The sequence below is a fragment of the Acanthopagrus latus genome, chromosome 4, assembly GCF_904848185.1.
Source record: "Acanthopagrus latus isolate v.2019 chromosome 4, fAcaLat1.1, whole genome shotgun sequence".
NCBI classification, from domain to species: domain Eukaryota; kingdom Metazoa; phylum Chordata; class Actinopteri; order Spariformes; family Sparidae; genus Acanthopagrus; species Acanthopagrus latus.
In genome coordinates, this window is record NC_051042.1 from 2,343,866 (window position 1) to 2,458,933 (window position 115,068).

At 41.5% G+C, this 115,068-nt stretch overlaps 8 protein-coding genes and 1 long non-coding RNA gene across 12 annotated transcripts; 4 read left to right on the plus strand and 5 right to left on the minus strand.

The window, feature by feature from the left end:
- Window positions 1-3,477: 3,477 nt before the first annotated feature.
- LOC119018153 (high choriolytic enzyme 1-like) lies at window positions 3,478-4,456 on the minus strand. The gene has a single exon (XM_037095607.1). The coding sequence runs from the start codon at window positions 4,285-4,287 to the stop codon at window positions 3,478-3,480; it is 810 nt and encodes a 269-aa protein (XP_036951502.1). The 5' UTR covers window positions 4,288-4,456.
- A 22,461-nt stretch (window positions 4,457-26,917) lies between these two features.
- Window positions 26,918-34,255, minus strand: LOC119018832 (COUP transcription factor 2-like). Of its 2 annotated transcripts, none has more exons than XM_037096833.1 (3): window positions 33,010-34,255; window positions 31,208-31,732; window positions 26,918-28,848 (listed from the first exon to the last, which is right to left on the minus strand). In XM_037096833.1, the coding sequence occupies exons 1-3, from the start codon at window positions 33,539-33,541 to the stop codon at window positions 28,574-28,576; spliced, it is 1,332 nt and encodes a 443-aa protein (XP_036952728.1). In that variant the 5' UTR covers window positions 33,542-34,255; the 3' UTR covers window positions 26,918-28,573. The 2 variants fall into 2 exon arrangements, with proteins under 2 accessions (XP_036952728.1, XP_036952729.1); XM_037096834.1 differs by having other exon boundaries at window positions 33,043-34,244.
- A 9,339-nt stretch (window positions 34,256-43,594) lies between these two features.
- LOC119018599 (solute carrier organic anion transporter family member 3A1-like) lies at window positions 43,595-75,092 on the minus strand. 2 transcript variants are annotated; one of them, XM_037096401.1, is made up of 10 exons: window positions 72,710-72,868; window positions 67,869-68,328; window positions 52,174-52,272; window positions 51,217-51,486; window positions 50,888-51,052; window positions 50,578-50,776; window positions 49,811-49,946; window positions 49,511-49,683; window positions 49,096-49,160; window positions 48,486-48,862 (listed from the first exon to the last, which is right to left on the minus strand). In XM_037096401.1, exons 1-10 carry the CDS (start codon window positions 72,866-72,868, stop codon window positions 48,486-48,488), a joined length of 2,103 nt encoding a protein of 700 aa, XP_036952296.1. The 2 variants fall into 2 exon arrangements, with proteins under 2 accessions (XP_036952295.1, XP_036952296.1); XM_037096400.1 differs by having other exon boundaries at window positions 43,595-48,862; window positions 50,578-51,052; window positions 72,710-75,092.
- Window positions 51,386-52,480, plus strand: LOC119018601. The gene is made up of 2 exons (XR_005074797.1): window positions 51,386-51,543; window positions 52,076-52,480. It is a non-coding gene; the product is annotated as an uncharacterized LOC119018601 (long non-coding RNA).
- A 3,117-nt stretch (window positions 75,093-78,209) lies between the features above and the next one.
- Window positions 78,210-79,499, plus strand: LOC119018600 (high choriolytic enzyme 1-like). The gene has a single exon (XM_037096402.1). It carries the CDS (start codon window positions 78,626-78,628, stop codon window positions 79,436-79,438), a length of 813 nt encoding a protein of 270 aa, XP_036952297.1. The 5' UTR covers window positions 78,210-78,625; the 3' UTR covers window positions 79,439-79,499.
- Window positions 79,500-83,516: 4,017 nt separating this feature from the next.
- On the plus strand, window positions 83,517-84,522 carry LOC119018142 (high choriolytic enzyme 1-like). Its single transcript, XM_037095595.1, has one exon. It carries the CDS (start codon window positions 83,713-83,715, stop codon window positions 84,520-84,522), a length of 810 nt encoding a protein of 269 aa, XP_036951490.1. The 5' UTR covers window positions 83,517-83,712.
- A 4,698-nt stretch (window positions 84,523-89,220) lies between these two features.
- si:zfos-1056e6.1 (uncharacterized protein LOC107988029 homolog) lies at window positions 89,221-95,443 on the plus strand. Of its 2 annotated transcripts, none has more exons than XM_037094208.1 (9): window positions 89,221-89,350; window positions 90,548-90,615; window positions 92,325-92,372; window positions 92,513-92,577; window positions 92,685-92,722; window positions 93,505-93,584; window positions 93,952-94,082; window positions 94,172-94,222; window positions 95,193-95,443. In XM_037094208.1, the coding sequence occupies exons 1-8, from the start codon at window positions 89,275-89,277 to the stop codon at window positions 94,197-94,199; spliced, it is 534 nt and encodes a 177-aa protein (XP_036950103.1). In that variant the 5' UTR covers window positions 89,221-89,274; the 3' UTR covers window positions 94,200-94,222; window positions 95,193-95,443. The 2 variants fall into 2 exon arrangements, with proteins under 2 accessions (XP_036950103.1, XP_036950102.1); XM_037094207.1 differs by having other exon boundaries at window positions 93,952-94,014.
- Window positions 90,751-91,780, minus strand: LOC119017506 (high choriolytic enzyme 1-like). Its single transcript, XM_037094206.1, has one exon. The coding sequence runs from the start codon at window positions 91,582-91,584 to the stop codon at window positions 90,781-90,783; it is 804 nt and encodes a 267-aa protein (XP_036950101.1). The 5' UTR covers window positions 91,585-91,780; the 3' UTR covers window positions 90,751-90,780.
- Window positions 95,444-106,677: 11,234 nt separating the features above from the next.
- Window positions 106,678-113,487, minus strand: LOC119017523 (putative gonadotropin-releasing hormone II receptor). The gene is made up of 4 exons (XM_037094226.1): window positions 112,874-113,487; window positions 111,307-111,903; window positions 108,950-109,154; window positions 106,678-108,559 (listed from the first exon to the last, which is right to left on the minus strand). Exons 2-4 carry the CDS (start codon window positions 111,853-111,855, stop codon window positions 108,045-108,047), a joined length of 1,269 nt encoding a protein of 422 aa, XP_036950121.1. The 5' UTR covers window positions 111,856-111,903; window positions 112,874-113,487; the 3' UTR covers window positions 106,678-108,044.
- Window positions 113,488-115,068: the final 1,581 nt, after the last annotated feature.

A 115,068-nucleotide genomic window follows, 5' to 3' on the forward strand; every position in this document is an offset into this window, starting at 1 on the left:
AAGTCAGAGCGCGTGGGCTCTCAGTCAGCAGCTTTTTAAATGAGAAATGAGTAAAATTAGAAGAAAACTGCTCTCATGAAATGCAATAAAAATCCCATCATTTTTGTATGAAATGCAGTGGAAGAATTTGAAGATTTAACTGATTAGATACTTAAGATGTCAGCATTGTCAGTCAAATAAACCAAACACCCTTTAACTGCTCAGTGCAACACACACATTACGTCCTCCACACACAGTGCTCCACCATATGGAATAATTGGATGATTTGTCTAATCGTCTTGAGGACCGAGGATGAGGAGAATGTGGCAGACAATGACCTGTATATCTCTTCATCTAGTTATAATGTTGACTTTGGTATCAATATTAATAACCTGCTGTCAAGGACACTGGAAGGACATCTCAATCTGACACTTATAGGAGAGCATGAATATGTATAGGCGGCAAGACCCTTCAAAATTACCAAGTAAAATCACGGTTCACACGTGGGGACTAATGTGATGTGGCACATGCATTCTGATGAGGCACAAATACAGCGGCTGATCGGTCTCAAAAGACTTGTTATAACTCAATATCGGACCTGAGACTGTTCAGCTGTGTGTGTGTGTGTGTGTGTGTGTGTGTGTGTGTGTGTGTGTGTGTGCAGACAGTGGTGCTGCAGAGGGTGTGAATGTCCATTATTAACCATCAACAGTTTGTATCAAGATATTAATAACTACAGACTGTTCGAGTGTGGAGATGGGATGGAGCGGTCTAACAGCCAACATAGTGTTTAACTGGTTCACAGTATAAAACATTACCAGTGAGAAAGTAAAGCAGGAAAGTGTTTTCACACTGACAGCACGCTCACTTTGTGTCTATTTCTATGGCACTTCACCTTCAAACTCCAGCTGCGGGGGGAAACTGTATGGACTCTGAACTCGAAGTATGATTATAAGCTGTATTTCATGGACAAAAGGTACAGAACATGTTAACCTTCACACTGAAATCTGATTGGTTCCAATCAAAACAATGTCAAGATCGCGTTGAGGAGCAGAGTTTTCAGTTTGCTTGCACAAGGATAGGATGCTATCTGTTCACGTCTTCCTGTTTCTAAACATCACCGCTCATCACAAGAGATGTTAATTATCAACAAATTGTTCAGTTAAGGAGAGTCATTATCATTACCATCAGGGCTGTTAACCTCTCACTAGAAACTGTGAAACTGCTAATGGGTCTAAATAAAGTAGGCTTTTTCGGACTGATGGGTGGAATGAGAGTGATTTTCTCCTCTGTCTGCAAGAATGGAGCCAAAAATTTCAGACTACTCCTATAAAGTGTTAGTCAACTAAATGTGTTGTCAACAGTCCTGCAGCACCAGCTTATCTGTGATCAACCTTTCTGTCCTGAGTTTTATTTTGGAGAATGTTGGACCTCTCACAATTGTTTTATCCTCATTCAACAATCATTTCTTTCACTAATGAGCTTGATTCTGGCCATGTGGACAGTTCACATGCCCCTCCACCACTCCCCATAGTGTTAACAATCCTTCAGGGAGTCTGGGTTCAGGTAAATCACAGGCGCAGTGTGTACGAGCTGGGCTGCTGCCCAGAGGCTGTGGGGCGACTGTGTTGTCCCGGAGCAAGCCAACATCAAAGCCCCTGATCCAGAAGAGCCCGAGGCCAAACCAGCCGACAGCTCTGACTGACAGGGGGGATGCAAAGTGATTTTTATTAGAGACCACCGCACTGGTATTAAGACGGGCCTTAGCTTGGTGTTTTGTTTTACTTTCTCTTTGAAACTTCAGCACTAGAGTGAAGAAAAAAATCTAAATATTTATTATTTTTATCTTAAAGGATAACTCGGGTACAAATATATTTTTTGGTTATTATAAACCTTCCAAAGTTGCCTGTGGCACTGTCTCAAAATAATTTACTGAAGCTGTCAATTATTGAGAGCTGGTCTGATCATTTCCAGCTGGGCTCTGTAGTTTGTGGAAAACATTACTCAAACAGGAGAAGACCTAAACACCTACAGTCACATTTATTTGGGAGTGTTTTTCCGGATAGACGCGTCTGGTCTTAAATGTCCAGTAATTCTGACGCAAACTTGTACAGATTAATTTAATAAACTAAATCCATAAAAATGGATACTGTAAGACATTTTTTCTGACCTGCTTTAGATTGGCTGAAGAAGTCGGCTGAAGACGCTGCAGCCATTAGGCAAATCTATCACTTTTTGCAAAATCACTTATGTATTATTTTTGGCTAATCATTTTAACCACATATCCATTGATTAGGCTTGCTTTTAATTTGTATTTCAACTTTCATTTATCTACCGTATTCTTTTGAACTAAGCATTTCTACCATTTATCACTAGTGTTTAGGGTTAGTTTTTTAATTTGAACCATTAATCATCACTTTAAGCAAATTATTCAACCAATGACTTTTAGCTGGCACTGCTTTTGCTTCTACCATTTATAAATAGTTTAGCTACATTATTTAACCATTTATCATCAGTTATCGATGACTTTTAGCTAAATATTTGCTACTATTTAGCCTGTTACTACTTTTAGCTAACTACCCTATTCTACCATTAATCTAGTCTGTGACTTTAAGCTATTACAACAATTTATCTCCACTTGTAGCTGACTAGTCAACGTTGATCATTGTTAGCTAGTTTAACCTTAATCTATCTAGCTGTTTAGGCTCTATTTCTGCGTGCTAGCTATTTCAACCATTTCGCCAGTGCTAGCTAACTGTTAACTTCTCTGCTTGCTGATAGTTTTCACACACTGCACTGCAGCGTGTGATGCTCAGGTGTAAACGCTGACACCACACTGTATGGGGATATATTTTTTTTATATCCAATTCTGATTTCTATTTTGTAAAATCAAATCACCTAGCACTGGGACGGTGTGTGCCTCTGTGGGACTGACTTAAAATAAACTACAGTGTCCATGTTCAAGGAACCTTCTACAACACTGCAGCTCAGTGATGTGTTTTATTAGTTTTTGAACAACAACAGAGATCTCAGATGGAAGAATGAGCTCACAGGGGTATTCTGAGATAATACAACTGAGGCAGGGCTCCGTTTGTTTCGCTGGGAGTTCTCCATTGTGCATGAAGCAAATTAAGATCTTCTGCATTGCTGCACTGTGCAACCGAAGAGCACGAGCACCTGAGACTTTCACTGACCGAGCGGGCTAACTCCTGGTTAAGACCCTCGCCAACTTGAATGGGAATATAATCACTTAATTGTACGGCTCTTCTAATTTCCAGATGTTAGTAACATATGGATAATTAACAAGTCTTCTATAAGAAGACACAGATACATAGATGTAACGCTTACATTTTTTATTACAGGCAGTATCAGTTTTCATCAGGTTTATACATATTCATTGACTTAATCTAACAGTATGTTTTGCTGTATGCATATATTAAAGAATAATGTAACAGACACTTGTTTTCCTAAATGAGAACTGGATCAGAAGCATGATTATCAGCATCCGTAGAGCAGGTTGATCCTCATGATGTCCCAGTAGGACATGCCCTGCCTCTGGCCGATCTGCACGTTGGCGTTGGGGATGGGGGTGATGGAGTCCCTGCCGTACTGGATGGAGAAGGCTGTTCTTCCATAGTGCATGATGGAGGAGTAGTCGTAGGGGGTGTTGAGGTTGTTGGTGTTCTTCTTGTAGAAGTTGTAGGCCATGTTGGGGTCGATGTTCTCCCAGTTGATCCTGACGTAGTAGTCGCGGTCGCTCCTGGTCTGTTCGTGCTGGAAGCCCAGAGCGTGGTTGATCTCGTGCTGGATGATGCCGTGGTAGAGGCAGCCCTGCCTGTTGAGAGAGAGCACCTGTCTGCCTCCAGTTCTGCCCAGAGCGGAGAAACATCCGCCTCTGTTCTCCACACTGATGTAGTCGTACTCGTTCTGACGGGGGACGAAGCGGATGCAGGTGCTGCTGTGGAAGGCCTTCATTCCTCTGTCGATCTTCTGCCTCTCAAAGCTGCTGAACTCAGCGCTCATGGTGAAGGGGATCATCACCAATCCGTTGGAAGCTTTCCTCCACAGGCAGCTCTGGGACCAGCACGTCATGGCGTTCCTGGTCTTGGGAGCCAGCAGGTCTCCTTCCAGCAGCATCTCATCGGTGGCGTTGTTGGAGGTCAGAATCCTGGTGGTGATGTCCATGGTGTCTGGGACTTCTTCTTCTTCTTCTTCTTCTACTTCTTCTTGGCCTCCTTCCTCCTGGAGAGGATGTGCCTGACAGAGGCCGAGCAGGAGCAGCAGCAGCAGGCTGGCAGAGGGAGTCATCTTCAGGGTCGGTCTGGAGGCTGTGGAGCTTCAGAGGAGAGCTGCTGTGGAGAGACTCTGTGAAGCTTGATGTGTGACTCACTTCAGTCCAGGCTCTTTATACTCTCCTCTACAGGTGTGTCTGCAGGAGGATTATGGGTTGGGGTCCTCACTGCTAGGCCTAAATAAACCTGTGAGGGGAGGACTCCACTGACAAACCTACTTTTTAAACATCTCTAATCCACCAGAGGCATCGCTGCCCATTTTGTGCTGTTTGTTAGCCACATTTCTCTTTAGATACACTAAACCTGGCTGGTTTCATTTTTCCAGCAACCTTTACCAAAAGACTATATGTTGAAATTAAATTTGTGTGACCCAAATACTGCTTCTTCACTCTCTGATGACCTGCGTAATTGAAATCCCCTGAGCGCCTTTTATGACAAGCTGTTAAAGTTGTAGCAAAGCTGCGTGTCCCTCTGTGAGGATGATAGACGGCCTTTTGAAACTCTTGCATATGTAGAGGATGTTAATAGGTTCCTGTGGGACGTGTTGCAGTGGTTGTGCCCGAGACGGCTCTCTAGTCAAAAAAATGAATACTAAATTGTATGAAACAGTCCAAGCTATTGTAGAGAACCATCATGGACCTTCAGAGGGTACGCCAGCAACATTAGCTTACTGATGCATGCAGGACATTTTTTTTTTGGGATGGGGGGGTTTCATGGAATTTAAATGAAATTGAAGAATTATTATTTTTTTGCAGTTTGATGAATGTTTCTACTTCTTCTCTCCTTCTCTTTATGACTTTCTTTGTTTACAAAGTCAAATAAATGTTTTTTTTGGGTTTTTTTTTTTTCAGCTCAGACTCATTCTGTAATGCATTTTAAAACACATTCACCTTTACTGGAATCAAACTATGAGCCTGGGATGTGATGTGCACTGTTGTCTGGTGAAAATATAGACTTTAATTTGTTCAATTTAATTATCACATATAAACCTACTACACCTCCCTTGAATCCTGGCCTCATATAAAGTGTAAAGATGAATTGTGAAAAGAATGTGTGTTTTCTCTCAAATGCCTCCCTCCCCCCCAATCTCATCAGCCACCGTGATTAAGGTTTGGCATTGGGGATTGTGCTGTCTTTTTGGAGAGATATTTCAGCTGCATTTCTGACACTCTGAAAGGAGAGGAAGATAAAGGAGGCGTCGGGGAAAAAACTCCTTCCCGTTGTGTGAGTCCTAGAGAGGGCCTTGAACCCTGCCATTCACGCCTTTCTCTCCATCAGCTGAGTCTAATTGCCAGAGAGGACAGGAGACCCCAGGCCCGATCGTTCCTTATCCTCTTTAGCGCTTTCAGGCGAGTGAAAGGCGAGCTTCTGCTTTTGATCTTTTCTCTGATTCGCTTTTTCTTCTCTGTCATCCCTACCATCCTCTCCTCAGGAGTGACACCAGCTCCTTTCACTGCCTGCCCCCGTCTCCATCTGCCCAAAATAATGACCAAGGCCCAGGCATTATTAAACAGAGGTGGAGAAGGGAGGTCAGCACTGGGAGAGGGAGAGGGAGGTCTGGATGGGGACTCCAAACTCGTCTAAGGAGGGGTGCCCCTATTCCAAATCTACTCCGTAGCCTCTCTGTGTTCTCCCAGATTCATCCCTTACAGTTTTCATGGCCTGAGCCTGGAGAAAGCCCATTCTTTAACAGGCCACGGACGTGAAGGCTCGTCCTTTCCCAGAGACGCTGCTACAATAAGACCCCAGGCTGCTTGAGACAATGGGGCCTGTGTGATCTCTCAGCCAGACTCAGGATGAGACGATGCCTTGCTTGCCAGTCCCATGGGAGGGTAGACCCAGTGGTCATTGTTGACAGCTAATGGACAGCATCTTTCCACTGGCAGGCCCCCCTGCAGACTGTGTCATTTTAGGTTGCTTAATAACAACACTCAGGCCGGACCGGCGGAGGAATTCTATCAAGAACAGCAGTTTGTTTGCAGATGAAAATCATTCCCCTCACAAATCTCAAAAGCTAACACTGGGGGGTGATTGGATGAATGCAGACGGCGAGCAAAGGCAGCATTCAGCGCGGGGAAATTCAATATAACTTATGAAAAGAGAAACTGGTCATATGTCTGAAAAGACCAGAATTAGAATCACTTCATTCAGCCGGAACAATAAAATTACAGGAATTTGTTTTTCTTAAGCCAGAGCTGAGGCGTCCTGACAGCAGAGAATAGAGCCATACATGCTGGTGTACAAGGTGCAGAACAATGAACGACATCGGGACGAAAAGACTTCGCACATCGCTCTCATCGCTCTACGATTACATGTTCAACACATATAGCAGTTGTAAATGCAGACCTTGTGTTTGGCGTGAGTCAGATCGGTGTTAGAGACGGCTGAACAGCTGCTGCTCCAGGCTCCCACAGGGATACGGTGCATGCTGTCCCACTGAATATATATTATGTAAAGATATATGGATATGTGTGTGTGTGTGTGTGTGTGTGTGTGTGTGTGTGTGTGTGTGACAGACACACAGACAGACAGAGATATATAGATTCACATTCGTACATTTCAGTATTTTTTGTATTTCAGTGCCTGTGCTCTCTAACAGCACAAGTGCAGTTTTACAGCTATTGAAGCCACAGTGAGGGACACAACAGTGTTGTGGACTGTGTTGTTGTCCTTGGTGGACCTTTCAGACTGTTCATCATTAACACTGAGGGGTGTGTGCTGAAAAGGACACATAACAAGAATGAAGGGCACAATATGTGGCATCGTTTCTATTTTATGTAGCCAAAATCCAAATAGAACAGAAAACAGCCTCACTCGTGCTGTATAAGCGGTGCTCAGGCTCCATGAATGTTTTCATCCTCTGCATGAAATCACAAGGCTCGCTCTTTGATTCAACACCGAGCAGAGAATCTGATCTGTAAACAGTTTTACATCTGCCCCTATATCTATTTCACTTTGGCACACTGGTGGTCTGAGGGTAAGCCGTATTGTCCAAATGCGTGCAAAACTCCCAAAAGTAATTCTCACAACTCCTCTTCTCTTGTTGAAGCCGCATTCAGCATCACATTTAACGCCAGCAGACCCTGAAAAACAGTTGTGTTCTGGCTCGTAAGGGTGGTCTGTGAAGATTTCTTGTGTGGAAAGTTGCTGTTTATATACACACTCACAGAAATCCTTCAGGCCTAACAGATGTGTTGGAAGAATCCCTTCCTCAAAACACATTTGTAAAGCCCTTTTTGTAAAATATCGAATTGCAAAATGTTTTCTTCTTCACAACCTTTGATTTGATTTTTTTTTACTGCTGCAAACTGTTGATCAGTGAAACGGTGTGAAACCAGTAGTAGGAACAGAGTGCTGCAGAGAGCACTGCCCTGGTTGGATTGTTGATTATTACTGAGAATAAACTCTTTGTCAAACACGAGTTTATGATACAAGTTTTGTGCAGCAACATAATCCTGACAGACGAACATCACTTTGAAGACTTTTTTAAAGAAAAAGAAGAATAGCAGTCATTGCAATCGTATGACTTCAGTGTCACCGCACAATATTACACTCAACTGGAAATGAATCAGTCTACAAGTTGTGAAGTTAGAGTTCGAAAAGTTAAAGACAGACTAGTGTGTAGGCGAGGGGCAACGTTCAACTCAGCCTCTGTAGTCGAGTTAGCAACCACCTTTGTTAAGACACATAAATGCTTCACAATCCAAACGTGGGGTCTGAACTGAAGTGTTTCATTTAGTAGGACAGAATGTGCTTCATCTTTAGTAAACCACAGACTTTATTATTACTCGTTATGATTACCAGGCTTTAGGACTCATTCCTGGCTCCCACATAGGCTTATATTAACAAAACAGGGACCCCTCAGAAAGACGTTACCCAGAGAATGCTGCTGATGGTCAAAAACTCCACAGGGTACCTTTAGCTTTCTGTTTGTATCATAATCCAATTTTCTTGAAAGAACAGGAGTTTAAAATTCTCCCAGAAACTGAAGCAGAGAGTACTATCCTGAGGTTCACTGCTGGGCTCATACTGATTACAGTCTTGCATTCTGATATTTAAAGGTCATTGATAACATTTTTATTGAGACAAATAAAATGATTAAAATACATCATGAGAGCTGGTAGAAAGGTGCAGAATAAAATTATTTCTTTACCCTAATGATTTTGTATCAATAATTTTAGAATGTTTGTCAGGTCCACAATGATGGTTTTGTTTTTCTCAGTGTAAGAAGTCTGACAGTTGGTTGTATATAATAATAGTAGCTAGTTAGCATTAGCAGTGTTAACATTGTTAGCTAGCTTTAGCAACAGTAGCAAATGTTAGCAGTGTTGGTGCACAGTGCAGTCTGGGAGGGCGGATGATTCAAACAGCAGTGTGGTTTGTGTATGCAATGAGAGGGTGAGATGGAATCTAAGATCTTTAACAGATTAAATGTTGCCATGTCCAACATCTTCAGTGTGCATGGTTTAGCATGCTAGCGTGCTAACATTTGACACTAGTCCTGACAATGGCACTAGATGAATAGTGAAGGATCAGCAGTGTAAGTAGTCTTTTTCCTGACTAGGGCCTGAATGTGTAAACCAAATTTCAGGACAATCCATCCAAAAAGTTGTTGAGACATTTCACTTTGGTCAGCTTCATGATGTATCACACTACACTTGATGATTTTTATTTTTTTGTGTGTGTGTCATGCAGGTAATATGCCAAACACTCGTGGGTTTACAAGATCTGGAAGTTGCAGCAGTCAAAAATTTAATTTCACTACAAAATGACTGATTATTTAAAAGTTTATCATAATCATCCAGTGAAAAGAAAGCAGCATACATGGAGGACATTTCAGTGAAGTACATTACTGACATCCTTTTGGACAGGGCAGCAAGACAAGGGGAATAAATGGAGCAATCAGAAAAATGAGCTGATCACTAAAGTAGGATTCATGTGGTTGGGACATGAATGTCTTTATAACGTTTAATGACAAACTATCCAATGGATGATGAGATATTTCAGATTGAGTGACAGGCCAATACGGCTATACTTGGAGCAGGGCCACGAGCTAAAAAGAAAAAATTCTCTAATAGTTTCTGTTCACAAGTGACAGTCGAATAAGAGATGAATTGGTGGTAATTTAGTTCTTTAATAATCCCTCTTTTGAAAATTCATTTTCTTAATGAGCATGATATGAGTTAAATGTCCCCGTCTGGATTTAAACACATCATAGCTACATAGTAGAAAACATGTTAGCTGACTAAAGCACTGGGATGCCCTGGAAATACCTCCTGGAAATGTCTCTGAGCTGAGAAAGAGAGACTTAGAGCAGGCTTATCTAAATTACTGTCAAGTGCTGGAAGCAGGAAAGTGTTTATTTTCATGTGCTGTCTGCTGGAGACGAAATACTTGTATTTTTTTTTTTTTTTCCCCGTATTGTCTGTGTTTTTGTTTCCCCCTCTTTTTTTCTTTTTTTGTGTAATGTGTAGCACTGAGCTTTCTCAAGCCAGAGTGTGATGGATCCTGGAGTGCAGGAGGAGGAGAGGAGCTGGAGGGAGGGAGGGAGGAAAAGGGCAGAGTGTTAGGTCAGCCTGATAGAGATGTCAGCACTGCTTCAGTAATCTTGTGACGCCTAAGAGAGCGGCAAAAAAAAAAAAAGAAAAAAAGAAAAAAAAAGAAGGGAGCAGGATGGCTGAAAGACCAGCGGCTTGGTGACAGCAGAAGCAGAGACCACCCCAACAACAGCAGCAGGGGATGCTGGGAGGGGAGGGAGGGCTGGGGAGGAGGAGGGAGGAGGGAGAGGGGGTGCAGCAGGAGGGGAAGGGGAGGTGGGTGTGTGAGGAGCGAAGCCGGAGGGGGAAGCTGATCTTCAGTTACACATTATAGCTGATAGTTAACCCTCCTCCTCACAGCAGCGTGTTAGAAAAGAGGGAGAGTGGTGAGCCAGTTATCAACGCAGTGGAGGATTTAAGCCTTGTCCACCTCATTTAACATCTCCAACAGGCTGCAGTTGTTTCTTGTAGTGTTCAATGCAATGTACCTAATGGGAAACGCCAGCGCACACACTGGTAGAGGCTCCATGGGAGATCCTTAAAAATAAGTGGACAGTGATGAAGCTTTCTTGTAGACCGCCTCTCCTGATTTTTAGACGTTCTGTCTATCTCTGTACTGAATTGAAACATGTTTTATTGTGCAGATACTTTACTACACATGCTTTAAACACTGCCTTCCTTTCTTTCCTCATATACACAAATCACTATGTTGTCATGTACACTAAACATTAAATCTACCATCAGACACAATGCCATGTTGAGTATCAGGCTGTGAAAGTGGAGCTTTTGGACTCCCCCGTTCTGTTGTAATGGGTGACCCAGTAATGAAATGTGATTCAGGTGGTAGATGGATATCTGCAGTGAAATATCTCTCCCCGCTCACTGGCTGCAGCCCAGACGTCGCCTTCTGCTCACTCCTGCTGTAAAGTGTGATTTGCCGTGTTTGGCCTTTTGTCTGGGACAATTATGTTCACCATTAACAAGCTTTCTTCTGTTATTGTTCATATCAATTAGAGGTGGACGGTAATTCGAGCTGATGGTGGAGACGGTGCTGAGAGATTCAGTGGTGAAATTCCGGGGGGGTATAGGGGGCGATTAATGCCACAGAGACTTTGGACACTGTTGACTCTTTGGATTTTATTCTTTTCCAGCTATTTTATGGCAGTATGTAGAGTGCAGCTTCCATTTGTCATTTGTCTCTGAGGTTGGACCGACTGCACCGACTGCATTGCTGCAACATAGAGGACATTGTCTCGCCTTGCAAAAGAGTAGACCCTGTCTTAACTTGTATTGCAGTGTGACACAGTGTTGAATAAGCTCCATTCTTGCAGGGTAACTTCGTAGCTTAAAGTTCACCCAAAAATAACATTTCAGTAATCATCTCCTCAGCCCCATCCCGATTTCAATTCAGGTGAAGTTTGGTAGTCCGTAAAACATTTCTGGATTTTAACAGCAAACAGCGTTGCAGCTAATCAACAATGTTGATCTAAACAGTAACACAGTATGATGACAATTTTATTATGTTCTCATAGAAACAGCTGTAGTATTTGGTAAAAACATAATATGCTATACCTCTGACTAATGCTCTTTGACAGAGACCTGATAACATAATAACATAAATAACATGTTTCTGGTTTTCACAACACAAAGCATTTTGCTTTTCCTTGTTTGTTCAGTTCTAGCGTTCTATTTATTTACTGTAAATACAAACTGAAATTTAACATTAACATTTTGTTGATAGAAGTACTTCTGCATATGGCCACACCAAGAGGATAGGAAGCCAGAGAGGCTTAATGCAGAGAGGCCATGGTGTAATCAAAGGCCACTCAGATGAGTGTGTCAGCATTTAAGATTTTTCAAGTGCCCTAATCCTAAATAGCAATTATATATTTTTTAAAATACGGTGCTAATTTCAATCTAAACACCCATTTGTGACTGCTGTAGTACCCCTGCTATGCCGTGGCATGAACAACATCTCATACGTGGGCAGCATTCCAGCACTAAAACCTGCTCCATCCTCTTTGTCTGAGCTGCAGAGAGGGCTGCAGGATGCCCGTCAGTGGCACGGCTCAGATAATGGCTTATTGATAGGAGAGGATGCTGGGTGTCCCGTGCATATTAGCATGACGCCAGCTGGTCGCAGTGCTGCTGTTTCACCTCCCAGAGCATGAACAGGGCGTCATTTTAGATCTCTGCTTATACATCTTTATCTTACCATGCTGTCACTGATCATTTTTATCACAGCATGTACTCATTTTATTTTTGTAACTATATTGCAGCCTAGGATGGTTTAATTTTGTAATGTGATGAATCAGGCACAGATACACTGATTCGTTGTTAGTGGTGGTTAAATGTAGGAAGTGTCGAGACAGCGAGCCTTTGGGGAGCGAAGGAGTAACAACTGGGTGTTTTGGCGGGAAAGAGAAATAAATGATGCTTCAATTATTTTGTAAATGTACTCGGGGGAACAACACAACAGACAAAAATTTCACAGTGTTATACTGTTTTACTTTGTTTATATTTGGCGGACCCTGCCACCTTTCTAGCCTCAAACAGTGTTCTGGGGACCTGATTTTCTCTGAGAACAGCTTGTTTATTCACTGATGGAGAAAAAAAAACAACATATTTCTGAGCTGGTATTATTAACTCATTAATATTGTTAATATCTACTTATTTACATCTCCAAAACTACATAGTGCCCCTTTAATGACATAGCTGTAATGTGGAATATTACTCTCTAATATGCTTGTTAACACTTTATAAAACCACCATTATTAAATGTAAAATGTATAGTTAATTAAAGCCTGGTTCATAGTTATTTCACTGTTATTTCACAAATAATGAAGTGTTTTATTCTTAATAAAATGTAAATCTTTATAAACATCAGTTACAACTTTATAATGGCCATCCAAATAATGTTTATTGATGAACTACATAGTATTTATTAGACATTTACAAAGATTTATAAACATAAATTTAACTATAAATGTCACATTTATTAATGCTGGTTATTATAATATGTTACTAATGGGTGACCAAATTGTGAGGTAAAGTGTACGATGGTGTTGGCATTGGATCTGGGACGCGTTGCAGTTTTGGAGTAACAGATAGAAACATCTGGTGTCCACTCTCATTAAAATCACAATCAATAATAAAGAACATATAACAAACATTGTAGTTCTGCTCATTAACAAACCACAGTCTTTCCCTGTAAGTCGTCCTTTTTGCCTCTTTCAGAACTGATTTGACTGTTTCTCCCAAACTTCAGTTGTGTTTCACAGCTCTGCATCCCACAGGTCCCCAGCATTTACATATAAACCTTGTATAATGTGATTCATTTGTCCTTGTCAGTTACATGTCCAGTTATATGTCACATTTTGTTCTGAGTCATCAATCAACCTACTTAAACTGGAAGGCAAAAAAAGAGCATCTCATCTAATCTGGCGAGAACATATGAAATATATTTTATAAAAGAATATAGTATGTCCAGTGAATAATCCTCCAGATTTTTAACTCTAAACTAACGTGTTATTATGATATTCTGTGTCTCTGTGTGCAGAGGAGACATCATGGGAACGTTTTACAGCCGGTCCCTCAGCAGCGCAGCCAGAATGTACAGACCTGCTCATCTGATGTCTGTAGACTCACAGCCTGTTGTGTGAGAGACTCATTTTATTATAATTGATCAAAAAACAAATATATAATTAAAGGTACACTGGTGCATCTGCAACAGACACAGTCATGTTTTATATTTATTTATTTACATGCATTTGTCTGTAGATTTTAAATATAGCCTATAGACGCGTTTCTCTTTTCTCTCTCACACAATAACACACAATGAGAAAACTAACAAAAGCAAACACTGATGCGAAGCAGTGGAGGGTTCCCACATGTTACCATGTTGACATCCTTGTACACGGAGATGAAAAACATTTCTAACAGGGCCAAAGAAATAATTCTGGCGTATGAAGGGAGCTTGGGAGAGGGGAGGGAAGGGGAGATGGTTGCTAGATTCCCAGCGTGTCCACATATGACAGTCCTTCGCCCAGGGCTGGCCGGCGCAGCGACATTGTGCGCCTGTCATAGCTGCCCTTCAACAGCAGATGAAGCTGTCAGCAGGACGATGACTTTATTCTGACAGCCGCTCCACCCTCTCTCTTCAGAGCGTCGCAAATAAATATGTTGGGTTTCAAAGCTGCCAAGGCAGACGTTGGACAGTGGGTCAGGGGGCCAAACGTGGAGCAAAAGCATTCCCTTCCCCTCGTAACCTGTTCTCAATGAGCCTGGTCACCTCGCCAGGGCACCCATTCAGCGTGAGCCATCCGAAGGGCCCCAGGGCCCCAGATCTCACACACTGCCTGCCGGGGGAGTTCTGTGATTCTCTCTCTCCCTCTGACAGCCATCACTCTCTCTCCCTCTCCCTCATTCTCTGTGCAGCACTGTGTTCGCCATGTTCGAGAGCCAAAAATATCTTCAGCAGAGAGAAACAGTGAGAACACCAAACAGTTCAAACCGTGTATGACAGAATGTGATTCAGTGAGATGAGGAAGAAATGACCTCTCCCCACTGACTCAGTGTGAAAAGAGATATTTATTCATGAAGTTTCTGTGGATGATGAAGTCAAAATTTCATCATCAGAGCAGCATGCAGGTGAAAGAAACAGCACCAGTTTGTATTTTGCTGTTTGAATGGAGCTGACAGACCATCTGCAGTGTGAGAGCTTCTCTTCCTTCTCCTCTCACCTCCTTTTTTTCTCTCTTGTGTAAGACTCAAAATCAGGACTCTCTTCTCACTCACTTCATCTTCATGTTGCAAATCCTAACAAATCCTAAAACAAAAGCGTGTCAGTGTCGATGAACTGTTAAATGACGGGTTTCACATATAATTACAGTTATTCATATGAAGCGATTCCAGTAATGAGCTGCAACTTTTTCACAGCCATGTTAGGATAAAAGTAATTAAAAAAAGTAAAATTAAACCAACGGCAATTAATCTATTAATTAATAAAATAATTGATTGAGCCATTACTGGAGCAATTCTGATGGTATGATATATGTAGGATGGCAAACTGAATATTAGTTTTGGACATTGGAAATATAATGAGCACGTTTCATTCATTTTGGTAATTTTGAAGACTAAAAGGTTAATCCCCCCAAAAATGTGGCAGATTAATAAACAATGGGGACGCCCAAACTTTTCCCCTTGGAGAGCCGAAACCAAAAGTCTTTGGTGGACCAAACACCCACTGTGTTATACAGAGGCCCTGAGAGATCACCATGACATGATCCATTTTTCTGTGATCTAAATCTTTTTTCTCTCTTGTGTTTATGATTTAAGAACTGTGTGAAAAAAACAGTAATTATGAAAAATAATTCATAATTAGGGATTTAAAGAGCATTTTTTTACGCCACAAAAAGCATACATGGCAACTCATATTAAAGTTTTCATTCTATTGATTATCTATTTTCATTTCCACAAGAAACATCTTGTGAGCCTAATCAAAATTTATGTTGGGGCAACTTTGGCCAGTGGACCCCATTTTGAGTCTTTATGAAGCAAATATTTAATCAGGTTCTCTGACAACATATTTCAGTCTTTTGGTCGACAGCTGAAATCAATCCAAATGACAATATCCAGCTATATTGGGCCAACCTTGTCATATTCTGTTTTTTAAGCTCATTTTTTTGTCTTCATTTATTACAGTTTTGTGTGTGTGTGTGTGTGTGTATTTAATGACATGTTGCATGTATTAGGCCATTTATACATTTTTTTATTTCTGTTTTTGAAAGGTTCAGTCCTTCATACGGCACAGAAGAAAAGAACAAGGTCTGTGAAGGTCTGACAAAAGGAGCGCTGGGTGGAAAAATGTATTTCTAAAAATCTAAATCCAGATTCTTGAAGCCATTAACTACTTTTTTTTTCTGACAATGATCACTAATTTGGGGGCATGTTTGCCTGATAACTGATAGCAACAACATTGTGTGGATTGTGTAAAAACATCTGTGACCCATATCTCACCCCGTGTCCTCTGATGCCCTGGAGGCTACAACCAGACAGGGAAGGGTTAATTAAAGCTTGTGTAAGCAATATTTCATTTTAACTTTAGTTTTCGGTATCCTACAGATGTTTGAGAGAACAAACAATTCTGGCTGTGAGATAAAGACAAATCCTGGGACCCACCAATTTAAGTACAGTGCATTTCACTTACTCTGTTATTATATAACAGATTACAGCCTCCCATTACATAACACATCCAAATGGAGGGACTCTCTTTGCACGCAACCAAATGCAAAACAGCTAGTTTTTGGATTAAGATTCACTTCCTCCATTTGTTTGACATTGCAGACGTTGTCGGGACTTTTTGTCAATAGTATTAATAAGTTGTATTTACATTTTAAGTATGCCTTTGTGCTAGCTAAAGATTAAAGTGAGACATAGCCACTCAGAGACTTCTTTAAACACTGTCTATCAATTCAATGTTTTAAGTTTGCAGACAACAACCCTGACCTCTATCTGCTTTTACAGTTGTTAAACCTAAAAGCATTTCACATGTCGTTTGCTTTATGTTAAATAAGATCACACACAGCACTCTAAATACCAAAATGATGTCTGTAAACCTATGTGATAACACTTCAGCTCAGTAACTAATGCCTGAGTTTGCACTCAGACAGATCTGGAGATGCAGAGTTTTCTGTTGATTTGCCTCCAAGGTTACATTCCCTCTTCAGGCTGCAATAAACAGGAATTTCCCCTAAAAATACACAAATAGGTCACTGCAGCAGCAGAGATGAGAGTGTACAGTCTGATTTCAGTATGGTCAGTAGTGGTGAACCCTCTCTACATGTCCAGGGATGACTTAAGATTTACTGGAGAAAACCAGAATCATGTAGGCAGGTTTGGCTTATACTCATTTGCTCTAAATTGTTTGTAAAGGGAGGAGCGTTTTGTCACATTTTACACTGCTTCTTATATTAAAAGGTATGCTGACAAACTTGGATAGACATGGAACTGTTTATGTGCTGATACCTTAAAGCTGCAGTGAAACTTTATAATGGCCATCGTCATGTCAACTAATTATGAAATAATGTATGACAATTATTATAAACAATTATAAAGTTGCAACTGATGTTTTATAATACTGTGTAAATGTTAAAAAATACTGTGTACTTCAGATATAAACAGTGTTTCAATGCTGATGAAAATGTACAGTTGCTTGATAAATGGTTTATAAAGCATTTCCTATTTGGTTACCAGTCAAAGAACTATCAACTTTAAATGTACATCATTAATGCTGGTTATTGTACATTGTTACCAAACATGCTACGAGGAACTTTCATTTATTTAACTGATTCTGTTGGATGCCGTGGACAAAGTCAGACTGAGTAAACTTTGTTTTAGTGCCTCGCAACCAGAGCAGCTTCTCAGTTCCTTCTCAGGACTCTGCCATACATATTTTCAATTTTTTTTTTTTATCGTGATTTATTATTACTGCAACCTGGAAAATTCGTAATCTAACCCAATGAATATTGTGATATTCATTATATAATATTGTATAATACAGTATATGAATAGTACATTTAAACTTTAGTTCTTTGTTACTTGACTGTTAACAATGAAATGCTTTACACGCCATTTATTAAGAAATCGTTTATTGTAGAGTTGCTAAACTGTTTTTGATCAAACTTTGTAAATGTTTAAAGGTCCCATATTATGAAAAATAATTTCTCTGGTCTAGCAACGAGGGTCAGCCTCGACACTGACCCTCGTAAAAGGATCAGTCCCAACCATACCGGACCCAGCAACTGCACCCGAGCCACCGACAAGTTTCGCCGCTGTTTGATAATATTTATAGTTGCCTAAGAGTCTGGTGAAGTCAGCTGGAAATCGGCTAACTAGTTAGCTCCGCTTCGGTCTGCTATGCAATGGCGTTTGAAGCGAGTTTAATGTTAAAATATGTGCAGTCTGGGGACAGAGGCGATATGAACAGTGTCCAAGGGTTTGGAGACTGAGTTGGAGACAAACACAGCCTTCGCTAGCTGTTAGCCATTAGCTACATGGTAGTAACTGTAACAACACATACAAACAAATTAACATTATTCAGACACACTAACCATTCTGAAACGTCCCTCTGCAGCCACAGAGTCTGTACTTCTTCAGGAGCCTCTCCTTCTGGGTCAGATTCTGGGTCAAACTGGTAGGGTTGAACAACAGCATCTTGGTGAGCCATAGCTATACGTCTACCATAAACATTAGCACATGCTACCGCTAGTGCAAGCGGCATCCTCTCCCAGAGAGGGGCTTGTAGTAGGCAAGTAGGCATTGACAGACGAAGCTCATTAGCATTTAAAGGTGCAGGCACAGAATCAGCCTGCTCTCAGTAGAGCTCACCTGAGTAACTTTTAGACAGCTGAAATTCAGGACCACAGATGAGTTTGGGGTGATACATATCGTATAAAGTGTTGTTGGACCTCTGACAGCTGTGTGAAATTGATGAAAAACAGTATAATATGGGACCTTTAATACACAATGTGTAGTTCATCTATAAGCATTATCTGGATAGGCATTACAAAGTGGTATTTATGTTTCTAAACCTAAACAGTCTAAACAATTACTCAATAAATAAATGAATGAATAAGGGAAATACCTGTCAACTAACACTGAATTAACTAAAAATGTAATATTTAGTAATGGTGGTTAGTATAGTGTCAGCAAAGCAGCTACCAGGAAGTCCAATTTGTTTTAATTTGTCAAAGAAATCTTTGTTTTAGTGGTGTAGCACCAGACTACAGAGCAGCTTCTCTCCTTCATCATCAACACTCTGCCATAAAAAGTAGTTTTAAGTAAGTCCCACAAAAGTAGAAAACTGATGGTGACAGGCATTAAGAATAACTGTGATATCTACATAGAAATAGCCATTCTTCTTGCTGATGGTCTGGTTTGCCTACAGGTCAAATATGGGCATTGACACTGTTTCTTAACAAGTTAAAAGATCCTGGTAGTACATTCAGTAGAAACATGCAATAGATTAATACAAACAGAGTGGTGATTGATAAAAAGTCTTGTATACATTTTAACAAACCTTGTTCATCTGGTCCGAACCTGAAAGCTTCTCCATTCCAGTGAGACTTTTCAGACACAATTAAGTGATGATAAAAATTGGGACGTATGACTCATGAAAATCTCGGGTGATTGATGCGCTGTGAGAATAAATAGCTGTGAATGACTTGCTGTGAAAGGTGCAATGTGCCATGATGTTTCATTTTTGACCATGCTGACTGCTTGTCAGGAAAAATGTATATCAGAGGGAAATGTCAAAATAGAACAGTGGGAAAGAGTGAGTCAGATTCACTGTTGTGTTGTGTCTATTGACTTTTTTTAAAAAAGCCTTTGACTGAGGTGTTGGAACTTTATCGTCAAGAAATTGTCTCTGTTTTTATTTAGTAAATTCAGGCTTGATCTGTTCTCTAAATGACCTGTGGCCTAAAGATCAATGTGTTTTCAGCTGGCTGCTTCGGGCTCCATGTGTCCCATCCCCCACCCCACATGTCTCCCAGGCATAGCTCAGAAAAAGAGAGCAAACTAACACAAACTGACTACTTTTACGTAACTCAAGTGGAACTTGAGGAATTTCCATGATTCCCTGATCCGCTGTGACCCAATATCCACCATCAGCAAGATAACAAACAAGTGGTAGTCATGAGATCAGGAGGTCAAAGGTCACAGCACATGAACAATATTCCTGTGACCCGTGAATGATCACTGATGATTAAGAAGTGCTAAGAAGGAAATCAAAGTCTTTCCGTCTTTGTTGAGAACAATGTTGCACAATAGGCAACGACAAACACACGGGGAACAAGTACACTAGAAATCTGCTGTGCTGTGATTGCCCACAGACGTCGACATGTATCATCGTCCCCTGTCAATGAGATGCTCATTTAATAGTTTCAACAATCCCCCCAGATATCTGAGGTTTATTCTTATAACATCAATTGACTTTCTGTCTTCCCAAGGTCCCTGAGACAAAAACAGAAAAGCACATAAAAGGACATCGTTTAACCAGGCTGATGGAATCTGTGTGAAAGACAGAGCTGGGGGGTTGGACAGCTTATTAATAACTGATACTATAAGATATTATAAGAGATGATAAGACATTATAAGATATGGGTGTGAGCTTTAAACAGTCATAGGAATCACATACAAAGGGTCAACATTTAGGACATCTCTGACTCGATGTGGAATTATTTAATCATTTCAAACATTAAGTTTTTCTTATGTTTTTTTCTTTATGAATTTTAACCACATACAGTTGAATTCAGTATACCACATAATGCTGAAGGACTGTATTAGATCCAGCAGTAATAAAGATGATTTCAGCCCTGAACCCTCTCACTCTGTCCAAATCATTATTCTCCCTGTGATTGAGGGATTATTATGTCTATATAGATATTATTTTACATATTATATGTATATCACACTGTTAGATTGTTGATACTGATGCATTAATCCACATGAAGCATTAAACTGATGTGGCTGGTCGAGGTGGAGCCTGTTGTAATCACTTTATTGCACATATAGATTTAGGTTAGTCTATAGGTTTCCAACACGGGGGTCGGGCCCCTTCAGAGAGTCCGGTGAAAGATCTAATCTTTATTGTGTTTTGCTTTTTTAAACCTAATTTTTAACATTGCATGAAACACAAGTAGTACTTGAGTAAAATAGTGAAAATGTATTACAAATTAAATGTACTCAAGTATCAAAACTGTGTGTAAAAGAAGAGTCTGCATATATTTAGTACGTGTTTATACTGTTTAGTTTGGGTCGATCAGTTATTGGCCCAATTATTGGATCTGATATTCAGCATTTTTCTGATTTTCTGAATCATTGCTTTTTCAGCCTGATTGCTTGCAAAATAAATAATTTTGAAAATGTGCTACTTTGGATTTGATGCAGCATGTAATCTGCTGAGAAACTAGTGAATGAGCAAATAAATGTAGTGGAGTAGAAGCATAAAATGGCAGAAAATGGAAGTACTCAATTAAAGTACCTCAAAATTGTAGTGAATTACAGTACTCGAGTAAATAGGTTCAATCACTGCTCACAGTGAAATGTGACAATGCACACACGCTCGCTGCAGCACCTTTCAGTGGAGTTTAGTGACGCCTCCTCAGACTGGAGGCCGCTGCTGCTCGAGTCACAAGCCTGAAGGAGTGGAAGAGTGTTTTTTTCTGTAACTCTTTCATTTGAAAATCAACTAGTAACTAAAGCCGTCAGACAAGAAGTGTAAGAAGTGTAATATCTCCATATCAGATAAGAGACAAGTATCTCAACATTGTGTAGAAGTTGAATACATGCGCCTGGTTTCTGAAAGTCTCACCAACAACTCATACAGTCATATTGATTATTCCAGAAACTTCTCTCCATGTTGAAGTGGTTCAGTTTGAAATCAGTGAGCTATCTGTGCTGACAGCTCTGATCACTCTAACACGTTGACGGTCTGACTGTTTCTTGGACATTTTGAGTGACTGACATTTGATGTGCTTCTTTGATATTTACTACACCCACAGAGACTCCAGTTGGCCTACTTGTGTCTGTGGACTGATCTGACTTCACCATCATGTCTGATTTAAATGTTGGCATGATTTTCTTCATCGCAGTATGATTTTCCCTTTTGCCCCAGTTGCCTTTTCATAAAATAAATAGATAAATCCCAAAAAAAAGAAAAAAGCTTTTCAAAACTTTTCAAAAAGGCAGATTTGCATCTTAATGGATCGTAGCAACAGCAGAGGCCCTCTTACCACTGTGCTTTTCAGAGTCACGTGCGCTGCTGAAACAAACAAACAAAAAATACTATTTCACATGTCAGATTAAAAGCTGTACCAGAAAGCTTGTTTCGATCGTGTTGTAAAAACAGATCACTGATAGCGTTGTATTAAAGGGGGATTAACATGACTTTCGCCCTGCTTTCTGTGCACAATAAAGCTTTAATCTAGGCTCTGACTGGGAGGCCGGGCTGCCGGAGCCGGAGCCAATGAGGTGCCTCGGCGTCTGTAGCATATCCCCGCCCATGGGTGTCTGCTATGGTGGTGGAGCGGCTGGGCCTGGCAGCAGAAGCAGTGACAGACGCGCCCCTGGGATTCCACCTGTCAGCCACAAATGCACTAATCGACAGGCCTCGTATATACTGAACTCTCTGTCACCTCTCTGTCAAATCTTCATCCTCTCATTCCACTGACAGATTCCCTCTGCCCACCCCCGCCTCCTTCTTATCCATCCCAAACTCCGCCCCTCCGCCCGCCTGCTTAAAACGCACCAACGTCAACCCGTCATGTCTGCTTCGACCAGGCCTGATTTATTCTCTCGTGCAAAAAAGGAATGAAATCGGTTTGTTTTTGCTTTCGGGAGTAATCCTAAGTCTTCTGTGCAGCTTCTTACCACTACTAAAACAAACCCCGCCCCCCTCCACCTCACTGCCTTTCAGCTTTAATGTGAGAGAGGTGGGCTTTAATGTTCTGTAGTAATTGGGTAGGAGAGGGAGAGACTGTTTGGTAGGAGGAGGAGGAGGAGGAGGAAGGGTCATGGTCAGGTTTCTCATGGAGGTTATTCTGCATCTGTCTCTTAGCAACCGCAGACCGCTCTTTGTACAGTCCTTGAGTTGATTGGTGCGTTTTTTCTCTCTCCCCTCCTTGGTTGCTGAAATGTTTTGCGAGGGGGCTCCTCGGCAGACAGGCAGGCTTCCTCCCACATTCACTGCTTTTAAGAATTTGTCTCCATGAGCATCAGATGGGCTCGCTGAGGCGTGGCACTGTGGCTGAGCCTGCCGTAGTGTTAAATGTGCATTACTCACAAAATGAGAGAAAACAAACAAACAAACAAAAAAAAACCACTAAAAATTGAATCTTGTTGGGGGGGCATTTGAAATGGATGTTCCTTTCACGACAACTGCTCTGCAGTTAACAGTCACCCTGAAGTTTTATAAAAATGACATTAAATCAAACGAGTTTGACGGCTTGAGGCTGCAGCTCGTCAGCCACAAGCATCTCACCGCCATCATATCCCCCGTCTCTTGAGCCGGTGTCAGGGAGAGGGCAGCCCTGGAGGTTAAAGGTGACGGAGAGGAGCCAGAGGAACCTCTTGATTCACACCGTCAGCTTGAAGACATCAGAGCCAGGAGCCGGAGTGGCGTGATGTCACTCAGACACAACGAAGAGGATTAAAAGGGCAATTTGGGGACAGGGAAGGAAGAGATATAAAGGAGGAAGAAAAGAGCTTGTCCTGAGAAAAGAAAATCCAGCCAGATAGCTTCACATGATAGATAGATAGATAGATAGATAGATAGATAGATAGATAGATAGATAGATAGATAGATAGATAGATAGATAGATAGATAGATAGATAGATAGATAGATAGATAGATAGATAGATAGATAGTATGGACTCAGGGATCATCAGGTGGAGCCACTGATCACCTGGTGAAGATTAAAGCAGACTTTTCTTTCATCTGATGAGGTTTCCATGTGAAACGTGTCCCAGATTGATTGCTTCTCAACAGACTCTCTCCGCACAGAAAAACGTGAAATTGGTTCTCAGATGTTTTAGCCTGCAGGTCCATTTAATGCCAGCTTCCAGACAGATGGAGCTTCATTCCAGCAGCGAGCGAGAGTTTAATTTCCCTGAATGTACAGTATAACGCCACACTGCGAATCAGCAAAGTCGTTTAGGGACATCAGAGCAACTGCACTTTTATTCATTTTGCACAATATTTAATGTGGTGCTTCTGTAAGCTGGTGTATGGAGTCTGGTGGTAGAAACCTCTTGGCAGAATAAGACTTGATGTATTTTTGAGAAAAGAGGATTTTGGTTGTTTTTAGCTTCAGACTCAGGTCTGATTAAAGGCGTTAAGTTAAGCCAATGTACAGAGTGTGTTATTGTGTGCAGCTATTCCCTGAATATACGCTCAAGCTCAGGACCGTGACACCTCGTAACCTTTACATTCATCACAAAAACATGTAAACACCTTGAAATTAAGGTCAGCAATCAAAGTAAAAAAAAATTAAAATAAAAATAAAAAAATAAATAGATAAATGTTAAGATATCCAAGATTGTATAAAACAAAATGTAAGACTATGACAGACACTGAAAAGAAGAAGAAATGTGTTTATAAAATAACTGGAAAGTAGAACTAGACTCTTGTGTTATCGGATGAGTGAATGAATATTTATTGTAATTTTTCACTGTGTTGTTGTTGTTCCCACTTCAACTAATGCTGCCTTGTTATCATCATTAATACACAACATTATGCTTTCCAACATGGTTAGTGACTATAACCTGCTGAATTATAGTTTCAATACGTTTCAGAACTTTTTTTTCCCCCACTCAGATGTAACTTTCACAGTAGAAACTTGAGACAAACTTGTTTTGAAAAAAAAAAAAAAAAAGGAATGAAATGGAGGAATGAAGCTGGTGGTGTAGAACAAGTCGCAGCTGCAGGTTTATTAAATAGACCCAAAGTTATCAGACATTAATGAGACTTTATTTCAGCCACTCAACAGTTTATTCAGGAGCGGTAGATTTTCTTTTCTTTTCTTTCTTTCTTTTTTTTTTTTTTAACTGTAATATAATATAAGGAGCAGCGCTGATTGTTGAAGCCTGCAGCGTTTCATGCCGTCAGACTTCCGTGACAGGCTTCATGTTAAAAAGCAGCAGTAACAGGACTCAGGAGAAATGAACCAACACTGCGGATCTTTTCTCAGTTATCGACTGCTTTAAAGAAAAAGTTCTGCTGCGAGAACAAACGCTGTTCAGGCTGCGTTTATTTATTTATTTATTTTTTATTTATTTTTTCCAGACATGTTTCGAGTGTGTTTGCGTCGTCGGGGGACAAAAAGGCACCGCCGAGATATTTATATGTCCTAAAAATCACAATTGCTTCAGTGGGCTTTACAATCTGTACACCGTCGATTCAAGGAAGGAAAGACTCCACGGAAAAAAAAAGAAAAAAAGAATATCTTACTGTGATAAAGTTTTGTGCGCAGAAGAAGAACATTTCTTTTATCTGCTGATGAGTAAAGCAGAGCCGCTTTCTGTTCCCCAGTAATTCTCCAACACAAACCTCTTTTTAGGACTAAATCTAAAATAATTTCTAAACATTAAAATTAAAATTAAAAGACACACAGTAAACACAGTGGTGCTGATATCAGATTTTTTGTGAACTCTCAGAGTGATAATTATCATTGAAACTGCTTCAACAGCTGCAGTCAGCAGTGACTTCACATCTCAGATGAAGTTCAGCAGCCGCGTCCCTCCAACACTGAGCGACTCAGCTCACATTGTTCTAATCATGGCTGATTTCTTATTTCACAACTCTGCTATAAACGCTCCAACTGAAAAAAGGTGAAATAATATTTATTTAAAAAAAAAAAAAAAAAAAAAAACACAAATAATAATGATAATAATAAAACAAACAAAATAAACAAAATAAAAAAAAAATTAAAAACCACGTGGCTCCGGTTTGGTCCCTGAATCAGTAACACTGAGGCACGTCTGACGTTGTTTCTGCTTCAATCCTAAAATATTTTACATTAAGAAAATAATAAATAAAACCGATAAATTTAATACGACTTGTTTTTCTTTTACCGCAATTTCACTGTTTTTAATAACTATCCAGAAGCTTCTACACCGTGACGCAAGGATCAAATAATTACACCTTATGTTTTAGTGACTTTCTCAAGTCTGATCTGCACCGTAAAACGAAATGCATTAAACCAACCCACAAAAAAATAAATAATAATAACAAAAAAAAAATACTGAAGGAAAAAAAATGATTTATTTAGTTTATCACTTTAAAAATCTGAGATAAGAGCTGCAGTCTATGGGTTGGATCCTGGTCATCACTTCATTCTAATATAGATGTATATTTAAAGAATGATCTGATTGGCTACAGGCTTCGCTCCCGGAAGCTGATTGGCTGAGTCCAGCCCAAGCTGTTAGACTGCTCCAGCTTCAGTCAGCAGCGGAGCCGCTCTCTCGTCTCTGAGTCCGACCAGTCTGACGTACAGACGGAGGCAGAAATAAAATCCATGGGAGCCACAGAGCTCTCAGGTGACTCTCTCAGCCCGGACTGATTCTCCTCCACTGCTCCATACTCCTTGGCGTGTTTCTTCTCTTCTGGACCTGTACGTGTGTGGGAAAATGCTCCATTGTTTTATGTTGGCCCTTTGGCCCAGAACACCCAGGGGCCGTCGAGCGCCCAGCTTCATCCTCCTCAGGGTAAACTGTTGTGACAGGGCACTCAGGGGCCCCTCATTAGCTCTCTGTCCACTAAGAAGCAAAGAAGCTGCTTTAATCCTCTCTGTCCTCCTCAATCTGGCAACACAGACACGATTATAATTCCATTTTCATGCGGCTCTCTTGTCTTGTGCGGAGTTAACCCACCTTTATGGATTAACAGAATCCTTGCTAGTTAAAAAAACAAAAAAAAACATGTTTGTTGGGAGATGCTAAGTTTATGTTAAGCAGTAATGTTTAAGTATTAGTTCAATTGGTTTAATTTAGGAGGAAACAGACATTTACGGCACTCTCTAACAGGGTTATTATTGATATTTGCATAACACCTTCCTAAGTTCCTACCTGTTTCTATGTATTGATCAATATGCAACAAATGAATTTGGTCCAATAATTGTGAGAAAAAAAAACCACAAAATCAGGACCTGCGCTTGCTTTATGATAACTAAACTAAAATAGCAGCAGTGTGTGTGTGTGTGTGCTCTTTTTATCAGCCATTTAAATGTGTTTTGGTTGGGTAACTTCCTGATCGAGCCCAGTGGAGCAGAACTGCAGGAGCAAAGTTACATGTGTTCCTGCTGCAGGTCTTCAAAAAAGCCAACTTTGAATAAATCTTGCCAGACAGACAACGGCTGTGTACAGGAAGCAATTAGTTTGATTAAAATGTCTGATTGGTGACAATATCAGAGTCCAGCAGGCTCCAGAGCAGCACACAGCTCTGCTCGCTCACACACACGTACATAAACACACACCTTTCTTCTCTTTTGCTCGGGAGTCATGAACAACATGGATTTGAAATGGCAAAATAAACCAAATACACTTTATTTATAAATCTTGAGTTATAATTTAATACGGTACCAATATGTTAACCAATATGCTTTCACAGTACATCAGAGTGGTTGTCAAAAAAGAAGTAAACACAAATACACACTCGTACACACACACACATACACCCAAACAGACGCATGCACGCAGACATACACACACACACACACACACACACACACTTTCAGTTCAGCAATACCCTGCAGTGGTCTATTGTGCCATTAAGCGGCCTGGGCTCATAAATGCATCAATTCTACTGAAATAGATTTGTTACTTGACCTGGGAGGTTGTGTACAGCTCATTTGTCCCATTAAGAATCTGTAGTTAGAGTTTACATCAGGCCCAGCGCTCTTAAAATCTCTCTGAGACGGTCAGTGGTAAAGACCTGGAAACATGGATCGGCAGTGTTTTGGTAATGCATTAATCCGGTAAAGTAATGTCATTACTTTTCCCCGTAACAAGTTACCAGTGAAAAGATTTTGACCCCCCTACATATAAAAAATATCAGGTTCACGTACAGCTACCTCACATTCAGCCTTCTCCTTAAACTTTAACCTTTTCATCATCTCTGTTTGGATGAGAAATAACATGAAAATGTAATTTCTGAGTGGCAAAATTCACAAATTTAAAGAGAAATGGACCTGATGCTCTGATCATTAACAAAAGGAAAAAAACTCTTTTAAAATGTTGTTTTCAGGTGAAAGAGCAGAAATGAGACATTAACAACGGGAAATAATTAAGTCTGCCAGGAAGTATTCCTAGAATATTTGTGTTAGAAAGTAATGATATTACCTATGAAAGGAGTAATGCATTACTTGGCGCAACTGAACCCTGATCATGAGAAGTGCATTTTCCAAACGTTTTTTTTTTTTGTGCTCTTTTTCTTCTCATTCGTTGTAAGTTGATAATGCAAATAGAATAAGAATCCAAAGTCAGTAAAACAGAGCATTAATCTCGCGATTCTGTCTGTACACAATTGAGCAGATAGGTTAAAGTCAGATAAAGTCGGGATTCAAACACCGGTATTAAATCTTTCTGAAATGTTCCTTTAGTCCAAAGTGCCATGTCTGGAAGGTAAGAAACAAAAACGAAAAACAAACAAAAAATAAAACAGGTCGACACGAGACAATCCCTGCAGTTTTTTTTTTCCACTGGCTGGGGCAAAAATACGAAAACATTAAAAAAAAAAAAAGGAGCCAGAACATAATTTACAAGCACGATAAATATACACACAGGGTCCAATAAATATTGTTTGTTATCCCAAAAACCATAGAAGGTGAGTGGTCACCACACGGCTAACAAATGTCCATCAGAACCAGTCGTTTCATCAAGTGAAATACTGTCTGTCTTTAAACAAGTCAAAAATTCTGCCAGCACCGTTGAATCATTAAATGTCAGACAAATGGTTTGTTTCTATCAGTGAGCTGCAGACGCACAGAGTCGCCGTGCAGAATACTGGGCTCAACAAAATGGCGGTCGGTTTAAGAATAATTGTAAAATGAGATCGAATGTTACACTGGATGTTCCTGTAATCATTTCAGTCCACTGGCAGTTTTTCCCTTGTTCCAAAGCAACAGAGATTTCACACCATTCTGAAATGACTTGATTGGACTGTGGGACCGTTTCCTGACCTTAGCAGCACCACTGTAGCTTCTCCCTCTACTGAATAGGCATGTAGGGCCAGTTGAAGCTGCTTCCGGACAGCAGCATGTCCCTGATCAGAGTTTCTATGGGGGTTTTCCCCACCAGCCGGACGAAGAAAAGCTGCTCTATGACAGAAGAGGAGACGGTGCGGAGGGAAGGCAAGCGCAGCAGCAGCTTCCCAAACCTGTTGGGCTGGTTGGGGTACTGGCTCCTCACGTACTCCTCCAGCGCACACTGGGACTTCTCCTGCAGACCCTCCACGTGGGCCACATCCGACAGACCACAAGCATCTGCAGGAGAGGCAGGAGGAGAGGAAGCGGTCAGGAAGCGGTGGTTTAACCAGGAAATCAACAGAACAAGGAATAGTTTAATACTGTGATCACACACAGCAGCATGCGGAGAACAACACAAATCAGTGGTTGGTTTCATGTTATAGGTGAGAAACCAGCAGAAACAAAACAATGATATATATTCACATATATGTAGCATTCACCCTACGGATATTCATCCAGTATTTTTAATTTTTTTTGCAATACTCCTATTCTTTCTATTCACTGCTTTTGCTTTGTTGCAGCACACAGAACCATTGACTTGCATACAGACTGGTTGTTATGATGTTGGTTATTAGTGATTGCAATATATACACACACATCTACACCACCCACATGTGCAGTTAAGTCCTCACCGTTATTTACTCTTTACCATTCTTAACTCATTTGTTTCTGACGTCCTCGCTCCCAGCTGTATTTCTACTTTTTGTATAAATACATTCTGAGCTCTGTTAAACTCGGGTCAGGTTCCTCTTTAACAGATCTGCTCTTTAAAGTTGTTGTTTCTTGCTCACTTACAATGATGCACTGCCTTCATCTCACTGATGAAGGCATTAAAGGACGACTTGAATTACCTTGTAATAAGCAGATCAGGGTGAGATAGTAACAGAAAATTAAAGCAGGTGCATATAACACCTCCGTGTCAGCAACATTTAACAAAATATCAGAATCGGTGCTGTGTTGAAAACATCACCACAGTCGCCCTGTAACTGAGATCTCATCAGTCTCACTGATCATAGATGGAGCTACTGTACTGATACGTATGTGCAGGGTGGCCACAGCTTTACCGCGAGGACCTTTACATACTGTATGTGTAGGTTTGCTCCACACAGCAGAGCTCTGTGTTTGCACTGTAGCGCTGCAGGCCGGATGAGAGCCGGGGTTAAAGAACGGTCTCTGTGTCCCAGTTTAAGGACACGTGTTCACGTGCTCGTAGGAACCAAAATAGACCTACATAGGAGACCGTATTTTTATTTTTCACTCTGCTGCCACTCATTCTTTTGATCCTGTGCACGATCCCGCCATCAGATGTCATTCAGACTGTTACTGAAAGGCTCTGAAATAAAGTGTGCAGCGAGGACCGACAGCATCCCTCCTCTCAGTGAAGGTGTTTGAAGAAAAGCCACATTCAATGGCAATTTAAAGACATTACAAAATAAATACACCAATATGCATTTCTTACTTTCAGTCATTTATGTTTAGAGAAATGGCATAAATCAGATTAAGAAATACATAAATTCGCCCTGTTTAATTATTCAAATCAATAATTTGATAATAAATACATGTTACATTTAAAGCCCATAAATTAACATAAATGCTTAAATATTTCAATACATTAAAAACGTATTTTTTTCAGTTAAGTGATGTCTATTTGGGACTTAAAATACAATAAAATAATAATAATAACAAAGTGCTCATGTTCTTTGTTTTTTATTTGTTTGCTGTATGATTTTCAGCTCCTCTGTGATTCCTGCACAGTGTTTTATATTTTAGGGGCTGCAGGGATTTAATGCAGTTTGTAAAACCACAAAAAGTCACTCACAGCCTTTTAAATGTTGCAATAATAATGAATTCCATAATACTGATAAGTCAGCTGTGCTCCTGCGGGCTGAGGAGATGCATGAGGTCATACAAGTTCATTTTAGGTCAGCAGAGGAGTTATATAAGCCACTTTCCTCTTCCATTTTTTTCTCTCTTTTTTTTTATAATGCGGATATCTTTGTTCACATTGAAATTCATAAAAAATATAAATGTTTCGCATCCGATTCGTTTCTTGCTTCTTCCGGTTTTTTTCCCTTATTTTTTATTTATTTTTAAACATTTTTTGGTTAAAGTAAAATGGAGAATGAACATATATGAACACTAACACTAGTTCTCCCGGCACAAAACCCCCTAACGTATTGATTTTTAAAGTAAATTTTAGGAGCGCGCATTTGACGAGAATACACTGTAAATATTTTTTTGAAACACTCGGTTTTCCTAGAAAACGACAAATATTAGTGAAAATATTTTTAGAGGTTTTAATCATCTCATTAATTCATAACTTTACCAAGCTTCATCGTTATTAACCAAATATTAGTTTTCTGAATAATAAAAATATATTTCGGTTTGATTTTCGGTCGTTTCCGTTTAAATATCATAATATTTAAAAATGTGAATGCTGTGAGTGTATTTCTCTTTTTATTTCAGCAGGTCACTGGTGTTTTTTTCTGCCATTATTTTCTACATCACACCACCGTCCACACCCTGAGCAGCTTCCTGCCTGCAGCACATCCAGCCGCCCGGGCTCCATGTGTGGGTGCAGAGGGCGACAGTCTACCTGTGGTGAACAGCACGATGGCCTTGATGCAGCTGTACTCCGCTGAGTCCACGTGCAGCACCTTCAGCTTCTCCACCTGCTCCTGGAAGACCCGGATGTGGTCCATGAAGGCCACCACCCGGTCCGCCGACATCGGGGACGCGTGGAGGCCGGCGGCGGCCAGCAGCGGGGCGACGTGGACGGGCATGGAGCACTGGGCGGCGTTCAGGACGAACAGTTCGCTCCAGGTGAGGCGGAGCAGCGCCACCTGGTCCGTCACCTGCAGGTCCGGGAAGAAGGGGATGTTCCGGGCCCACTCCACGGCGCTGAAGAGCATCCGGGCCGCCAGCTCACAGATGTTCTCAATGCCCATGATGTTGTTGTTCTGCAGGCACTGGGAGCCGAACCTGGAGGTCGGGTAGGGTTCGGCCCGCAGCAGCAGCGAGATGTATCCCGATAGGTAGGAGTGACACTGGAGAGGGTCCCCGTTCGTCAGAGCGAACTGGCCGTGGTAAGACTGCGTAGGAAGCCTTCCTCTCTGGACCGCTGCAACGGAGAACAGCACACATGTCAGACGGAGCGGTCCGCACACATGACCTGCAGAGAACAACTGCAACACGGAGGAGGCGGACGTGTGTTCCAGGCAGCACAGATGTGAATTAAAACAACTTCGCAGCTCACTCACACGCTCGTGTTTAAGCCCTCTGAGCTCATCTACGGCCGAGCAGCCCTCGGTGGACCGGCGCTGCAGACATGGACACGAATAACTGTTTTCGACAGCTCCTGGAAAGAAATGTCTCATTCGATCTATTTCTCGTCCCCGACCTGCAGATAATGGCGTGCGAGATTTTTATTTTATTTTTTTCATCTCGGCCGTGGCTCTCTGAGGGACCTTATCTGATTTATTTTTTATTATTCCAATCCAAGGCCAGCCCTGCGGTCTTTGTGCGCAGAACTCACGTCCTCTGCTGCCAGCGACGTCCTGTAACGTGACCCGTGAAGCCTTCCAGGCCTGCGGGCATTTTTAACCTCCTTATTTATTTATTTTTCAAATTTATTTATTTGCTGAAGGAATCTGTCTACAACTTTATTTACACTGGAACTCCTCGTATCGCTCTCAAGTGTCAGTGAGTTCGTTTGCCTGCAGTGACAGCAGGCTACAGAGGGCTAAGTTGGGCCTGTACGAGCAGCATGCATTATGAATATGAGCACACACACACACACACACACACACACACACACACACACACACACACACACACACAGAGTCAACAACATGAAACAGTCAAAACGCGACGCGCTTATAAGACACAGCTGCAACGAAAACACATCGAAATTAATCTGAAATGTCGCAAAAATAAATAAACGAGTGAATAATGAAAACAGAGTGGCAGCTGAGCGCGTGACATTAAAGGCAGCTCCAGGCTGTGTCGGTCACACAATGGCCGTGCAGACGGACTCACGGCGGCGGGAGCTCCATCATCAACATGCTACTGGATGCTAGCTGGAGCTCACTAATCTCTGTAGGCTGCACAGTAAAGACTGCAGGCAGCAGCAGCGGCTCTCCGACACTTATGAATAGAATATGAACATGCGGAGAAAATCTCTCAGTACAACATCACCGACCAGACAAAGGCAACACGGGCGGCCGTGTCCACACACACAAAAAAACAAAACAATAAACGCCGTCTATACAAAGCATGCACACAATGTTTAAGCTAGCCGTGCGTTCAGAGGAAACACGTCGCTGAGCGCAGAGCACAGTGTGAAACTGAACAATGTCCTCAGACCATGTGGTGCACCACAATATGATGGGATAATACCGATATCAACGACAGGAGGATGCCAGCGCGTACCTTCCCTCCTCATGCCGACTTTGAGGCATTTCTTGAGGCGACAGTACTGGCACTGGTTGCGGTGGTGCTGGTCTACCGGACAGTTCCTGTTGGCCCTGCAGGTGTAGGTCAGGTTCCTCCTGACGCTGCGTTTAAAGAAGCTCTTACATCCCTCACATGTGAACTGTCCGTAGTGCTTCCCGCTGGATTTATCCCCGCAAACGATGCACTCGATCTGCTGGCTCTGGTGTTTGTCCATGGACGAGGAAGAGGAGGAGGAAGAGGTGGTGTTGTTGTTATTGTTGGTGGCCGTGGACGCAGTGGTGGTGCTGGACGGATTGGGCGGCGGTGCGCCCTGAGGTGCCGCTGCCGCCGGGGGTATTTCCAGAGAGGGTGCCGGGTTCATGTGTCCCGTCAGCTCTCCGGGCAGAGACAGAGGCGCGACCTGGGACACCGGGGAGGAGAGGGTCCCCTGAGCGTCCCCGACCCCCTCCGTGTTTCTCCACGCCACCATAGCCATCTCGACCGTCTCCAAAAACTTTGCGCGCCCAACTTTCCTCTTTTTTTACGCGATAATTAACGCACACGAATTTTCTGCATGGAACACGGACAGAAATTCAGGGAAACTGCAGCATGTTTTCACAAAATTAAATAGAAGTTGACGCCTAAAAAACGAACAGCGCTCACAAAATATCGGTGATATAATTGTAACGCGCGACTTCACGAGTAAATAATGGGCAGTCACCCAGAAACAGCCTCGGCGCGGCGGAAATCCAAAAAGAAAGCTTCATTCAGAGCGAGATAAAGCACTGTAACATCCACAGTGACACACAACAAGATCCACGGAGGGAAGCAAACGTTATTCCAAAAAATCAAAAACAAAATGCACTCTGCTCCTTTCTGTCTTGTGTGTCCAGCTTTAAGCGCAGCGCCGTGCGAGAAGATCCTTCATCAGAGATGGAGTCGCCAGACCAGGCTTTCCAGACGCTCCCTGCTCTCCCGATCAGTCAGAAGTTACATTAAAAAGACAACGGAGAGGAGAGGGAGAGAGGGAGAGAGGGGGAGAGAGAGATGGATGATGATTTTGATGATGCTTCGGTCCGGGACGGCGGAGGAGAATGGTGCGTCCACACGTCACGGGCTGTGACTCGGTGACGTTCGTGTTTGGGGCGGGGCTAACGCGAGGAGAAGCTGGTCTGGGAGCAGCAGCATGGGGCTCCAGTCGGGTTTGTGTTGATACACACTGCTGAGTGTGGTGTGAGTCCTTACCGCCTCCTTCTCCTGATATTTACCAGTGGTCTACTCTCTCCCTGTGTGTGTGTGTGTGTGTGTGTGTGTGTGTGTGTGTGTGTGTGTGTGTGTGTTGCACTCTTGACTCTCATGTTTGCACTATTGTGTCAGACCCTTGTCTCTGTCTTATGCTCTGAAAAATAAGGAGATGATAAACTTGAGCTCACACTTCATTAGTCACAGAGGATGAGCGCAGCAGCAGCAGCATCAGATCCTCACTGCAGTAATTTGATGCCACCTAGTGTCATCAGTAAATTACACAGACTTACCTATCACTGGAGGACGCACTTGATTTACAAGAGATCCATCTGCCACATTTCTATTTCTAATGTGTTTATCTTCAACATGCGTGTTACTAAAAGAGTCCACTGGGCCTGTACAGACAGCAGGATCTCTGCCCCGCCCATCTCTATAGCAGTAATTCAACCCTGCCATTTTATTTGTGTAATTGGACTTTTTTTCACCCTCGTGTTTGTTTGTTTTTTTTAATTTTGTTTATATATATATATATATATATATATATATATATATATATATATATATATATATATATATATATATATATACACACACACACACGTTTTTTTTGATTCAAAGGATGCAAATAAAAAAATAAGATAAAATGAAAAATAAAACATTTGATGTAAAAAGTAAAACATTGCTTAGCAATTAAATATATTACTTTGATTTCACTTGATTTTTTTTTTACATTAACTTAATTACAATTTAACCAAAAAGGGAAACTGTATATTTGTGTTGCCCCCACTTTAGATAAAAATGTCCCTTCTCTTTGCTTTAATCGAAGGTTTTAATAATAACCACTTATATTTGACCCACATGTCAAACACAAAGGCAAAAAACAATCAGTGTTTTTCATATGCTCGTGTCATAAATAAATATTTAAAGATAAATTCTTAGAACCGAAAGGTTCTGTCACAGAGATAATGTTCAGTCAGAGTGGACTGATTCAGCACGCACACTTCATCCAGTTCAGATTTAATATGTGTGTATGTGTCCTAAAAGTTGTACAGCTAATATCATATAATATGTTGTTTTATAATATAGCTGCTGTAACACAGCTGCATTAAACCCAGTGCCAGTACTGAGAAATAATCTCCCTTTTGCATTTATAAGCTCATACATGTAAATACAGGACATCACTGAAGCATAACTGAAGGGTGGAGAAGACAGACCCCCAGATTAAATAAACTGGATGTCAATCACAATTTATTCATGTAGTTTTTGGAGAGTGACTCAAAAAATAAAGCTACAATAAAAACTACACCATATCTTTTTGTTCTATCATCTGTAAATTCTCAGATGATCATGTGACAGAGTAACTAATCATTCCTTTTAACTGGCACGTGTACTTGGTTGTACATACATACACAAACACAGTCTGAGTTTTAGAGTAAATGTATAGACGTGGTCAGATGCATGTGTTTATCTAAGTGGTATATATGGAAATATGTGTATGTATATTTATATATGTATGTGTATATATGTATATATAGGTGTAGATTTGTGTGTATGGACATGTATAGATAAAGAAATATAGAGATAATTAAATGTCATGTTTAAAAGTCTGTATGTGACCTACTAGAACTCATAACTCTCTTCTTTTAGTTTGTCTGCATCTATTTAACCTTTATTTTGATTTCTGTTTTATGTTGTGGGTTTGTTTGCTTTTTCTTATTTTTCTTTCTTTGTTTTGTTTAGAATATTGACTGAAGACTCACATTTCTCATAAAAAACCACAAAGTCATAGGTATAAAGCAGTCCATCTCCACAGAGTGTGCTGCTTTCCCTCCTTTCTGCACATGTGTCAGCTCTACTTCCTGTCCATTTTTTTGTATTCAAAGAGTAAATTATATCAATGTGCATGAGGGCTCTTTGCAGCAAGTCATAGCCATTTGAAATGTCTGCACGGCCCTTTCACCGTTGACTCATGCTCCTGGAGTCCTGAGGATGAGCGCGCCGTCACGTTCTTCCAGACGTCTTCCAGCTTTGCAGTCATTCAGCGACTGCTCACACACAAAACAAGCTCTGCTCTGCCTGCTATCAAAACACACGGCAGAAGTCCAAGACCAATCAACAGTGGAAGGTCGAGGCTAAAGTGTTTACTACACTGGACGGGGATGATGCATTCCTCCACACTTTAATGCTCTGAACTTCCCCCTCCCTGCTCTATCTAGTGGCAAGCCCAGTTAACATTAATCACAGATTTGGGAGTTTAAAGATGATAAATCCTCCTTGTTTTTGGTGATCTGGTGCCCTTTAAGACTTATCACACATGGAGCTGAAAGCGAGCTAATTGGAGACAAAGTGAGGGAGAGTGTGGCCAGGAGAGACCTGCTGTGTGTGCAGGACCACCTGGGTGTGTGAGGTTGTTTACAGCGCAGTGGGAGGCAGCGCTGACTTGCTGCTCAGAGACCTGCAGCAGTTTTTTCTTTGGCTTCACGGTGGCTAGGTAAACATATATCGTTGAATTATAGCGGCTCCCCTCTAAGCACTTAACCTCCTTTAACCACCATATGGTTATCTGTTAAACCCAGCAAGTGGCAATATTAGGACATATACAGTAGAAGTGCAGCAGGTCCTCTCTAGGTGAGAGAGATAACACACAAACAGGACGGTTGAAAAGCACCACATAGTGACGCCGCTGATGACAGTGACAGTACTCCAGGAAATATATATTTTAGAGCCAAAGTATTGCTCGTGTTTATAGAATTGTGTGCACTATGGTCTTCTAGGAAAAAGCAGTAGTATACTAGGCATTCAGAGTAAATGGATGTAATCTTATTATGCTAATGAGATCAATGGTCATGATCTAAAAGTATACTGCAGCCTCTCTCAAGTCTTCCAGCAGATACTTCCTGTAGTGCTTTGGCACAGCTTCTGTGAGCCTGCAGATCCAGGAATGTCACGAGCCAAAACCCGTACAGGAAACACACGCTTGTGTGGGAAAATCAAACATCAGTACATGGAATACAAACCAAACATAACACATCTAAGGTACACGTACGCAACCTATGGCTCACAACCCTTGAAAACAGGTTGAGAAACCAAAGAACCTACTGGGTCATAATAATAACTGGCTATTTAAAAGTGATGATAACTCAGCAAAGTTCAATTGTGACATAAACAGTCGCCTGTCATCTATAAAGTCTTTGGTAGTGACACTACAGGAAGTTCAGGGCAGAGTTATGGTTTAAAATACTTTCCTTATACTTTCCCAAAATAAACACCAGTGACAATAAACGTTTGACATTAAATTGGGAGGATCAACCTAACAGTATAAATTAAAATCTACTAAATAATTATTTCCAGTTAATGTTTCCTCAAACTACTGATAATTTCATACTTGTTCTTGTTATTGAGGGCAAATGATCAAGCTGCTTTCCTTGAATACTGAATTTTGTGATACTTGGATTATGTTACCTACTATATTTTTAACAGGTAATTAGTGACTGTATTGACATTTGTTTTCAAAGTAACCTGACCAAACTTGGCTGGAACATATCTCTGGTTCAGCAGAAATGTGCTTTGCCAACATATATTGTGCATGATATAATAATAATATGAGGTGCAGTCATGTGGAAACACTTGTGTGTGTTGACTTTGGCAATACTGCTGCAATAAAGATCAGGTGTGCTGAGAGTATAGTGATATTAAATAGTTACTTGTAACATTTAAAATGAAGAATTACAATAATCTGTGTATGTGTTGTCTGTTGTGATAGAAGAACGTCACCAGACAGTCAACAGAGCACGTAGATTATCGCTTGTTGTTAGCCTTGCCCACCATTGACACAAAGCTGGAACCTCTTAGGCTGCTTAGCAGGGTCAAATCGTGGGCAGAGAGCAGCAATAACTTGTCAGTTAGATTAGTGCACCTTAGCCATAGCTTCACCTGTGACCGCTGCCCTGCCTTTCACCTTTCATTAAACCCAGACTGCTGACCTCTGACTCCTTCAGGGCTGCTGCAGCCTTCACCATGAGGTAAATTTCATGCTTGAGAGACACATTGTGCTACATGTCAGTGTGCGATGATAATGCACCACCAACGGTCTTCCCAGTTGTGAGCGGAGCCATCCTGGCAACGTGAAGGGATCCTCATTAGGACTTGTACCAAGCCCTACTTAACCTTTGACCTCCCTCAGACGAAAACTCATTATCTGGCCAAGATTAACCCACATAGCTGCGTAAATGATCAAAATGCATACAGCTGAATTAGTATACAGTCAAATAAGCCTGATCTTCTGACCACTGTTGCTGCCCTCTGATACACCATCAGCACTTCACATTTTTTAACATCTGCACGTTGTTCTGTAGTGCATGATTATAATAAGTGCCATTTCAATCTGGGGAAGTATGTTGATTGCATTTATAAATACTAACTTATCTACTTATCTAATCTTACAAAAATCTGTTTTTCCCTTTTAAACAGCATTAATGTGCTCTATGAAGCTTCTGTGTTGTTCTGGAAGACACTCATTTGTTTATGTTAGCGGACTGCATTTCTAAACTAACGGTCGCTACTGTCGCTCTCTGCTAGCACAGCGGAGAGGAGCGAAGCATTCATGCATAAAGTCACATTCTTTAGACTGTCACAGAGAATTGGACTTGCATCCTTCACAAAGAAATCGACACTTAAACAAATCATCCACTTGCTTGTACAGGCGACCAAGAGGGACAGAGAAGGTCTTGTTTTTCACATCAAGCTATAATTCGCTCACATATGGCCAATAAAACAACAGGATAATATGTGTAAATCACCACAAGTTGTCAGAGGGGGAGAAACGGCTTCCTTGTGTCTCTTTTCATCATCTCTTTTTCCCCTTTGAATAGATTTTTAAGGGCATTTACTAAACTGAAACAATACATAAAATGTACCTTTTTGTTAAAAAAAACTAAATTGATTTTTTTGTTATACCTAATAAAATTTTCTTAGCTTATTGCTCCAAACTCTACCTTTCTGACTCTTTCCTGTTATTTTTGATGGCATAAACTTCACCTGGAATCATGTAACCGTAGAAACTGAATGCCGTGCAGTCAGTGCAGGTTCATATCCTCATTCACATTACCTGTCCCACTCATAGGTTACACCTTACATAGTAGTTACTATATCTGTAGTCACGCCACAGAATGGTCTGGGGTTATAATTATCAGCCGCACAGACTTTACTGATGATCATGGAAAGATCCTCCATTTCGCTACCCAGGGCTTCACTTTGTGTTTTCAACATCTGTGATTAGGTAATGAATTAGCAGATCCTGAGGTTAGAGTAGATAATTATGGGAAAACACATTCATAATGATGCATCAAAATTAATTCCATCTCATTTCCTAGTTTGTTAGAAGCTACTTTTTAGCATTTTTAAAAAATAATCGTCTTAACTGGAACAAAAGTGGTCATTTCAAAAAGGTGGGGGTAAGTCCTGGGCGTCAATGACACTTATGTAGGTGACAATAAAGAATAGAATTGAGCATCTATGGTAGTTTAGACAGAAAAAGGCGCAATTACCAATCCGTCTGCCTCTTCTGCAGCACAGACAGCAGCATGGATTTATCGATGCACAGCACAGTTAGGCCACTGACATTCAGAGCCGTGGTCGCGCCACAGATTTTTAACTCACACAAACATCATTCAGATGAAGGATCAATGAGTCAGGCAGATTAAACTGACATATTCAGCTAAACAACCCCTCTGCCCCTGCACTCTCTCTGCTAAACAGAAAGAATAAAGAGGGAGATGCATTTTGGTCATTTTGGGTAAACTGCACCGCCTCTCAAATCACCTTCTGATTATAGATGTTTCACATTACGTTTACAATTATCATATTAACTGTTATCTGCTGTAGAACTCAAATTACACTACTAGCTACCATTAGCATGCAAGCTTATATTACTATAGATGTGGATGAAGTGTCACCATAACTAAGTAGTTTATTAGCTTAGCTTAATATTGTAGCTAAGATAAAACAATGGATGATAAAAATTACAAATGCTGCTAACATTAAATCATATAATTTAAAATACCACTTAAAAATTATGAAGATATCATATTCATTAAAAAAAAAAACAAATATATATCTTCATCGCATATTATTGTGTCATTTTTGAGCCGCCTATTGAAGGTTCATTGACATGTGCATCGAAGGGTTAATGGGGTGTGAGAACAACTGCTACGTGTCATTTAGTCAAGCGGGTTTTCTTTCTTGAAACTTCCCAAGTGCGACTGTGAGGAGGGAAAGGTTTTGGTGCTCCAGGGGAAGTTTCCTTGTCCTTGATCCGTTGGTCTGTGGCCACTGCAGGAAGGTGATGCTGGGCTGCTGTGATGTACTGGGTGTTACATTGGTTCAGACGGCTGTGTGAAGGCCAGGAGGGACACAGAGGGTTGTGGGCTTGTGTGTGAATGACACAGAAACTCAAAAACTCAAGTCTTTCTCGGTGCTTTCCAAGGTCAGGCTGCACAAATGACTGTAATTCAGAGAGACTGTCCCTTTGTATCTGTCTGCGTTCAGGTAACAGTTACAGTTAGTCAGATTGCACGTGTACACCTTTAAAACAGGCATTACATGTGTGAGGCGGGAGATAATGTAATGGTTTTAATTTGGCATTTAAATGATGACATTTTACAGCCACTTTTCTCAGCACCAGCCTGTCAGCACTGAGTGTCTTGTACATTTTTGCAGGCAGAAGCACAACAAAGACGCTCCCTCACACTTTTCCACCACAGGACCAAATGTCATTCAAAGCAGAGACACGTCTTTTGTCCTTCACAGTGGCACACTTCCTCAGACCGGGAACACTGTCCGGTATTTTGATTGATCATGTATTTGTATCTATTCATAGAGGCCAGATTCATCATTCCAATTTGTCAAGTTGCTGGTGTGCTGAGCTAATTATGTGCAGGAGAGGCAGGAAAAAAAAGAGGACAACCTCCTGTTTAGACTCATCTGAGGCTTCCCCACCTCACCTCGTCTCCAAACGAGCACCAAAAGCTTCACTGGGCTGCGGGAGCTGCTTGGCACCATGGGTAATTAGTGTGATGAATGCTTTAGCAGAACAAATAGTGGCAGTCTCCTGTCTCGCTCATCGTGTGGCTGTGCTGTCGCAGCTCAGGGGCTGCGGTCTCATCAGGGTAATGGATGATTCTGCAACAGGACGATCCCTCAACCAACAGCGCCTCTGCTGAGCGGGAAGCACACAGTTTTACAGTTTTTACTGTTTTCAGCCTGAAACAGTGCTGAGGGCATCCATGCTGCTTATGCATGTTAAGTGGATTTTTGGAAGGTCACTAACAACCATTAACAATTAAGTCTCCAAAAGATCAACGAAATACATTAAAATAAATAAATAAATAAATAAATAAATAAACATTATCAAAAGTATGTTTGTGTGGTTATTTCCCCGACATGGCCTCTCAGGATATGCAAACATGTTCATACTAATCCTCAGTGGGATTCCTCTCCATGCCCGGGTTGTGGAGCCGTCCGCCGCTGAAATGATGGATCACATTATTAGATTAGAGGAGAGCCACGACAACCAGCAACTGGATTTGCAATTCACAGCCTCTTTTGTATATGGACCTCTTCTGCATGAACAGGGATAATTGGGCCGAGTCAGAGACTGTTTTTTCTCTTTAACAATGCGGGGAACCTTGTAATAAATCAGGTCAGCTGTCGGAGCCACGTCACAAGACAAGGCATTAGTCAAATATGCAGAGGGTTTTGCATACAATGTGAAGAGGAATACATCATCATTTATTTGAAGTCCAGTTATCCTAATTTCTCCAGCACATGAAGGACATATGGTGATTTAGTCTTGTGCGTAAAACCTGAGGGCAGAGGCGGCCGTGGAGGCCTGGCTCTCGGTGCTGTCATTTCAGTACCAGCTAATAGCCCGCGCTTATTCTGTGCCTTGACTTTTCAACCCGCTGTGACAGTGAATAATATGCGGCACATAAGGCTGATTCCAAGTCATGTCATCCATGTAGCGGAAGCTGAATAGGTTGACTGCCGCAGACAGGTAATCCATAGCTATATCAGTGGAAGAAACACAATTTCAGTGAGATGTTTCGATAGCAGGCAGACCCGCAGCCAGCAGAGCGTGAAAGACGGGCGAGGTCGTGGAAAGGTTATTTCTGGGTCCAGAAGGTGAGACTTTGGGGACGCGGACACGTCAGTCCGCCAGAGTCCTCGGGTCAATGTGAAGACAAGTGGAAGACACATTTCTCTGTCAGCACGCAGAGAGCCCGCACGGGTTCAGGCTTTTGTCGTGAAGTCCCAAGTCATTGAGTCAATAGCCAAGGAACATGACACAACCTCTCACAGTCACTCGGCATCAAGCGGAACAGGGAATGGCATGCTTTCCATTTCACTGCACCGTGGCCCCGGCAAGACCTCGTCTGCACTCGAGAAACAGGAGCGCTCTCCGCTCCGGCTCTCGCATAAAAGCACCGCCGCGACCTGCCCCGGACGCGCACATCGCTCCCTAGAAGCAGCGGAACAAGGTGATCCACCGGTCAATCCATAACCCCGGCTATTATCTCCGCTGGCTGTTGTAGCGCGGCGGGGAGGCCGGCAGATAACCAGGGGGCTTAGATGACAGGAAATTATATCATGGCAAAGCACAAGCACATTTCGATTAAACTGATGTCGGGTTTTATCTTCCTCTGTCGGTGCGTTTCGATGGGGAAAAGAAGATGTGACCTCTCGCCTTTTGTGACTGAGTGAATACGGACCTTTACCACAGGCATGGCTCCACATGTCAAACGTTAAAGAGCAGCATATTGTCTGCGCATGGAACAAATGTCTGAACCAATAACAATGAATTCTCAACCTTTGTGCCCGCGACTCCTGCAGCGCAGACAGAGAGTGACGCTCACCTCTCTCATGGTTTGAAGGAAAGAACATCATTTTAAATGTAGTGATACATGCATCCTCCTGTTAATCATCTCATGACACCAGAAACACTGACTGGTATTCTGTGGATGGTTCTCATGGTCACAGTCGGTATTTTGGTTGCTCGGCCACTTTAGACCAGACTGGAATTTCTCAGTAGCTACAACAAGTGAAACTGTCCAAATCACAGATAGATAGATGGTGACGGAACAGTTACAGTCATCCTGTCATGGTGAAAAAGAAAAAGAAACAGCTCACAGTGACAGTGAGATCTTATTGATATCACCACTGAGTCCTTAATAATTGTCAGGCAAAATAAGCTCATATTAAAAACAAAAATAGTATATTTAATGTATTTACAATAAACATACAATCATGTAATCTTCTCCAAGAAATATACAGAACATAAAGCTTTTAAATATAAATTCATATAATTTAAAGAAAAGAGGAAAATAAATCAAAGAAGCAATAGAGCATTTTTCTAAAAATCTTTAGTGATGCTTTGAAAATATAGGTGATATTTTCCTGTTTCAATGCCCTTTCCTTTTGAAAGGTCCTCCTGCATGAAATTCACACATTGAATACCACCCACAACATTGGCAAACACATCACTCTAAAACCGTCACTAACATGGTTAGCACATGGTTTCACTTTAATCAAAGGCAACATGCTGCCTAAGGCTCAAACCAAAGGATTATCTAGCCACATACGAAGAGTTCACTTCCAGAATAACATCCGTCATTTACAAAAAGTGACTATCCATAAGATATAATTGCAACAAAAACAAATCATGGAACTATTTACACTATATCTGTCAGTTACTGTCAAAATGTCTCTTGAATGATAAACCTCAGGACTTTTTTTCCCCCCGAAAATGTTGTATTTTGGAAGTAAACTCTTCATATGTCAATGCTTCTGTCACTAAAGATCTGCTATAAAAGTCAACCTGCTGTTACCACAAGGCAAGCTCATCAAAAGAGAATAATGAGAAAAATAGGATGTAAAAAAACATTTATGCTTCAAAGTTGTTTTCTCATCACAAGGCAAAACAGTCCTGTCGCCGCAGGTGAATACAAGGTCAAGCAAGCGCTGTCACATCTTCCAGCGCGTTAGACAGACCTAGAATATGTTGGCTTCTTCTTCGCGAGTGTTGAATGTTACAGTGCACAGGTTGATATGGCACAACATAGGCTCCCGACACAAAGTCTCAGAGTAGAGCTTAATGTCCAGGCACAGGTGCAGGACTGCTATCAGTGAAGTCCGACTGCTTCTCTACAGTTGACCTCGTCTACTGTACAATGTCAGGCTAAAGCTTAACATTGGTGCCACTTGTTTCAAGCAAAGTATTGTTTTTATTTGGACCAAAGCAACAAACAGTTTTTCAGCTTTGCCACTGATGGAAAGAGAGATTAATCTAAATAAGACAATACCTTCACTAGTAGAAAAGTCCTACATATTAACAGTTATTACATCCTAAATAAGACTGTTTTCTAGACCCATATACAATATTTTATAGGCAATATGTTTTTGGGACACTTTTGTATGATATGATGGAAGTAAGTGGAGGGATATCACAGAAAGGCTACATACAGCCGGAGGATCTGCTCTGAGCTCCAGCGTGGTGAGACAAAGTTCTCTGCAGGACGTTACAGAACACTTCTATGGTGTCACTTTGGCACTTGTATGGCACTATTATATACAGAGGAGTCAGCACGATGACACACTGGACATTTACAGTTATCACAGACAGCGCCGCCCGTCGGGGGGGTTGCTGAGGAGGAGACGGAGGCCAGCTGGTAACGTTGGTTAACACCCTCCTCCCTCGTTAGAAGCTTTCTTTGTAATTGTTTGTACATCTCAGCATAATGTCCTGAAGGTGCTGCAAGGAGCCAATCCTCCCATCAGGGACAGTCAAATTTGGAACTTGGAAACTGTTTCAAACGTTAGTCAGTGCCCCAAAAAATCTTCTCACTGTGGCGCTAAAGATCTGTATTTATACTCTCCTCTCACATCAAACCAGCAGACACTAGCTCAGTCTGGCCGGGTTTGGCATGGCTCTGTTGAATGTAGGTCCATTGTTGATCTTCAACATTCTCAAACAACTATCATCTTACCTCCATTTCATAGAATATTATCTTTATATTTCATGATGCTGAAGCACCATCAATGTATAGTTTAAATCTTATATTATTGTTTCATTGAAGTGCTAAACTAAATACGTTAAATAAGACGTGTGGAACCAAAATCATTTCCACCATTTGCAAACAAATGACTCATAAAACATGAGTGGCAACATAAAATGAAACTGAACCATGGAGCTTTAACTAACTCAAAAGAACATTTTAGGAAATACAATTATCTGCTTTCTTGCTAATAGTTAGATGAGAAGTGATACAAGTCTCATGTCAGAGTGGTAAATGTGAAGCCACAACAAGTTCTAGTCAGCGTAATTTAACACAAAGACGGAAAACAGGATGAAACAGCTAACCTGGCTTTGGTAACAAAATCCATCAATGTGCGCCTCTGAAGTTTTAACCTTCTAACATCAATATTCATTTGTGTGCAGGACTGTAACTCATTTTATATGAATCAGAAAAAAAACAACAACATCATAGTATTTTTTTTTCTTGTATATCTGCAGCTTCCCCCTATTTCCAGTCTTGATGCTAAGCTAAGCTACGTAGCGGCTGGCCCCAGCTCCATGTTTACCACACAGACATGAGACTGGTACTGATCCGTCATCTAGCTCCCAGCAAAGAAGTGAATTCTCTTATTCCCCAAAATACTGAACTACTCCTTTAACCCCCACCTCCAAGCATCAGAGAGATTACACATTTTGGAAATGAAATCAATTGTGATGGTAAGTGGCTGGACAAAGGTCCATAGTTTTTTGATGCAAAACATATTAAATACTTACAAAGTAAGCCAGGAAAAACAATCGATTCTCTATATAAACTGGATATGTCACAAATCAGAATCCCACAGAATTCCTTAAAAAATGAATTAAATTAAAAAAAACAAAAAAACAAAACGCGTTTAGACAATCACTTCAGTGTGAGTGATTATGAGTCAGCTGAGGTTTGTTAAAAACATCACAATGCAGTATGCATTATAAAGCTTTTCCATGGTATTAAATAGAACTTGGAGGCCATTTGAGTTAAATGTGATTTAACCATTACCATGGCCACCAAACCACAGAGTGCAGCTTAGTGACTGCTGAGTATTTATTTTTTATTTTTATTTTTTTTATCATTGCATGCATTTCCAGCATGCTTTTAAATGAACTAATTCTGGATGGACACTGTGCGTCATGCTACGCTGTGTCTGCTGACAGCTAGCCCACCACAATCATCATGTCTCACTGCTTTGACTTGGCATTCTACTTAAATGCTGTCACACTTGGTCTGTGCGCTCACGTGAGCTTTGCTGCTGTTACTGATTGTATTGTTGAAGGCCTCCTCCCCCACAGCCTCCACCCGCTATGACCCGACTACACACACGCACCCTGGAGAGTCTTATTTGCGATGTTCCCTGCTTGTTATTTATCACGTTGCTGTGTTTTCCATGCATTACTGCTGCAGGGGGGGCGTCCCTAAGGGTGGAATTACAACACCAAGTTTAACAGAGTTTCTGTCTCAATATGCCATCAATATTAGTGTTCCTGGGAGATTCATTATGGTTGTAGGGTCAAATCATCAGTTAGAGGAGCGTCATGTGACTGAGATGTCAAGGGGCCGGTTACTGAATCAGTATTAGCTAGTTACTGAGTGTCCTGTCCAGCTAGTCCCAGGTGGGCCACCTTATTCCTGCAGTATATCCTCCCTCATAGTCTGTTGCTTTTGGTAAGACCATCAAACAATCAGGAGAAAAAGACAGAACAAAAAACAAAACATTTCTGTGGCTCTGAAGCAGAAAATTTCTCTCAGAGTCTCATCGAGCATTCAGAACAAAACTCCACACTATGACACAGTAAAGGGATAATTATCACACACTGGCTCAACACTCCTCTACTTTCAACAAATGTCCTAAAGTGCCCTCTAGAACAAGAAGGGCCGATTACACTGAAAGCTATTAAAAACACTCCGTTCCTTATTTCTTATTTTTCTAAACCTGACAGAATATGTGCAACGACTCAGACTGAAGAGTTTGGTCTCACCCGTTGAGGTGACCTCAACTCTACCAAAAATGGCTGGCAGCACAAAATGAAAAATACATTTCTGATACAAACTTTCATCGTAGTTTCATAGAAATTCGTAATTTTTAGAGCTGAAACTTGTGTTAGATAAAAGTGAGTGCAGTTATTGTATACTGGGTTAGAAATCAAATTGTTTGGTTTTAGGGTGGAGGGTTTTTTTGTATTTTGTCTATTTTTATTTCATATTTTGAGTCTGTCCTGTCCTCTAACGTCAGAGGCTGTAACAGTTTAACCAGGATATATGAGCTGTCACCTGGTGCTGATTTCTTTTATCATTATTCTCAACCACTTGTCTTATTCCTGTTCCTGTTCCTGTATTCATCTCTGTTTTTCTCTGTTCATTGTGACATATTTGAAAGTTTGAAATAAAACTGATTGGAGAACACACAGTCTCTCAGTCTCAAGTCTGTAGAAGGGTTGTGACTGTATGTTCTGTATGTCTGGAAAAGTGCTTCAACCATGAGCTAAAATATGCATCATCTAATGATGAACAACCATGTTAACTGTCATCCTTTCTATCGGACATCTGGCCCTGAGAAGTACTTCCTTCTAAAGGAAAATAAACTGTCTAATATAATAATAAAGCTTATGAATGAAACTTAATATGAGCACAATTTGAACTTAACTGCTCATGAAGTTGAAGTGAAGAAGTTAACTCCCGGCTGTCCTGGAGGATTAGTCTTATACACATTAAATGCAAGATCCCTGCTTCACATCTGGCTGGAGACAGCTGCTGCATGTCATTCCTTCTTTGTTCTCCAACATGTGCTGTCAATCTCTATCCTGCTGTCAAATTAAAGAAAAAGAAATGGCCATATGATTTGGTCAGTAATGGACTGGATCATCTGTATTCCAGTAAAAAGAAAACAAAGTGAATATAGAATATTTTGGGAAACTTCTCTTCAGCTTTTTTTTTTTCTGTAAAGTTTGATGTTTTTGGGTGTGAAGAAGATAAGACCCTCACTGACAACATTCCTCTAAACTGATACGACACCACAGAAACATCGCACATCAGACCAGTTGCACATGAACAGCGTCAGCTCCAGTCCGCAGTCCCAGTTCAGACCACCAACTATAAAACTGACTCCATGTTGTCGCACGTCTCGTGGTCCTCCAGGTTGTATATGAACTTTGTCCTGTTGGCTGGGTTCTGGGTGATCTCCTTGCCCAAATTGTCCAGAGTCACATTGGAGGCGAAGAGTTCGGTGGGCGTCAGGTACCCCTCGCTGTTCTTGATGTATTTCCTGTAGTTCTTCCTCAAACACTGCCACGTGGTGGTGTACAGGATGAAGGCTGACGACTTTAGCACGATGGCGATGCTGACGTACAGATGCCTGTAGGCCACGTTGTCGTACAGCATGCAGGCTCCCTTCTCGCCACAGACGGTGCTCCAGAACAGACAGGTGGAGTCGATGCCCATGCCAAAGATCAGAGGTGGAGGGATGAAGCCTGAATCGGGAGGGGAAGGTTGACAGACAGCAGGGCAAAAGGTCAAAAAGCGTACCAGTACGACTTCTGGTTGTCTTTATATCCACACAGATAAACCAAGAACCGCTCTGTCGTTTACACCACAGAGCCATGAGCATTGTAAGACTTACTGCAGGATGAATGTCTGTACAAATCAAAAGCAGAGAGCTGTTCTGTGGATATAAACGCATGACAGTAAAGTGTCCAAAGCTTACCGATCAGTCTGAGGAGCAGGAACAGAACTCCAAGGGCATAGGATTTAAGCTCTGGACTCACAGTTCTGAAACAAAAAACTCACATCTTCATTTCCAGTCAGGTCAAGCAGGCCAGAGATCTCAGAGATGGAAAGTTGAGATTTATTGAAACTGTGGTCTGATTTCTGTAATGTTCCTTTCATTGATGATAACATCGTTCACACCACATAAGTCTGATCTAAGAACATGAATAATAATAATAATAATAATAATAATAATAATAATAATAATAATAACACACTTTATTTGTAAACCCCTTTAAAAAACAAAAGTGCTTCACAGACATAAAAACAGGAAATACACAGTTTAACTAGAGAATTAAATGTCAACAGCTCCCCCTTGTGGGCAGCCTGTGTATAGCAGCAGGTCTCCTTACCTGATAAGGATGATGACGGAGGGTGTCTGGGCCATGGCTCCGATCATGCTGCACACACAGATAACACAGAGGAAGGTGAGGAAGGCCTGCTGACAGCCTGGACTGGGGCACTTCCCTGGTAGAGCCACCGCATCCTCGCTGGTGCTGGATATACACGTACAGCTGGTCAGGTTCTGAAACAGAGACAAGAAATCAGAGTGAATATGGAGATCGAACAGGACTGCTGCACTGTGTATATCTATATTTGTCTCTTAGTTTGAGCTCTCCAGTGTTTGAGTCAGCATTAATGTCAACACTCACTGGTTTGGTGCAGCCGGCGAAGCAGGCTGAGAGGTAGGTGACTCCATTGGAACCACAGACGGGGCTCACTGATGCTGTGTAGCAGTTACAGTTACTGATGCACGCCGACTCAGGTCGCTGCCAGGACAGCAGCGTCCTACGGAGGAGGCCAAAGGTCATGTTAGGGAATATAAATACTGGATGTACAATGTTCACATCAAAGGGAAACAACAGCAGGAACGGGCTTCTTTTTTCTCTCTGTTGTTTAATTTTGAGTACATGAGTTCATTTTTGAAGAGTGTATCAGGATATGATTACATAGGAAACTCTGCTGGCTGAATACTCAACCATTGTACTCAAATGGCACAATGTAGTCAGTGATGCAGAGACATATTTCTGACAGCTGTTCACTGCAAAACACAAGAGTTACAGCATGCTTTACAGTTTCAACCCATAGACTTTGGTGCAGACACAGTTTTCTGCTCTGTGTAGAATGGTCATGTAAAGCCCACCAAACACTGATAATGCATAAGCCTGACATCTGCTATTGCAGACGTATTAAATATATAAAGAACTGCTGATATTTTAATATCAAGGCAAACATAATGATGAGAAAGTCAACAAATCAGTAAAGAAACCTCCCAGCGTGGTCACCTGACAGTCTCTCTTATAGTAACAAGAATACACAGTGTTGTAAATAAGACTTATATGCTGCATTAGAACACAACAGGCACTAAGATTTGATTGATAAGGACTCTTAATTCATGTCAGTAGGTTTCCCTCCTTACTCGTTGCTATAGGAGACTGTCACCCCGGCGACAGGTCCGGTGTCACAGCCCAAGAAGAGGAAAGAGACGTAGCAGGCGGTGGACACCAGGTTGACCAGCATGGCCATGCGGACGGCGCCCAGAGCTGACAGGTTCAGCTTCTTCACCAGCAGCCCCCCGAGGAAAATACCAAGACAGGCACAGGGGATGGCCGTCATACCTGGGGAGAAAGGACAAGAGTGTCCAGTGCTGGCCAACTTTTTCCACCGGCATTTTACTGAGTAGAGACAAAAAGAGTTGCCCTCTGCTTGGACAGCTGTGATCTGCCTACCTAGCAGCTGATTGGCTGAAGAGGTGGTCAGGTTGAACTGCTGCTCCAGGTATTTACCCAGGAAGGCAGCAAAGCCAGCGACCACAGCGATCTCCATGCAGGCTGCCAGCGTGATGCAGCTGAACACCGGATTAGACAGGAGGTGCCTGGTCACCCTGGGGATCACTGGGGCAGAGGAGAGGAGAATGGAGAAAAGACAAGAGAAATAACAAAAGAAAAGTGACCATAAGGAGTGAGAAATATGATGTGGATAGTATTCTGAGATTTTACTAACAATCAAGCCTGTGTTATATTTTAAAAATGTCCCAATTCTCTTTGGCCCGCCTTACCTCTCAGATGCTCACAAACTGAGAGTCCGCTGTTTATATCAAAGCCACGAATGGCCCCATTGGGTTTGGAGCCCTGGTACTCCAGGGTTAGGGAAGAAGGCAGCATGGCCTGCTCACTCTCCCCTCCACCATCCATGTCCTGCACGTCCAGCGCCTGGGGGAAGCCGAACATGAAGAGGGCCGACAGGAAGAGTAAGGCACCACAGAGGAGGAAGCCGCCCCACCATGCCCCGATCCAGCGAGGGTCATCTGGGGTGATGTCCAGCTTACCTGGACGGGAGGAAGAGGAAGTTACCACAATGAATGAATGATGAATGATGTTTTGAGGTAAAATTCCTCAGATCATTGTGAGGAAATTAGATTCCGGTAGAAGTGAATTCTTCAACTTAAACCTAAATGTCCTAATTGAGCTACTTTTATGTTTTATTTATTAAGTGGAGGAAAGAGCCCAATACGTCCCTCTGAACTGTAGCATGAAACAGAAACAGGGCTCCATAAATTGGTCAAGTACAAACGAAACACTTTTAGTAGTCTCATCAGTCACCTGATGATCGGTACGTCAGACTGAAAAATCTATAAAATATTTTTTGTCAGTGATAACAACAAAAACAAATACTTACACAAGTTACAGTATAGACATTATCCCAGTGATACAGGAGAATACAGGAGTGTAACTTTTTTTCAAACAAATCAATGTTTTTTAAAATGTCCAAGTTAGAGTAATTTGAGCTTGATTTATTTATTTGTGTTTGTCAAGCACTTCAAAAATATCAGCACTTTTATCTTTATTTTAAAAAAAAAAATCAGTATCACTGTGTTTTCTTATTGAGCTTGATTTAAATGATTTTTTTTTTTTTAGGTGCACCAGTGCAACCACTGTAAAAGGTTAGTGGAGCCCTTGAGTACAGTACGTACTGATCTGAAGAAATGCAAAGACAAAAGCATCTGCAAACTCACTGGTGTCGATGAAGACAGCATCAACGTAGACTTTGGTACAGACAGAACCTAAGATGAAGCCACAGGCCGGGCCGAACACTAATGTTGAAAATAATATACCTGTAAGACAGACAGAGAGAGAAAAGAGAGCAACATGAGCAGTTTGTTAAAATGGTAGCAGCAACAGCAAAAGCTCAGCAATCCTGTCATAAAAGTGTCATTTACTTTTGATTGATTAAAATTCTAGCAACAGTCCTTTAACCTGAAGTCTCAGCTTTCAGCAGAGGGCAGCATTGCATCAAAACTATAAAAATTACAAAATTAAAAATGTGCTTGATGCTTTTATTAAATATGTGGTATCACGGGGCTTCCAACCACAGAAAACACATCTGTTGTTAAATACACGGTCTGACTGAGAACTTTACATGTTTCATTCAAATGAAAATTAAGCATTGATTTGAAACATTAATAACAATTTTGAGGAAGGTTCAGCTATGTGTGTGCAATGTCTTAAATATACTCAATCAATAAATATGTTGTTTTTTTTAAGAATGTAATTCATGCCAAGTGACAGATTTATCCACTGTCAGTGTAATATGCAGCTCAGGGGTTGCACAGTTTAAGTGATCTAAGACTAGATTATCCAGCAGGATCATAAATAATCGAGCAGGAAATGGGTTCTTAGTGTAAGAGCTGTGGGGAGCCACTGATGCAGCAGCTCTGGTTTACTTTCTCTGGAAAGCTACGCTGCCCTGTTTTGGCCTAACGGCTCAGACCTTTCCAGCAGGCAACAGCAGACTGTGCAGGAATGTGTGCATGTATGTGAGTGTGTGTGTGGCAGTGAAACTCAGTTATTCATGCCGGTGGAACATGGAACAACAGCAGTGAGCTCCAGTAGCCTGACTGCCATTAACAGCCCAGAGCAGAGGAGGCTGCTGCTGCTGCTGACAGAATGAGAGTCAGTCAATTCTCCCTGAGAGGGATGCAATGATTACTGCCGTGGTTATCACCAGTTATAAATCTGACAGAGGAACGACCGCTTCATTTTTCATAGTGTTATCAATGTATCCCTAAAGATAAGTCTCAAGGCTTTAAATATTGTTTCAACCAGCCTCTTTTTTTATTTTTTATTTCTGGTCACCATTTGAAAACCAGTTTCAGCACAAAAACTCTTCTTGTAACAATTTTGGGCATTTTTATTCCCTTATAAGAGATACGGATAAATGTTGAGAAAAACCCTCCACACAAATATTCATAATTTCTAAATTTAATAATTAAAGTCAGAGGCTTCAGTCCTAACCACAAAACACATATGTTTGTGTTCATATGCATAAAGTTGAATGCAACAATTTTCTAAAGTCCTCAGGAAGAGTAGCCAGAACTGTGTAATTGTGTTGCGTGATGCACTGGGGCCAAAGAAGACTTTTCCCTCAAGCTAACATTGTGAAAAAATGGTTGTGAAACAGTGGGTTTGGACTTGTTTCACTGTTTTGAGTCCGATAAAATTTGGGAAGTCTAGAAGTCACAATTAAAGTTAGCCGGGCGCTAGACCAGAAGTTAGCCAGCTTGGTTGGTGGAAGTCTCTGTCGTGCATGCTCTATGGGCCCCATGATGCAGAAGATCTGGGTAGTTACCCAGGTACCCAGGAAGTCCAGTGCTGGGAATGAACAGGGCTCCACCTGCTAACAACCCCACAATAACAATGCTAACAGGCTAATTTTCATCACGTGGCACCTTCATCAACTTCACCATTTTCGTTTAGCATGTTAGCATGCTAACATTGGTGCGACTGAATAACATTTGTTTTACAGTTAAACCAAAGTAAAGGACAAACTATAAAGAGTTAAAGCAATTCATCCTTAAGCACACAAGTTTGTAAGAAAAGAATATATGGCAATATGTCCAACGGTTGTTGAGATATCAGAGTGTGGAATGAAGAGGCGGGCTGACCGACTGCTGTGACACTGACAGTCTGACTCAGTCTTACTGACTGTTTTTAGCAGACATGATATTATCAAAAAGTGAAGACGTGCTACAGCTGTATGGTTCGATAATTCTAACAGATTCTAAGTATATCAAAATACAACATTATTTAATGAAAACAATAACATATTTTACATCATTCCCATTCAGCTGTGTAGTATTAAGTTACACTACACTCGGATCAATAGTCATCCTCTCTCTCTTTCTGTTTGACTTTCTCTGTCAGCTAGATGCATTGTTTTCATTTCAGCAGAGTCACTGATGCCAGCGGGGCTGAGGTCAGGTGACAGAGGACGTCTGGGGTTACAGCAGGGCCAACTCAACAGGCAACCAATGGGCAACCTCCCACCTCCAACTCTGCCCTCCACTTGGATCAGATCACAGACAAACACAGGACAACACAACTAATCCATAATGTATGTGATGCAGGGAGGCTGGCTGATACACACACACAAACACACACACAAACATGGCAGTGAACCAGCAGAAATGTTGGGCACCAGCCAGTCGTATCTACAATGCACTACAGCTCCATAGTCTCTAAACTTCCCTGTGGGCACAACTAGCTTTCCTGTGTCCCGTATACACAGGAACAAAGTCAGAGCCTGGAGTGGCCTTCACACTGAAACAGCTGATGACAATAGCAGCAATAAGCACGATGATGGAGAATTACCGGTGAGCTTTGTTATACTGTGAGAACAGACAGGGAGCTTATAATCCTAAAGCAACAGCTGCTGGACACCCATCAGGAGAAACATTCAGGGCCGCTGCCAGTCTGTTGTTTGGACTCAACAGTTGGTACATCTGACATTTCCTTAGAGAGACAACTAAAAGCTCGCAGCAGTAAAAGAATGCACAGTATGTAGTGAAGGACTGGAGATTACACAACACAGTTAATCTCTCGTTATTGTGCAGTAAAACTTTCTACTGTTTGAAAACAAGTAGTCTATATAATAAATCACTATTAATATGAAGAACATGTCAAATCTGATACTTAGACTTTTAGACTGTAACTCAGTTACTAATCAGATAGGTTGCCTTCATTTTTACCAAGGTAATATTTTAACACAATATCATTTTCCTCAGGTATGACTTTCGTTTACTGTTTATGACATTGCATAAATGTTTATAGTGTAAACTAGGGATTGACCAATCATCAGCCTTGACGATTATTGGATCTGATATTCAGCATTTTTCAGATATTTCCTTTATTGCTGATCATATGCATGTTGACATACATCTTAAGACTGCATTCTGGTCCTGATGCAGCATAATATCTGCAAAGTAACTAATAACTTAAGTTGAATCAAATGAATGTATTAGAGTAAAAAGTGCCTTTTGGGAAAAAATACTACATTTAGTGTTTAATCATAAAGTAACTCTGTCTCATCTGGTCAGTACAACTTATTCAAGTTTTGTACTCCACTGTGATTTCACTTATCATTAGAAAACAACCTCGACCAGTTAAAGAGTATTTCCCAATCAAATTCATTATATGTGAAGTAAAGTTTTATATATTTTTGTGCTCAAATCATCATAGCCAGTGCAACAAAAGTAACATCTCCAACAAAAGGTAAGTGCTAAAGTTTAAAAAGGCAGAGAAGACTCTTGGCTGACATGGAAGAATTAAATCTGACACCCGTCTCAAACACACTCGTCAGACTGTTTTAGCAGGACATGCTTTGCCCTGGAGATGCTGCTCACGCTAAAATATTTCCACAGAGGACCTTAATGGATTTCTACTGTTTCCAAGCAAAAAAACAGACTGCTGTTGTATCCTTCTTATACCTGCTGTGCCTCAGAGCTGCGACAATGAACACACACACACACACACGCGAGAGCAGCGAGAGGTGAAGGTACAGTCGTGCAGTCCTGCTGGACAGCAAACTAATAAATGATGAGTTTATTTTCTCTGATACACTTATTCCTTATTGCTTTCACACCTCTGCATGGACTCTGGCTCTCAGTGCCGAGGTCACTTTGTGCCACATGAACCCAGATAGTTGAAACTAACTGTAAGAGAAATGTATAATTCAGGTGCAGACACTCTGGGAGGACGAAGATAACCATGTAAGACTCTGGCAGCTGGTTTGACCCAGCCATATGGAAGTGGCAGGTGGAAACACTCCACTTACACTGAGAGCTGGTTTTGACAGATTCTCCTGACTGTGCGACTGTATTGCTAAGTAAGTTCAATATTATATATTTAATCAGATTTGTTCTTAAAATACTTGTGTCAAATATCAAATATCAAATTGGCTGCATGTAAAACCCTCAATATGAAAATACACTTACAAATAAAAATAAACTAATAATTAACAATATGAATCATATAATTATATAAAATATAAATATTTCTAATAATCTAATAATAGGTCACAATACCTATCAAATTGAAGAATGCAAAATACCTCTACAAAAGCAAAGTAAATAAATGATGCATCGTAGAGTGAGTTTCACAGAATTCGACATAAACTGAGATGAATATATTTTTTAAAAAGTCCATAGAGTCAGTTTACATTTTAAAGTGTGAGTTTGTTTGTAAAGCAGTCCATGGATTGGCTCCCTCCTATTGATCGGACCTTTTACTTCCCTCTTCTGTGTGGTGAGGCCACAACCTGAGGAACAAACTGCCACTTCAGATCTGCCACCTCTGCTACGACTTCAGAAACTTCATTTTTTACTTCCTCAGGGATTCTACCTTGAACTCTATTTATTGTCAGTTCTGTTGACTAAATTGTCTTTTATTTGCTTGTAAAGAACTTTGGTAAACTCGTGTTGTTTTAAATGTGCTATAAAAATACATCTGGCTTGACCTTTTTATCACACTGACTACAACTAGGCAGGTAAAATATTCAAAGGAAGGACACAGTTATGACTCACTAAATTCTCTCTTAGTCTGTGTAAATTAAATTTATAGAAATTTACACCACAAGGAGACCAGAGACGAAAGTGACACCATAGATTGCCAATATGTTGTCCCACCCCTAATAAATGTACTGTATGTTAAGTCTTTAGACTATAACTCATTCATAGAAACATGTGTGCAATTGTGTCCTGCTCATTTACATGCATTTGGAATCAAAAATATTACAAACATCAAAGAATATAATCCAATTATAAAAGTACTTTTTGTCACAGGACTGTTGTTTTGGATATATTTTGTCAGCTTTATTCACCAGTTAGATTTGTAATACATTTCATTTCCCAGCATGATCGTCTAAAAGCTGAAGCCTAATGCTGAGTCAAAGCCTTTCCTCGCTGCCTGAAGTATATTCTGGACAATTGTTTATTTAAATACCATTTTAATTTGCTTAATTTTCCTTCTGGGAATCAAGAAAGTTTCAACCTATCGCCTAATTTATTCACTGACATAAAAGTGGTTACTTTAAAATAGGCCATACCTAATCTAAAAATACTGCAATTAGCCTACAAAATACAACCATGTGCTTGTTTCTAATTGTTGGAACATTCAGTAAACTCCCCCCCGGGAGCTCAACAGCCCTGATTATAATAATGGTATGGGGTGTTATGTGAATGTTTTTGAAGACTCAGTGTGTAATGGAGAGCGGCTCACTTTACCTACTTTTCTAAACAACAAGCTGCAACAGACTGTAGCTGGGGTGGGTGTTTTCTTTTGAGTATACTTTGTTCTCCGTGTAGACATCTCAAGTGACCAATGATGTTCTGGATTTTTCATAATTTCCCTAATCACCCTCTGGACAGCTTCCTGTCCTGCGCCGTGCATGAACCACTCAACCATCCATGTTGCTTTTTTTAACCAGGGGTGGTGATGATGGTGACTGAGAAGTTCTCAGTGAGTACAACCTGTTCACCTGCTCCACCTGCTCTGACGTCGAGGAGGTGAAACTGCCAATATCTGAGGTCTGCTTGTGCAGAAATTCAGAATCCAACTGCAGAGTGTGGTACTAAAGCCCAAGGAGTAAAGTTCTCCTTCGTGCTTCATGGGTGGGACTGAGCTGAAGTCAACAAACAGCATCCTGATGTAGCTGTTCTTACTCTCAAGGCGTGAGATGACTGAGTGGAGGGCAGTGGATATGTATCCGCCTTGGATCTATTAGTTCTGAATGCATGTCGAGGGTCCCCCTTTACAGGTGTGTTGTTTAATATCAGCTTTCCAATCTACAAGCCAGACTGTATTGAATCCTGAGCTAAAGTCAACAAACAGCATTCTGATGCAGCACATCACGAACAACATATTGAAATAACACTTTAAATCATTCAGTCATCTGTTTTGGAACTATTGAAATATTTGGTCTCATGTAAACAGAAGTGCTGAAAATCAGATTGGACATGATGGTCCATGCCAGCCCCCTCAGTTCTGTTCAGTATCCAGCAGTAATGAATGCAGCAGAGGCAAGGTCATCCTGTATGAGCCGGGGCTCCTCCACCTGGTCACACTGCCAGCGCATGAATAATTTCTCACTCAGACTCACATTATGGAACGGTTCAATCACTGGCACTTTGTATCTTGGCAAAGGTGCTCCTAAAAGGCGCACACATATAAAACAACCTGGGCCGGTCTCAATAGACAGGGTGTGCTGAGTCGGCATCCATACCTTCCTCTGCTGTCCTACAGTGGAAGAGTAATAACTCCACTGGAGTAAAAACATTTTGCTGCAGTGGACTCTCCTCTTGCAGCCTCACAGCGCTTCATTACACGCATTACAGCGATGAATAAGGGCTGGGATGTGAGGCAGGGAGGGAGAAGCTGACCCAGCGGCTGCAGAGCTGGACCCCTCGGGCTCCCACTGCTCTTTTACTCTGTACTATAGGTTATTTTACTTTACATTGCTATACTATATATAATGTGTTTTACTGCTGCTGCTATTCAGCACGTTACTGCAGACTGCTAACCTTTCTGTTGTCCTGCCTGCTCTGAGGTACTTCTGTACATGCACATAATAATGGAGAGCTCTACACGGGCTGTACTGTCATATGTTGGTTAGTCTGACAAGCTATACACTCGTAATAAAACAGAAACTCAACAGTCAATCAACTATCTTCACTATGAAGTCACGTTGTGTCGCAATAAGCAGCTAAACACAAAGTGACTGATGGGAATGTTGTTAGTTTGTAATACTGGTCTTGAAATATATGGATGAAAATATGAATGGGTCTCCAAAGTGATTCACTCATTCACAGGGGAATATGAATATGTGGACCAAATGTCACCAGCTGCTGTGACATCTGACTTTAAATAAGAAAAACACACTTGTAAGCCTTCTGGTCTGGTTAGAGGAGAAGCAAGGGGATATCTAAAGTGAGCAGGATTCATCCACCAGGCACCATGAATATTTTAATTAAGGGAGACATTTCGGCCTGGACTAAATATAAAATATATATATATATATATATATATATATATATATATATTTTGAGGGGAAATTATATTTTTTGAAGGCAGATTGAAATGCAGGGAAACCAAACCGGAGGCATTTGAATCTAGACACTATAGCAGGGTTATCATCAAAGGGTTATTAATATTAATAACAATAATAACAATAAGAATAATAATAATGAATTTTATTTAAGGCGCCTTTCAAAGCACTCAAGGACACCTCACATAACAACAACAGTACAACACAAAACAGGAAACAATTCAGTGCAAATGAGGAAAAATAAATAAATAAGAGGATGCAGTTACATGGTGCCGGGAGCTCAGAATTCAGTCTCCACAGTCCTCAGCGAACAGGAAGTCAGCTGGGCCGGGTTAGGCAGGGCTGAGCTTCATGGGTGAATTTATGATAATGCAACGTTAGAAGTAGTGTTGTAGTGCTGCTGCGGTGTTTCCCATCAGGATGCAAAGAAGAAACTATGTGGGCTACATTATAAAAAGCCACAGAGCATTAATAGTGTAATTGAATAGCTGCCTTTCTGTTAGTGGCTCTGCGAGCGGTACGATAGATACTTGGGTTAGTTGCGTTCGCCTGTGGTATCAGTCAAGCAGTAGACAGCAATCAATAATCCAATTACAGTCCAGCTCTGACATCATACTGTAGGCAACAGAGCTCTGGAGGAGGTAAGTCTTTCTGTGGGAAGCCATTTTCTGCTCCGTTGTATGAGCTGATCATATAAGCCACAGGTCAGGACACTGTGGATGCATATATGCTGTGTGCACATACACATGCACATTCATTAAAATGTGCCTTTATTAGCCACAGGAGCGGCTTGACTCTAAGGATGGCAGGATTGGTCAGTGTGTACACCACATTCATCCTGAATTATCTCAACAACTATTGACTGGATGACCATTTAGTCCACATATCCACTGTGGCCAGAGGGTGAATGCTAATACCTTTGGTGATGTTGATTCTTCCTGTAGCGCCACCATGAGGCTGACATCTGAGTTAACGAGTGTAATGTCCTGACGATAAACATTAGATGGACAAGGATATGAGGAGATTAGGCTTTCATGTTCTGTGCAGAATTCATTTTAATAACTCTGGTAACTTCTGACCCTCATGTAGAGTCATCGTTCAGTCAAGATATTATTTTGTCAAAGCCTACAGGCTTGGGCCAATATTAGATCATTATGAATATCGCGATAGTTGCCATCACATATTTTTTCCCAATATCCAACAGCTGTTACAGCCTCTGGCTTGTATTTTGAAAATAGGGATAGTGCTCTCAGAGCTGTTGTGGCAGCAGAGGAAACACACTCGATACTTGGGACCTGATGTGAGGTAATCTGGCCTGATACACTGGTATTACTTCGTAGTGCTTTAAAATACAGACATAGGGGACATAGGATCTAAAGAGGAATGACAGTCTGCCAATTTGGAAACATTTCAGGTTTAAAACGGGATATAATGATAACCAAGAGATTTGACTGAGGCTGCTTGTTGTGTTTGCTGAAAAAAGAGACATCATGCAGCCACATTTTGAGCGATATTTGGGTGGGAAAATATCGTGACATTTTGGATAACACATTACAGCAACATTAGCTTTACTTGATATTAGGTGCGAATGAGCTAATTTGCAATTTAACTTTAGTATTTAGCTCTCACTGTGCTGCCTTAGTATGCCTCATAGAGCGACCAGTATCACTGTAGACTTTGGACACTTTCCATCACACTGTTCACACTCTTTATTGTGTGTGCTGCAGTGTATCACTGCATCATTACCACACCTTTTTTAATCTATTTTGGTTTTCCTTCAGCTGCCAGCAGCCACAATGATCTGATGGGCAGCTAACAGGGAAAATAGTCTGTTTCTTTTGACCAGCCCGCTCACATTGATCAGGACAGACACACTCACAGAAGACAACACACACAGAGACGTCCTGGACACTACGTGAGCACCCACTCAACATCTGAGGAAGAACAGGCTGCGCTGCAGACACGCAACAGATGCAGGACAGGTGCATGCTGGGGGATTTGTGCCATGACAACAGAGAAGTGTTTCCTCTTCTGCTCCTGAGTGTTCCCAGTGTCCTAAATCTCTCATCCAGGCAGTATTGATCCATGTGGGGTGAGGATGTGGCCACAACAGGGCAGCTTCTCCTTAAATCATCTGATTTGTTAAGGAGCCTGCAGAGAGCTGCTGCTTTAATATTTAATCATATGGTTAGATGTTTGCTAAACAGCTTCTAACTGCTTCTATGTCGCGCTGCATTATTCAGGGGTGTTCTTACAATGTTACTGTTTCTTCACACGTCAAGCTCGTCACAGAGCGCCACTGCCTACGGACCAGGAGAAGGAAGTGGCAGAAATACTACCTACCAGCACATAATACATATGTACTGTATAAAGACTGGGCTCCGTGCAATTACCGAGCCACAACAGACGACCCAGCAGTCACACTGTAGGAGGTAACCATGGCAATCACTATGCCTGCATTGTCAAATAAACAAGAGCAGAGAGGGGGTGGTGGAGGAAAAGAATAATAGTCTATTTGTAAGTGTCAAAGGAAGAAGCTTGGGGATGGTATGAAAGAAACAATTCCTGGCGGGCTGGTAAAGGCCGTGATGCACTGAGCCGGGACTCAAAAACAAAACTCACTGACAGCTGTAGAGTGAGAGGAGCAACAAATGGTGCCACATGTGTTTACAGAATACTTGATCCAGTCCATCACATGGCTAACAGACGAAAGGTTCAACTTTTAGGTCCTACTTAAATCATAGTTCTTCATTCAGTTTGTCAAAATCAGAGCACTTAATTCACTGTTAATAATGTAGTTAGGGCTATCTGGGGTCAAAATGTATCCCGTGCTTGGTGGTGATGTGACTCCGACTGGTATTGAAGCTGACGGGACCGGGCCAGTGTCAGTGCCGTCAACCATCCGAGTATCAGCTCTTAAAGCGGCAAGATGTCATTTTGGAAAAGCAACTCTGAAACTCTGAAATTTTGATGTTTACAATATTAATGAGATTATTTTACAAACTGGGAAAAAATCATGTTTTTCATAAGCGAATAAACAAGCTGCTGTAAATAAAATCAGTCAATGAAGATCTGATAGTGCACCTTGAAGGTGCTGGTGGCCAGCAGGGCTAGCTATTTATCCAACTATCTCTGCAACACAGCACCTCGACGTCTTTCACGGAACATCAAAACTGTAATTTCCCCATATCCTGTTCACAATGTTATTTAATATTTGCATTTAAACTTAAATTCTAACATGATGCATCTTTAATTTAAATATATTACAGTGTTTTTTTCTCAAAAAAGTGCAGGATGTGTAATTTCCCACTCGATATACAGTAAATACTGTAGCAAGACAACAAAAAACAAAAAGAAAACGTGCAAACTATTTTAAATTACACGTCACACGTTACCCGTCTGTACTTTTGAGAATAAACGTATGCGCAGACCCCATAAAGAAAGCAAGAATGACACCAGGACCTTCTTGGATGTAATGATGGATGTCATGTATTCTAAAACGGGTTACCTATAAAACATCCACCTGCCATTCATCACTGTCACACTGATGTAGCCTTATGTTGCATTTATTATGATGCACTGTTGATTTTGTTTCATTTTTCTGAAACGCACAGTTGGTGATACTGTTGCTTTGTTTCACTGTTCCATTTGTTTAACACTGAACATATTTACTGACTATATTGTTCACTGTGACCCTATTTTGTATATTTCTATTTTACTTGATCTGTTTTCTAGATTCTTCTCTTATCTATTGTTATATTCATCAATTGTTTATTTTCTAATTGTTAGATATGTTCTGGACCAGGACATCAGATATTGTCACTATCTGTTGTTCTGTATGATCATGTACAGGATATAACAATGGAACGTGTGTAGATTTGAAAACAGATTTCAAATCGGACATTTTAGAGATATCAACTCTGAAGTTGTGCTCATCATTTTATAACAAGTTAATGTAGAATGAGAGCATCGTATCCAGTGAAGTGCAATGAATTCCTTTAAATTTTCTAAGATGGCAGATGAATATCAAGTGTAATGTCTAACATCAGGCATCTGGTAAGAGCTGGCCTCTAGCCAAGTGGGGGGTAGGTTTGCCCTCCTTCCTCTCCTGAATCCTCCGTCCATACCTCCCTTCCTCCCTTCCTCCCTCCCTCCCTCCTTCATCTCCTCCACTCTGAGTGCTGCTGGCAGAGACTGTACAGATCAAAGCATGCACAGAACAAACCGCAGGCCTTCTCACCCTGCAAGAGGTCTGCACTGAAACACGAGCAGGGACAATGAAACTAGTCAGGGACGAGCAGAGAAGCCTGTGAGAAGGATTCACCCGCCACATGGTAGCCAACAAGGCTGTATTTTCAATTTGTTTTTATGTCTTTGTTGCCCCAACAGAGACAAACTGATAACATCAACAGGAGTGTAGGGGCAGCACATCTTACAGAATAGATATTAAAGGAAAATTTCACTGAAAGATCCACTGTACATATTTTTGCTCTTGCTTGTGGTGATATTTATCCATCTACATTATTCTGGTGTGAGCTGCAGCATTTCGGAGATATCGACGGCAGAGATGTCTGCCTTCTCTGGAATACAATGGAACTAAATGGTGGTCAGTTTCCTGCACTCATAGGGCCGGAAAATACATCTGAAAAACTAAACAGCTATATTGATTTACAGAAATCATTAGCTGTTTACTCAAGATAATCCAAAGGTCTTGTTGTGAGCAGTGTAAGGTGCAAAATATTTTCTTCCCATCTCTCTGCACAGAAGGATGCATCCATCTACTCGAGGACAAGAGGCGAGCTAACTAAGCTAGCTTACATTACAACTCAGCTGGGAGGGTCCAGCTGCATGCAGACTCTTTGTATCACAGCCCTTACAAAACATTCTTAGCAGCTGAAGCTATAAAGCAGCACCAGAGTCTAAATGACACTTTTGTGGCTATAGAAGTCGACAAAAAATTCAAAAAGAAATAAAGAATGTCATTAAAAGTGGCAGTTTTAGGGAGTCCCCCACGATAAGCAGTTAACCAGCGTATACCAGTGTGTCTATGAGCTTTTACTGTGAAATGCGGTGCAGCTCTGAATGAAACAAAGCTTTGCCGTGTGGTACAGGCTGAATATGTTATTTTATGTACAATGTTACTCTGTGTTTTCTTTTGTGACCCATTCAGCCTATGAACCCTGCGTTCACCATATTTGGAGGTTCAACCTTCTTTAACTTCCTTCATTTTCGTGCTGCTGCAGCAGCGAGATACGTATACTTAACTCAGCTGAGGAGGACATTATTAATGCTTCTATCACTGTCACCAGTCTGTTGTCCATGCAGGTATCAGTCAGTCGAGAGAAGGCAAATATCTCTACAGCCAATATCTCCGAAACTCTTCAAGACAACGTAGATGGCAAGTGGAAAAATGAGAACTTTCCTTTAAATTACAGTTGTGCTCTGAGTTATTGCTGCATCAGTTTAATGTGATGATGATTTTACTGGTTCACATTATCATGTCGTGACTAAATGTCTGTTAATTTCCAATGGGTTGTGGACCTCAGTAGGAAGAGAAATGTAATTCCAGGGTCAATAACATTTGACAAATGGTACAATACCAACAGCATTACTGTTGTTTTTGATATGGACAAAAATAATAATGTTTTAGATTGACCAGCATGTTTTCACACCACAGCCAAACAGTTGCATGTAGCCACAGGAGAACCACAGCTCCTGTGAGAAAAGACTGCAGATTATAAAAATGAATTACTGACTGAAATGCTGTTATTGAAATAATTCTTTTTACATGGGTTTTAGGAATAATAGGAATAAAAGGAGTGTGTCTTTTGTTCCCATGTCTGTCTCATTCTCTCCGTCTTCCCAGATGGAGTGGTGAGAAGAACAGGAATGGCACATACTGTAGCCTCAGAGCCCGTCTCTGTACTGTTGCCTTGGCAACTTTGGCAGACAAGCTGTAATGTGTGTTATGTCGACCTCTTGGTCTCTGCTGTAAGTATGACTGCAGTCTGCTGGCCACCGAATGTTTGCAGATTTTGGGAATAAAGTGCTTTGCTCAAGGGCATGTGAGAGAGGGTGAGATCAGACCAGCAATCTCCATGTCAACCAAGACAATACAGGAAACACTGGATCTCAAATTAATAGTCAGTAATCTTCAGTTCATGGGGCTGCTTCTCCAAACCCTGATACACACTTCTGGATTTTGTCATTGCACCAAACACCAAACATCTCCACCCATGGGCTTCTTAAAAACATCACCAATGAGCTGGGAGAAATATTGATTCATCATTCATACATGACTAACTGTTTAATCTCCAGGGACATTCCCATCCACTGGTCAAACTCTTATCTCAGTCAGACATAGCTAAGTCAACATACAGGACAGAGACATGCAGGACAACTCCTAAAAATGACCCATAGTAATATTAGAGTCCTTTACTTTTCTGCAGTAAATCAATAATAAAATGTAATAATCAATCTGTCTACATTAGAATGGCAAAAATACATAACAACTAATGAAAAATGTTCAAGTTGCAGTGACACCACGATACATAATGTGTGTTTAATTAAGCTAAATATATATTCTGATTTTGATTTAGCACCAAACTACAAAAAAAAGGCCCCACTTCTGCTGATCCTCAGTCTGTGAGTCAGATTTTTACAAAACATGACAATGACAAAAGGACACAAAAATACACACACACACACAGAAACTGACAGTGCATGACACAGAAAAGGTCTGGATGTGTGCTGAAGGAGGGAGGCAAAGCAGAGAGCGTAGATTTCTATTATTAGGTTCCAGAGGACCAACACCACGGACCAAAATGGCCACTTTGTCACACTGAAATGATGCAAAATAACTTGGTAGGCTTCATTTCAGTCATCATCCTTGATCATCATTTTTCAACAAAGTTCACTTACAGTACTAAAAAAACAAAAACATGTTGGTTCATTTTGAAGTTATCTTGCATTTGTGGTTTGTTTAAAAAGTCGGCATGAACCAGACACAATGACCGACAAGTGATCTTTGGAAAGCTGATCGTGGTTAACACTACAGAAATCAGCAGTTAGTTTAAAGACTACATATATCAATTTCATATTTAGGATTAAGACAATGACCCATGCTGATCTTGCAAGGAGAGACTCATATAAGTTAATATCATGATAACTCTTATGATCTGTAGAATACTTTGATGTCTCTTTTCATTTACTGTGATTTGCCTGTGAACACTCTTTTACACTGCGCTTCACTCAAACGTGAGCCTAAAACCCTTCTCAGCTACCAACCACTGCTTTCTGCTATATGTGCACCTGTCATTAACAATTTGATTACTCATGACTAATTACAGAAGGATTCAGTGAAGATTATTTCAGCAGTAAGATTTACTTTAACAATGTTACAATCTTATAATTCTATGTAAGAGAGATGATCATGTATTGTACACATGAATGATTAATGTCACAGTCATGTTTCAGTTATGCCAACATACTAATCCCATTTACTTTCATAGATACTGTGATTGATATTATTATCTCATTAGCTTGTCTTATTATTTCCATGAGCCAGCAAGCAATTAGCCAAACCACGAAAAAGTTAGCCTAGCTATCACCAGTCAAAAGAGTCAAAAGAAATCCTACTTCCAGCACCTCTAAATTTTACAAAGGAACACATTTATGTCATTTGTTTATTCTGAACAACAACAGTTTGCAGTTTTACAGCGCTGGAACTAGGCTAGCTTTTCAGCCCCGTTTCTAGTCTTTATGCTAAATGAGCCTTAGCTACTCACCTGCCTTCATATTGAGTGCACATACATAAGAGCAATTGTTGCGGAAAAGCACTTCTGTCGTGAAATTAAAGGTGCAGTATGTATATTTTTGGAGAATCTTTTTTGTTTTTTGTCTGAATGTTGAGTCAACAACCCAAAGATATCAGACAACCTGAGAATGAGACTCTAGTGTCAACTATCATTCTCCAGACTTGCCAACTGCAACTTTTTAGCTTTTGCTAAATTAGCATAAAAACCAAAAGCAAAAAACATACATGCTCAGATCACAACACATTACTCCACTAGTCAAATATTTTACTTTTAAGGAGCTGTTTGTTCCTCACTGTAGTTTCTGGTTCTAAATCAGGTAAAGCAAGTTGCTAGTGGCCATGTTTCCTTTGTTGAAATGTTAAATAGCTTAGCAACCAATGACCTGCAATCATGTACATCACAATTGAGCTGACAACAGTGTTTTCAGTCAGGGAGAGCTTTTGATTCAGTCAGTAATGGTTCTGTATGCATCATAAACGCAGACATGAGCCCACAGTAACTCAGTGCTACTCACCTATATACAGCGAGGAGTCCTTCCTGTGGACATGGTCATCGATGTAGGACACTCCCAGAGGCTGGACAGGTGTGGCTCCGATGCCCAACAGAACCTGGGCTCCGATCAGCAGAAGGTACATCATGTTGGTGTTCGCTCTGTTGCCACATTTAAACCCAGAGTCTCGGTTCTCTGACCTGGTGATGTTGGAGCAGACGTCTCTGCCGTCCTCAGCGTGCCACGAGTCCCCGGCCTCGTACTCATACTGATGAGTCAGGAACTCCGGCAGGGCCGACAGCAGTGCCCCCAATGCCATGACGATCCCGCCACAGCCAATCAGGCGGGGTCTGTGGGCCTTGGCGCCAAAGTAGCTGACAAACAGGATGAGGGCCAGGTTGCCGATTTCGAAGCTGCTGGCAATGACGCCCACATCGGCACTCTGGAGGTTGAAGCGTCTCTCCAGAGTGGTGAGAACACTTACCTGGCAGAGAGAAAACAAGTGTTACAAAGTGGTTTTACAACTAGCAGCAATTTAGGACACTGACATCATAGCCAACCCACTAAGTTTTAATGCACTTGATTTTATATTCAGCATCTTGTGGTGTACAATTTCAACAATACTGATTGATACGAACCTTCCATTTCATTTATATGCTTGTGTAAAATAATGATACGAGCTTCAGGTGTTATTCGTTAAAGCAACCACCTGCAACCCCACCACGCGCTGCTGCCAACATCTTCATCACCACACTCTTCCTCCTCCGCATCCACCTAATAAAAGCCTGAGGCTAGCCTGATGCTAACCTGGGAAGAAGGGACATGTGCATGTGTGTAGCTTCAGGCAAGAAAGCTCACGCAGCTGTTCTAATTATCAAATGGACACAAACACGTCGTGCTAATGGTGCTCTGGGTGTGTGTGTCAGTGATGAACTGGCTCTTTGCATCAAATGTGTGCTGAATCATCCACAGGACTGACGAGAAAAGCTTGGTCAGTAGATATTTTAAACTTTTATTAGGCTAATCATTCATTCACAGTGAGGTGCAGTATGAGCCTCAAGACTTCCTGAAGCAGCTCCAGATAAAAAGGAGAATGTAACCATGACGATGCACGTGAAATTAGACTGATCATGAACATATTTATTCATCTTTTTCTGTGTTGCTACTGCTGTTTATCCTGTCACATCAAACTCCATGGTGAAATAACAAAATGTATTGTTGTCTTGTTTATCACTGGAGGAACAAACAGAACAGAAACGATTCAGTCAACTGGCAGATTAATCCACTGACTGAATCTTTTCTCTTCTGCTTCTTCTTTTTTGTGAAGATTGTCTGTCACGACGCCCAAGATGTTGACTTTAATAATCTTTTCTTTTTTCACATCATCATTCTGGAAACAACCACAAAGACATTCAATTAACTACCACATATAACAAATAAAAGGTTGAATCCTAACTAGTGAGGTTTTGCTTGAAACATAATTCTAACATTGTGGTGGGTGATCTGACAATTTCAATCGTGATCAATCAGGAAGGCGTTCACCATATCATTACTTTTAATCGAGTGACAAATGACATTATGTCTGAATAGGAGGGCTTGGACCCATAATGTCACACATGGAGGTAACAAATGTTCATGGGAGCATTATCTAGTGTGCTGACTCTGTTTTCTTGTTTCCAATCTTTTCATTACCTCATTGACCAGCAGATCTGTCCCTCGTGAACAACCCCGCAGAGTGATGTCGACCACTGGACAGCTATGCTGATTGGACACATTACCCAACATGGCTCTTCCTTTGGAGACGCATTGTAACAACGCAACATGAGCTCTGGCTAGCGGCATGGTGGACGAGGAGCTTGTGCCAAACTAGGAATTACGCTGACTGCAATATTGTGTTTTAATAATACAAATGGAGAAATGTATGGGCAATTTCAAGTTATTCTACAGGACATTTTAACAGTGAGAAAAAAGACTGGAAGAAAGATCGTGACTGTAAAATAATGGATTGTTATATTAACTTTGGGCCAGATCATCCGCCCCTACTCAAACAATGAAATCACCTGTAAGAATGTTTTAAATAATGCTATTTTCCAACAGTAACCACTGTTAGAGAGTGTTTGGTCAGTAAGCCATGTCTTTCTTTCTCCCACTCATGCAGTAAAAGAGAAATAAAATTGTTTGGTGTCCCTGCCCCCTTTATCCAATCAGGACAGAGAACTCTATAAAGAGGAGATCCTGTCTGCACAACCATGGTGAGATAGAGAGGAGGGAGGGGATTACTAGATGAAAAATGGACAGGAAGTTAATTAATACGGAGACAACGCTCAGAGCAACTTTAACTGATTGTCAAAAAAAAGAGTCTACATCGATCTGCAAATCAATGAATTGATGAATCGTTTGAGCTCAAGCAGCAAGCTTACATACTCTGCAGGACAGGACAGTTTTTTTTATATGTTAGACTTCTACTGCAAATTCTAGGTCTGTTTTTAGTAAATTATGAATAAATGAATGAATTAATGAATAAACAAGCTGTTCTCAGGGCAAAATAATTTCCCTTTAACACTAATTGAAGCTAGAAAGGTGGCAGGGTCCGCCAAATATAAGCAATATAAAACAGCATGAAATTGTGTTGTGCTTTAAGGTCAGTATGTTTACAAAAAGTTTATGAGAAGCCGTCAATAGAAATCTTTGTCTTCTGATCAGATTTCTTCCCCACAGCTACACAGTGCACCTGTGACGTAGGCCTGTCCTTGCCACCAGAGGTATCTGGAGAGCAGTCTGAGCAGCAAGACAAATGGCAGCCTCCCTTCTCAGTTTCCAAAATAGGATTCTGAAACGATCTGTAATTCACTTCATGACTGTCGCCGGTCTGATATTTCAACTGTGAGACACTAACCTAGTTCTGTCGCCGTACAGCGCACACGGTGGCTCTCATGGAAAAGACGCTTGACAATTAAACAGTTAGAATCGTTTTTCATTTTGTGAACATTCAGCTCACACATGTGTCGACTGTTCACCTGCAATGGGAACAGCATTGTAATAAATAGCTCCCTGACATTAGCATGGAGGACACAGTTCAGAGGTCACTGAATCGAAGTGACAGGGCTCAGATTTACTCCTGTGCCTCTGGAAGATTTATGTACGGCTTCATACTGAGTGCTGATTGAGAGGAGCTGCTTAAAACCTTTTATGTTCCAGATTTAGACGTTTCAGGCCAGTCTTCTCCGCTGCTTACAGACCGTGTAAACCGTGGTGGAGCTTGAGAGGGCAGAGAAAAGAGAAAACCTGCCCATTTCACTATGATGAATATAGACTAAGCCATGGAAAGCTGTTCTGCAGATGCTGCTGTGGAGACAGTGATGATCCTCTGTCATTATAGCTCCGTCTTCTTTCTGAGGTTCACTGTTATGCATTCGTAAAAACAAAATAATGTGCCACGGGTAGAAGAGACAGAAAATAAAAGATGATGACAAACTATATTTTATACAGGAGAGGATAGGCAGTGCTTCCACAGTGCTGCTGTCTGCAGCAGGATTTGCTAAAGGTGCACTTTTGGTCTGAGATGCTGTTTTAAAGGAGGAAGTTCCACTGCAGTCTTCAAGGTAAACACTAATGCACTTTAAATGTGTGACTGGTGCAAAACACATTAAAACCAGCTCAGTGGTGTTTCTGCCGAGCTGCAGTGTTCACCACACCACACGGGCAAGTTCTTGCATCTCAGCTCATGTCGCCACAGCTCATTTCCACACAGTCCTGATCTGAACCAGCAAGTAGAATCTGCACTGATACGAAGGTGAGAGTCAAGACAAACACCTTTGACCTTGCCCTCCTGGATGGTGTTGGTGTGAGTCTCTCCATCTTTTCTGTGATGATATTGTGGTGAGAGAAAAGGACGCTCTGTCAACTCAGTGATCTCTCCCTGCATGGGCTTCTTATTTATAGCATCAAGACTGTGCTGACATCTGTCAGGGGAATTGGCTTTAATTAGGCAAATAATAATCATGACTGAAGTGACATCTTTTATCTTTGCATGGATTTACAGGAAGTGGTCATGCCGGCTCTGACTAATGCAGGAAGACTTCACCACACATATACATTATTAAGTGCTGTGGTTGGCTGTGGCCAACACATTAACAGCTGCCGGTTCTCTCATTGCACTTATCACATATCTGTAGCGCAGAGGTTTCTGACTGGTCTCGGTGTGAGGAGGACGCCGTGACTTCACCTCTGTATCTCTCATGTTGACACCGAGCTGCACCAGCACGTTATCTGGGATCAGACTGTCACTGGAAATGCACCTGATTGAAGGATGAAGGAAGACTTTTTCTGTTAAGACAATATAAACTATGGTCGCTTGTGTTGTGGCGATCACGTCATCTCCTAGGCCCTGTATCCTCCAGTGTCAAAGGCCTCCTGCATCACTGAGACATGCGGCTGCAGTAAGCAGCAGAGCCGGCAGGCTGAGTGGAGCTCCTGACCAGCGTTTCGTAACCTGCTCTCCATGCTCACCATCCATATACGCATATAAAATTCTCCCACAACAACGTGGAGCCTACGGCCGCCGTGACGCGCTTTGTGTCATGCAGATGGTGCATAGGCCTGATGGATAATACGCAGCAAGTCATCAATCAGCGGAAGCACCGCGTGTCACTGCCGCTGGAGGATGTGATTATTCTAATGTGATCAGAATAATACGATTATTAACCGCATCAGCTGCAGCACCGCATCGTTACTCTCAGTGTGCCTGCGCCGGTTTGAAGGGCGCTGCGTTAACCCGATGTTACCTGAGATGTGCCGAGATATGACGTTCCTTCACACCAGCACCGTGTGCGTCCACACTGGCGTCTGTTCTGTAGGAAACTCACCAGATAAGCGCCCACGGTGCCCTGTGCCAGCATGAGCGCACATTCCGACACCAGGAAAATCTTGATGTTGGAAAAACACGAGGTCTTCTTCTGGTTGTCATCCTGCTCCGGGTCGTCGGTGCTGCTCCGCTCTGTGCAGATCTGGTTTTTAACCTGCATCCTTCGGCTCAGGCTCCGGTCGGGTTGGACGGCATGAAACTGAACGGGTCCGGTCCGGCGGAGAGCATCTGGTTAAAATGACGAGCTGCACTGCAGAACAAGTGCGAATGTCTTTGTCAATAGCCCGTCTAGGCTGAAATACAGAGCGAGAAATACTGCTGTCCACTCAGCATTACGCACAGTCCGTCTGCGACCTCTCTTCACCGCCTGTCCTGCCAGTGCGTATCGGCTACATCACATTTAAATACGTAGGCTACGCATGTATATGTGTGACGGCTTCTGATCCCCGACGTAGAACTACAGGACGCTGTTTCTCCACATCCGGGATGTTACATCTCCACCCAGGACCGGTGTCGACTGGATTTGGTTTCTCAGCCCGGTTCCGAGCCGCAGCTCTGCGTCCTTCAGGCGGTGTTATGATGCTCCTCCTCCTCCTCCCAACCTTACCAGAGCAAGGCGAGGGAGGTGTGATCTCTCTCTCTCCTTCTCTCTCTGTCCGTCAGTGTGTTTCCCGATATCATCATTCTACCTGTGCACACTTTCAGCTTATTCATTGCACCCCCAAAATGCAGCATTTCTTCAGAGCTCTGACTGAAGCATCCCCATGATCACACACTGACAAATCAGCTGGGTATAAAATGACACAGCACATGTGCCTGTGCAGGTATCCTGTTCTTATATTACTTTGCAGATCAATACTGCTACAATATTCAAGCGTTCTTACATCAGGTGTCATCTCTGTAGGACCGGAGCAAAGAGTTTTCAGAGTTGGATCAGAGTGCTGTGCCAACATATTCATTTTATTTTCATTTTTCTCCCCAAAGTCCAGCCCCCCACTGCATCCCTCCTGTGTTTTCGGTTCAGTATAGATATCCTGGTTAGAGAAGGTCACCTGTGAAGAGATGAAGATGCTCAGACAGTCACCGAGGTCCTGATCGAGTCAGATGGAGAGAAAAGTCCAGCAGGTGGGATCACAAACGATACGACAGCTCTGTTACTGTTTCCACTGCACTGACACTGCATGTGCCTGCTATGAATTATTACACTGTACTGTCTCATCATTTGTCCATGATGGTTACACCAAGTCCTAATTCTTTAATCCCCAAATTAAAAAAAAAAGTTTTAAGAATGTCATGTTCAAACATTCCTATCTGGAATAACCTGAAAGTGTCCAGGCTTTATTTTCCACAGTTCAATATATGAATCTGCCTCTGTTTTTTGTTTTTTTTTGTTGTTTTTTTTATGGTGCACAGTGCAGCCTTGTGTTTCTTATCACACAGCAAATGTGACAGTTTCACATTATTTCTTAGTGGGGTTAAACAAAAACAAGTCGTACTGAAAAAAAACATGGAAGGTTTATTCATTTATCACTCAGTGCTAGTTCATTCATGCTACTCTCAAAAAAAATGATATGGATGAATACATTATAAGCCACATGAATAATCTATACTCATTTTGTATACACTTCGCCACTCATTGTTCAAAGGCAGCAGGTCATTGCATTGCAAAAAAATGAGTTAAGGTTCCGCTTCAGACTTTTTGGGGCTCTCTTTAAACCCCAACTGGTCAAGGCAGCCGACCATCCACCTGAAACCTGCTCCAAGGTTTCTGCCTGATAAAAGACAGTTTTCTCTCACCACTGTCTCTGTTGGGTCTCTGTAAATTAAAGAGAACTAGTTAAATACCTTTCCACAACATGCTGATTGGCACAGATCACCTGGTATTATGGAGGGTTTACTGATCCAGTCTTAAGCTTGAACTGCACTCAGAATATTGAAGGCATCACATAGCATCATTGTGCTACCAATCAACAGTAAATATTTAAGCACTTGAGGCTAACGCTAGCTAGCATACGACTGTTAACAGAAACTTTAAATCTCACCTCCAGCTCTTGCTGAGGAAAAGAAAACACATGGTGTCCACAGCTCCCCACTCATCCAGATTTGTTTACACCTCTGCTTTTGGTTTTTTTTTCCATCACTAATCTCAATTTTAGATTGTGGCCTTTGAGGCTAATGTTAGTTAGCATACTGCTATTGACAGATACTTCAAATCGTATCTCTAGTTCTTGCTGAAGAATAGAAAACACATGGTGACTGAGTCATCCCACTCATCCAGACTTGTTTATCATTCTGCTTTTGCTTATACCTCAATAAAACACATACTAGCATGTCGTTGCACCATGCTAATCTCCATTTGGTTTATGTCTACTTCCCCGTGGGATCACATAAGAGGGGTCATATTTCAGCCCATGAAGCCAGAGCGCTTCAGCCATGCCCCGCAGCTACACAGACTGGAGTTTGCTGTTTATTCAAAATTCCTGTTGCGTGTTACATTGCTTGTCCAAAGCAAGCCAAATTCGACACTGCACTTCCTTGGGTCCTCAGCAACAGATATGCAAGAAACAGGCTGACAGACTAACAGATATTTCATGTTTATGGTTAGATGGTTTAGATCTGCTCTATATGAAAAGTGTCACAAGATATCCTTTTGTTGTTATTTGGCACTAACATGTATTTGACATTACTAAGAATTACCTTTGTTCCAAATGTAGTAGTGTGTGTGTCATTTGGACAAACAGGAAGCATGGAAGCTTTTCCACTTGTTTAATAATAGTTTCAAAAAAGGGCTCCTGCAAAAAGGGCATGGGCCCCCCAGCCCCACCCCTGCACACTGCAGTGTTATACTATCATAATGTTACGTGATGCTTTGTTATGTTATGTTACGATGATAAAAGCTTGGGCTGAGGTAATCTATTTTCATGCTCGACTGAAGTGTACTCAGCTGGCACCCGGATGGTTAAAAATTCAACACTTGCCACACAAGAACTCAATTGTGCACATCAGCAGCACACTGTGTTACACTGCTGTAGTTGTTGTACATGCTCACAAGGTGAAGTGCTGTGGTACAACTGTGGACAAATGCTTAGGGACGATTACAACTTGCAGCATATTTATTTGATGATTTTCAATGTGTGCCTTCAGCTTCAGGCTGCTATATTTTGACACTTATGGTGGTTTGATTCTGTTCCTTAGAGTGACTACATGATGAGAACGTGGTGTGTATCTTATCTCCTCTTAAAGGGCATGTTCGTACAACGTTACAATGACCTCTGTGGCCAACAGGCTTGGAAAAAGGTAACAGCTGTTGTGATGTGTTTGTCCAGTGGATGCATCTGTTGTGCTTCTCTCAGGACTGGTGTTACTGGTGCAGTGCAAGCTATCTAGCTACCATTCAGGCAGATGTAATGTAACTCTTCATTGTGCTATTTAAAGTTAATGCTACCTGGAAAGCTGGATGTGATGGTTGAATTAAAGCAGCAGCACCTCCCAAAGGTCTCCCATCTGTAGTACTCCCTTCAGCTGCACTGTGATCTCCAGTTTTGTGTTGGTAACTGTCCTGACACCAGTTTTGTATTTAAAAAAAAAAAAAAAAATTACACAAAGATAACAATGTTTTTGTGCATTTGTATCAGGGATCAGAAGGACGACATCCATACACACTGTAGTTTGTCAGGCAGAAGAAATGAAAATGACAGCAGAGTGGCAGCACAGAGTTCCACAGAGACAGCAGTAAAACACAGGCCGAAAAATCCTCCATCATAACAGTTAAATAAGAGCACTGAGTGCCAAGGTCACTTACCACTCACCCCCACAGCTTTTGGCTCACAATATTACTCGGACCATTCAGATGCTCTATCAGGACCAACTCAATAGCATCTGAAGCAGCACAATCTATCAGGCAAACTGTGGACTCAGCAGGAAGAGCGTCCATTTCTCATGGAGTCATTCAGAGTACCCGGGGTGATTTAAGATCAACCACAGTGCCTGCTCATGCAGTGCAAGCCAACTGAGGACATTATTTTAGGATGCCTCTTAATCACAAGGTCCAAAGACAGAAGAATGCATTCATGCATTTATCCAACAAATAAATTACCAGAGCACAGATGCCAGTGATGTCCGAGTTTATATAAAATGCAAAAACCTTCGATGCGCTGTGATGGTTTTGGCTATGTTGAGTATCGATGGTGCGTTTGCAGTTTTCAAATGTATTTTATGTCTTTTCTGTGGTAGATTTTTCAATGATTGTTGAATAACTGCAGAAAACTGTGGGAAACTCTTTTGGGTCATAAAAACAGATTTTTTATTTCTATACATCCAGCCAACTAAATATCATCAGAGGTCGATGTTAATTTGAAATGTGAACATTTACCCCAAAACGGTGATGAAAATATAACTCAGTGATAATTTAATAATTTAACAGATGTTGTCTGACTGTGAACTTCTTCCTGGCGGCTGCATGTCTTGTTGGTGATAAAGCAACTTAGGGTCGTTCTACTCTTGACCTCTGGACCTCTGGACATTTCAGTAATTAAGCACATCGTTAAAATGATTTGTGTGAGTTAATATTCAATTAGGTAGATTTGAGATTTATGGTAGTATCTGTTTGCTGAAGCAGCTTCTATTCTAAACAGCTAAATAGATTTCTATGAGAGCAGTGTGCTGAAAAACAACTCCCAGGAGCTCTGTGGACTAAAGCTCTGTTTCTAATCAAATGCTCCACAGGGTAAATTATTTGATCAAAATCTCAGATCAACGCAGGAACAAAAAACACATTTAAAGGTCTAAGTCGCAATTGTTTTTGTCATCAGTTTGCACAATTTTCTAAACCCACAGTGATTAACCCTAGTTATTAAATTGGTTGTTTTGTCCAACCAGAGAAACTGAAAACATATTTTCTTTTTGAGAACGATTTAAATGATTAATCAGTAATTACATTATATTATATATCAGTTCACTAAGCACTAATTGACTAATGGTTTCAGGTCTAAATATGTTATTGATGGGTATAGATGAGAGTCATAATCAGTCCACAGGTAGACGAATGCCATGATCTGAACCCCACACCAGCTTGGCCAGAGAGACAGTATCGTCAGTTGGTCATCCGACCACTTAGGTTCAGACTTACGTACATATCAACAACTACTGGATGGTGAGCTGTTTAAAAATTGCTTAGCTGAGTTTTCCCCTGGCGACACCATGATGGTGACATTATTGGCTTTTGTGTGAATTGTCTTCACTGTTTGGAGGATTATGAAATGTGAAAATCTTCAGGGTTAACTATAATAACTGGTGATCCCTGGATTAAATATAGATATTTTTTAACATTTCATAACTGATGACATTCACATCAGACTAACCTGTACTTTGTCTTTAGTGCTAATCAGTTGTTAGCATGCTAACACACTTAACTAAGAGGGAAATACTGAAACTAAGATGGTGGACATGATGATCATCATCACTTTTAAACATTATCATTGTTAGCATGTTAGCATGCTAACTTTAGGAGTCAGCTGGAGGCACTGCTGTAGCAGTACAGCCTCACAAAGCGGCTCCATTTCTGTTATAAACTAGATATCTGCACTCGCTTAACTGTCTTAAACAGGCAGAACTACACACTAAAAATAAGCTTGTTTTATGGTTTAAAGATAAGAAAAGATGTTTATTCAAAGATGTCTCATCAAATGACCAGAGATAACAAACACTGTTTAAAAAGTAGGTTTGTCAGTGGAGTCCTCCCCTCACAGGTTTATTTAGGCCTAGCAGTGAGGACCCCAACCCATAATCCTCCTGCAGACACACCTGTAGAGGAGAGTATAAAGAGCCTGGACTGAAGTGAGTCACACATCAAGCTTCACAGAGTCTCTCCACAGCAGCTCTCCTCTGAAGCTCCACAGCCTCCAGACCGACCCTGAAGATGACTCCCTCTGCCAGCCTGCTGCTGCTGCTCCTGCTCGGCCTCTGTCAGGCACATCCTCTCCAGGAGGAAGGAGGCCAAGAAGAAGTAGAAGAAGAAGAAGAAGAAGAAGAAGTCCCAGACACCATGGACATCACCACCAGGATTCTGACCTCCAACAACGCCACCGATGAGATGCTGCTGGAAGGAGACCTGCTGGCTCCCAAGACCAGGAACGCCATGACGTGCTGGTCCCAGAGCTGCCTGTGGAGGAAAGCTTCCAACGGATTGGTGATGATCCCCTTCACCATGAGCGCTGAGTTCAGCAGCTTTGAGAGGCAGAAGATCGACAGAGGAATGAAGGCCTTCCACAGCAGCACCTGCATCCGCTTCGTCCCCCGTCAGAACGAGTACGACTACATCAGCGTGGAGAACAGAGGCGGATGTTTCTCCGCTCTGGGCAGAACTGGAGGCAGACAGGTGCTCTCTCTCAACAGGCAGGGCTGCCTCTACCACGGCATCATCCAGCACGAGATCAACCACGCTCTGGGCTTCCAGCACGAACAGACCAGGAGCGACCGCGACTACTACGTCAGGATCAACTGGGAGAACATCGACCCCAACATGGCCTACAACTTCTACAAGAAGAACACCAACAACCTCAACACCCCCTACGACTACTCCTCCATCATGCACTATGGAAGAACAGCCTTCTCCATCCAGTACGGCAGGGACTCCATCACCCCCATCCCCAACGCCAACGTGCAGATCGGCCAGAGGCAGGGCATGTCCTACTGGGACATCATGAGGATCAACCTGCTCTACGGATGCTGATAATCATGCTGATGCTTTTCTAAAGCAGCTATAACCTGTGACAACACCAAAGATGGTTGTTTCTCTCACCATTTTAGTTCAGATGTTTAGACAGCAGATTATGACTCCACAAGTGCCAAAAATGATCGGTAATAAAGGTAGAGCAAAATGACTGATTTCTATGTTGTTATTTTTCTCTATTTCTTTGATTGATATTTCAATTTTATTTTCCTCCAAAAGAGAAAATGTGTTTCCACAGTTTGCATCATTCATGCCCCCAGAACATGGATATAGTTACATACTGTACAACACCATACATAGGATATATTTGTACAGAATAAATAGTGTGTTACTGTGATTAGCTTTAGCATTTAGCCCCACTATGGCAGAAGGTACCAAACTCCAACAATGTTAACAACATGTGAAACATGGTGACATAGTACAAAAATAAGATATGAAAACCAAAAAGTTGTTAGTTAACAATTTAAAGGTGTTGCTGTTAACATTCAGCCTCTAACTTTGAGATTCCATCTCCCTCTTTGTTTGCATTCTCGACCAACACCGCTGTTGTTCGTGACATCTGGCCCCTCATTTAGTAGCCAGCTTGTTGAACTAGCTAACATTGCTCATGCTGGCTAGTTAACGTTGTCATTACTAACACTAGCTAGCTAACATTTACATTGCTAACACTAGCTAACTAATGATAACTTTGCTAACGCTGTGTTGGAAGCTTTCGGAGCCGCTCGGACGTTGTCTGCTCCGATTCAACATGTGAAGTCTGAGGAGGTATTAATTATTCATTAATTTATGTCACTTGTTTTATTCATTTAATATGTCAATAAATAAATAAACAATATTCTTGATTGGGGTTCCCCTGGTGGCCAGGGGGCCCCAAGCAGCTGCTTAGTTCGCTTATGCCTGGAGCCGGCCCTGTTTTGGAGTACTGGTATGAGACTAGTTGTTAGGTCCGTTCAGGACGAATTAATCTATGCTTGTTTGGTAATGCCTCGCTGCATGTTTAGTATGCAGCTGTTTTTGTCTGAAATAGTTAAGTTACATTTTGATCGAAAGTAAAGCGTTGCGTGCCTTAACCTCTCGTCTGGCATCTTTAACTCTAGAGCCACCCACTTATTGCATCTCGCACAAGTGCAGAACGTACATGCCACTGTAGAGCTGGCAGCACGTTGAAGCGGTGTGTTCAATGCTACTTTTCTGCCGAACGGGTCAAACAAGAGGCAACAGAGCGGTCGGAGAGTGGTCGGATAAGGCAGTTGGATGTCTGGGCGGTGTGTGGGGGGCCTTAAGTACAAGCTAGAACAAACTGTAGGAATTATTACACAGACATAAGTAAAACAATCATTTTGGACCTGAAAAATATATAAAATTATTAATTAAAAATCAAAAACCTTTCTACAAGCTCTGTAGATACATTTAAAAATCTTATGTATACAGTGACTTTTTTATTTGAATGATGCAAGGTTACTGTCAGCAACAATGATGAAAATTAAGTTGGTGTCAAAAGAGAAAGATATCAACAAAATCTGACAAGGTTTGCTGGTATTTACACACACGCATGTCATTTTCTCCTATTGTTAAATCATACAAATCTTCATTATTGGATCATTCGGTAAAAAAAGGACCGTGTAACTCATGTCAAGCTTTAGTCTTCACTGAACAAGACATCAGGCGAAAACTGATGAAAATGTATTATTGATAAACCTCACTAATAGTTAGCCCCACTCGTCTAACCCTGACAGTTCCCAGGGTTAAGAAGAAGTCAGCTGCAGGGCTTTTTCCCATCATGCCTCCTTCCTCTGGAATAACCTCCCAGCTGACCTCAGACAAGCTGGTTCAGCTGACACCTTTAAATCTGAACTCACAATGTACTTTTTTGACTTAACCTTTAATGAGTGCTTGACTTCGATCTCTAGCTTCTTCAGTGGGTCAGTCTCAGTCTCACTAAGTTCATATAGTATTAGAATTCACACATTGTCCTGCTGACGAGAAACAATCTGTTTATTCTGATTAACATTGCATTTCTCTAAGTTTTGTTTTTGTTTGCAGTTCCCATAAAGTGCAAGCTGTGTTGCTCCTTCACTCTCTATAGCTTCCTCCTCTTCCTGTCTTTTCATTCAGGCTCCCTTCTAATGGACCACAGGCCCCTGGGACCATCTGCCTCTCCTGGCTCCTGCTGCCTTACATATTGATGGATCTGGATCGTCATACTCTGGGCTCCGCTTGATCACTGCTCTCCTCGGTTTTACTATCGCCTCATATCTGTATTTCAGTAAAATGTGATGCCTCTTCACCCTTCATTGCCTTCTTTTTACTGCTAATGATCTTGCGTGGCCTGCCTCTTCCAGGTCACCACGGTGGAGAGGAGGTCGTGTGGCTCAGGCACCACTTGGTGACGCCTCAGCCTGCACAGTCGTTCTCTAGGATCCACACACCTTACATATATTATATAAACTGTATCAGATGTTCTGTCAATGCAATTTGTAAATTGTGATTCTGTTGTTCTGTTCTGCGCATGCGACATCTGTTGCATGTCCGTCCCTCCTGGGGGAGGAATCCCTCCTCTGTGGCCCTTCCTGAGGTTTATTCCGTCTTTTTTCCACCTGTTAAATTTTTTTTTTGTTCAAAATGATATGTTTTCCTCACTTGAAACGAGGGTCGTAGGACAGAAGACGTCATTCACTGTACAGTTTGTAAAGCCCACTCTGGCACTGTGATTGTGATTGGGGCTATATAAATAAATAAAATGTATTTGATTTGACTTTGTGTCTCTCATGTGCAAATGTTATATTTGAGTCAGAAATAAGCTTGAAATAAAAAAAAAAAAATCTAAACCCTGAACTTTTTTCCCTGTAAACTCCAGTTTTATTCATCGAGTTAGTAAGTGTTTGTATGTGGCCTTCTGGATTGGTTCGCCATGGTAACAGCGTGGCCGTGGGGCCGACAATGTTAGCTTGTCAGTCAGTGCACCACTTTCGTCTGGACTGAAAAGCCTCCTCAACAACTGGATGGACCACCATTCAAATACTATACAGACATTCATGGCAACAAGAGAATAAACTGTAGTGACTGTGGTGGTCCCACAGCTGGAACAGGCCCTTACTTTCCCTCAGCCAGCAAAATATCTAAATAAATAAACTAAATAAATAACTTGTACATGATGCATTGGCTGAAACATTTGTGCAGAAATTAATGGCCCCCAGAAGATGGATCAATAGATCAATAGATCCATCTTCTGTGGATCATTAATGTTTCCAGAAGATGGATGGATTGGTTGACTGTTCTGTATTGTCATCTCGTAGGAGAGCCTCGACAGATCAGTTCAACTAAGGGACATTTAATGATGTATTCAATGTGTAGAACAAAATGTGTAAATATTCTAAGCTTGTGGTAACCACAGACCTTATTTCAGTGATTTAACCGTAAACCAATTAGAAAAACTCATAGACTTTGAGTCAAGGGAAACCAGAAGGGCAGAAACGCTAACCAATTTCTGGGTTGTTGTACCAAACCCACAACTACAAAGTAAACCACTCTCTGTGGGAAAAGAAGTTGTTACCTCACTGATAAATTGGCGGTGTGCATCCTGTCGCCTGCAGCGCTCCATCTAACAGCTCCTTCTTGTTCCGTTACTCCCTCAGACTGAATGAAAATACTCCCAGACATATTTAAAATTGATCCTCTGTCAACAAAGACAGTAAATATCCACTTTTCTGCTCTGTAGACATATTTTGCTGAACAACAGCAGTGATAACTGAAGACACTGCATTTCCTGTGTTGAGTTAACTCCAAAATAAAAGTCGACCTGCGTTTTTAAATAGAATAATTTTTTATTCAATTACATACAGTATAAAGGTGTAGTTTGAATATGTGCCAGCTTCAAACTACTAACGAAAGTATTGAATAAAAAAATAATTATGTAGGCTGGATTTTATTATATTTTTGACATCAGGTCCTGCTCTAGAACCACCATGAGATTTACATTCGTGGTGTTGAGAGAAATGTCTCAATGACAATTTGACCAGTAAAGCTGTGTTCATCCATCTAATGACCAGAGATAACAAACACTGTTTAAAAAGTAGGTTTGTCAGTGGAGTCCTCCCCTCACAGGTTTATTTAGGCCTAGCAGTGAGGACCCCAACCCATAATCCTCCTGCAGACACACCTGTAGAGGAGAGTATAAAGAGCCTGGACTGAAGTGAGTCACACATCAAGCTTCACAGAGTCTCTCCACAGCAGCTCTCCTCTGAAGCTCCACAGCCTCCAGACCGACCCTGAAGATGACTCCCTCTGCCAGCCTGCTGCTGCTGCTCCTGCTCGGCCTCTGTCAGGCACATCCTCTCCAGGAGGAAGGAGGCCAAGAAGAAGTAGAAGAAGAAGAAGAAGAAGAAGTCCCAGACACCATGGACATCACCACCAGGATTCTGACCTCCAACAACGCCACCGATGAGATGCTGCTGGAAGGAGACCTGCTGGCTCCCAAGACCAGGAACGCCATGACGTGCTGGTCCCAGAGCTGCCTGTGGAGGAAAGCTTCCAACGGATTGGTGATGATCCCCTTCACCATGAGCGCTGAGTTCAGCAGCTTTGAGAGGCAGAAGATCGACAGAGGAATGAAGGCCTTCCACAGCAGCACCTGCATCCGCTTCGTCCCCCGTCAGAACGAGTACGACTACATCAGCGTGGAGAACAGAGGCGGATGTTTCTCCGCTCTGGGCAGAACTGGAGGCAGACAGGTGCTCTCTCTCAACAGGCAGGGCTGCCTCTACCACGGCATCATCCAGCACGAGATCAACCACGCTCTGGGCTTCCAGCACGAACAGACCAGGAGCGACCGCGACTACTACGTCAGGATCAACTGGGAGAACATCGACCCCAACATGGCCTACAACTTCTACAAGAAGAACACCAACAACCTCAACACCCCCTACGACTACTCCTCCATCATGCACTATGGAAGAACAGCCTTCTCCATCCAGTACGGCAGGGACTCCATCACCCCCATCCCCAACGCCAACGTGCAGATCGGCCAGAGGCAGGGCATGTCCTACTGGGACATCATGAGGATCAACCTGCTCTACGGATGCTGATAATCATGCTTCTGATCAAAGCTGTTGAGGTTACTGAGGAGAGAATCATGTATAAAAAAAAGAATTTAAAAATCTGTAATAAAGTCAGTGAAAACACCATTGTCTTGTCATGTTTACATATTTGTGTGCATTACGACACATCAGTACAAACCTCAAACTAGCATGTGATTCACAGACCTTAAGAAAACAGAAGTGGCTGCATAGTCCGCCTCTGATGGTATAAAGTCCTGTACAGTCACAGTAGTTAGCAGCCTCTCAGAGTGACATCTGAAGAGCCGGTCCTTTTTTTAGCTCCACAATGAAACAGGTGTTCAGATCCTATAGCCCGGTGGGGGTGTGATGTGTGTGGGTGGGTGAAGGTGGGGGGCTTCATCTGCTGTTTTAACACAAGTGATGATGATATCAGGCTCATCATAATGTGGTCTGTTGTTTCAAATGATGGTTGATGGTTTACTTTGGGTTTTCTTTGGTTTGTGCACCTTGGGTGAACTATGGGGTTGTAACACATTTTTTTACCCTTTACCCCAGTGAGAGGCAGGCATTGCGTGTTCATCCCATCTGTTTCCATCTTCCTGTGGTATCTCTCACCTCGGCTGCCTGCCTGCCAACTCTCTCTGCCATGAAGTGAGGACATTCCCTACAGGCTCTGCATTGCATATGGACGACCCTCCTCCAAGACACAGCACACAGACAGGAAGCTGCTTCTAAAACTGTCCCTCAGTGTCCCTCACAGAGAGGAACTGTACACCAGCAGTGTGGCATTGTCGTGTCCGTCAGCCCAGTTAAACATGTGCAGCAATTTAATTACCGTCAGTACAAAAGGTTTGTTTGTGAAATTCAGCCATCACATCACCATATTTCTAATCAAGGAACATTCCAAACGAGAGAGATCCAATCAGAAGGTGATATGGTGTCATAATCTACCCTGAATTCAAAATTGTATATTATTCTCTCTGATGTATTCAAGCACCAGAAACAGAATAGGAAGCAGAACAAAAGCCTCCATTCATTATAAAGCTAATAACATGATGTAGCTCTTTCAGTGGACAGTACTGTGCTTTTACACATTTAAGGTACTTGTTCTTTACTTGAGTCTTTTCTTTATTAGGCAACATTATACATACACTCTATTTCATCTCAGATGAATATTGTACATACTGGCAGATTAATCCATAATAAAAACAATCATTAGTTACAGTATATCCTGATTTATCTTTATATATATATTTTTTTTATATTAGTGCACAAATAATAATAATCTAATGATACAATTTATTATATTATACCAGTCACAGGGGACGTTTCTCTGCAATGAGTACATTCACTTTTAATAAGTACACTTCCCTGATTATGATTACATAATATAATTTTAGTATCATTTTCAATACAGGCCCTCTACTTGTAATGGAGTTGCGGTTTGGTATTAGTGCGTTTACATGAATCTGTTGTATCTGTGCTTTGAATGTAAAGAGGTGTGTTTGTTTACATGTCATATAGTGTTGTGTGGTGCCCCCTAGAGGTCACTGAAATTAACGTCAGAGGGGATTCCATCCATCAATCACAAGAAGGCTTGAGTACATTTTTGCCATATATTAGTGTCAGTGTTAAATACAAAGGGCCTTTTCTACACAAAACATTGTATGTCACAATAGGAAAAGCACAGATAAAGACTAAATAACATGATGAATATCACACTGTCACTGACTTACTGGGACAGTTTAACAGAGTGGAGCCATTGAATTTATCCTCTTGTATTTATCCTTGAGACTATTATGACATAAAGCGTTATCTACTCGGTAGTATTCTTGCCTTTTTGTAGATGTTGTACTGTATGTACGTACCACTAGATGGCAGCAAAGTACCTCATAACTACTGTCTAAAATCCTAATGGCATGGACAATCTCATAGAGCAACAACTGCCTTCACATGTCTGCACTGTTTTTGTCATTCACGCACAGTGTCTGCACTGGTTGTACTGCTCCTTTTCTCCTGCATCGAGACTCCCACGGTGTCCTGCTGCTGTATCACAGTTCCTCCTCTGAAAGCATGAACGTTTCATCTTGTCATGTTCATATCCTGGTCGAGAGATGACAGCAGGTCACAGAGTCAACTCCCCTGAAAGACTCGGCAAGGAAATGAGAAGCTCATCCCTCTCATCCCTCAACATATACTGTACTATATCATATCGAAGCATGATGTAACGTACAGTGTTTTCACAGGGACAGTACAAGTCTGTACAGCACAAAATGATTTTAAAAGATGGTATTTACACCCTGAACATGAGCTCAAGCTCACGCACTCACTTACCAACTCACAGACAAGGTGTGCACTAACACTTTTGGTTTAGCAGCTACAGTGAAGATTTCAGCTCTAAAGAGGGCCGTTAGTTCAAACCAGTGTCGGCCGTCAGAGGTGAGCTGTACAGAGACATCTTGTGTTTTCTTCCAGCTTATTATTAAGTTATTCATTTTATGATTTAAAACAAGTCCCCCTCTTCTATAGCTCTTGTAGAGAAAAGCTCTTGAAATGTTTATCGAATGAAAAAAAACTTCATCTGACTTTCCATCAGCATGAAGGTGAGCGAACGATGACTGAATTTTCATTTTTGGCTTTTTAATCTTTTAAGCATTCACGTTCTCTGTCCAGATTTCCAGACGTCCTCTCTGACCTTTATCATACCAACTTATATCTACAGAAAACGTCCAAATCTCCACATCTGACGAGGTCAAATAAACAGCCACGGAGAACCAATTTCCTTCCTTTACCTGCCTTTGTGTTTTTTAAGGTTGACATTTTGTATTAGCAGCGTGTGGAATCACCTGTCTGAGGCTTCCTCAAAGCTTCCTTTGATCCAGCACAGCCTCTTCATCCACGGACAGAAATGAAACGCTGATAAGGAAAATTCCAGGAGCAGGACTCACCGGCAGCCATGCTGTATGTAGCTCCTGCCTCATCAGCCTACGTACTGTGCATACCTGGCAACAACAACAACACACACACACACACACACACACACACACACACACACACACACACACACACACACACACACACACACACACACACTTTCATTACAAAAGCAAGCGTATTAAGCCTGGTGTTACCAAGCAAACCATCCACTCTGAAAGCACTCAAATAATATGGATCAGTATGTTGGATAAGGAAGTTATCCAAGCAGCAAAGGGCCACATGTTGACTTGCTTTTCTGAAGTCGTGAGGCATCTTTATCTCTAATGTTGAGGCATTTTGTGTCACTTTGAAGGGTTATTTGTATGTTTATAATCAGTGCTCCTTTTTCATATTACCCACAGGTATACAGCATATGTTGCTGGTCATAAGCTTTGACTCATCACTCACATTATAAATAGCCCAAGTTACCATTTTCATGTGTTGAGAAAAGAGTCATCATGCAAGAGCACATAGCTCCACAAGGCATTATGAGTCTAATTAACAGCAAACTTAAGAATATCTGTGATCGTCAGCAATCCAAATTATAAATGTTTTTATTTCCATTGGTTACGGTAATGGATAGTTGTGACTTGTGAATCTGCTGTATCTCATTAGTATACTGTTTATTCTGACTGATCAAATAAGAAGGTTTAGTTTCTGGAAGACAACATAATTCGGAGCGTATTAAAGAGATATTTAGTTTGCCACCGTTAAAAGGAATTATAGCAACATTATCATACATCATACAGTGGCTGTACTTTTTCAGAATCTATTTCACTTTGTGCCACTTTGTTCCCTGTTGGAAACTGAAGACGTGACAAAACGAATCAATGTAATCTGAATAAAAATCAAACAAAATGTATAATTTGCTCATAATGGCAAAGGAGTATGTTACGACCCTGGAGGTCATAAATGTTTCTGTTTGTCAGTTTTAATACCTCTCTTTTACCTGAGTGGGAGTACCTGTGTGTGTTGGTTACAGGTGTTTCTGAGTGACTGTAGGTTGCCTCGGTGAGCTGATTGGTTCCTGCCGGCTCCTCTCCTCCGCTGTTCCATACTACCAGCTTGTGTGATTGTGTGCAAACTATGTTTGTGAATAAAACCATTTAAAAACACTTTGCTACTGGTGGTGCTTGGAGGATGGGAGGAGGGGAGTCTCATTTTCAGGGTTTCCCCTGGGCCCTGGTCGTAACCGAGCAAAATGTAAGAATTTGTCCTCCAAACAAATAGAGGGAGCAGAACACCAGAGCTAACTGCTGCCATCTGTAGCTGCTGTTAGCTAGTGAGTTCAATTAACCATGCAGCTGGGGTCCTAAAGCTGAGTCTGCCCAGACTGGAGGCTCAGAGCGCTGCAGCAGTGTTGGTGTCTTTTACTGCCGTCAGCTCTGGAGGTATAAACTGAAAAAAAATAAATAAATAAAAATAAATGTAAAAAAAGATCCCTGCAACACGAGACAGATTCATCTCTGACATGCATGGAAAAAAGCCATTTTTTCACATTCTGGTGCTAATTGTAGTTAGTCTTTGAATGTTTAAAACTGAAATTCTTACACATTGCACCTTTACATATGTGGAACCAGTAGAACAGAACAGAAATACTCAAGTAAATGAAAGCACATCAGAAGTGGACATTAGGTGTGTGAATGTGATTTTGCTCCGCTGCAGGTTATTTCCTGTACTGTGTGGGAAACGTTGGAGTGAAGCTGTACACTTCCTTGCACCTTTACTGTGAAGGTGCCTGGCCGGATGTGGCAGGTGCCCTGGTGTCTGGTCTGGTCTCTGCAGGTCTGGTCTCACATTAAAATGCCCAACGTCAGTTTTGACAAACCTCCACGCGTCTCAAAGGCCTGGATCGCTCTGAGGCGCTTTGACAGAAACGGTTCGTAGATTTGTGTGTGAGTTCTTGTCGACTTTCCGATCTTTGGTTCGGTGTATCAGTCAGTGATGTGCGCTCGCTCTGTGCGCGTCTGTGTCCATGGCAGCCAGCCTCTGCAGCCTGGCCGACACTAAATGGAGATTATACATGCGCTCTTCTTCTGCTCAGATATTATCGTGCAAATCCAACATACACACTTTATTTCTGTCCAGTGTTTTACCTATTTCTTCACTGCAGCAGATGCTCAGGCTTGTGTCCATGAAAGGTGAAGAGGAGAGCAGCTGCATGTGACTGCTGAGTGTTACATCCTCCTCAGCTCCGATCCAAAGTGATCCAAAGAGCCGGATTAATCTATACCGCCGTACAAAATGTTCCTGCATGCAGCTAAGCGCTTTTATTGGCTTAATTCTAAGAAGTCATAAATAATTTACTTTTTTAGATAGATCAGCTTCAAACCTTTGATAAGAACATCTTTTGGGTTGAACACAGTCTCTAGCTGGTGAGATGTTAATAGTGATGTCAGTGATAAGTTCTCATTTCTGCAGATATAAGTGTAACTAAAGTTACTATTATAAATGTTTTAAATCAATCGTAAAAACTTTGCCAGTCACCAGCAGGTAAATCTTCATCAAGCATCCACAGGAGTGGTTTTATGATAACCATCTCATATTTTAAATGTAGCACCTGCACCGTTAAAGAAAGCTGTAAAATGTTTGCTTTATGTCAACACTGTTGAACCATCCACTATGTGTGAATTCATTTTACTTTGTGCACTTGGACATGTCTGCCAGTGTGTGGAATCTTAGATTTTGTCTCTTTTATCTCTGTTTTCCATACTTGAAAAATGTTGTTTCTCCTATTTCTTTTTTAATGAGCTAATGTAGACTTTCAAGCCCCTCGAGCCACATCTTCATCACTTTTTGTGTTCCTCATGCAAATATGAATTTGTATTATTTGTGTGTAAATTAATGAAAAAACAAAGAAACAAATGATAAATGGGTAGTTTATTTGGTAAGGGGGTTAAGTTGTTCAGTCCAGGGGTCTAATGGTTGTTTTTAAAGAATTAATTAAAGAATAAAGAATTAAACAAAGAATTGAAATATATATTAATCATCTATAAATCCACAGGTTACAACTTATCAACACATTCTAAAGGGTGACATGTTAGAAAGTGGAGGCATCATGTTGTGTCTGTTGCAGATGACAGAGTGGTGGCTCTTCGAGAAGTGTCCATCCCTCCAGCAGCCGAGGTCACCGTGATCGTGCAGGTGTGTTGAAAAATAACAAGATAGCAATCAGTCATTTTGCGTTGTTTTTTATTACAGATCATTTTTTGTTGTCTGAACATTTTAACCAACACGTTGAGAGAAACAACCATCTTTAGCAGTGATGTCACAGGTTATAGCTGCTTTAGAAAAGCATCAGCATGATTATCAGCATCCGTAGAGCAGGTTGATCCTCATGATGTCCCAGTAGGACATGCCCTGCCTCTGGCCGATCTGCACGTTGGCGTTGGGGATGGGGGTGATGGAGTCCCTGCCGTACTGGATGGAGAAGGCTGTTCTTCCATAGTGCATGATGGAGGAGTAGTCGTAGGGGGTGTTGAGGTTGTTGGTGTTCTTCTTGTAGAAGTTGTAGGCCATGTTGGGGTCGATGTTCTCCCAGTTGATCCTGACGTAGTAGTCGCGGTCGCTCCTGGTCTGTTCGTGCTGGAAGCCCAGAGCGTGGTTGATCTCGTGCTGGATGATGCCGTGGTAGAGGCAGCCCTGCCTGTTGAGAGAGAGCACCTGTCTGCCTCCAGTTCTGCCCAGAGCGGAGAAACATCCGCCTCTGTTCTCCACGCTGATGTAGTCGTACTCGTTCTGACGGGGGACGAAGCGGATGCAGGTGCTGCTGTGGAAGGCCTTCATTCCTCTGTCGATCTTCTGCCTCTCAAAGCTGCTGAACTCAGCGCTCATGGTGAAGGGGATCATCACCAATCCGTTGGAAGCTTTCCTCCACAGGCAGCTCTGGGACCAGCACGTCATGGCGTTCCTGGTCTTGGGAGCCAGCAGGTCTCCTTCCAGCAGCATCTCATCGGTGGCGTTGTTGGAGGTCAGAATCCTGGTGGTGATGTCCATGGTGTCTGGGACTTCTTCTTCTTCTTCTACTTCTTCTTGGCCTCCTTCCTCCTGGAGAGGATGTGCCTGACAGAGGCCGAGCAGGAGCAGCAGCAGCAGGCTGGCAGAGGGAGTCATCTTCAGGGTCGGTCTGGAGGCTGTGGAGCTTCAGAGGAGAGCTGCTGTGGAGAGACTCTGTGAAGCTTGATGTGTGACTCACTTCAGTCCAGGCTCTTTATACTCTCCTCTACAGGTGTGTCTGCAGGAGGATTATGGGTTGGGGTCCTCACTGCTAGGCCTAAATAAACCTGTGAGGGGAGGACTCCACTGACAAACCTACTTTTTAAACAGTGTTTGTTATCTCTGGTCATTAGATGGATGAACACAGCTTCTGTCAAGATAAACACATTACCATGTCTTCAGCCAACAAGACGTCACATCATCTGCGTCAAACTAACCTTAATTCAGACAGAATGACATCACTGTCTCTTTGAAAGCTCCTCCTGTTGTTCCATGTTGTGTGTTTGTGTGTATAATTAAATAGTTTGGATGCAAACAAACAAATACAAATACATCATCGGGGTGTGAACACATCAAAATGTTTTGAGCACTTGCAGTAATATTTGCTTCATCCATCATTCCAGCTATTAAACTTGCAGCAGGATTTTTGACATTGAGTTGGATGGAAACCAATGTGTCTGTTGTAATTTGTACTAATTATGTGTCAGTTTTTAGGACCCTGATTCATCATTACTGTCAGTTACTGTGATTATTTTCACTCTTTATTTTGACAACTGTGTTTTAGTCTGCACACAACACACACAACATGAATCCTGACCTGTCCTGTTCTTGTTCATCTTTTGATATTCTCTTTTCAGATCATCACCTCTACCTTTGGTCTAAACTCTCCTGATGCCATATTAAAGGTACAGTGACTCAGGAAATGCCTTGGTTCACTGAATATTGTTGAACAAAAGGAAAAATAACTGTTTGTTGTAGAAGCCAAAATCAACACTGGGTGAAGAACTCAGTGAGCTGGATCACTTCTGCTTTGGTCTGTTTACAGATTAGGAACCACCGTGGCTGCCTGATCCCTCTGAACAGCCTGATCCCTGCCAACAGCAAGCACATGTGAGGAGACAGTTTACTCTGTATTTCTGTACATCCACCCACTGTATTATGTATTATGTGTTAAGCACTTTATAAATCAACGGTGGCATGTTTTTTTTTCACTACAGGCCTTACGTGCTTGAGGTGGCCAAGATCTTTCAGCATGGTAAGAGCTGGTTCAGCTTTGGTTCTGTCTCTTAAACTGTGGGTACAGATCTGGACCGGGGCCGGTCTATTAGGCCTCTACATTACACAACACTATTAAAGTGTGTTTACAGGTCTGGGGAGCACTGTACTACTGCATATGTTGGAAGAAGTTCTATAAAGTATTTTGTGACTCGTGGAAGTTGTAAGTAATCAGATAAATGACCAGGCTAGCTGTTTCCCCCTTGTTTTCTTGTGATAATGGGTTGTTTATTGTCATCTTGGGATAAAAAAAGTTTGTTTTTCTGTAATAATGACAACCAAAAAACTGTGGTCTAGAGAAATGAGTGAAAATGTAACTTGTTATATCAGAAGAAATAGTATGTTTGACCCAGGACCATTCGTGCTTCTGAAGACAGAAACTCTTTAGTCCCCTTGTATAACATCTATAAACACACACTGTTGCAGAAACCATTTCAACAATGTTTCTATACTGCTTAGAAATGCTACATAAGGACACTGCAAGTTAAATGTTGGCAGTTAAAATGCTAGTTTATGTACTAATAACCCATTAGATAAAGTAAACGACATTTTGAATTACAAACAATGAAAAGGCAACAGTTTCACAAATCATATTTCCTGGCAAACTGCACATCTGTCCTTTACTAAAGGTGTATGTTAACACCTGGAATTGTTGATACTTCAGCCTGCACTGCAGAAATGTTAGAGTGCACCGTTCTGCTTACACGTCACTGAAGTGAAGCACTAATTCATCCTGAAGTTGTTCTTTGTTGTTGTTCTCAGTTCGTCCTAAGCCCAGAACCATCCCCATGACTGTGATCAACAAGAGCATGAAGACCAGGCTACAGACTGTTGACAAGAGGGTAAGACACACAGTGGCTGGTGGCTGGGTTATGGTGCTGATGCAGCACTGTTGCATGTGTTTAAATGTACACAGTGTGAAGGAAGAAATATGGTAATTATATTAAACCTGGGAAATAAGTGATTTAAATCAGGAATTTAGTACATTTCAAAGTGATTTTGAGGTAATGGGTATCCTCAATTATTAAGTACAGTCACTCAGATTTTACAGTGTTTAGTTAACGGATTAAAGGTGCAACATTTATTTTGCCAGCACAGGCTCAGGTTTGCCTCTTTTCTTTTCTACTTGAACCATTTACTTTGACTTCATGTCATTTTAATGTTTTAGCACCAACCAGAAATGAATGTCGATTGTGTGTTTTATGACAGATTCAGAGGCTGGAGGAGCTCCTGCCTCAGATCAAACTCAGGCGCACTGAAAAACTAAGTCAGGTATGTCGCCTGTCCTCTGGGCCTTCTTTAACAGGGAACACAATGCTGACCACAACACAGACAGGCTTGTGAGTGTAACCCTGGCAACTTGCTTGTGATAAATGTTATTTTATTTATTTATTCAGTGAAACTGACCATGGCCTCTGTGTTGTCTCAGGAAATCGAATGTCTCAACCAGAAGTTGAGTTTTCTTCATAAGAGGATGCAGGTGAGTCATTCTGATCAACTCAGATTATCTTAGATGGATGCACGATTTCCATTCCAGTTACTTCAGAGTTCAAGGCAAAAGCATTTTGTTTCTATGGTTCGTTGTGGTTGGACTAACAAGCATACCCTCCTACCACACTGCAGCTTTGCTTATGATTTAACTTGTAAACTGAGGTCTGTCAACAGAAATTTAGATTTTTAATATTATTAACAGAAGATGTAGTAAAGATGCCAAAGTCTCGAGAACAACACTATCAAGTTGCTCTATGGTATCTTGAATTCTCCTGCTTTGTTTCTGCACTCTTAATGCTTTTTACTGCCTGTTGTGATTTCTCAGTTTAATGTAAGCACACACTGGCCCTGTTCACACTTTGTGTCACAAGTGGACAAATCTAAGTACAGCTGTGAACATCCCCAAGAAGCACTGAGGAGGCATTTGAGATCCAATCACTCAGACCACATTCCAAGGTCGTATTTTGTCCTGGGCCACGTTCAAGGACCACATACTATAATAAGGTCCTCCTTGAAAAAGCAAGAAGACGCCACAACACCAGGCAGAGCTGATTACAGCTGTCTGATTTACATGTAACTCACTGTCATGTAAACCATGTGTTTAGGTGCTCTGCACCTGCCAGTTTTAGATAAATGTAGAACATTCAGTCCTTTATGTGCTTTTTAAACGTGTTTGAACAACTGACTTCACCATTTACATTTTATGAAAGAAATTTATGAAAGAAATTATGAAACAAGACGTGTTGTGGATGGTAAACATGCAAAGAATCCAGCAGACTGTAACCAATATAAGCAACCTCCTCAACCTTGGAGAAAATCCCAGACTTCCTTAAAGAATGAATGCTGAATTTTCTGATTTAACCCTTACCCTTGTTTTCTGTTTGTTCCAGTGATGTATGTGTTCATTTGCATGTAGAGTGATCTGAATTCTCTCACTGTCTTCCTCTCCTCTGCTGCAGGTGGCAGATTCTCGCAGCTGGAAGGGCGTGCTGGCCAGAGCCCCGCTGTGGTGAACCAACGACCACGTTTCTGGCTGTTATGGAAGATATAAACCATCTGACCAGTGTGGACGAGAATCTGTTTACTTATATATACTATATGTGTGAATATGTAGTGAGTGTGTCACTTTGGTGACTGACTGGCCAAATGTAACCTGTGATATAATCTTGTGTTGTGTTTACTTTGAATGAAATACAGCTGAAAACTGAGACTGTTCTGTTCATGAGTGGCTGCAGCATGCAGAAGTGGTTAAATACAAAGTCTGTGCTTATCATTTCTTAATGTATTATCCTGTATCACTGACACTTGGAAACAATAATTTCACCCATGTTTACTTGGTTCTTTCCCTATATTTTCAGTTATGAGTCAACTGGAACAAAGTTTAGATGATTGGTACACAAATGTATAATTTCTGGCAGACACAAATCAAGTATACTCTTTATTGTAAGTTAACAGCATACTTCAATATTACAGGCTATACATTTACTATGAAGTATGAAACTGGGACTCCTGTTTCCCTCGAGATGAGGAAACGGTGCAAAATGAACACAACATGCTGTCTTTAATGATCAGCCGTTCACATTCTTTAAAAATGTCTTATATATGTATTCCAGCAAAACACATCCGGCCCATTACAGGAAGTGAACCTCAAGTCCTGAACTTCATCATCTAGATATTTAGGTTTTGAAATTAAAAGAAATGACTTCCTGAGAATTTTTTGTCTTAATGTGTTTTTTCTTGCGTGTGGTGCTTCCCCTGTTATACTGCATAAAAGGGAGGTTGTATCACCGCTTAAAGCAACAAAATAATGAATAAATGATTTAATTATTTAGACATTTTTAGTTCAGTGATGTTGTAATCCATTATAGTTTATAAAAGGATAAGCTAGAATGATGTTGACTAAATAATGCCGGTGGTTGGCTGGTTAATTCTGAGGTAGGCTGCCTCTTGAGTTTTAGCAAATGGTTTTGTGCTTTCCTTGGTTACAATTTGGATAGTGGGCAAATATGGGATCGGCTCTGAGACCATGATCATTTGCAGTTGTTTTGTGTATATTTATGTTCTGCCGGTAGCGTGAGTGACAAGCTTGCCAAACAGATGACCCCTGAAAAGTAGCTCCAAAACTACAGTCGCAGCACAACTGCTTTCTGTTGCTCACTATGCTGGACTTGCTACTACCTGCTGTTAGCAATTAGCTTAGGTAGTCGTGGAGCTAAGTGGCCCTATTAACTGAGAGAAGTCAGCCCGCACAGCAACCTCAGATGACGGGCGAGTCACCAAGGACAGTGGGGCTCAGTCATGGCTGGACAAAGACTGAGACTGAACACGTAGACAGGGGATGGAGTACAGAGGTGATTTACAGCGCCTCTGACCAGGACTATGACAAGAAGACAAGTCAGGCGGGGACACGAGAGGCATGAAGCAGCAGAGGAGGGAGAGAGAATTGAGAACGAGAAAAAATATTGCGAAGAGCTGCAATATTTTTACATCTTACTCTGTGAATTTTAGCTTTATTTCGATCCAACCAGTTGTGATTGTGGAAAGACAAACAAAGACTGTGCGGGTGAGTTTTATTTAGTTTATTGTCATTTTGGTTCATCGTGTGTGTTTTATGTGTTGTCTAGTTTCATGTTGTCTTTTGCCCTCTTTCGTTCCTCCCTCCTCTTCGCCTGATTTTCCCTCCACATCTGTCTTGCATCTGATTTATTGGCCCAGCCCTGTTACCTGAGTTTCACACCTGCACTGCATCTCCCACATTACCCTTTCCCTCCGTCTGGTGTTTTCCAGCCTTTCGAGCAGTTATCAGCTTTCATTCAAGCTTGATTTTTGTGTGGAGTCTGCCTGCTCCTGTGTCTGCATTTGGGTTCTGTTTTTGCACATGTGACAGTATGAACCAACCAGTTGTGGACCCAGCAGATGCCTTGTTCAAAGAGGAACTGTATGATCTGTCTTATACCCTCCGGTGCATCCAAGGTTATTGGAGAAGGGCCCCAGCCAGGGAATATAGACAGGAAGCCCTCAATATGGCCTGCAGGGAGCTGTCATCTAAGCTGTGGCTGTATGATGTTCTGTCTGAGTGGGCTAAAGAATTTTTAAATATCCCTGGAAGATCCTGCTGATCCTCAGCCCACTACTCTCCAGTGTCCGAGCTCCCACACCGGGCTTAGCATGGAGTCTGCCAACCCTCAGTCCCAGGCCCCACATCATCTCAGCCCAAGCTTCAGCCGCCAGCCAGCTCCTGCATCTGCTAGACACCAGCCTGCTAGCCTCTCTCCAGCGCCTCTATCAGCTAGTCACTGCCTGGCTAGCCTCCAGCAGAAAACTATTTCAGACTTGCTCCCAGAAGTCTCCTTTCTGGACCAGCCTGGTCTCCAATTGGGCTCCCATGAGGAAGTATGACTCCTGCCGACTTCGCGCCTCCTGTTCCAAACTGACCTGCTCCTGATCCTACGTCAGTGAATAGCCAACTCCTGGTTCTGTTCCTCAGTCAGCAGCCCAGCTGACATCAGATTCTGGTTCCCATGTGGCAGCTCAGCCGACTGCCGTTCCTATATCTTAGTCAGCGACCCTGACTAATGATTATTGTTGATTATTTGGAGGACCATTATCAGCTTTCATCAAAGCCCACTTTCTGTGTGGAGTCTGCCTGCTCCTCTGTCTGCATCTGAGTCCTGTTCATCTTTTTTTTAATGTTTTAAACATTAAACATTTAAGCCATATCTTACAAATGGCTCTTTTTTTCACTAAAAGGTTCTTCTCAAACAAAGCTCCTACACTTTGAGACACAATACTAGGTAACATACAAACAAGTATGTGTGTCTCCAAAAGCACAATGAACCTATTCAGTTCCTAGCTCATTTGTTGTTTGAAAGTTGTGCTGATATGAATGCTGATATTTTCTCTTCCATCCTTCATCCACCTCCTTCCCTGCCTGTGTGTTGGTCCATACCTGAGGCTGTACTTATTTTTACCCAGCTGTCATTGGCTGGCATACATTCAGACTTGTTGGTGATGTTTCTTAAGTCCTCACCCACACAGTAGTAGCACTTCCTTTTGAACAGTGTTTGTGTGAGACAGAGACAGAGAGAGACAGACGGGGTCTATAGTGTCGTTTGACCATTGTCCTGACATCATCTCAACTCAAACGCTGGGAGGTTTTACACTATTAATGCAGAGTCCATCCTCCACTGAGGTGTTTACCAGCCAAGGTGGGATTGACTATAAACCGGCCAGAGGTAATGTTATCTGTGTGTATGTATGTGTATGTGTGTGTTACCTGCACCCCAAGGATGCCAGCAAAAAAAGAGGAAGGCACAAGCAAATGAGAATGATCTGCCTGATGGGTTTAACTGAGGCAATCAGAGCTTCCACAGCCAGCTCCGGTTTCAAGGCTCGCCTGATGACCACCCTGAAACACGCAAACATACAAACAGACATTTGTTAGAACCAGCACAGACACAAACTGACTGTAAATGAACAGAAAAATATCACCTACACACACAAAAAAAACAGATGTACCTCAGCAGTTGCACCTGCATTGGCCAGAGAGACAACGATGTGGACTATAGACATTGTCACCCAAGAACCGTCCAGGATGTTCCAGGACGACCGGCATTAGCACTCCTTCCCAAACAGCAGACAGAGGGCAGGGACCTGGTGTGAAAGCAGCAGCACAGCAATACAATCTCATTATGGATTATTTAAAACACTGCTGACTTATCGGCCGAAGGTCCTAGTTATACAATGTGAAGGTAAAATATCATTGATCTATATTTCAGTCCAGTTCTCATTTTTAGTTTTTCACAATAACGACAAATCTCTGCAGTTAACAAGTAAACCAAACCTTAAAAAGCATCTGTACCACAAAGACGGCAGACAACACATTACGGGTCACATTCTAGATGTGTCACATCAAAAGGGCCGAGTGAGATCCAGTTATAATCTGCATGTATGGAGTATCACATTTAGTCAAACACATATCACACATTTGTTTCATAAACTATAAAACACCCAGCTTGACTGTGTGTGTTTCTCAGTCTGTGCTGACACTGAATTTGAGAAAATGTACATTGCCCCTGTAATCCTTGCACATGCAGTGGTACAACTGAAGATGAATATGGATCAAACAAGACAGATGCATAGTTTACTTATACAGTCAGAGTCCAACACGGTAAAAATGATTTTGCCATTATCAGGTTCAAACCCTCTTTAATCTATTTCATTTTTTAAATGTGTTCAACAACATTCTACATTTCAATGTGCGTACTTTTAAGCTGCATTTTTAACCAGCTGCACCACAATCATCGTCTCCAACATGATGACTACAGTGGGAATGTTCAATCAGTGCAATCAATGACAATAAGACAATGATTGCTCATTGATCAGTGTCTTGTGTCTTCACAATTCAGTTTTGTCTTACTGCCAACCTACTGTTCCTCATTCAGTCCAGTAGCAGGCAGTAATGCCAGTTAATCAACATAAGCAGAAGAATTTATTACCTTGTTTTTTAAATGAGTCACAGCTGAGGGTATTATGTTGTCAGGTTTTCCATAGTCTATATATCTGTCCATACATCCTCACATCAGTCTGTTAATCATTTTAAGCCATAATTTAAAATTTCATACACTCCATGACAAAATCTCACACAAAAGTTTAACAGGGACAAATGTGGGAGGGGTTTGTGCCACAGCGTACTTCAGCAGATGCTCAGCGTGTTATTGTCACCGGCACTGGTCAGAGAGACAGCGACTCTTCACAGAGGAGACACACGATTAAATAAATCCAAAGCATTCTTGTGATTTCTGCAATCACTCGAAAAAATGCTGAGGGCTGGGACCCCAGCGTCAGTCAGATAACAATGCATAGCCTAATCAGGTGCAATGATTACTTTTTGTTTTTTCGAGTTGAAGGATTATGGAAAACATTTCTTCTGTTCTGCAGCACAGAGATTGGGATAACAAACAGTCACAGTCACTGCATGCTTTCACTTTGAATTCCTGAAGCAAATCATTTAGCAGAATTGTGTTATTTTGAGTCTCAGACTAAATGTCTAGTTAAGATGGATGTTTCATTGCAGTGTATTTGACCCTCATATCTGTTTTCCTATAAAGTGATCAGTCTGGAATAAGTATATCTTATGATTCAGCTCTCATTCCGACTGAAGACATAAATCTCTAAAAAGGCACCACAAATGAATACTTGTCTTTTATATGCAAAACAGTTTCTAAAAACAGGGGACATTGTCATTTTTTCTTTGCAAAAGTTATGTAAGTTATGTGGACGGCTGCAGGGACGAGAGGGGAAAGATCCGGGGTAAGAGCTATGCTAATCTGTCTTGGATTTTTGGCTGTTCCTGGCTAATGTCTGTTCGCAGGACAATGAAATGCACAAATTCATCTCTGACCAAGCTGTTGCACAGCACAGACAGGTTCTGAGGTGACAGGACACAGCACTACAGCTAGATGAGGAGCGGTGGAGTAAGTTCACATCATTGATAGGTGGGTAAACAGTGTTTCCAAGATGTCGACTATGTGAAGAAGCGGACCGATTATCATCGCCATCTTGCCGTTTAAATTCTACTTGTCGAAATTTTTAAAATGCACTACGTGTTTATGTATATATAAATGACTCAGTTCTGTTTGTGAAGCATGAAGGAATACAAAACGGTCATTTTGTTGATGAAAGTTCTAGTGGTAATTCAAAGTTCTGCAAGACGTTACAACACTTCAGTTCTAACTAACTGGAGGGGGAGTTGCAGTCTTTTAAACTCTGTGTGGGAGTGTCCTTACAGAGTCATTGAGAACACATGCAAACTCTGAGTTTCAGAATCGTTAGGGCCACTGTCAGTCATTGGTCAAATTGTTGGTTTGGTTGGTTGAATAGTTTTTGGACAATAATGGATCTCTATAGAGGAGAAGTTTTCAAACCATGAGGCTGATCCTGGAGAACCACATCTCCCTGTATATGCGTGAGGAGGAGCTGCAAGAAAGCACAGCTCAGAAATGAAATAAAGATGTGTTGCTTCCAAACAGTTACACTTTTCTGAATGCACATTTTGAACAATGCCAGTATTGATTTTAGTATAACATTTAACAGTAAGACTTATATAAAATAACTGTAGTCTGGCTTTACTTTGACAATCTCCATGTTGACTCTGCAGCAGCACAGCAGAGGTGTAGTTCAGTTTCCCGATCACATTGACATATTATAAAAGGTCACACTGGATGTGTTAAATGCCACTTTGACATGACAAAGCTGTTAGGAATGATTGTAGCTCCCTGCATCAGGAAAAGGAGGCCTGGGCTTATACTGTGACCTTAATGACTATCAGCTATCTCTGCACTTTATCAGCACCACTGACAGAGAGAATTGTATTTGTCTGTGGAGTAAAATGGTTGAATTGCAGCAAGCACCAAACCTCAAATAGGGTGGCTGTAGCTCAGCGGGTAGAACAGGTCAGCTAGTGATCGGAGGGTTGCTGGTTCAAATCCCAGATGAAGCAGTTAAAGACAATGTACAGATAGATGGACCAAACCTCGAATCTGCCATCATCTGAAACTGACATTTAAAAAGCAAATTTGGTTCCAAAGTGAGATTTTCCGCTTTGGGGAAAATGGGGTACTGTATTTTTGTTGACTCCTTCTGAATTTAAAGCTACTGACAGGTAATTCAAGATGATGTTTTCTTGTCCACAATGGAGTCATAACAACATATAAAAACTAACAAAAAATCCCAGAAAAGAAACTACTGTACACACATTTGTCTGCTGCTAAAAATATCCCCAAATAACCCCACTGGGCTCAAAGGGCGTCTGCACAAATAAACACATTTCAGCTTGACAGTCTGAACAGTCAGCGTAAAATGCTTTCAACAACTGACCACCAACTAGCAGTGACAGACAAGATTTGTATCAAACAAAGTCACAGTCACTAACGAAGTTTGAAAAAAGTGATTTCCATTCAGCAGATGTTTTTGTCCAAAGCGACTTACAGTGATTCATATATACATTCCTACTCTGATGGCGGTGCGAGGTGCCAACCGGCACATCAGGAGCAGTTTAGGGTTCAGTATCTTGCCCAAGGACACTTTGACATGCAGACCAGGGGAATCAAACCAGCAGCCTTCAGATAACAACACTCTGGTCCTACCCCAGCTAAGCCTCTGTAGGCAAGCGAATGTATTCAGGCTAATAATAGGCCTATCTCAAACATCATGTGACCCTGCTGACATAATGTGAGAAAAGTGAATGAGCAGTGATGATTTCACCAGAGGCTGAAATACCCAGACCAGCACAGATGAAAGCAACATGATTTTAAATGAATTGTGAAAGGAAAGCACCAGTCAGATACACTGAACTGCTCTCATGTGGCTGTACTGTACATATTCAGTACATCTGTGTGGATATCATGTAGACCAGTGCATTGATTTGGCAGCTTCAATGAGGCAAACCTGCATTTCTCCTGTTTTCAGCAGCTGCTCTGTAGCAAGCTGCAGGTACGTACATCTGTTTTGTGGGAGGTATACTGAATGAATGTTGAAAGGAGGCCTGTGTGATGAAGCGCTCATCAGATGATACTCTCCCCTCTTAGCTGAGGAGACATGATAGGAGTGGACAGGCCTATGAAGCGGCAGTGAGCAGTGAATGAGTTGGCCTTCTCCAGCTGACAAGAGATGAGAACATTATATGGGGCAAGTCCAAAACAATGTGAGCAATAACTTGTTCTGCTGCAACAATAAACAATCGTCAAGCAAGCACTTCTCTTCCAGTCTTGGCTGAAAGTTGGATTTTACTGAACACAGCTCCAGCATCGCGGACATGGATCCCAACAGGTAATCAATTAGATCAGAGCTACGATTGGTAAGTTATTCTAGAAGCATTTTTTTTTTATATAAAAGAAACATGTCAGTGTGAAAACATTGGACAGGCTAGCTACCTGTCTCCCTATGCACTCTGCCATCATTGCATATGACCGGAGTCTTCCACAGCGCTCCGTCAATATATTGCTAAAGCTATTAGCAAGTTGGTGGCACAAGAGTTGCAACAAAGTGAAGCCAAAATTTCCCGATACTAACATACCGTAATGGGAAGTGGTGAGTACTAACAATAGCCATGTTCTTTGTTACATTCTCTCAATGAACTACTGCAACACCGCAGCAGTGTCATTCGGAAGCTAATCAAGTATCACACAGCCCTTAAGCCAAGCTAGCCCAGTCAGCACAACACACACACCTAGGTGCACCAGGTAGCCTTTTCAGACAAAGTTACAGTCATGCAGGCTACTTTGCTGGTGTTTATATGAAGTATTTATTAGATTAATTATTGAACTGATCGATCTAGCCACTAACACATCTTCCGGCTGGTGAGCTACAGGGCCGCTGGCGTAGTCAGGCTGTGTGCAGTCGTGTGTTTTAGAGAAGTGTCTCTGGACGGAGCAGTTGGGATTTTCTTTCAGCTGGACACTTTCAATATTCAGCTTCCTATTGCTGGTTTCCACAATATTACCAACCTCGGCTTTGTAACAACAGTTTTGTCATGGGTGCCTACAGCTGTGTGTGAGGTTTTATTCTTTCATCACGCCGATGAATGTTCAGTCATTTGGTTTGTCAGGCCAGAGGAGCATCATTGCCCTTGACCAGAGATGTGATGACTGTTCTGGTAATAGAACAACAAACTACAGTAGCTTCCGGGTCTCCCGACGATTCACAAGCCATGGTTTCCAGATGAAAACATCAGTGATAAAATCTTATGAGCTTACAATCCAATTAGACACGTACAAAAAGAAATCTTCATACAGAGTGTTACAAACAACAAAATCAACTCTACCAGACCATAATGGCTTAATGACATTGCCGCTGCTATTACTGTATGTAATGTCTATTATTTATTACTATAAATGCTCAGTTAAGTAAAAGGAGTAGTTGACACTTTTGGAAAATACACTTGAGGAGATCATAACAGCCTGTTGTTACCAGCTGTAACGCTCACCAATTATTCAATCTGTACACTAACAACAGTGTAAAATAACCACACCACTCCATACTGGATTTCAGTTTGTTTAGTTACACTAACTGTCGCATCTTAAGTAAAATAATTTGTGAAACAACAGGTCTGTATACCATGCCACCATGCAGAGCAGCTTCTCTCCTCAGGCTTTGACACCTGTGGAGTCATCCTCACTTCAAAATTTAAAAAAAGTTTTAACTGTGACTTGTCTGACACAGATGAGTCTGAACCCGACCTAGTGACAGGCGTAGAAAATAACTGTAATAAGTGTTTGGAAATGGCCAGTTTTCTAGTTGATGGTGTCATTTGCTTATGGAGATCATATCAAGGCATCAACATTAAACTGAGGATGTTTCATAACCAGTTAAAAGTTCCTTGTTGTATGTTTAAACTAAAGAGTTAGTCAGTTTAAAACCAAAGCAGATAGAGAGTAGAATCACTGGGATGAGTTATCTATTCTGTTTTGTTCAGTAAGTCACACACTTTTGTAAAACTAACTATATTTGTCATAGTTAATGACAGCAGCTCGCACACCTTACCACTGATACAATGCAATGCTTTGTGCTAACTGTTGACTACTCCATTCTGTTTGACTGGAGGGTGTCTATTAATTGTTACGATATATGATATTTATATATGAATTAAAATAATGTGAACAGCGTACGTAGCACCTCACACACAAGCTGCAAAAAGAAGCTTTCATCCAGTGTTGTAGTAAATTATGAAGTGGTAATAAGTGTCCGTCTGCTTAACTGTTCATATTAAGGTGAGTAAATCCTGTTTGATTTGGAAAAAGGTATGTAAACTGAGTTAATGTGTGTTAACCACCATGTACAGCCTGCTACACTGACCCTCTGAGCTTACTGGTGTCAAGACATTGTCTCACATCCTGTTCGCTCTTCACCTGTCTGTCAGACTGCAGTCATTTGTTCATGAAACTGTGAATGGATTTAGGGACAGTGACATGGCTGGTTAGCTTGGCTTGTTGTTAACATGCTGTGAAATTATATTTACTGTTTGTCGACGGAACGCAATGTTATTGACTTTGAATCTTGCTAGCATAACGTTTGCTTTCTGGCTTAAGGCTGAGCCGAGGGGTTCAATAAGCTGAATGGACCAGTTTATCCAGTTGCTAAGTCGTATCTAATGCCTGTCACATTACTGGAGTAGTGCACAATGTCTCCATTACATAAGAACATTATGGGATTGAAATGATTGTTCCAGCCATTAGTCATGCATTCAAGTGTTGCCAGGGAAACTGAGTTATTTCTTTTGAAAGATTTTATATTTTGATCCCAAAAGTTATACAAATATAGATTAATGGTCTAAATATGTTGAGTTTTTTTGGCAAGTGCCCATGGTATAAGTGGGATAACGCCTTTTGAGATGTCCATTGTTAGAAGTTAATGGATGCCAGAACCAATGACGCACAGGGTTAATGCTCCTCGTTGGGCATAATCCCCTATATATCTTCAACAGTAAGCCATACTGTGATCTTTTGCTATAATGTCCGTTTGATGGATGCTTTACCTTTCCATGGCTCTGTTTCGAAAAAGGGTCTCTGCGCAGAGGTTTGATCAGCTCTGGTTCTTTGCCACTGATGTCATGAGATCTCCATCCAGTCAGTGAGTGAAAACACCAAAGCATGGCCACTGTTTGGTGTCCTGCCTTCAGAAAGCAGTGAAGAGAAGAGATGGACAAGTTTGACATATGTTCATTCACCCTTTATGAAAGTACTCCAAAATGCTGAGTTGTCGAACCTTGAAGGGTTTTGAAAGGTTTCTTCTTTTTTTAGTTGTTGTTTTTTTTGCATTGAGATAATCTGAAAACAGTATTCTGGCTGTGTCCCCTTTGTGCTTTTGAATCATCCATTTTGTGGAGTAGGGGCAGCATAACATGCTTTGATCTCAGCATTCACAGCATTTCATCTCCAGTGTGTCTCTTCAGAGCTCCGTTAACTGAATTTTATGAGATTAAGCTGTCTGAGCCACCTGATGCTAGCTGCAGACATCAACTGGATTATTACTTATCCGCAGGAGTAAACCAGAGACACAAGCATCAAATCTTTGATATAACCTTAACACTGTTGTTTCTTTAAATTCTGTTGATAATGTTTTTGTTTTTTTTCCTTGAACAGTATGTAAAATGATCCTAAAATGCTTATCCAAGTCCAGCCAGAAGGAAACTCAGAGCTCTTGTTGAACCATCTGCAATAGCAGCATAGGTTTTAGGCTCTTTTGAAAAGTTAAAAGCTAAATTCTTTCCCAAGCTGTCAGGTTCTCTGGCAGTGCTTCCAAGATTAGACTACAAGACATTGAAAACACTGAATTATTAACTTGTCTCAATTTTTAATGTAATATTAAGCCTGCAGTTGTCCCTCTTAGCTGGAAAAAAAAATTGGTAACAGGGTAAACACATATTATCATCCTTTATTTCATTATTTACACTAACTTAATGCATAGAAAATAGTCAGAAACAAATGTTTAGTTGGAAAAAAAACAGCCTATAGAAAGAGCAAAGCACATAAAACTACATGAACCTGCACAATTTCTAATTTTTTGCCTTTAAAAAAACTGGATTTGAGATCTCATTGGCTATGTGATGCATCAATCATCCAGAAACTGGCATGTAAGTGTTTCAGAGGAGAGGACAAAGAGAGAATGGGTCACTGTCTACACGGGTTGGGCTGTTGTAGTGAGATTGCAAATTTGTGACCATTTAATCATCGAACACTGTGTTTAGTACTTGGATCTATCGGACATTTGGGGATAAGAGAATATGTTTTTTGTTGGAGTTTGATGCACAACTGAAACACCCACACACTTTATTGTTGAGCTGGCAAAACGTACAGAATACATGGGAGTTTGTTAGCTTGTTGGTTTGTCTGTTGATTGAAGCTTGCTGACGTGGTTTGATCTTGGAATGGTTTACCAGAACTGAATCACAATGATTGGAGCTTTGTGACGATGTATGACGTGACACGCTGTACACTGAGGCTATCTGCTTTGCTGTGTTGGAATTGTTTGGTGAACGAGCCACTGGCGGGGCAGCAGTTTGGAAAAGTATGTAGCCTTATATTACAAATTGCTCCTTTAATGCCATAAATAACATTTGTCCTTTCCCAACAATGACAAGTAGCAGATCACATATAAAAAGCTGGAGTGACTCAGGATTAGATTTAATCTGGATCCGTAGAACAACACTGATAATTTCATGATGAAGTTTGTGCACTGATACTGAATTCTCTACATTATTCTGTTCTGATCTTTTTTTTTTTTTTTTTTTTTTTACCACAAGTGCATTTCATACATGATTGCTTGGATGTGTGGTTCTTCAGCCTTTCATTTGTTGCAAATAGATGAAAAGATGAAAAGATAGTAACAGTCATTTGAGTTTCTCTAATAGACCTGTTGGCAGTGTGGTCAAGTACTGTTGTGTAACCTAACAATCCACATTTCACTCAGTCCTGAAGCTTTTTCCAGACGCTGGTTACTGTATGTTGTGTATGGTGGACTTGGGAACCAGTTACACAACACAGAAACCATTAAACAGCTCCAAACATGTTTACCGTGTTCAGAACACTGTTACATAACCCTTAAATAAGACGAACAGCCTCAAGCACTACACACACATTTACACAGCTAGCTGATGAATATTTTCTGTTTTCCTTATCGTTTTCTCTCAGTGCATGCACATTTGGCGTGATTGTGAAACAAACTGGTCCAGTATACAGATGACACTGAACAAAGGTGAGATGGCTTCACCAGTCGACTGCTTTAACTTCCAGTTTCTGCTCTGTTTTCATATATCATATTGTGCTCTCAGCGTTGAAATGGAAAGTCTGTCTTCCTTCTCCTCGACTGAACACAGTCATACACCTGCTGTCAGAGGATTTTGGCTCAGCCTGACCACAGTTGTTGTCCTTTTCACCAGTGGTCATCCCTCTTTTAGAGGGCAAAGCAGTGACAGTACATTTCAAAGACGCTGTTATCACTGTGCTGTTAGTTTCCTGGTCTGACATCACTGTGGCTTTCTGGTAGCAGTTCCTTCGACCCTTACGGAAGCGAATGGTGAACAGGCCGTAGATGATGGGATCCAAGCAGGCGTTGAAAAGTCCAAAGATGAACAGGATGTGGGTGAGGGAGTGAGAGACTTTACCCTCCAGGTCGTCTGGGAAGAACCAGTACCACAAACCCAGCAGGTAGTACGGAGTCCAGCAGACTATGAAGCAGATCACTATGACGATGCTCATTTTCAGAGTTCTCATTCTGGCTTTGGGGATGTTGTTCTTTGAGCAACGGAGATGTGGCTCATTTGAGGACACTGAGGAAAGAAAGACACGGGCATGAAAAGTCATTACTTAACACTGTTTTAGCTTTTTTTTCATAATTGTTTTTAAGCTTGTCTCCCAGAAAATGTTGACATGTCAGTATTTCTGAGGCTGAGGTCGGGGACTGTATAGTTGTGACATCACAAGCTCACAAAAGTCCCGATGGCTCATGTGTCAGCACGGTTTCTGAAAACAGGTTGACTGACGTATCATTGCCATCCCATATTTCTGTAACACCTAAATTTCCATCATAATCAAAAAGACAAAGAAGTGAATCTCACTTTCTACAATATGGGACCTTTACAACATGCACTCAATTGCGATCATTTTCTGATCTAGACATCTGCTGACTATCCAAAAACCGGGTCCAGCAGGCAACTTACAGTTCTTTTTTGTCATCCGTTTGGAGATCTGAATGAAGATCCTGGTGTAGCAGATAATCATTATAACCAGCGGCAGCAGGAAGAGGCAGGAGAAGGTGAACATGTTGTACGCTGTTTCCTGCCAGTGAGTGACAAAACTCCCCCTAGTGGTGCACTGAGTGAAGTTCGCTGGATACGTGATGGTCACATTATGGAAAATGAACATCTGTGGAATTAAAGACAAAAATAACAAATAATAAAATAACATTAGAATAGCATGTTATTGCCCCTGCAAAGTACATTCATGTTGGTCATTATATTCACTCCCAAAAGTCAATGTTTGATGGAAATGAGTGAAATATCTTTTCCAGAAAAAAGTAAAGGTGTAAAGGTCAGGGCAGTTTACTAAACCATGACAGCGAACAGCAAGTGTCCAAACATAGGTTAGCAACATTATCTACCAAGGTCATGGAGCACGTCCTGCTATATTATGTCTTGGGATTACGTAGGACATAAGATAGGCTAATTTTAGCAGCTTACACTTTACCAACTCCACCCGAACACATCACCAGGGATAGTGATAGACTCACCAAACACACTGGTCCTCATCCTAGGCCTGTTTTTCTTTTAACACTGAAAGTTAAAACATACCTTTACAAATGTATCATTTAAAACATTCATGAATTATCAAAAAAGATGTTTTAAATCCACTCAGAAACTTCACCAGTCAGATAAAACTGAGGTCCAACTGCAGAAGCACTTTAAAGCCTTCCGCTGGTTCAATCTGCTGCCAATCAAATGTCCGATGTCCAAGAACAAGTGAATGCAAGAAGGAATTGTGCTCCCCACTCCACAAGTAATAAATGGACACACAGTTGGTAACAGACCAACCAAGCCAGCTGGTGTTAGCTGTCCCAGCAGCAGGCAGCAGCTCTCTTCTCTCCTGCTGACCCACTCGCTGTTTCTCCTCCTCTCTCCTGAGCCACTTAAACACCAGCCTCTCAGTGACTGATGCATCATCTCGCCAGTGAGATTTCAAATCCAGCAATATATAATATCAATTTTAAAAGCCCTGAACTTGAAAATTATAGGAATAAAATTAGTGTTAATATGTAACTGAAGAACTACAGTGAGTTTTTGCTCTTCAAGCAGTATTTTGTTGTCATGAGTCAGAGAAACGTGTTAAATGTTCATTTTCAGTGATATTGTCATCTTATTTGAACTTGGACCATGTAAGACTACATGATGAGGTCCCAGTGCCATTTTTTACAGGGGCAGTTACAGGTCATCTGCAGGCTAATTATTACATTTTAAAAATGTAGGTGAGAAAAATAACTAACAAATAATTCAGTGTGTTCAAACTCCTACGGATTAATGTCAGAAGTACTTACACCACATTGGACAAAAATTCAGCTTATAACCTTACAAGAGAGCCCAAATCCATCATCATCTCCAAATGGTTCAACATATCTTTGAATTGGAGTTGGACTGAGACAGACGTTATAAGAGCAGTTTTCATACATTTCCAGGAATTTCCAGGCAGTTATTAATGGTTAAATGTGCTTTTTGCAGCTCCCAGATCTCAAGTGAGAACGATGACTCACTAGAGTCCAAGCTTCTGCAGTAAGGAATCAAGGGACATGCTCTTAATCCATGAACTACAAATAAACATGTTCATGGCCTTGATATTAAACACTTATAGTCTTATACTTATTATGTGATCCCTATTAATTAATGCTTATTACAAGGACCTTAAACTGAAGTGTTACCCACATGTCTGCCACATCTTTAAGTCTCCATGCAACCCTCTCGTCACCCTATTAATATTTCTTTTTGCTCGCCCCTGCTCAGTGGTTATGGTGAAGCATCTATAGTGCCAGGATTAAAAATTCCCATCCATGTGTTACATAATGATAGAGCCACTAATCCAAATACTGAGATCCTGTGCCCCCCTAAATCACAGAGCAGGTTTTCTTGCATCAAAGCCTCAATAAATTGCCACATTTTATGTAAATACACAGAGACCTGTGGCCAGAGATAATGATGAATCATGTGTGAGAATTTAATTCAAGTGAGTGTAAAGCCAGATTTGAATTTCCTCTTGCATCTGCAGTTCTCCAGACTAACAGCTTTGTGAGATGGATATAATGTGTGTGGATATTTCCAATCATCTGTTCCCAGATATTAAGGCCTGCTCACATTAATACTGTATGGATCATGGAAGAGAGGTCTTAGGTTTAGGTCTGTATGGGAGAAAGCTTCACACGAGTGAGAGAACAGTCCACACCATATAATCCAGCACTTGTCTCTGAGTCACTTCCCTCTGTGTGTTTTATTGAACCCAGTGCACCAGTCAAACCAATGTCACCCAGTCTTACCTGAGGGACTGAGAACAAGATGCTCATGGTCCAGGCCACCGTCAGCATAACCCTGTTCCTTCTGCGAGCCATGCTGATGGCCAGAGGGTCCAGGATAGCCGACTGTCTGTCCAAACTGATGACCACCGTGACAAAGGCACACGAGTACATGGCCTGTAGCTTGAGGAACATCAGGAACCTGCAGGCCAGGTCGCCGGCCAGCCACTGAACTGTGATGTTCCACACTGCGTCCACGGGCATCACAATGAAGGTCACCAAGAGATCAGCTGCAGTCAGGTTGATTATCAGCACACGGACGTGGGATTTACGCTTGTGGCCATTGGCTGCCCACAGCACAGCCAAATTGCAGAAAGTGGAGATGCCACACAGGATGAAGGTGATGATCACTCTCACTTTGGCTGCTGTGGAAAAGGTAGGCAGCTGCGGCGCTCCGTCCGCTGATGTCCAGTTACAGTGAGGAGCCGGCCAGTCACAGCTGGCGTTGAGGTCAAATCCTGAGCTCTGCTGATACATGCTGACCGGAGGGTCACAGCAGGAGGAGGCGTTCATCTTCTGACCCTCACCGAGGAGTCGGCATTTTGTTCAGCTACATGGAGGCTGGTGGGGCCAAAGGGAGATAAGGCAAAAAAAACTAACAAATGTAAACCTTATGAATGCAGCTGTTGCAAAATGTGTAACATCTGCACAGATTGGCATAAGGGGAAACAATGACAGTCTGGAGGAGCAGTGTGCTGTGGAGGACACGTCTCTCTGATGCTCAGTGATGTGGAGAGGTTCTATGATTACCTCTCACAAACCACATCATGGCAGCAGGTCCCCAGAGTAACAGAGTAACACCTGACAACAGCCAACGACAATACTCTCTTATCTGATGAAACAAGATGGATATGCTTTAAACAGATAATGCTCAAGTTTCTCTCCTGTGGTGACACTCTACTTATAAGATGTAAAGATGAAGTTAACAGTGGGGACGGAACGATTAAAGATTTCATCCTGATGAAAGAACTTACAATAAGTTGATTGTGAGGAATTTTCATGAATGACTTGAAAAACTATCACACTGACATACAGTCATCTTGGTTTCTTGATGTATTTCTAATCCCTCAACCTGTCACCCTGCTGAAGGCTTGTCATGCACATTATACTCCTCACTAGGGCAACTTAAATTGGATATATTGGACTATAAAACGACAGGGAGATGAGGTAACCACCATGGTTTTAGTCCTTTACTGTTGCAGAAGACCTCATGATTGATGATTAATAATGTGAGATTCTCTGACTGATTGTTTCTCCCACAGAAGGCGAGTGTGAAACTGATTTCAGTATGTTTGAGTAAAATGACACTTTTAATTTTAAGTATTAGGGAATATTTTGACAAACATTAGGACAATATCGTGATTGTGTTGGACATGAATGGACCTGAAATAATCATTGATAGTATTTTTTACTATATCATCTGAAGACTTTTAGTGCATCCCTGCATTGGCTCTTTCTCTTTATGTTTTGTCTATGGCGACTGGACAAAACATGAACTCGTGCTTAAAAGAAACAGGTGCAACAAACTCACCTCTGTGTCCGTGTAGGTGGTCGTGCTGTGTTTCCCGCATCAGATGGTGACAAAACAAAGTGAAATCCTCTTTATGGAAGTCCCCAGCCGCGGCTCCATCTCCCTGCTGGAGTCTGCATGATGAGATCAAGACTGAGTATCTGTCCGTGAGTCTGGAGAGTCTCCAGTCTCGCCTCTCAGTTGTGTTTCTGTGTCCCCGGTGGAGTTTTGAAGACGCGTTGAGCTCCCTGTCCGCTGTGCGTCAGGCGCTCTGTGGGCGCGGCTTCCTCTCCGCATCCCAGGAGCGTCAGTTCAACGGACCGTGAGCTCCGGCGAAGTTTCTAATTTTAATCCTGCCAGTGTAAATGTAATGAGACCCCACAGCAGACCCTATTACCATCATTTTCATCGAGACCAAAGCAAACCTGCTCTTACTAATTGCAGTCATTTTGTCTGGCAATATTATGTGATGATACTTAGAAATGAGCGGAACTATCACATCTCATAGGTCTTCTTTTCTTTTCTTTTCTTTTCTTTTCTTTTCTTTTCTTTTCTTTTCTTTTCTTTTCTTCTGACCTTTTCTGATGTTCTTGTTTCCCTCGTTAGAACAGCTTGTATTTGTACTCATATAGCAGCAACACCTAAACAAACAAACAAACAAACAAACGTGTGTAAAACAAATCTGGTCCTAATCCATGCAGGACTAGGTGTGCTGAGTGGGCTGCAGCTCCACATAAAACGAGGCAATAACATATGCCGAATTTACAAGAAGGCCCAGTTAAGTAATTATTTGTCAGAAACAGCATTAAAAAACGTTTGATATGTTTTATTCTAACTCAAAAACTCACAAAATTGAGAGGTTTAAAGGGGAGTCTGGGGAATTCCTCTTCCTCCTCATCTCCTTGCTGTTGTTGATGGCTGCTTTGGCCTGTAGTATGTTGTATTCAGATTTGCCGTCTACTTTAGTGCAAAACGTTCACAAATTGTTCTATATTATAGTTCAGAAAGATTAATTACAAGTGAATACAAAAATCATGACGCCATTGTATAGACTGTCCAGCTCAGCACCCCCAGCTGTGAGTGACAATTTAGACTCCAAGTCTATGAAACAGCAAATAACAACCAGATTCTTATTATTCATATTCTTCTTTTAGATAAAAAGATAAAAAATTATTTCCCCCTCTCTGTACAGGTGATACTGACTGCTTTCTGCGTGGGTATAAATCTCATTGTGTCACTTGATGCATGAGAAATTACATTTGTTTTTATAATTTGGGCGATACCTTCATATTTACTGTGAAGTCATGAGAGTGCTATCAATCCTCTCATCTAACTCCCACCAAGAAAGTGAATGAGTGTATTTCCCCAAAAATGTTACTCCATTCCTTTTAAAGTTGATGATATGTCGGTTGTGTTTACAGCATGTTTCTGCTGCCCCCAAGTGGATACAAAATGTTAGTTGGTGGTGGTTTAAAGCAACATTACATACATACGTCACAACAACAGCTTCAAAATCATCACCACACATCACAAACTATCACAGATTTATAGTTAAGACAGTTATGTTGCATTCAGAAACAGTGCTGCCAAATCACATGAAATACAAATGTCTACATGTTACTTTAAACAAACATAAATTAGGATGTATTATAGATTATATTACATTATTTCCTAATAAAAGATTATACCACTAGTGTTATACTACTAGTGCTACTGCTGCTATTTCCACAGAGTTCTCCACATGTTTCAGCTGCACAATACATTACATAAACCATATTCTGTAAGTACAGTATGAATGAAAACATCCTGCAGACCTGATTTGTACCGCATCACTACACTCTCATAATCAGAGCTTTTTATATGAAGCGACAAACTTACCCATCTGTATTCTTCCCGTAAAAGCACTTAAGGGAAAAAATACAAAAATATGTAGACATCATGCTGATGCAAAAATTATGGTGACATTAATGTTTTATTTTATAGAGTTTATAGAAATGATATGTAAGTCAAGTTGTTAATATAACCACAAATTCGTGGCTGACCCACATTTTAAAACCTCAGGTGACATGTGACCCACAAGCTTAGTTGTTTGTTGGTTAATCAGATAAGATAACTGCAATTATGAAATGAATCAAATCCACTAAATGAATGAAATGCTTATTTGGAAATGTTCTGTTTCTCCTTCACTCCTCTAGAAAATGAAGAGAGACAGGAAT

Coding starts and splice junctions, on each gene's coding strand:
- LOC119018153 (XM_037095607.1), bottom strand. CDS start 4,287: ATGACTCCCTCTGCCAGCCTGCTGCTGCTGCTCCTGCTCGGCCTCTGT.
- LOC119018832 (XM_037096833.1), bottom strand. CDS start 33,541: ATGGCTATGGTGGCGTGGAGAAACACGGAGGGGGTCGGGGACGCTCAG. Junction 31,733..33,009: donor TCCTCCTGTCGTTGATATCG/GTATTATCCCAT, acceptor TCTCCGTTGCAG/CGGTCCAGAGAGGAAGGCTT. Junction 28,849..31,207: donor CATCGTGCTGTTCACCACAG/GTAGACTGTCGC, acceptor CCTCTCCTGCAG/ATGCTTGTGGTCTGTCGGAT.
- LOC119018599 (XM_037096400.1), bottom strand. CDS start 72,868: ATGCAGGTTAAAAACCAGATCTGCACAGAGCGGAGCAGCACCGACGAC. Junction 52,273..67,868: donor GGACTCCTCGCTGTATATAG/GTGAGTAGCACT, acceptor TCTGTCTTACAG/GTATATTATTTTCAACATTA. Junction 51,487..52,173: donor TGCTGTCTTCATCGACACCA/GTGAGTTTGCAG, acceptor CCTCCCGTCCAG/GTAAGCTGGACATCACCCCA.
- LOC119018600 (XM_037096402.1), top strand. CDS start 78,626: ATGACTCCCTCTGCCAGCCTGCTGCTGCTGCTCCTGCTCGGCCTCTGT.
- LOC119018142 (XM_037095595.1), top strand. CDS start 83,713: ATGACTCCCTCTGCCAGCCTGCTGCTGCTGCTCCTGCTCGGCCTCTGT.
- si:zfos-1056e6.1 (XM_037094207.1), top strand. CDS start 89,275: ATGCCCAACGTCAGTTTTGACAAACCTCCACGCGTCTCAAAGGCCTGG. Junction 92,578..92,684: donor CCTGCCAACAGCAAGCACAT/GTGAGGAGACAG, acceptor TTTTCACTACAG/GCCTTACGTGCTTGAGGTGG. Junction 94,015..94,171: donor GCACTGAAAAACTAAGTCAG/GTATGTCGCCTG, acceptor GTGTTGTCTCAG/GAAATCGAATGTCTCAACCA.
- LOC119017506 (XM_037094206.1), bottom strand. CDS start 91,584: ATGACTCCCTCTGCCAGCCTGCTGCTGCTGCTCCTGCTCGGCCTCTGT.
- LOC119017523 (XM_037094226.1), bottom strand. CDS start 111,855: ATGAACGCCTCCTCCTGCTGTGACCCTCCGGTCAGCATGTATCAGCAG. Junction 109,155..111,306: donor TCTTGTTCTCAGTCCCTCAG/GTAAGACTGGGT, acceptor TTAATTCCACAG/ATGTTCATTTTCCATAATGT. Junction 108,560..108,949: donor ACGGATGACAAAAAAGAACT/GTAAGTTGCCTG, acceptor TTCTTTCCTCAG/TGTCCTCAAATGAGCCACAT.